Raw genomic sequence first — 144,179 nt, 5'->3', positions numbered from 1 at the left:
AGTAAATTCAAGCAGATGTACATTCCAATTGTGCTGTGTTTGATTACTCCTGAGAAACTGATAGAGTTACTGGCGAAACATATTCCTGGGAAAGCAGCAAATAGGCTACTTTTGGAAAGATAGGCCTACATCTTACACAGGTTAGTCTATATCATGACTAAAAGTTACTGACGTACATGTTAAAGCGTTTTAGACCATTCCCTTAAACACATTTATAGCATTCTACAATGCTGGAAGATATTTGAAAAAATTATGTCGTTTCCTTTTGCCCTGTAAATTGCTAAATGAAACATTGTAGGGAAGATTTTAAAGTGAGAATATGTGTAAACTACAGTGAGACTAATGGACTGACAATCTAATAAAACAAGAACTCTATTCCGCATGGAGGTGTGGGGCACAGGCTCTATGGGCTTCCGTCTCCAAGAATATCGTTGTGAAAACAATATCTCTGGACCTTGGCAGTGTACTCTGAGATACCAAGTTTTTATGTCGTATCTGTCCATATAATGTGTATAAATAAATATTGTGTAAGTGAATCCTTAACATTGACAGTTATTACACATCATGAACATCGTGCTCGTTACCCAAATCCTACATTGGTCACCCTGAGTTTGTTGACAACCGTGCCGCGACATTTCCGTGTGACACATTCCTCCACCTCCACCCGAGTGGGAATCCGATATCTTGCCTGCGTGGATCCTACACACACCAACGGTCAGCCAGCTACAGTCAATGATATGAAGTGTTGCGAGTGTTCATCTAACGACTTTTCACCGCTACAACACAGAAATTGCAATACGCCTGCGTTTAATACCTGCACGACAATGCAACCATTTTCACATCAGTGCACACATAAGGACTACGATATTGAACTTCCATTGACCACAGTGCCTTTGACAAACACTGTAAATAATGCTTTCAGTGCTTATGTAGACACTAACTAACCTCTACAGACTACATAACGAAGGGACAACGACGATCGACGGTAATGAACAATGGCGCTACCCAGCTGCCCCCACCATTCTTGAGTGCAATATTCCAACTGATCTACATGCAGCTACTACGAATGCTACTCAAAAGTTTCCCTGTCAACCAACTGACTCTACCATTATTGAGATCTCAGGCACTGACAGGCTAATTACGGACACCAATCGCAGTGATGTAACAAACGCCGAACAATCAGTGACAACAAACAAACGTGCAGGTCAATGAATTTGGTGGTCTCAGGGACATACTGCCGGTTAACAGTGATTTTGAACAGAATGTCATGTTTCCTCAAACCACTTTCGCTCTCATACTTCACATGGGTGACGTCAAGGCAGCCACATCGCGTACCAGAGTACACCTCTGGTGTGATGTCACGGCCCCGCCAGCTGCACCACTCCCCACACACCAGCTCGCACCGGAATATGCTAATCTCCACCGTTTGCTGGTACAGATGCACGACACAACCAATTTACCATGACCACACATCAACAGCCATCAGGATGCCACTACAGATACATCAACAGCACTACGACCACAAGATGGATATGAATACTGCTACAACACCTGCACTGACAACGAAGGGCGTCAAGTTCGGACCCCATAGCAAGTGGGCTGACGATCTACCACGAATTCATCAAGCCGATGATGATTACACGACATGCTGCTGATCCTATGGACACACTGCACAGACCTTACACACCACGATGGCCTCTGACCAACCGTGACTTCACCCTACCTACTACAATGCATGTTGCGACTGAGGGGTGTGACACCGTTAACACAGACTTACTTGCTACACCACATGTGCCACGTGCTGCATTTTGTTACACTGACGCCACCACATCAACCATGACGACCATGTAGTGGCACCACCATTTAAGATGGGAAAAGGTTAGCTTCTGTGCAACATTTCCGAGTGCACAAGTTACAGCCAGGCATCGGCCTGTTGACAATAAGTTATTCTACCAGAGGTTTCGAAGTAGAATTGAGGCCACAGGGCTTTAGACCCACTGAAACGTGTAAATGCATCCTTTTGCATGGCGCAAGTCACAGGCAGAAGGGGCCCACTGCCCCAGTCCAGGTGTTATGAGTACATGACTTGAAACGGCGCATTATCAAAACAGAGATGCACAGCCGTGTATAAATAGGCGCCGATTCACTAACAAGGCATTAAAGTGTGACAGCTCTCTTGGATGGCGGGGCGTGTCACACCACCGGCTACACGCAGCAGCAGATGGGGAGCCAGCATTCCAAACCACAGTGGATCACCGGTTCGGCCCTCTGAGACCAGTGCAGGGTCTGCAGCTAGCCAGTGTTGGGCCGTGCCATGGCTCACTACTGCGGGCAGTCTTGTTGGCTCCCAACACACACCAGAGGCATCCCAAGGCGAGGGCTGCAGATTCGGATGCTGGATCGTGGCCATTTCACAGACAGTGAAGTGGTGTCCTCAGCATTGCAGGACCCAGTGATGCAGACCGAGAGGAACGGGGCAACTGTAACTGGAAACAATAAATCATTTGGGAAACTTGGATGAGTTTTAATACAGTGCATCCTGACAGTGATATCATCATCCAACATACCCTCTACACTTGGCATCAGAATAGCGGGCATCATCTGTACAGTATGTCGTTCAAGTCCGCCACCTGCATTACAGTAACAAAATGTGGTGAGTGTTGACCAATTTTCTTTTTGAGTGTTTGTTTGTGTTCTGAGTATGGCTCCTGGCAGGCCATTTTAGGTGTTTTATGTAGGCATATTTTTTGTCAGAATAAGTGTTAGTGTGTTTGGGGCAGTAAGATGTTGTTTCTCGTGTCATACGATTACTTTTGTATTGGTGTATGATGATACTGAGTACGATGATACAGAGCTGTAGGAAGTCAGGCTACTTTTGTACTTAAATGTTTAGTTTCAGGACTAACTGGGAATGAAAGCAATACGATGGTAGAGTGAGGGATGCAAGGTGTGTCGGAACCAGAAGTGGTACGGATTTTGTTGGAAAAGATAGCACAATTGACAGCGGACAATATGCAGTTGAGAAGTGGATTAACATATAGGAGTGAGTAGGAAACTGCATCTGATCAGTCATTCTTGCCTAGGGTGCCACAGCAGAAGACTGATCCAGCCACTGCGAGTTTGATTCTTCGTTTTTGTGGCAAGGCATCTGAGGATGTGCGTTCGTTTGTGGAGGACTGCTGTGATGAATGGTTGGTCTGATGAACAGTTGTTACATTGAGCCAAGATTAGATTAGTGGGTGAAGCGAAAACGTATGTAAGGTGTTCTGAGGCCTTAAGGAAGGCGGGACAGTCTAAGCAGTTGAAGGAGGGGCTTTTACAGAGGTACAAGAAAGAGAACAGCTCTCGCTATTTCAGGGAGAGGTTGAGTACAGAGACGAAGTGGCAGGGGCAGACGTTTGACTCGTATACAATTGCGGGTTCTATATGTGACTTCCGGAGTGAGATTTATTTGCAATTGTTAACAGCAAACCTCTCCGTACGGCAGTCAGCAGACTACTTCCAACGCATGTGTGATGAATCGTGTCCACCATACTGATGGAAAACCTGTTTCGGCACGCTCTCCTAGACGAATGAAGAGGTATGCGATGTACTCCATTTCCCTGCCACATCTAGGATATAAATCGAGTTTTCAGTTTTGTAACTGCAGTGATTCTAAGTTAATGAGTGACAGGGGTTTGTGAGATACCGCAATCCCTGTAGTTAGGAAAAACGACCCAACGTGGCTTTGGGATACCATGTGCCCCCCCACCCCCACCCCACCCCTTGTTTCTCATTATTTAGGTCCGTACAGAGTAATCACGCATGGGTTCCAGTGCACTTTCAAGACTGAAAAAGATGGGAAACGTGAGGTAGTGCCAATGGAGCGATAGACGAGGGTACTTCCCCTTCACATACCACAACATCGGAATCCAACGAAGAGGCAGAGCCTTTAGCACGGGAAAAAGACACTGAAGTGTCTACGTCGGAGCAGACACAATCTTCGCCTGCACCAGCCGTTTTTCTGGGGACCATCAGGTAAATTATGGGCAAGTGCCCTCAGATGATTTCAAAGAAAAGATGGGGGGAAGGGGGGCTGATGTGGCGACACCATATTACACTTCGTTAAGTGAACGAAGTTGTCGTGGACGATAACAGCATCTTATCCGCAGTCGACATAACTGGTGTTGTTATTTACAGTTGTAGTTTTAGTTTCTGTGATTTGCCTCTTCAAGTTTGTACAGTAAAATTCATTGTCGAATACTGAACGATATTCATGTGAATGCGAGAGTAAGATAACGTTCGCCCGTCCGGTTAGCCGTGTGGTCTAACGCACTGCTTTCCGGGCGGGATGTTGTGCCGGTCCCCAGCGGATTAGTGCCGGCCAATCTGTGGGTGGTTTTTTAAGGCGGTTTTCCATCTGCCTCGGCGAATGCGGGCTGGTCCCCTCATTCCGCCTCAGATACACTATGTCGGAGATTGCTGCGCAAACACCTTCTCCACATAGGCGTACACCATAATTACTCTACCACGCAAACATTGGGTTACACTCGTCTGGTATGAGACGTTCCCGCATGGAGGGGGAGGGGGAGGGGGAGAGGGGAGTTCACTGGGGACCGAACCGCACAATAAACCTGGGTTTGGTGGAGTGAGTGCACTTCTGTAGCCTGTTGTGGGGCTGTGAACCAGTGAGGGCTACAGCGGGGACGAAGCCTCTCCGTCGTTTGTGGATCCCCGGTTCAATCCAATACAATACAAGATAACGTTCCCATTATTTAATTTTGATAGAAACACAACAAGAGACATTAATTTTGCGTTGGAAAAGTCACTCGAAGCGAGATTCTTTGCCGCAGGTTATCATTGCTGTAAACAAAATCGGTATGTAGCTCTGTGACAGATGCACCTTGGATCACTTGCAAGCGTTCTTGGATATTACCAGAAAGTCATATATTGTAATTTGCACACATGCTCAATATGGTAGCACAAAAATCAATTGAAAAGACTGACAAACTGCCTGAGTGTATTACTGTTGTGAAAAGGATTGTAATGTGGTTTAAAGGATGTGTAGTGACGAATGATTAGCTAAGAAATGAATCAAGACATCAACTAATTCAAGAAGCATCGACGAGATGTACACGATTGTTGCAGCTGCATTCAGTGATAAGTAACATCTGTCAGTGAGGATGCGTAACACATTGAATCCCCCAGAAAAACAGAGAGACCGAATTTGATTCATGCAGCGAACATGATAAAACAGCCAAGAAAATAATAATTTACAAACTAGAACAAAAGCAGACCTACCACACTGTTCAGCCATTGACTGAAATATTGCCTTCTACATATTGAAAAATATTCATATGATTCTGTAGCTCACATCGCTCTTAAAAACGATGGCTGTCCCTCGTTTTTTTAAAGCTACCCCGGTGTCCTTGGCTGTAAAGAGGCTTCCCAACGTCTTTTCTTATTTTTTTTATTTGATAGTGAAAGGATGTCTGTGCACTCTAGGCCAGTGTCCTGTTATGGGTCTTTTCTGGACACATTTAGCGTTTCAACTCTAAGCGAATGACTGGAAGCAAATATAGACTATGTTGCGTCCAGTGGCGGCTATTCCTCGAGAACTCCAGGGTGGTTCCCTCTCAATAACATCTATCTCTTAAAATATTGCGGTATGTACGAGACGTGAATCAAAAATCGACTCATTTAATTTTCGTATACCACCAGCCCGTGTATGCGAATGATTAGTTTTTAGAATGGGTGGATTACCAGCCCCAGTAAGTGAATGATAAATGTTTTTGGATTGAGCTGGCTTTCGAACTCTCGGCGAACTTTTTTAAGGCAGGCAATGGCCGCGCGTGGAAGAGTGGGGTTATTGGGAGTTGGATGGTGGTAGTGCGTATTGTAGGCCTGCCTGGGACGGCGTCCGCGTGAAGTGAGCGAAGTAACAAGTAGTTCCGCGTCTGTGATAGTAGTTTTGTTGTTTCAATGTGAATCAGATTGTTTGAAAGTGAGGCCTAGTGACTAACCTATGCGCTAGTTTCTTGTTTAAACTGAGTGGTCTAAATTGCGTAAACAGTATTTTAACTATTGGTTGCCAAAATTTTACATTTGAGAGAAAGTTGGAACTGAAAAGATTAGGACCGCCAAGACCTGGTTTAAACATTGAACAGAGTCAAAATGTGTGCAAAATCAAACGTAGTTTTACCAGAACTTTTACTCCTTCTTTATACAAACATGCAGACTGGGTGTGTGAATGTGAAATAAAAAAATGTCTACACGTGTCTGGTAATGAATGCTGAAGAATGTGCTTGGATCACAGATGAGGCAACGGACCTTTAAACTGTTAGTTGACAAATTTTTAAATAAATTTAAACTGAGTGAACTACACGTAAACCGTAGCATCGAGTTTGCTATACTTGGCAAAGTCGATATAAGTGTCAGCTGGGTACAGGTTACAGAATGAGGATTATGAAGGTTAATGGAGGTGTTTCTGAGAATCGTTACACCCTTAGCAAGTTGATCGACTGTATCAAGTTCTGTGGGAAGTTCGAACTTGCACTAAAGGGACATGACAAAACGGATACTTCAGAGAATACTGGTATTTTTTCGGGCTTTGGTCAATCTGAAGCCAGAACTGGATTCCACGTCGAAGGTACATACTGAAACAAATCAATAGTCGTGTATTTCGAAAACAATTCAGAACGAGATGCTGGACTCCATTTATGCTGTTTGCCATGAGTTTATTTGTAAATAAATGTCACAAACGGATTACGTCACTACTGAAACTGATGAACCGATAGACTGTGCAATATTGTCTCAGTTCATTTTTATTGTTCGATACAAATTAAAAGGAGAAGTGCATGAAAAATTCATAAATTTCATAACAGCCAAAAATTGTACAGCTGCGGGAATAACTAAATAAGTGCTCAACGAACTTAACAGATTAAAGATTGCCGACTCTTCAGAAAAACTAATAGCTCACAGTTATAATGGAACTTCAGTTATAAAGTAGAAGGCACAATGGGGTGCAGGCATGAGTAAAAGCAATGCTGAAAGAGCAAATTTTGTGCTCCGTTATACCCACCAACTTAACCTCATTGTAGAGCGCTATGCAACACAACACAAAGAACTTCGAATATTTTTTAGCAATTTACAGGGATTCTCTACTCCTTCTCAAACTCAGCGAAGAGAACTGCCATACTGGATAATGTTGTGAAGAAACGTGTTCCTAGAAATGTTAACACAGGATGGAATTTTAAAACGCAATGTGTGAACACCGTATTTAATTATAAGAAAGAAATAGTTGAATGCCTTGGGATCATTGAAGACGATGATAGCAACGGTTACTCAACAACCAGGAAAGCAGTTGGACTTCAGAAACTTCTCAACAGCCACCAAGAGTTTCTCTTTTGGCTAGAGTTATCAGTACGGTCCTGCCTCACTCCGACAGAAAGATAGATCCCCTATCATTTAGCTACAATATAGCAGGTCAGCAACTGGAAGCAGTTAATTCCATAAATTATCTGGGAGTACGCGTTAGGAGTGATTTAAAGTGGAATGATCATATAAAGTTGATCGTTAGTAAAGCAGATGCCAGACTGAGATTCATTGGAAGAATCCTAAGGAAATGCAATCCGAAAACAAAGGAAGTAGGTTACAGTACGATTGTTCGCCCACTGCTTGAATACTGCTCAGCAGTATAGAATCCGTACCAGATAGGGTTGATAGAAGAGATAGAGAAGATCCAACGGAGAGCAGCGCGCTTCGTTACAGGATCATTTAGTAATCGCGAAAGCGTTACGGAGATGATAGATAAACTCCAGTGGAAGACTCTGCAGGAGAGACGCTCAGTAGCTCGGTATGGGCTTTTGTTGAAGTTTCGAGAACATGCCTTCACCGAGGAGTCAAGCAATATATTGCTTCCTCCTACGGCTATCTCGTGAAGACCATGGGGACAAAATCAGAGAGATTAGAGCCCACACAGAGGCATACCGACAATCCTTCTTTCCACGAACAATACGAGACTGGAATAGAAGAGAGAATCGATAGAGGTACTCAAGGTACCCTCCGCCACACACCGTCAGGTGGCTTGCGGAGTATGGATGTAGCTGTAGATGTAGATGTAGACATTTTATTTGATCAGCTGCAACGTAAAGATGTTGATAGTGAGAAACATGGAGGTAAAACAGAAGAGTGATCGCACTATAGACTTATGGTCTTAAGCTATACGTTGTTTTGAAGCCAGAGGGGGCGGGGCCTGCTGCCATTTTAAATAGCCCACAACGTCAGCAGACTACTGTTTACGATTGCTTCTTTTTCGTTATTTCTACCATGCATACGCAACATCTGCTGTAATTACTGAAAATTACAGTGTCAGGAAGGTAATTTCGATGCTATCGTTGTACCTCTGCGAGGAATTTTTTGAAAAGTTATGACTGTGAGGTAACCTAATTGAAACAGAACAATCTAACTGGTATTTGATTCCGCAACACTCCAGCAGAGTATAACCAACAGTAAACAAGTGGGTCAGGAACAGACGTTCTCCCGGCACAAAAGCAAGTTGTACTATTAATATCGGTCGCCAGGCTGATTACGAATTCTTCTGTCAAGCAATATAATAAAACAGAAGGCAGTACTAAAGCTAACCTAACCTTCCTAGGCACACATACTAAGCTCTTTCTTTATGTCTGGTCTAACTGGTATTTGATTCCGCAACACTCCAGCAGAGTATAACCAACAGTAAACAAGTGGGTCAGGAACAGACGTTCTCCCGGCACAAAAGCAAGTTGTACTATTAATATCGGTCGCCAGGCTGATTACGAATTCTTCTGTCAAGCAATATAATAAAACAGAAGGCAGTACTAAAGCTAACCTAACCTTCCTAGGCACACATACTAAGCTCTTTCTTTATGTCTGTTACACTACAACACAGTAACCTAACCTTGCAGATAAAGGTACTACTAACTTGAAAATCAGACCAAAAATGGCCAATGAGACAGCAAACAGTAACATATGCCTCTCAATAATACATACCTTAAACGAACTAGATGCAGTAGTTCATAGAACCAATCACCAACACACATGAAACTAGTCGCATTACTAAACAGGGAAGAGCATGATATGATTCTGAAATAGATGAGGGGCTCTGTTAATGACCATACTCTACAACATCCCTGCTTAGTACAGAGCATTAACCATCTTGCATTAGAGTAGCTAACTCAGTAAATATTTCTTTCTTAAAGTCGGTTTGAAGCAATTAAACAGAACGCAAATCTGACTAAACTGTCACTGAAGGAGCCTTTGCTTTGCATCATTAACTAACTAGCCTAGTACATGAGGACTCTTAAACTTTCATGGTTTGAAGAACAATGCTCATTAACAAAACTACACAGCTATGTATCACATATGGTAAGTACACTCCTGGAAATTGAAATAAGAACACCGTGAATTCATTGTCCCAGGAAGGGGAAACTTTATTGACACATTCCTGGGGTCAGATACATCACATGATCACACTGACAGAACCACAGGCACATAGACACAGGCAACAGAGCATGCACAATGTCGGCACTAGTACAGTGTATATCCACCTTTCGCAGCAATGCAGGCTGCTATTCGCCCATGGAGACGATCGTAGAGATGCTGGATGTAGTCCTGTGGAACGGCTTGCCATGCCATTTCCACCTGGCGCCTCAGTTGGACCAGCGTTCGTGCTGGACGTGCAGACCGCGTGAGACGACGCTTCATCCAGTCCCAAACATGCTCAATGGGGGACAGATCCGGAGATCTTGCTGGCCAGGGTAGTTGACTTACACCTTCTAGAGCACGTTGGGTGGCACGGGATACATTCGGACGTGCATTGTCCTGTTGGAACAGCAAGTTCCCTTGCCGGTCTAGGAATGGTAGAACGATGGGTTCGATGACGGTTTGGATGTAGCGTGCACTATTCAGTGTCCCCTCGACGATCACCAGTGGTGTATGGCCAGTGTAGGAGATCGCTCCCCACACCATGATGCCGGGTGTTGGCCCTGTGTGCCTCGGTCGTATGCAGTCCTGATTGTGGCGCTCACCTGCACGGCGCCAAACACGCATACGACCATCATTGGCACCAAGGCAGAAGCGACTCTCATCGCTGATGACGACACGTCTCCATTCGTCCCTCCATTCACGCCTGTCGCGACACCACTGGAGGCGGGCTGCACGATGTTGGGGCGTGAGCGGAAGACGGCCTAACGGTGTGCGGGACCGTAGCCCAGCTTCATGGAGACGGTTGCGAATGGTCCTCGCCGATACCCCAGGAGCAACAGTGTCCCTAATTTGCTGGGAAGTGACGGTGCGGTCCCCTACGGCACTGCGTAGGATCCTACGGTCTTGGCGTGCATCCGTGCGTCGCTGCGGTCCGGTCCCAGGTCGACGGGCACGTGCATCTTCCGCCGACCACTGGCGACAACATCGATGTGCTGTGGAGACCTCACGCCCCACGTGTTGAGCAATTCGGCGGTACGTCCACCCGGCCTCCCGCATGCCCACTATACGCCCTCGCTCAAAGTCCGTCAACTGCACATACGGTTCACGTCCACGCTGTCGCGGCATGCTACCAGTGTTAAAGACTGCGATGGAGCTCCGTATGCCACGGCAAACTGGCTGACACTGACGGCGGCGGTGCACAAATGCTGCGCAGCTAGCGCCATTCGACGGCCAACACCGCGGTTCCTGGTGTGTCCGCTGTGCCGTGCGTGTGATCATTGCTTGTACAGCCCTCTCGCAGTGTCCGGAGCAAGTATGGTGGGTCTGACACACCGGTGTCAATGTGTTCTTTTTTCCATTTCCAGGAGTGTATTCTCATTAATAATTATTAATTAAGTAAATCACAACAAACTATTACTCTTTAAATAACAAATGTGCTTTGATAAGCAGGCTTTTAACCTACTCAAAATACAGTTTGCTTTCAAATGCCAACACAAAATTAAATTAAAGTTAAAACACTTTCTCATGAAATGAACACTGACAAAATTTACTATTCTGATCAATGTGCATAAACGCAATAATTAATAATCTTTTTCACGCCAGATCAGCTTTACTATTCTCAGGCATCTTTTCAAGTAAGGCAAATTATTTAAGAAAATGACTGCAGATAGATTTAAAAATGTTCTGGAAGTGGAGTATTTCTCAAACTATCAGACTGAAATTTAAACACTATAACTCCTCTCATTAGAAAGCAATAACAACTATTTTTACAGCTGCTGAATAAGTCCTTCCATAATGAATTAGGACACTCAGAATTAAATTCACTAGAATTCCAGGTTTGTGATTTGGTATAATCACAGGTGTAAGACAGAGTTTTAGCAACATCACCATTATTATTAAAATCAACCAAATTTCACAGATACCTGGATCATTCACAGAGTGCCAAATATAAACACTTTAGTGGAAGGCTTGTGGTACTGGTGGCGTAATTTGCAAGGGCTGTTAACATGGCAGTGATGCAGTCATGGCGTACTGTTGGCTTCACGCCTTACAGATCTTCTTGGCGCCAGAACTATATCTTTATAGGGCCAAAAACCATGCTATGATAACAGAATCACCAAATGCAGCATCCCGGGCCCATTTAAGCTCATCTGGTCTCAAAACTCCAAGAATATGAGCCACCATGATCCGCTACTGCTAGTGAGATGTTAACCATAGCACTGCTCAGCCCAGACTCCTTATCCGTCACAAAGGACGAGTTGCCACTTGTGAGCCAACCACACCTTTTCCACTCCTACAGGCTATTTCTGCATCTATGGGACTTCCTCAACTTTATTACATTCAATCCTGTGTTCCCTAACTACGGACCAAGTCATTTACAGTACATTATATAAGAATCATTTCAGTGGTTATTTAAATCCACAAGCACATTTTAAATAACATCGTTCAAAAAATACACATAACTGAGACCGGTATACATAGTCAAAAAAAATGCCATGACAGATACAACATTCTATGTAAGCAACACTACAAACTGACATAGAAATTTCAGTACAGATACATAATGTCTAAAATAGGTCTTACAAGTAGATACCTTAATGGTCGAAACTTTGCACGGGCATGTCAGAGTGACAGCACTGTGGTATCACCACAGTGAACCATGGAAGTATAAATGAGGTAAATCGCTACTTAAGATGGCGGACGGCGGCTTCAAGTTTGTAACATAGCGACAACTCCCTTCTTTTTTACCTTCATGGTGTGATAGCCATGGAGGTACAAAACGAAGAGAGGTGTCATTACATCACAAAGTTGAAGCCGATGTCCGCCATCTTAATAAGCCCAAAACATTAGGTTCACCGCATTCATACCTCCCTAATACATCATGGTGATACTTCCTATGACGTCACTCTGACGTGCCCGTGCCCAGCTTCGACCGTGTTGGATGCTTCGATTGTGTGGAGACGTAGTTATTTCATCAAAAAGAAAAGCTTGCGGTGTTTATGGCTGTACCAATCGATCCGATCATAATCTAAAGTTTAAAGGAATCACGTTTCATTCGTAAGTGAAGGAATTCAAGCAATAATTTCTTTTCTATACATGAATTATCGCTGCACTGTTTACTTTTATTGTAATGGTGTTATTTCTGTCATTTGACTTTAGATTTGCCTCGCTTTACTCAGTGTCCATTCTTTCTCTACTTTCCTACGTTTTTCATTGCCTTCCAAATCGCAAACGCTACAACATCCGGATTCGTCCCCACACAATAAACGGCTACGTAATCGCGCTGATTGTTGTGGCATCATCTCATGCACTAAAATCTTCCTGCCGATAACTATCCATTGTTCACATTTCCCCTCTCTTTAAAAAAATATTCTGCCTAGAACAGCCGGAGACAGCAGTCATGTGTGAGTTTTTTGAAGAAGGCTTTGATTGAAAACTTACGTGAATACTGTTTTGTCGTGCCTGCCTGCTCATCGGCACAGAAGTAGTGATGTATATTTTTCACATTATAGTTATTCCCTCACGAAATTTGTTGTAAATAATCCACTGCACTTCAACAAGAACAATAATGTACATCATTACAATACCAAAAGAAAAAAAATGACATTCATTACACCACAATAAGGTTGTCTGTAGCACAAGCATGCGTTCACAATGCTACAATCAAAACTTTTCATCACTTACACATTGATACAAAATGCTTGACAGATAGCAGATTAAAATTTGAATCTAAACTGAAAACTTTTCTCTTTGATAACTGCCATTCCTCAGAAGATTATCTATTACTTTAATCTGTAAATGGTGATGGGTAGGAATTACTGACACACATCGGTCTGTCTTAATTAAAAAACATAAAAACTATTAAATGTTCAGCGTAGAGGCATATTTAGAAAAAAATTGATGTCTACATTTCGTTCCATATCACTACGATTTATCTGTGAACGATACATGGAAAACGAAGGTAACAAATTTACTATAGGTATATCGCAAAGCATGGTGTAGACTTACATACTTTGAAAACCACAAAATGAAGTTCAAAAGTAAATTCAAGCAGATGTACATTCCAATTGTGCTGTGTTTGATTACTCCTGAGAAACTGATGGAGTTACTGGCGAAACATATTCCTGGGAAAGCAGCAAATAGGCTACTTTTGGAAAGACAGGCCTGCGTCTTACACAGGTTAGTCTATATCATGACTAAAAGTTACTGACGTACATGTTAAAGCGTTTTAGACCATTCCCTTAAACACATTTATAGCATTCTACAATGCTGGAAGATTGAAAAAATTATGTCGTTTCCTTTTGCCCTGTAAATTGCTAAATGAAACATTGTAGGTAAGATTTTAAAGTGAGAATACGTGTAAACTGCAGTGAGACTAATGGACTGACAATCTAATAAAACAAGAACTCTATTCCGCATGGAGGTGTGGGGCACAGGCCCTATGGACTTCCGTCTCCAAGAATATTGTTGTGAAAACAATATCTCTGGACCTTGGCAGTGTACTCTGAGATACCAAGTGTTTATGTCGTATCTGTCCATATAATGTGTATAAATAAATATTGTGTAAGTGAATCCTTAACATTGACAGTTATTACACATCATGAACATCGTGCTCGTTACCCAAATCCTACATTGGTCACCCTGAGTTTGTTGACAACCGTGCCGCGACATTTCCGTGTGACACATTCCTCCACCTCCACCCGAGTGAGAATCCGACATCTTGCCTGCGTGGATCCTACACACACCAACGGTCAGCCAGCTACAGTCAATGATATGAAGTGTTGCGAGTGTTCATCTAACGACTTTTCACCGCTACAGCACAGAAATTGCAATACGCCTGCGTTTAATACCTGCACAACAATGCAACCATTTTCACATCAGTGCACACATAAGGACTACGATATTGAACTTCCATTGACCACAGTGCCTTTAACAAACACTGAAAATAATGCTTTGAGTGCTTATGTAGACACTAACTAACCTCTACAGACTACATAACGAAGGGACAACGACGATCGATGGTAATGAACAATGGCGCTACCCAGCTGCCCCCACCATTCTTGAGTGCAATATTCCAACTGATCTACATGCAGCTACTACGAATGCTACTCAAAAGTTTCCCTGTCAACCAATTGACTCTACCATTATTGAGATCTCAGGCACTGACAGGCTAATTACGGACACCAACCGCAGTGATGTAACAAACGCCGAACAATCAGTGACAACAAACAAACGTGCAGGTCAATGAATTTGGTGGTCTCAGGGACATACTGCCGGTTAACAGTGATTTTGAACAGAATGTCATGTTTCCTCAAACCACTTTCGCTCTCACACTTCACATGGGTGACGTCAAGGCAGCCACATCGCGTACCAGAGTGCACCTCTGGTGTGATGTCACTGCCCCGCCAGCTGCACCACTCCCCACACACCAGCTCGCACCGGAATATGCTAATCTCCACCGTTTTCTGGTACAGATGCACGACACAACCAATTTACCATGACCACACATCAACAGCCATCAGGATGCCACTACAGATACATCAACAGCACTACGACCACAAGATGGATATGAATACTGCTACAACACCTACACTGACAACGAAGGGCGTCAAGTTCGGACCCCCTAGCAAGTGGGCTGACGATCTACCACGAATTCATCAAGCCGATGATGATTACACGACATGCTGCTGATCCTATGGACACACTGCACAGACCTTACACACCACGATGGCCTCTGACCAACCATGACTTCACCCTACCTACTACAATGCATGGTGCGACTGAGGGGTGTGACACCGTTAACACCGACTTGCTTGCTACACCACATGTGCCACGTGCTGCATTTTGTTACACTGACACCACCACAGCAACCATGACGACCATGTAGTGGCACCACCATTCAAGATGGGAAAAGGTTAGCTTCTGTGCAATATTTCCGAGTGCACAAGTTACAGCCAGGCATCGGCCTGTTGACAGTAAGTTATTCTACCAGAGGTTGCAAAGTAGAATTGAGGCCACAGGGCTTTAGACCCACTGAAACGTGTAAATGCATCCTTTTGCATGGCGCAAGTCACAGGCGGAAGGGGCCCACTGCCCCAGTCCAGATGTTATGAGTACATGACTCGAAACGGCGCATTATCAAAACAGAGATGCACAGCCGTGTATAAATAGGCGCCGATTCACTAACAAGGCATTAAAGTGTGACAGCTCTCTTGGATGGCGGGGCGTGTCACACCACCGGCTACAAGCAGCAGCAGATGGGGAGCCAGCATTCCAAACCACAGTGGGTCACTGGTTCGGCCCTCTGAGACCAATGCAGGGTCTGCAGTGTTGGGCCGTGCCATGGCTCGCTACTGTGGGCAGTCTTGTTGGCTCCCAACACACACCAGAGGCATCCCAAGGTGAGGGCTGCAGATTCGGATGCTGGATCATGGCCATTTTGCAGACAGTGAAGTGGTGTCCTCAGCACTGCAGGACCCAGTGATGCAGACCGAGAGGAACGGGGCAACTGTAACTGGAAACAATAAACCATTTGGGAAACTTGGATGAGTTTTAATACAGTGCATCCTGACAGTGCCATCCTCATCCAACATACCCTCTACACTTGGCATCAGAATAGCGGGCATCATCTGTACAATACGTCGTTCAAGTCCGCCACCTGCATTACAGTAACAAAATGTGGTGAGTGTTGACTAATTTTCTTTTTGAGTGTTTGTTTGTGTTCTGAGTATGGCTCCTGGCAGGCCATTTTAGGTGTTTTATGTAGGCATATTTTTTGTCAGAATAAGTGTTAGTGTGTTTGGGGCAGTAAGATGTTGTTTCTCGTGTCATACGATTACTTTTGTATTGGTGTATGATGATACTGAGTACGATGATACAGAGCTGTAGGAAGTCAGGCTACTTTTGTACTCAAATGTTTAGTTTCAGGACTAACTGGGAATGAAAGCAATACGATGGTAGAGTCAGGGATGCAAGGTGTGTCAGAATCAGAAGTGGTACGGATTTTGTTGGAAAAGATAGCACAACTGACAGCGGACAATATGCAGTTGAGAAGTGAATTAACATATAGGAGTGAGTAGGAAACTGCATCTGATCAGTCGTTCTTGCCTAGGGTGCCACAGCAGAAGACTGATCCAGCCACTGCGAGTTTGATTCTTCGTTTTTGTGGCAAGGCATCTGAGGATGTGCGTTCGTTTGTGGAGGACTGCTGTGATGAATGGTTGGTCTGATGAACAGTTGTTACATGTAGCCAAGATTAGATTAGCGGGTGAAGCGAAAACATATGTAAGGTGTTCTGAGGCCTTAAGGAAGGCGGGACAGTCTAAGCAGTTGAAGGAGGGGCTTTTACAGAGGTACAAGAAAGAGAACAGCTCTCGCTATTTCAGGGAGAGGTTGAGTACAGAGACGAAGTGGCAGGGGCAGACGGTAGAAAAAATTGCGGACAGGATAAGAGAAATTAACGAGTATACTTACGAGTTGGGTCAGAGTGATGAGGCGAATGGTGTTCTGTTGCAGGAGGCAAAGGGCACTTGATGTATTTTTGTGGGGGTTACCGACGCATATGTCGCGGAAAGTGCGTGAAGTGCCATTCAGCTGGCAATCCAATGTGAGGAAACAGACGCGGCAGTGGGGGTACATGATAGACAAGCAGTGTTTGCAGTTGGTATAAAATGTTATAAGTGTGATCGTATGGGACACGTGCAGAGGCAATGTACCCAGTCAACGAGGAACAGAGGAAGGGGTGGAAATCAGCAGTGTGGAGGATTTCATTGTTCAGCTAACGGGCGGTATTACAGAGTATAGTAGTAGCTGCTGGGGAGTGGGTATTGTCGTTGTGCCCAAAAAATCCAAGGATCGAACTAAGAAATACAGGTTCTGTTGTGACTACCGATACCTCAATAACAAGACAGTAATGGACGCGTACCCCATCCCAAACATATCAGAGATTTTGGATCACTTAGGACAGTGCCAGCACTTTTCTACAATGTATTTGACAAGTGGTTATCATCAGTTAGAGGTGGCTCTAGAGGATCGTCCAAAACCTGCTTTCTCTACTCCTGGAACTATTACCAGTGCATCAGAATGCCATTCGGTTTGAAAACCGCTCCAGCAACGTTTCAGAGGTTGCTAGACAGTATGTTGAGGGGTTTGAAACGACGGCAGTGTCTTGTGTATTTGGATGACATTATAGTGTTTTAAAAAGTGTCGTTTTGCCTTGGAAGAAGTGAAATATTTAGGTCATATCATCAGTAAGGACGGAGTGCGAACAGATCCAAGGTTGGTACAGGCTGTAAGGGATTTTCGGGAGCCGGAAACAGTTAAGGAAGTGCAATCATTCGTCGGAATTTTCAATTTCTATCGAAAGTTTGTGAAGGGTTTTGCAAATTTAGCACAGCCATTGACACGATTGTTACGGAAAGGTGTGAAATTTGAGTGGACAGAAGATTGTCAGAAAGCGTTTGACAAACTGAAAGAAATGTAACATCAAGTCCAGTTCTTGTGTTTCCAGATTTTGAAAAGGAATTTATTCCATCATGTGATGCGTCGAATCAAGCATTAGAGTGTGTTCTTAGTCAGGAAATTGATTGGAAAGGACATCCTGCTGCCTTTGCGTCTAGGCAGTTGAAGCCAGCAGAGAGGAATTATTCAACAACAGAGAGGGAGATATTTAGCATAAACTATTGAATCACATATTTTAAATGTTATTTATATGAGAGAAGATTTCAGGTAGTGACAGATCATGTTGTGTTGAAGTGGTTGTTCGGCTTAAGAACACTAGAAGCCACTAGACTCGCTAGGTGGGCTGTGAGGCTTCTCTAGATTGTCGCACAGATGACAAAATGGTAGATATCGAAATAGATGACAGATACAGACAGGATAGAAAAACAATTAAAATCGCTCGAAAGAGGAAAGGCCGCTGGACCTGATGGGATACCAGTTCGATTTTACACAGAGTATGCGAAGGAACTTGCCCCCCCTTCTCGCACCGGTGTACCGTAGGTTTCTAGAAAAGCGTAGCGTTCCAGAAGATTGGAAAAGGCACAGGTCATCCCAGTTTTCAAGAAGGGACGTAGAACAGATGTGCAGAACTATAGACCTATATCTCTAACGTCGATCAGTTGTAGAATTTTGGAACACGTATAATGTTCGAGTATAATGACTTTTCTGGAGACTACTCTGTAGGAATCAGCATGGGTTTCGAAAAAGACGATCGTGTGAAACCCAGCTCACACTATTCGTCCACGAGACTGAGAGAGCCATAGACACGGGTTCCCAGGTAGACACCGTGTTTCTTGACTTCCGCAAGGCGTTTGATACAGATCCCCACAGTCGTTTAATGAACAAAGTAAGAGCATCTGGACTATCAGACCAATTGTGTGATTGGATTGAAGCGTTCCTAGATAACAAAACGCAGAATGTCATTCTCAATGGAGAGAAGTCTTCCGAAGTAAGAGCGATTCCAGGTGTGCTGCAGGGGAGTGTCGTAGGACTGTTGCTATTCACAATGTACATAAATGACCTTGTGGATAACATCGGAAGTTCACTTAGGCTTTTTGCGGATGATGCTGTAGTATATCGAGAGGTTGTAACAACGGAAAATTGAACTGAAATGCAGGAGGATCTGCAGCGAATTGACGCATGGTGCAGGGAATGGCAATTGAATCTCAATGTAGACAAGTGTAAGAAAGATCCTTTATCATTTAGCAACAATGTAGCAGGTCAGCAACTGGAAGCAGTTAATTCCATAAATTATCTGGGAGTAGGCATTAAGAATGATTTAAAATGGAATGACCATATAAAATTAATCGTCGGTGAAGCAGATGCCAAAGTGAGATTCATTGGAAGACTCCCAAGGAAATGCAGTCCAAAAACAAAGGAAGTAGGTTACAGTACACTTGTTCGCCCACTGCTTGAATACTGCTCACCGGTGTGGTATCCTTACCAGATAGGGTTGATAGAAGAGATAGAGAAGATCCAACAGAGAGCAGTGCGCTTCGTTACAGGATCATTAAGTAATTGCGAAAGCGTTACGGAGATAATAAACTCCAGTGGAAGACTCTACATGAGAGACACTCAGTAGCTCGGTATGGGCTTTTGTTGAAGTTTCGAGAACATACCTTCACCGAGGAGTCAAGCAGTATATTGCTCCCTCCTATGTATATCTCGCGAAGAGACCATGAGGATAAAATCAGAGAGATTAGAGCCCACACAGAGGCATACCGACAATCTCTCTTTCCACGAACAATACGAGCCTGGAATTGAAGGGGGAATCGATAGAGGTGCTCAAGGTACCCTCCCCCATACACTTGGTGGCTTGCGGAGTATAGATGTAGATGTAGATGTAGATCACGTGTTACCTAGTCATGGTGGGTGTAGAGCGACGAATAGGAGACTACCGGAGAGGTATTGGTGGAGAGGTAGGAAAGCAGATGTGGATCAGTATGTCAAAAATTGAATACCATGTGCGCAGAGAGCAGAACTGAGTAGGAAACAGATACAGCTACAGCGATTGTCAGAAGCGACATGTCCATTTTCTGTGTTGGGAACTAATGTCCTAGGACCTTTCGGTCAAACACCATCGGGGAACAGATTCGTTCTGACAATAATAGACCATTTTTCGAGGTATGTGGAGATGGTGGCTATGACAAATCAACAGGTAGCAATGGTCGCGCAAGCATTAATAAACAACTGGATTTTGAAGTTTGGTGTAGCGAAGACAATAGTTACTGACCAAGGGACCAACTTCATGTCAGATTTAATGAAGGAACTGCATAAATTGTTGAACGTAAAGAAGTTGAGGACTAGCACATTGCATCCATGGGCGAACGGAAGGACAGGACAGGTGCACAGAACAATCAGGAAGATGCTGAGTTCTTATGTGGATTCTCATCACCATCAGTGGGACGAGTATTTAAAGCATATCGTATGTGCATACAATGCAAAAGTCGATATCAATACCGGTTTGTCTCCATATGAGGAAGTGTATGCACGAAAAGTGTCATCACCATTTGATTTAGTGAAGCTACAGAAAGTAAGGACCGGTGAATCTGTACATCAATTCGCGAGGACAATTCGGGATGTTTGGGTAGGCAGGAAGATGCAGTGAAGTGGAAAGGAAGTTTACCGCGGTATAGAGTAGTGTAATGGGTAATGCTGTCCAGCCCCTATACACCAAAAGGGAAAACGAAGAAGTTCGCCACGAGGTATCAAGGGCATACCAAGTAGTTGAAACCACATCCCCCGTTGATGTTAAGCTTCAGATGCCAACTAGAACAACGATAGTACACATTGGGCAGTTGAGGCCATTTAAGAGTTGTCCAGATGTGATTCCACTCATGTCACAGGAAGGAAAGAGGAAGAAAGAGTGGGTGAAGAAAGGTGTTCAGCACGGAGAAAACCAGGAAAATAGAGTACAGCATGATGTACCGTATGCTTTGAGATCCAGAAAGTAGTGGAGTATTTATAGGTTTTTTGTTTTCTTGTTTTGTATCATTGGGTCTGCGTAGATTAATTAGGCATTGTATTTTCATATGTTGTATGTGTTTTCGAGTATTGTGAGCGTGCTGGAAAGCAATCTTCCTGAAGAGGGAGGTAGGGTGATGGTGGTCCCTTTCCTTTGATAACTGAAAAGGGGAGCATTGAGCAAGTTCGTAGAAGTAAAAAACTGAGAAGGTATTGCTGATCTCGGCGGTTAACAGCCGGTACACCGAGATGACAAGGGAGGAATAACAGAGCTGCCATAGAGGAAAGATAATGGTATGTCCAGCCAGGCTGATAAGCACCAATCCGGACACATGCACTGTGCAGTTATTTTTAGCCAGGAGGGAAGAAATAGAGTGTCAAAGGGACATCATGAAGCCAAAATTGAGCTTGCAATGGGTCGCGATGCATCGGATCTACTCCATCTACGAAAAATTAATAGTAGTAGCAAGTAGTTCTGAGCAGGGAGTATTTGCAGAAGCGAAACATATAGAGCTAGAGGGGAGCGGAATTTTAATCAGTGGAACTGCGTGTAACGTAATAGGACAAACCTTCCATCTGCCAGCATCAATTTCAGGAGTCACTCAATTGAATGTTACACAGCCACAGGCGTTCTGGCCAGAAGCAACTTTAGAGTTTTTGCCAAGGCAGAATTTGTCCTTGTTAAATCAAACTCTGGAGTCAGGTCTGTTGAGATCCGCAAACCAGTTCATTTCAGAGCAAGAGGGGCGAATATCAACCGAACAGCTTGTGCAGCATGTCGCTCAATATAGGGAAATACAACGACAAGTAACGATCATCATGAGCCCCTCTGTGCCAAGTGCCATTGCAACCTTAACTTTGTTGTTTGTTGTTTTCATTCTGATCAGGTGGGGAGTCAATTCCAAGAGGGAACCGGCGGTAGTCCAAATCCCAGTGGACTGGATACCAAGGGCGTAGGACAGGTAGGTAAGAAGTTGATCGAGCATGAAGTGGAGTGGTCTTCCAGTAAGGAATTTTTACATTTTGTCTCATGTCATGTGTTTTAAGAGGACTAGACCACATCTAAGTTATCACACCAACCCAAATAAGTTTAAGAGTAGTTAGAGGTCAACCCGGGGACCGCGTCTTTTCGAAAGGGGGGGGGGGGGGGAATAACGTAGTGGCACCAATGTTTAAGATGGGAAAAGGTTAGCTTCAGTGCAATATTTCCGAGCGCACAAATTACAGCCAGGCGTGCGCCTATTGACAGGAAGTTACGCTAACAGTGGTTGCAAAGTGGAATGGAGGCTACAGGGTCATAGACCCTCTGAAAAGATTAAATGCAGCCTTTTGCATGGTGCAAGTCACAGGCAGAAGGGGTCCACTGGCCCAACCCAGGTGTTATGAGTACATGACTCGGAGCAGCACATTAGCAAAACAGAGGTGCACAGCCGTGTATAAATAAGCACCAATTCATTAACAAGGCATTCAAGTGTGACAGCTCCCCTGGATGGCAGAGCGTGTCCCACCACCGGCTACACGCAGCAGCAGATGGGATGCCAGCATTCCAGTCCATGCCGGGTTGCTGTTTCGACCCTCTGAGGCCAACACGGGGTCTGCAGCCAGCCAGCGGTATGCCACACCACAGCTCGCTAGAGCCGGCATGCTTGTTGGCTCCCAACACATGCTGTAGGCATCCCGAGGCGAGGGGTGCAGATTCGGACGCCAGATCATGGGCGCTTGATATCGCCGCGATCTTAGCCATGCTGGTAAAGAGGCACACAGCAGGCCACCCTGCAAGTGGCGCTGAAGCAAAAGGGGCGAAGACCACTGAGCCGACTGCAGACGTATCCAGATGTCATCACAACTCTGAGGCCGTACAAGGCCAACACACCGCAGGGCTTTGCACGGGTCGCTGAGTCAGCCATTCCATGCCAAGCCATTTTGCAGACAGTGAAGTGGTGTCCTCAGCAATGCAGGACCCGGTGACTCAGACCGAGAGGAACAGGGGAACTGTAGCTGGAAATAACAAATCACTTGGAAAACTCAGATGTGTTTTAATATTGTGCATCCTGGCAGTTCCATCCTCGTCCAACATAACCTCTACAGCCGTGATGCGACTAACAGAACAGTGTGCACAGTGGACACACAGACAAATACCGCCAGATAACTGTGATATCCAACAGAACTACATTTCTCTGCAGTCGACCAATGCCTCTATAAGTCACATGGGTGACAGCATAGAGATAGCAGCTGCACCATGACACTCACCATTTCACAGGCATGACGTCACCGCCTGGCAGGCTGTGCCACACGCCAGACCACAGCTCCAAGTGGAGTATCACACCACATCTTGCCAACAGGTACAACATGCAGTGGCCACACCTCATCAGGCCACCATGGTAGGTCAAAGCAGCTATTGCACGGCAACAACTCAGTGGGACCAACACATAATGACCACTATGGGAACCACCCACTGTCTATCAAACTCCACCTGCCGCAAATTCACACAGACTCACCAGAAGTGTGTTATGCTTTATGTGAATGTATGACAAGGAGAGCAGGGACAAATGATGACCAGACAAAACTGTTAACACTTCTCAACCATCTTCGTGAACAAGCAGATCTTGTCAGTGATCTACTGTCAAATACTCCGATTGCTCAAAAGTACAAGATGGTGAGGTCACTAATATTGCAACGATTATGATGCATGCCAGAGCAATAACTGTACCTCGCCATAAACCAGACAGTGGTGGGCGAAGACACACTATCGTTGTTATGGCGCAAACTGCGCCTGAAAATTGATAACAACCTACTACTAGACAGAGCCCAATGGTCATTGTGGATACTCAAGCTCCCAGAACAAATACAGACAGCACTTCTATTACATGCAGACACACCATTGGAAATGCACCTACAACTGGCCGAAAGGATGCTGGTGCTCTCACGCCAATCAGTACCAGGACACCTACATCTGACCGCCATGCCAGCAATGGATATGGTGCATGGCAGACAAGGATGGCAGCAACAGCAGACATAGAGCAAAACACTGTGCACAGACCCCAGGCAACCTCCCCCATTAACGGGACCCCAGAAGCGTTGCAGGCCTCGACCACTGCAATGCCATAACAATCACAGCTCATGGTCCCAGTTGCTGCAGGAAATAAACAAACAAGTGAGATGGTCGACGCCTGGGCCGCCACAACACAGCCCAGCCTAAACAAAATGACAAGCAGCTACTGCTGGTTTCACGAGCGATCCAGCGCCAGTGCACGCTACTGCCACCACCGTGTGGCTACCCAAACTACACTGGTGGACTGACCTATGTGCACCAGCCCGCCTCCCTACAACAAGCCACCTTTCTGCTGGAGATACCAAAGCATATAACACACCACACACATGGGCAGATGATGCTATAATTTGTTTACGACCACTGGCTACACCAGTACCTGCTGGTTGATAGAGGTGTGGGCATCAGCACACTATCCCCACATCTCACCACACGAGATTACAAGCCCTCAACCATACAACTCCAAGAGGCAAATGATTCAATAATAAGAGCAAGGGGGACGACCTCCACAATGCTATGGCTAGACGACCACACACCACTGCCATGGACTTCCTTTGTGGCCGAAATGGTGGAACTGGTGCTCGGAGTGGACTTCCTCTGTCATTACTGCCTCATCTCAGATCTCATCAGGGCTCTGTTATTGGAAGGAGACGGGCTAAACCCTACAGGGGGCGTCTGGAGTGAGTCTCCTGTCCACCACAGACCTTCCCCTCTACTGCTAGACGTGGAGACTGCAGTGGATTTTGCATTAAAACATGCAACTATGTGCAATGAACTCCACGAAGAGATCATGGCCTATGAGAACATCGGCAAAGAGAACAACAAAACTTGTACAGAGAATACGCAGCTATGAAGCCACCATCATGAACTGGACAGCCAACTGAAACAAATCTGGCAGCAACTACAGATGGCTCAGTGCACCCGAGAAGCACAGGAGAATGGTACAACCACCAGCATAGATACACAATTTAGTACAGTGCCTGTTACACTTGGTGACGCAGCTCTCGCGAGTGGGTTGAACAGTGACACTCTCGCTAGCACATCAAATAGTGAAAGCATTTCTGCTCTTGTGAGCAGACTACCCACCGACAAGGTTACCCCCCTGCAGACAGATCAGACAACAAGATTCCACCCCAGGACCACCCCTACCAAACAAAACAGTTAGCGCAGTTATGGATGGCACCACCCACAGAATTAATATGACCCTGGTACCGCCCATACACAACCACCCCCACTGCCTAGCCACTGCCTGCCCACAAAAGAAAGGTGGCCAAGGAAACCAATGAAGAATTCCTCCAGGACTGTATAATCAGACCTTCAGACAGTGCATAGGCATGACCTATCACCATGCAGCCAAAGAAAGACGGTACATGGAGCCTCTGCAGCGTCTACTGGTACCTCAACACCAGAACGATTATAAGTAGCTACCCGGTCCCAAATATCCAAGATTTTGCATATGAGTTGGCAGGGGCAACCATCCTTAGCTTACTCCTAAATGCCTATGGCCCCGGAGGACGTTCACAAAATGGCCATTATCACTCCATTCGGTTTATATGAATTCTTATTTATGCCGTTTGAGTTGAAAAACGCTGCACAGATGTGGCAAAGATTCATTAATGGGTTGGTTCTCAACGTACCATATCATTGCTGCTATTTAGACGATTTAATTATATACTCAAAATCCACAGAGGAACGCAAATGATACCTGCATGGGATATACTACAAGCTGTCACAATACGGGGTGGAAATTAATACAGACAAATGATAACTGCGGCGGCCTTGCATCATATTTGTCACCTAGTCAACGCAACAGGTACTCGGCCAACACAGGACAAAATTGAGCAGATTACTAACTGGTCCCCTCCCACTAATTACCAACAGCTATGTAAATTTCTCAGCATTCTCAATTTCTACCAATGACACCTACCCCATGCGGCTGAACCCTACTTCCCATCATAGAAGCTCTATGGGGGAAAAATACATTGGGGAAAAGGAAGCTGACATGGACAGCCGAGATGCAGACTGCATTTGACAACATTAAAGCTCAACTAGCCCACACCATCACACTAACACTACCTTTACCGGATACTCATCTTATCATTACGTCAGACGTGAGCAACATAGCGATAGGTGCTGTATTACAGCAGGAAGTGCCAGGGATGACACAACCTCTGCGTTTTTTCTGAAGGAAACTGACAGACTCTCAAAGGAAGAGGTCGACTTTTGACCACGAACTACTAGCCATGTATGAAGCAGTGCACCACTTCCACGATGATATTGAAGGGAGACCACTTACTATCTATACAGACCACTGAACATTAGCTGATGCAGTAAATAACCTGTCTGCCAACGCCACACCATGCAGGTTTAGGCACTTCAACCACATCCCACAGTTCACAACACACATTCACCACATGCGCAGAACAGACAATATTGTTGCGGACTACCTGTCCCGCCTGGCAGCCATGACCACTGAACTGTAATTCGATAACCTCATGGACGCACAGGCAACAGATATGGACCTGGAACGATTATTGTCAGACGGTGACATGGAATTGCAACTACAACAATAGCCAGTGCCTGGAACCAACAAACTAGTTTGGTGCAATGCATCATCAGGAGACAACGACCTTTCATCCCAGCCAACTATCACCAAACAATATTCGACTTGTTCCATAACTTAAGTCACCCAGGAGTACACCACATGATGAAACTAGTTTCGGAGTATTATGTGTTGCCCAGTATGAAGAGGGATTGTGCCACTTGGACACGAGGGTTCATTCCTTGCCAGAGGGTGAATATAGGACGACACAACCAGTCACCATTAGGTAGCTTCCCTGTCCCAAAGCGCTGTTTTTGCCATGCACATAAAGATTTAGTGGGACCACTATCTGAATCTAACGGATTTCGTTATGTCCTATCAGTCATCGACCGAACGACTAGATGGGTGGAGGCCACTCTGCTCAGGAACATATCAGCAGAGACAGTGACGAGATCGTTCATCGACTTATAGAGAGCGAGATTTGGCTCCCCTGAGTCGCTAACAACCGATCAGGACAGACAATTCGAATCGACCCTGTTTACGGAACTGTGCCACCTCTGTGGCTGCCTCTGATTTCGTACCACAGCCTATCATCCACAGTCAAACAGCCTAGTGGAACGGTGGCACCGCAAGCTGAAGACAGCACTGGTGTGCCACAATAACAAAAGGTCAGAGGTCCTACCCTGAGTGCTGCTGGGTATCAGATCAGCCCACAAAGAGGGACCTTCAAACCTTGCTAGTGAAGATCCTCTACGGCGAAGCGATTAGCCCCCTAGTGGAATAAGTCACACAGACAACAGAATATCGCTGCAAAAACAGTATCTCTGGACCCCTGGGGAGTGTGCTCTGAGACGCCTAATGTTTAAGTTGTATCTGTCCGTATAATGTATATAAATAAAATATAGTGTGTATGAATCGGTGACGTTGAGAGTCGTTACACATCATGAACATAGTGTTCGTTACCCAAATTCTACAGAGGTATAGTTCTATGCTGTTCTGTTTCTATGACATTTCAGTAATCGATGCACGTTTACTGGATACCAAAGAAGATGTAGGTAAGTATTTTACAAACATGAATATTTAAAATGTTGTGCATACAAGTCGAAAGCTGAAACTGTGAGTAACAAGAAGCATTGCCAGTAAGCAACAAGCATCAGTTTCGGAGTTTCAGCTTCATTTGCTATTGATACAAATGTAGTAAAAGTGGAATAAAATGTGTTACGAAAGTACCCTTGTCACAACAAATTCTTCACTTCTTGGTTATTCGAAATATATCAACAAAAACAAGCTACAATAACGAGACCAAATCTGTTGTATTACTAGGGCAAACACCCATTTAACAACAGAAAAACGTTTGAAATTGCCCTCCTGACACTATATTATTCATGTAATCACTGTAATTTTTAGTATTTACGACAGTTGTACGTGCACACGATTGAAGTAATGAAGAAGAAGCAACTGCAAACAGTAGTCTGCTAATGTTTTAGTACTTCAAATGGCGTCAGGCCCCGCCCACTCTGGCTTCAATACAACATACAGTCTACAGTGCGATCTCCCGTCTTATTTTACCACCGTGGTGATAGCTCTTAAGAATATCACTGATTTGAAGTCAGCGATCCAGCTGACGAGAAATTTTCTTGATCTCGATCATTACTGGGGTAACGGGAATGGACTAAGTGATCGCTGGCCCAAAAGTTTCCGTACTGTATACTCACGAATAACTGTTGTAAAGGATATCTGTGACCTTATTACGGACAACACTGACGCGCGTTTCGCATTTAGCAATCACTTGTCAGCAGCTAAATTATCCCCGCCCAGTTTGTTTACAAAACACAAGCTGTTATTCCCCTACAAAGAATTTCAGACAAAATTTAATTTATTTGGCCTGAACGAAAACGGACTACGACAGGAATTGACAGTCATATACAGTAGCAATGATTTCCAAACTGCAAATGGAGCTTTAGCACTTCTGAGTTGTATCTACGAGAATAATTTAGAGACTGTTTTAATGGAATCAGTGAAAGTATTACGAATTGTTTGTACAATATCAATGACAACGCCGGAACGCGAGAGTTTTTTCCACACTGACAAGAAACAATGAAAGAAGAGAGACTGAGTGTAGGCCTATTTGCTATGTGCTCTGTAGAAAAATCACGTTTGAATGTGCTTAATTTTAATGAACTCGTAATTGACCACTTCACTGAAGGGCAGGAGAGGAGAATGGACTTCGTCTACAAACAATTAAGGTTGTAGTGACCTATTTCTGACAATCGATCCCTAAAAGTGTACAGTGCTTCATTAACATTCCGTGAAGTGTTAATTTATTGGCAGTGATATAGTTATTCTTTAACTTAGCTTTTGTTAGTTATTCCGTGCTGTTCATATCTACACAATTCATTCATGTGTGTAGTGTTAAGTTATTGCTAAATATATGTGGGAATAAAGGAATTGTTTTCTCCAACACCCACATTTGGCGACACCCGACGAACTACGATAACATCCGCGTCGGCTTCAGCATTTAACGAAGTTCCGCAACGTTCACGTTTGTAACTTCCGCGCCTGCCGCGTCGCGCTTGTTTCAGCACGATAATGACCGATTCGCCAGTCTCAATTCAACCTGAAGCCAGCAGTGCAATTAACAGGGTGACGATAAAACCTCCACCATTCTGGTTACATAATCCTCTGTTGTGGTTTGCCCAGTTAGAAAGCCAGTTCGTCCTCGCACAAATATCGGCGGACGAAACTAAGTACAGCTATGTGGTTGCAGCACTTACAGGAGATCTAGCAGGAGAAGTACAAGATATCCTAGCCGCACCACCGGATACCTATCGTTATGCATCCTTTAAAAACGCATTAATAACGCGTTTGTCACAATCAGAGGCAAAACGACTAGAGAAGCTACTGCGCACTGAAGAACTCGGAGATCGCACTCCATCACAACTCTTACGACGTTTGCGCACACTGGCAAGTAACACTGTAACTGATGGTGTGCTACGAAATATATGGTTGTCTCGGTTGCCGTCAGATACTCAAAAAATTCTCACGGTATGTGCAGGCGATTTAAACGCACTGGCGCAAACGGCAGACAGGTTAATTGAAATGTATCCCACATCAAGTGTCTCAACATTAACGCCACAACAAGTAAATTCGCCCACAGTGACGATAGTCTCCCTACAATCACAACTGGCAAAGTTGACCGCACAGGTAGCTGCATTACAAACAACGCACAACCGCCAACGGCCACGCCGCCGACGGTCACGAAGTCGCAATCGATCACCATCACTACAGAACTTATGCTGGTACCACAAGACATTTGGTAATGATGCACGAAAGTGTACGCCACCTTGCAAGTGAAAACATGAAGCAGACACCGTAGCAGCGATAACTTCCAGTGCAAACACTCGCCGACTTTTTGTGACAGACCGCGAAACAAAACTACAGTTTTTCGTCGATACAGGCGCAGAAGTGTCCGTATATCCAGCAAACCGCCTATCACGCCGGAGCTGCGACGACTGTTATCTATACGCCGCCAATGGCTCCAAAATTATAACATACGGTCGAGTAGCATTATTCCTTAACTTGGGGCTACGCCGTGTGTTCGAATGGCAATTTACAGTGTCAGATACATCACAGCCTCTTATCAGAGCAGATTTTTTGTCCTTCTACGACTTACTGCCAGATCTGCGACGTCAGCGACTAATAGATTTGACTACTAGTCTGCATACAACAGGAAAAGTCCGTTGTATCACACCACTAGAGGTACGCACAGTCACAGGCGACACACCATATATACGATTACTGAAAGGATACCCCGAGATCACACAGCAATCGCCTACTCTCCCACCAGTCAAGCATACAACCGTCCACCACATTTTGACCACGCCAGGGCCGCCAACTCACGCTCGGCCTAGACGTTTAACGGCCGAAAAGTTAAAAGTGGTAAAGCACGCATTTCGCAGCATGCTGTCACAAGGTATCTGCAGAGTTTCTAGTAGCAGTTGGTCTTCCCCAATTCACATCGTGCCTAAAAAGAAGAATGGGTGGCGCCCCTGCGGTGACTAACGCCAACTCAATGCAAGGACCATTCCAGACCGGTACCCAGTTCCACATATAGAAGACTTTTCTGCAAGTGTTCACGTAAGACTATATTTTCTACCACTGATCTAGTTCGAGCTTACTATCAGATCCCTATAGCTGCAGAAGAAATTCCTAAAACAGCGGTGACAATACCATTCGGTCTATTTGAACTCACCCGAATGCCATTCGGACTATGTAATGCCGCCCAGACCTTCCAACTTTTTGTGGATGAGGTTACAAGAGATTTAGATTTTTGCTATGTGTACATAGATGATTTATTGGTGATGTCTGCATCGGAAGAGGAGAACTTACAGCATTTGGCACAAGTGTTTGACCGCCTACGCACACATGGGCTAGTAGTTAATCCTTCCAAGTGTATTTTTGGTGAGAAAGAGGTCCACTTTCTAGGATATTTGGTGAAGGCACAGGGTATTCGACAGCCACACAGTAAAGTAGAGGCCATAAACAAATACCCCCGCCCTGTCACAGTCAGAGAATTACGACGATTCATTGGAGTAATGAATTTCTACCAACGCTTCATTCACAATCATGCACTGATAACTGCACCATTGAATGAACTACTTAAAGGCGCACCTAAACCTAACCACTGTGTGCATTGGACTATCGAGGCGGACACCGCGTTTCACGCTATAAAAAAAGCTATAGCAGAGGCCGCACAATTAGCACACCCGGTCGCGCATGCTCCACTCGCTCTCATGGTTGATGCTTCGTCCACTCCCATTGGTGACGTACTTCAGCAACAAATTGATCAGTTATGGCAGCCCGTTGCATTTTATAGTCACAAGTTGTCACCATCTCAGCAACGTTGGGCAACATATGACCGTGAGCTGTACGTCGCGTATGCGGCAGTAAAAAAATTCAGACACGCATTAGAAGGGCGACAGTTCACGATTTACACAGATCATAAACCGCTTACCTATGCCTTTAAGGTAAAGCCAGAGAAAGCATCGCCCAGGCAGCTGCGACACTTAGATTATATCAGCCAGTTCACGACCAGCATTGTGTATGTGGAAGGGAAGCTAAATGTTCCAGCTGATGCACTTTCTCGCATAGAAGCAGTGTCTACAGTAGAAGATGACATCGCACAGGTGGAAGCAGTGACAAAGGCCATTGATTACGACGCCCTCGCGCATGCGCAACTATGTGATAGTGAGTTGCGTGATCTATTGCAAGAAGAGAAAGGATTGAAGCTACAGCTGGTGGCATTTCCTGAAGCAAGCATTGAGTTGTACTGTGACGTAGCAAGAGGAAAGATACGTCCATTTGTGCCACAACAATTCAGAACACAGGCAATTGCATCTGTGCACAATCTGCCACACCCAGGAGTAAGAGCCACACTCAGATTGGTCAAACAAAAATTTGTATGGCCATGTATGCACACAGGCTGTAAAAAATTTGTGAAGCAATGCTTGGCGCGCCAGAGGAATAAAATCACACAGCACGTCAGGGCACCATTAGGTACATTTCTTCCACCAAATCAGCGATTTGACCATATGCATGTTGACATCATCGACCCACTCACGACATCGGAAGGCTACAGTTATTGCCTCACGGTGATTGACAGATTTACTAGGTGGCCTGAGGCATTTCCAATGAAGGACATCGCTGCAGAAACTATAGCTCAAACATTTTTTCGTGGTTGGATTGCCCGGTTTGGAGTTCCACTGAGAATTACATTTGAAGCCTACGTTTTCAAAGCATTGGCTACGTTATTAGGTATGAAACGCATACGCACCACGGCATACCACCACGCATCAAATGGCATGGTTGAGCGTCTTCTTCGACAGTTAAAGGCAGCACTGAGATGTCACGCAACACCGAATTGGACGGAGACACTATCTATCGTACTTTTGGGTCTACGAACGTCATTCAAAAGTGATGTGAAAGCAACAATAGCAGAACTGGTGTATGGACAAACGTTACGCCTACCTGGAGAATTTCTGCACAGCATGGCAGATGATACAATCACAGCCTCAGAATTCGCCACAAGATTAAGAAAGCATATACGCCAATTGAGACCAACAATGCCTAAAAACCAGCTTGGAAGACACTCGTTCGTTTTTGCGAAGCTAGACAAGTGCACACACGTATTCTAACGCAATGATACTGTGCGTAAACCACTGCAGCCACCATATGACGGACCATATCTGGTAGTCAGTAGGGATATCAATACTTTCCGCATAATGATTAACGGTACACCCACCACAGTTGCAGTGGACCGTATCAAGCCTGCATTTCTGGACGCAACAGACACCACAGCTACCACTGAACACAAACCAGAGAAGACAGAAGAAGCTGCAAGATGCGTTCCTGTACCCCATGAACACCACAACGCTCAGCGAACACCAGTCACTGCAACACCAAGACCGACGTTGAGGACTACTACACCACTCCCTGACACAACCACTGACACACGTGACGCACCGCCCGGTTTCAAAAAAGAAGTAGTTACAAGAGCTGGACGGCGTGTGAAATTTAATCTGCGGTATCGTTAGCATTAAAGGGGGGAAGTCATGTAGTTACCTATTTCTGACAAACGATTCCTACAAGTGTACAGTGCTTCATAAACATTCCGTGAAGTGTTACTTTACGTGCAGTGATATAGTTATCCTTTGACTTAGCTTTTGTTAGTTATTCCGTGCTGTTCATGTCTACACAATTCATTCATGTGTGTAGTGTTAAGTTATTGATAAATATATGTGTGAATAAAGGAATTGTTTTCTCGAACACCCACAACTTCTTGGTTATTCGAAATATATCAACAAAAACATGCTACAATAACGAGACCAAATCTGTTGTATTACTAGGGCAAACACCCATTTAACAACAGAAAAACGTTTGAAATTGCCCTCCTGACACTATATTATTCATGTAATCACTGTAATTTTTAGTATTTACGACAGTTGTACGTGCACACGATTGAAGTAATGAAGAAGAAGCAATTGTAAACAGTAGTCGGCTAATGTTTTAGTACTTAAAATGGCGTCAGGCCCCGCCCACTCTGGCTTCAAAACAACACACAGTCTATAGTGCTATCTCCCGTCTTATTTTACCACCGTAGAGATAGCTCTTACGAATATCACTGATTTCAAGTCAGCGATCCAGTGGACGAGAAATATTCTTGATCTCGATCATTACTACGGACTGCGACAGGAATTAACAGTCATATACAGTAGCAATGATTTCCAAACTGCGAATGGAGCTTTAGCACTTCTGAGTTGTATCTACGAGAATAATTTAGAGACTGTTTTAATGGAATCAGTGAAAGTATTACGAATTGTTTGTACAATACCAATGACAACGCCGGAAAGCGAGAGGTTTATCCACACTGACAAGAAACAATGAAAGAAGAGAGACTGAGTGTAGACCTATTTGCTGTGTGCTCTGTAGAAAAATCACGTTTGAATGTGCTTATTTTCAATGAACTCGTAATTGACCACTTCACTGAAGGGCAGGAGAGGAGAATGGACTTCGTCTACAAACAATTAAGGTAATAACATCGTTTTAATTTTATTCCGTGAATTATTGTCTTGGCCGCAGAAATTACTAAAAAGAATATATTTGTGGGTAAATTTTTATATTTTGGTATCAGTAACAAACTGTGTTAGATGGAGGTTTCATCACGTGTCTTAATTATTAAATGCTTTATTTTCCCCGTTCAAGAGACGTTCTGAAGGGAGAAACGTTGCGTGCTATTGTTTGGTCAGACGTGTTGCCGCCGTTATCTAGAGCCCGCCGGCCGCCGCTGGTTGCAGATATTGTTAAAATGCAGCCGCATTAATATGAAATACTTAGACTACAAGTGTTTCTGGATTGCTCAACTATCATGGCGAATTAATTGCAGACCTATTGCTTAGCGGAACTCTCTTACCCAATGAACAACTAATATGCCAAGGGATACATTTTGAATATCCATCTTGCTGTCAACAAGCTTTCCAGACTTTAAAAGATTACCTTAAGCAGGCACCGCATTTGACAACAAATGCCTCTCCTCTGTTCTGCCACTGGTGGCAGTAACTGTAATGTCCCCCCTCCCTACATCAGCATAGTCCGGTCCCATAAATACCCTGCCGGTGCACTCTATTGCACATGCTTCTAAGACATTACTTCTTTCTCAGAAATGGAAAATTATGGTAAGGTTTTCTGGGATCAAACTGCTGAGGTCATCGATCCCTAAGCCTACACACTACTTAATCTAACTTAAACTAACTCACGCTAAGGACAACACACGCACCCATGCCCGAGGGAGGACTCGAACCTCAGACAGGGGCAGTCGCGCAGACCGTGAAAGGCGCCTCAGACCGCTCGGCTACCAGGCGTGGCTCACAGCAATGATATTCTCACAGAGAGGAAGAGACTCTCGCTATCATTTATGCTGTTCAGAAATTTAAATTATTCCATTATGTACAAATGTGTCATTATGTCGCAGATCATCATTTGGTGCTGACAGTCTTTGGGCCTAAGCATCATGTACTAGATTGGACCACTAACTGCCTCCGGAACTGCATGCTGTATTTGTCTAATTTTCTTTGTTCTACCATTATCAAGCAGCGACGTCTTAGGCAAACATGGATGATGTGTCTCGATCCACATGGAATCTGATCAAGCCTTTGACCAATATGAATTGGTGTCTCCTAGCTTGATTCAGATACAGATTCATCTGTTTCAGCCTTTCCCTTTGAATGTGCGACATCTTGTGTGCCTTCCATAAGAACCCGATATTATGCCACCTCATTCACTAATGCAACAAGGGTGGCCGAAAGTGCCTCCAGTGCTCAAATTTCGCCCCTACTGGCCATGGCAGCTTCAAACACACCTAAACCAAGGGGTTCTGTATCAAGTCTCAAACGAGGACCACCTTATTCTTCCCTGTGTGCAGACACAAGCTGTAAGAACATAAACTCCTGCACACTGCACCTTGGGGCATGTCCTAGACAAAAAGTTTGGCATGATAACGTGTATTCTGGCCAAATATTGACTCTGACATGATAGATCTGGTTCACCAATGTTTTGCCTGTCGGGCTCATCAAGCTGCACCTCCCCAGTGGTTCTCTGATACTGCAGAGCCATGTAAGCACATCCACTTCAGTTTTGCTGGCCCAATTTTGGGCTCTATGTGTGTGGCTTTGACTGATTCCTTTCTTATTTACCTTTTATGTTCTGCATGTCTCAGATCAAAAAGTACCATTTCTATTGTGTCCATTGAAAAACATTTTGCTCTTAAAGGCACCCCACTCACCAATGTTTCTGAAAATGGAATGGTGTTTTCCTGGTATGTATTCCAACTGTTTTGCACCAGTAATGAGATTAAACATCTCTGTGCCACATCTTTACATGCAGCCTCCAACAGTCCTGTGGGATAGGTTATCTTTCCTTCAAAATCCAGCTCCACAGGGAAATGATGAATAATACCACAGCTTATAGACTCTTCAGTTTTCTAGCAATTCATGACTGTCCTCACAAACCCACTTGAATATTCTGTCCTACCACCAGCTTGTGTAATTAATAAGGCCTCTCTTTCCAGGTAGACACCATGCAACCTGGATCTCCAGGATGAAGTCCATCCACCACTGGTCTGTTGTGTATACTGTGGCCTCCACCTACAGACATCCATAGCATCATCAAAATCACTTTTCCTCCACCGTCCTAGTCAGCAGCCACATGCTTCTCCAAACCTGGTGAACCCTCTGTTCCTGTGGTGACTTCCATTATCCTGTCTTGGCCATCTGCAGTGATGCCATTGATCAGCCACTTTTTCCAGTAGAGTTCCTCCTCCAGACCATGCACAACCTGCATCCTTCCCCTCCAGTATTCGGTGCTTGGTGGGGAGGATATATATTGGCACCACCCAATGTCACTATGGAAACTGAACAGCTGGCGCAATGTTACTGTCAGTCACTGTGGCGCCACTACTGAAAAGATGCATGTCCTCAGGAGAACCCTCTGATAATATCACGCCACAATTCGGTATGTAAGATGACCCAGCTCTGGTCTGAGTGTCTGTGGAGGGCACAGTGAGTGTGCAATTGGTTTGGCTAAAATGTTTATACTGTAGACTATTTGTCCCAGGTGGATCTTTGATAGCTTTGTAATACTGACTCAAGGTAGTTTGCACTGTTTCTAAGGAGCACCCAGTATACATCTCTTGTTGTGAGTAAACTGTGGTGAACCACTATTGTGTGTCCATAGATCGACTTTTATGAACGGGTTCAATAGATTTCACAATTGTGGAGAGTTTATTGAGCAGTAGAAGACCCATGTGGAATGCCCCTTTCTGATAAATTTGTGAACTTGCATTAACACATGTGGGTTTGAATTTATTATAATGTAATGTTCATGAATTTCATTGTTTTTCTTTAGTCTGCATTTGGTAGGCTCATTGTGGTTTTTAGAACTTAACACTCTTGAGAATAAACTGAGTGATCAAAATAAAACTGGTCCAGGAAATGTTTCAAGCACCTTAAGGTAAGTGAACTAACTTGCATTACACACATCTGTAGCAGATGATGTAAGCTGGCTTGTGTATCTTAAGGTGCATGAAATAATTTCCCGGCCACTTTCATTTCACCCATCCTTTATAAGCAAGGCAGAGTTAGGATCACCAGCTTCCTGAAAACAGGTTTACAAGAATCTTTATTTTTGCTTCCATTAATGGATTGTAGAATTGCAAGGAGCAGCTTGAGAACACCCCAACAATACCAGGCATATCTCAGGTGAGTCTGTTTGTAAGCAAGTATGCATTTTCTACTTTTTCTTGCGTTAGTAGATGCTTACAGTTCACTCAAGATATAGCAGTCGGTACTTTGATCGCTTTTTTTAGAGTTTACCTTGTTAATATGTTTATTCCATTCCAAGTTATATTGTAACCACAGATATTCAGAAATTTGAAATCATTGTTCATTTCTGTTGGCTGCTTATTTACTATTATAATTAGTTGAGAGTGATTTGTGTGGTGAGGAAGTGCATGGAAACAATCTTTGTAGTATTGAGTGTCAGTCTATACTTATTGGAGGCAAAAACAGACAAACAATCTGTATAAAGCTGCAATACAATTTTATTTAACATATAAAAATCATACAAAAATACAATAGAATATTAAGCAACAGTCTTACTTTTTAATAAGGAAGAAAATAATCAGCTTTAATACTTATATTCTGGGTCATTGCTTCATAAATGAAATAGGCCTAACTTCACTCATTTCCTTATCTACCATCTAACTAAAGGACTTGTACTGTAAGTTTCAAAACTAGTACACTCTGTACCAAATAAATAAAAATAAAAATATGGAAAGTAGAAATCAGGTGCCAATCTCAGAGGCCACCATTATAGTGACCCCTCAGGAACGAATAAAACTTATAGTTTTAGGCACGCAAAGGATTTTTGTCCTCTTCTGGCAATCTTGTCACAATATCATGAATGGCATTTGCAGTATAATCAAGATTCTTTGTGTTCAGACCACACATGTTGGCACGTCCATTGCTCAGCATGTAGACATGGTACTTCTCTCTTAGAAGTTGTACTTGACGTTCTGTAATTTAAAAGTACCATATAAATGCCAGATTTGAAATGTATTTCAAAAATTCTTAATTTTGTATGACCAACTGCTTTATGGAAAATAAATTGTAAAGCAAACAAATACATAGAGACTTCTCTGTTCTGTCACTTGTACTAGTTATATAATGGCATTAAAGCTTAAAGAGTGCCTTATACTCCTGTGCACACTGTAAAAATGGTAAACATGTATGCTATAAAAGGTATTGGGTGGGCACTTAGTGCTGAAAGTTCTTCAAGCAATAAAATCATGAAATCTACACTCAAGTGCCAAAGAAACTGGTACACCTGCCTAATATCATGTAGGGCCCCACAAGAACACAGAGGTGCTGCAACATGAAGTGGAATGGACTCGACTAATGTCTGAAGTAGTGTTGGAGGGAACTGACACCATGAATCCTGCAGGGCTGTCCATAAATCTGTAAGGATACAAGGAGGGGGGAGGGCGGCAAAGATCTCTTCTGAACAGCATGTTGCAAGACATTCCAGATATGCTCAATAATGTTCATGTCTCGGGAGTTTAGTGGCCAACAGAAGTGTTTAAACTCAGCAGAGTGTTCCTGGAGCCATTCTGTTGCAATTCTTGATGTAGAGGGTGTTGCATTGTCTTGCTGGAATTTCCCAAGTTTGTCAGAAAGCACAATTGATGTGAATAGATGCAGGTGATCAGACAGGATGCTTGCATATGTGTCGCCTGTCAGAGTCATACTTAGACATATCAGGGGTCCCATATCACTCAAACTGCACAAGGCCCACACAATTACAGAGCCTCCACCAGCTTGAACAGCCTCCTGCTGACATGCAGGACCCATGGATTCATGAGGGTGTTTCCATACCCATACACATCCATCCACTGAACACAATTTGAAATGAGTCTCGTCTGACCAGGCAACATGTTTCCAGTCATCAACAGTTCAATGTCGTTGTTGACAGGCCCAGGCGAGGCATAAATCTTTGTGTCATACAGTCTTCAAGGGTACACAAGTGGGCCTTTGGCTCCAAAAGTCCATATTGATGATGTTTCATTGAATGGTTCACTTGGTGACACTTGTTGATGGCCGAGCAATGAAATCTGCATTAATTCATGGAATGGTTGCACTTCTGCCATGTTAACAGTTCTCTTCGGTCATCGTTGGTCCCTTTCTTGAGGTTCTTTTTCCTGCTGTAGCAATGTTGGAGATTTGATGTTTTACTGGATTCCTGATATTCATAGTACACTCATGGAATGGTCATATGGGAAAATCCCCATTTCATTGCTACCTCAGAGCTGCTGTGTCACATCACTCATGCACTGACTATAACACCACATTCAGATTCACTCAAATCTTGGAAACCTGCCTTTGTAGCAGCTGTAACTGATCTAACAACTGCACCAGATACTAGTTGTGTTATATAGGGGTTGCCGACCACAGCACAGTATTCTGTCTGTTTACATATCTCTGTATTTGAATACATTTGCATATACCAGTTTCTTTGGCACTTCGTGTAACTCTGTCGATAAAATAATGTGGATCTAAAGACTGTTTGTTAAATAGCTTTTCACAAAATTTGAAAGGTAATAGTAATAATAATAATAACAACAATAACAATAATAATAGAAAAGCTTGTAATATGGTAGAACATCTATGAGACATATTTCACAATACACATGTTATAAATGACATCAAATTCTCTTTGCCTACAAAAATCATTTATTTACACTATTATAGTTGTAGCCATACGGCCATTATCAAGTTATATAACTGTGCTTGAGCACATGACAACATCTAAAACTCTTCTTGGCATGTGTAGATGTGATTGTACACTTATAGTGATTTGCTGTGATTCATGTTAAAGGTGTTAACAATATCAAAAGGTGTAGCATACAGATACAATGGTGATGTATACTTGTATACATGCCAGAAGATTGGTAGATTTTAGACATGTGCTAAAGCACAATTATACCACTTAATGATGGTCAAATGTACAGCAGTGCAAGTAGACAATGTTTACAGTCAAATATGAATAAGATGTCATTTACAAAGTTTTACATGACTGGGAACCCCAACTGTGAGAAGTTAAACAGTATGTATAATTCTGAATGTGCATAATTTTATTTTTTCATACTCTAAAAATGCGAACAGTTCAAATATCTTTATCAGCATAATTTAAAATCAATGAAGAGGACTTCAGTCACTAAAAAAAACAATAATTTTCAGTATCAGTCCATCAGTTGGATGGTTACATAAACTATTGTTCATCATGGAGAACTTAAGCAGGAAGTTTTTGTTTTGTAGTGAAGAAAGAGCACGTGTCACATGTTTCTACAAGAGTGGGATAACTACCTCATAAGACTTGTCTGATAAATACCTTGCAGAGAAGCTTCAACACATTGAAAGTTTTTTGTGTTTAAGGAACAATCTGGAGTAACCCATTATTTTACCATGTTTTTCCAACATTAGTTTTTTAAAATCCCACTCCCTTTGTTTTATTCATCATAGGTTAAGGCACTGATGATCCTGTGCCCTCTACTCCAGGGAAACATTGTTTCATTGCCACTGCGTCATCCACCATAAGGCAAAAAAGCTAATGCGTATAGCACTGTGTCCCAAAATGTGATACCATATTATAAATTCTCTGAAACCTGGGTGTTCCTGTGAGAAGTGCCCATTTACACGATTGGTACATGTGTAGTAGGACATACTACAACCAAAATATGCAAAGTAGACTTGTCTTCACATTTCACTGTCAGTGACATTATCTTGAGTACTAAACATGTAGAATGTTTGATTTCAGTGATTATGTGATGATCTTGTGAAGGAAACTGTTACTTTTATAAGGAATCTTAGTCAGAAATAGTAATCGCAGTATTTTATTTCATGCACCCAATCCCCATCTCCACACAAACACACACTTACTTGTTGCTGCTTTCTGAATCCAAACTGCTAATCTGAGAACAAATTATGTGTACAGAGGCATGTTACTAATTTTTGAGTCATCAGTCTCCTATTTGGTCCAAACCAGCCTGCCATGAAATCCTCTCTTGTGGGGTAGCACTTGCACTCTATGTCCATATTTATTTAGTTAGAAGCATTCCAGTCTCTGTCTTCCTCTACAGTTTTTAACCTCCCTCTCTAGTACAATGGAAGTTATTCCCCAATGTCTTAACACAGGTTCTCTAATTCTGTTTCTTCTCCTTGGCAGTGTTTCCAATGTCTTTTTGTCTTCACAGGTCCTCTGGAAAACCACATCATTTCTTGTCTTATCATCACTTAATTTTCAACATTTCTCTATAGCATCTCATCTCAAAGGCTTTGTCTTTCTTTTCTGATTTTATCACACTCCACAATTCATCACCCTGCAATGCTGTACTCCAAAAATATGTTCCCAAAAATATCTTTCTCAGGTTAAGGCCAACATTTCTCTTGAAGATAAATGCCCTCTTTACCAATTTTGATTTCCTATTTAGTCCTCCTTGCTCCATCCATTGGCAGCTGTTTTGCTTCCAAGGTAGCTGAATTCCTTAACTTCATCTTCTTTGCATTTCCCAATTTTGATGTTAACTTTACTGATAATCACATTTCTGCTACTCCTCATTACTTCTGTCTTTCTTCAGTTTACTCTCAGTCCAGATTCTGTGCTCATTAGGCTGTTTGTTCCACTCAACAAGTCTTTAATTCTTCTTCACTTTCACTGAAGGTAGCAGTGTCATCAACAAATCTTATCACTGATATTCTTCCATACTGAATTTTATACCACTTTCCTTCCTTGATTTGTAGATTACACAGCCTTTTTTTTATCCATTTTTTTTCTCTGTCTTCCATTGTTATTTTTTCCTCCAGTGCCTTGTACATATTTTACATTACACAACTTTCCCTGTAGCTTGCTCCTAATTTGTTCATAATTTCAAACATATTGCACCATTATACGTCAGGCCAACAAATCCTACAAATTAGTTTTTATTTTTCTTAAGTCTTGCTTCCATTACCAATCACAGTGTCAGGCCTGTCTGGTGCCTTTTCCCTTTGAAAGTCCAACCGACAATTATCTAACAGATAATCAATTTTCTTTCCAAATTTGCTGTATATTATTCTTATCAGCAATTTGGATGCATGAGCCATTAACCTGATTGTGTGATAGTCATCACACTTATCTGTTGTTGCTACTTCAAGATTGTGTGGATGATATTTTCCTGAAAGTCTGATGGCCTGTCTCAAGTTTTATATCTACACACCAACTTTAATAACTTCCTAAGTGACAGTCGCCCCATTGGTTTCTGCCTCATTTGATTGCAGCACTTCCAAATCTCTAGTAAACTCTGGCTCTAATACTGCATCCCCCGTGTCTTCCATATGGACTCTCATTTTTTACTGAGTCACATTATCAGGTATGTTCTCCCGCTCAGTTCCTCATAATAATTTCAGTTTATAGGGCACCTGTGGGGAATATTAAAAAATTCTTCTCTCAACTAGAATTAGTTCTCACACAACTTTATAGAATAACTGTCAGATCACAATATGTGGCAATTTTTACATTAATTTTCTTTCGAACAGTAATAGTCACAAGCAATTGGAATCATCGTTGTCAACTTTCAACCTACTTCTGATGCTTTCACTCCCAACAAGAGTACATGGGTACAGCAAGGCCTTGATTGATAATCAGTTCCTGGACCCAACAAATTACAATGACATAAAAACGCAAGCCACAATAAGTGGTCTGTATGGTCATGATGGTCAGTTGATAGCCTTAAAACTCATCAGTAGAAGAATGGTAAATGGTAATACTCATGTTACACATGTTAGAACAATAAATATGGGACCTATTAGCTTGTTTAGAATCAGTTTACACCATGAACAATGGGAGGAAGTGTACCCAGCAGATACAATGAATGAGGAATTAAGTTTATTTCTGGACTTATTTCTCAAACATTTTGAAGCCTACTTTCCACAAAGACAGGTTAAAATGAAATGAACCTGTTGTGAAAGGGAAGAGAGAAAAACAGCTTGCATCAAAATATCAAATGCTAAAAAGAGAGACTTGTATATAGAACAAAGGGCTAGAACAAAATTAGCAGTGAAACTACGTGACAAAAAAGAACTGTAAAATTCAAATATATGTCATCAGAAAGGCCACAGAAATGCATTATGCTGAAAAAATTAGCAAGTCAAAAAATAAAGTAAAAACTATATTGAACATCACAAAAAGTGAGGCAAATAGGAACCTAAAATCTGGACAAGCAGGGACTCCACTGTCCTTGGTCAGGACATAAATAATCAAAGCATTGCAGCCCCAAATTTCAATAACTTTTTTCTCGTTGTAAATAAGAGAACAAGGAACCATAATAAACATTCTCCCACAGAAGCTATAGAGCTATTTAATCACATGCAAATCACACCAAATATAACACTTCATTTCAAAAGCCCAACTCCTAAAGAAATTGGACAAAACTGTAAAATTATTTAAAAGTTCTGGATCTTCTGGATGTGATGGAAATCAAGTAGGATTTTAAAATCATGGGCAGACTTAATCAGTCACATATTATGCTATTTATGTAATCAGTCAGTGAGAACTGGGACATTTCAGGATAGACTGAAACATGCAATAGTGATGCCTAACCACAAAAGTGGGGCAATTATCAGCCCATCCCTTTGCTGGCAGTGTCCTCAAAGGTGTTTGAGAGAGTGGTGTATAGTATGACTTATGGCTATATGTCACAAAATGGCTTACTGATACCTACTGAAGGACATAACATGAACTATCATGTTGCCAAGTCCTTAAAACAGGCCAAAACATTCTGGAATTTTGTTTTAAAATAGTCTCATAGGGTCCAACTGCACGATGAACTGAAAAATGCATAAAGTGATTTCCAACTAAATAAGACTTGGGCCTTAGCATTGAGTGTGCTCAAGATACATTCATGACATGCCAACTGAAGAACTGAGACCACATCACATAGACCCATCTCCTACACATCAGGAACTGTAGGTCGCAGCCGACACCCCGGCACACACTTCTCCTTACATCACATCAGTACAGGAGTACCTGGGTACCACAGACCCATGATCAACTGCAGCAGGGAGGAAATATATCAAACATCACTATATATATATCAAACATCACTATATCAAACATCACTAGACAGTTATTATGACTGCCTGGAGATGACAACAAGTCAGCTTGCCTAAATATTGCATCATTTTGATGATGCCATATTCCTGAATACCCAAGAACATTTCAAAATGATGCCAGGAAAGCTTAGAAATCACATTCTGAAAAGCCTTCAGAAAAACACTGCTAAAAAGGAAATTCGGCTCTATTAGTCCATATTATCTCTCTACCCATTTTATGAAACAATTTTACTAACCAAGTATTTTAGTCCATTTGCAAATTGACTGCACATAAAAAACATTGTATAAGGTTGACAGGGCAACACTAATATGTACTGCACTGATTTTCATAATCTTGCCTGATATTTCACTGAACCAGGTACTTTATAGTGTTTGTTTCTTTTAGATTTAGCTTTGTATAACTGATAAGTTTCCTAATGCCTTAATGGAGGAAAGGTTAGAAATCTTCTATATTTCCTAGCTTTGTCATATGCCCTGTCATAGTTTTACTGGTTATTAGTCTTAAGTATTGTTTATAAGTGTTTTGACAATCACTGGCTGATTTATGTATCAATAATTCCTTTACCAGTATTTAAAAAATTAGAAGCTGATCTCAGCTCTCCTGTGTGAAAGGCTGCAGAGAATTCTGCAATCTAAGTTCGTTGGAAAACTATTGGAGATGTGGTTAACATATGTGAAACTTACCAGAGAGTCCTGTAAATGAAAAGAAGCCCACTTGCTGAGTGATGTGGTCCCATGAGCCAGGTGTTCCCAATGCATCCAAGCGCTCTTTCAGGCCTTTCCTCATATCTTTGATGCGGTTTGTCATCTCTCGCAAGCATGTTTTCCTGAAATAAGAATTGTATAAATGGTCAATAAGTGTTGAGTCGTTAATGCACTGAATGCAAATTTTGGGGAACGCTTAGACTAAATAAAGCACTTTCTTTACATGAAGTGAACCACACATTCAAGATGTGTTTGCATAAAATCCATTATTGTAAGTTTAATTTTTAATATAAATGTAAGGACTGATTGCATATCAGTAGTCTAATAAGCAATATAAGAATGAGAATTTTCTGCTTTTAGTTCAGAAACAGTATACAAATAGTGTTTATTTTTGTTGACTGGTTTGTTAACTTAAAAGTAAAGACACAAATTATCACACAGAAGTCACAGTGAAAAAGACACTACTGTAAGTTGTTGAACAATCAAGTATTTTTAAAGAAAATCTGAACTGCTGTATTTTAGTATAAAGATGTTTAAATGAACATCTTTTACGATTTTCAGAGAAGATGCATCATCCAAAGAAAATGTATAAACCAGTTAAAAAATGAAAATTAAAAAGTTGTCGTTGCTTTCTCATTTATGTTACTCAATAGCTGTTTATCTACTAGTTAACACTTCACATTTAGGTAAGTTCCAGTATGTGAATACTTGTAGATAACAATATTTATATGCAGAAAAGACCTTTCTTCTGGGACTATTAAAACGTACAGTATAAAAAAGTGTTCATAATCACAGGTTTGAATGTTTTAGGATTAGTTAGAGAGTGTGAAAAGCAGTAATATGCTTTATCTATTCATTTATTTTGTATGTTATTTTTATTCAGTTGTTCATCAGCAATAATGACTCACTGTCAAAGAATCAGTTATAACATAACAAAACTTAAAGAAGAAAATGAAACAGAGTAATAAAACATAGCTTGAGGGTAAAATGTAGATGAACATTAGTAACAATATCAAGATTCTTTTATTGTTTTCTGTTTGATGTTTAATCATTTATTTTATACAACATTAACAATTTTCATTCTTGCAGAATTATAATAGGTTTTTGCTGCTCTGCCCCTGAAATTCACCCCTAAGTATGACAGTAAAGTATGTAATACAAACAAGAATTTTAATTTGCAAATAGATATGATGAGAACAATTATAGGTATGAATATTACTTATCTTCCTGTTGACAAATGAGTTTCAATTGTTTCTCTGAGTAAACTGTGTTAAATCTGCCTAATTTAAGTATTTTCAGCACATGAGGCAGGGATCACAATTATCTCAGCTTAATGGATATTTGACATTAAAAAATGTTTGTTTCATGTTCTTGGCATCACTGCCTATACTGCAGGATGCATTTTTTCTCTGTTGCTCTGTGTAAAAGTAGTTGTGACACATTCATGAATTTGTTTCACTATTTCAATTACATACAGAAAGAACTTAATTCCTAACAAAATTTGCTTTTCACCTATATTTAACTAATTGAGTTGTTATGATATAATCAAAGTCACCAACAATTAAAATGAGCAATTTTTAATGAACGGCATCGTTTATCAGTGTTATGCTTACTTGATTTTCAGAGAAGGATATACTAACGTAATGTCAGACATTTTTTTTTCAGGCGTTGGATATTAGTAGAACCCAGAAAGAGCACTTAGGAGCTAATGCCCTATATCATCATGCATGTTACAACCTACTGAAAAAAATTATAAAATTATTCCTTCAGGCAAATGAAACCTTGAATTATCAGAGCTCTCTAAGTAAACCTTGTACTCAATGATAGTTCTGTGCAGCATGTCCATAGACCAAAAGGCTCATGAACAATTACAAATCCCATGAAGTGGCATTCCCATTGCCCATATTTAAAACTGTTAAATAACTGTTCTATGAACAATGCTAACACACCATAAGAACTTATAGAACCATAAGTAATGCAATAATAGAACATGTGTCCTATTTCCAATATCTAGGACATAACTTTTGAAGAACACGGAGATGCAAGTAAGAAAAGCAACACCTATCAACATATATAAGAATAACATTAAGAAGTAAAACTAAAAGACAAACCCAAATGAAGTTTCATAGAGTTATGGTACTAACCACAGTAGTAAATGGAGCAGAAAGTTGGACATTAAGATCAAGAGAGGTAAGACATCCTGAAACATTAGAAATGAAATTCCTTAGATCTGTGAAAGCTGCACAAAAGATGTTCTAAATAAGAAATGAAGAATTAGTGGGGAGTACAGCCATTAACAGAAAAAGTAATCCAATAGAAGCATGTTTAGAAAGAGCAGGTCACTTCACAGAATCACTTAACAAGTGATGAAATACAGTAACATTGGAAAGAGGAGTGTGGGAAGGCCAAGGTAATGATGGTGAGGCCAGAACAGGCCATAAGGCCTAAACCCTCAATTTGCAAGAGAAGAAGGTTAATGTCATCATGTGTTTTTTTATTATAATATTTTTGACTAATACTCTCACAGAAGTTAGAACTTCTATATCCTCCATGGGATTATCTATTTCTGTTCCCCAGTTAATTTAATTAATTCACTTTCCTTTGTTGCTGTCCACATAATTTGTCAAAAGAATGCATCCTAATTATTTAATGATATCCATAATATTTCTGTCTACTTAGAAAAACCATACCAAAATGGACGCTTGATATTGCATTTTGTTATTAATTCAAATAAATTTATATTTCAAAAATGGAAAATCAAACTAAAATTAAAAAATCATGTTTACATGTATTAATTATAGCATTTATCAGTGCCAAAAGCTTTTTATGCACTTTAATTAATAGTTCACTTACCACTCTTCCTTCAGTTTAGGATCTTCTAGCATAGCAGTTACTATACGAGCACCTTGACTAGGCGGACTGCAGTATATTGATCGTGCGATAACAATAAACTGAGATTTCACTTTCTCAATCTTGTCTGGATTGTTTAGCATCACAGCCAGGTTCCCTGTGCGTTCACCTATGGAGAAGAAAATGTATTCATGTCTTCTAAAAATGTCAAAAACTTTGAATTTACAATGTACATCTAAAAAGTTTGGTGAGTTGACTGATATCTAAACAGTGCATTGTATTTAAAAAATGTGTGCATGTTCATTCAATCATTCATTCATTGTGCTCTGTACATCTATTCAAGGAGAGGTGTTGTCAGAGATATGAGAAAATCAACAAATACATTAACAAAAGAAAAGAAGATCCTAGAAACTTAATTTGTATTCTATGTTAACAATAAAATGTCGCTAAACTGCTTAGTGCTATTCACACTTACACCTCTAAATTTGGTTTCAAATCCAAGGTTTGATTCTGGGAGTGGTCATAGTTCATAAACTGAGTGCAATACTGTAATTTTGTAGGCTTCCACAGCATGTGTCATTGTGGATAAAATAATTTTGTGTGTTGGACCAAGTCATTGTATATTACTAAAACAACTAAACTGCTGATGTTTTGACTGATTCCCTGTGGTCCTCTTCAGAGCAGTTCACTGCTGTATACTGGTGAATGTCTTCCTTTACAATGTCTTCCTTTTACAGTGATGTGTCCCAATACCCAAAATTATTTTATCCTAAATGAGAGCAGGGCTGTTTATTTCAGTGTTCTTCCAACTATTTTTGTGTAGTCATTCTTTTTTTTTTTTTTCTTAGTGGAGGGTCTTCAGTTTCCATCCTGTAGTTTTCTGGTAGTACCTCTGAACTCTTGAACTGTGTCTGATATGTTGCTGACAGCAGGTACTGTCAGGCCTGAGAATTGGTGCCTTTACCTAGCAGGAATGCTCCACACAGGCCTTCAAGCCACAACCTCAACCACATGTGCAAGTCTGCATGGAAGCAACTAGAAAGTATCCTGTGTTAAACATAGCTTGTAATTTTGCCAATTTGGAGATTCTCAGTTTTCATGTCACGCTGTACATGAAGCTCCCCAGCCCCTACCCTCACTACCCTTTAATCTCAGCCCATCGTATTTTAACTGAATAACTTAGAAGGAAAGCTGCTGCCTTTTTAGTTATACTATAGAGCTACTGTTTATCTGCTGTTAGTGGCTTAAGATTCACTTGATTACAGTGGTATTTTTCAAAGAAAATATTTTCCTGCATCTACAAACACTGAGTCCTATTTGCAGTACATGCGGCTTTACTGACACTTGCCATGTACTAACAGAACATTTCAGTACCTAAATCTAGATATGAAGATAATGTGCAGAAAGAGTGCTTAATGAGGAATGTGCTTAATTTTCTTTTGAATTGGTACATATTTCCAATTTCTTACTTTATGTTGGGTGGGAGTGTGTTGCATATCGTCCCATAAGAGTGCATAACTTCATTTTGAACTCTGTAGAAGGAGGTTGTGTTGTGATTGTGTATATCATAGTTCAGCCGGAACTGATTTCTATTGTCAGCACCATAAACCACAAAGGAGTAAGCATATTGGGAAGTGACAACAACAATTCCAAGATACTTAAAAAAGATTATGCAATATGTATGGTAATCTGCTTTACACAGTATTGCCACATCATAAATCCGATAGCAAGGTATTCATTGAAGTACAACACATTGCACCAAAATCATGTTTATTACATATATCATTGTGCAGACAGAACAGAACTGAACCCCTGAATGGAGAGTGCTGCTCTTCATATGAATGTCAAATATTCCAGAAGATGCAAACATCACAAACATAAGAACTTTTGAGAAGATTTCAGAAACAATAAATATCAATTGCTGCTAGTAGGATTTGAAATGGTGACCTGTAGCTCACCAGCCTGTAACACTAACCACCATTCCATAAAGCATGCAACATTGTTTGTGGGACTGCTCACTCGTGGAGAAACAGTGACCCACTGTTTCAGAATTTCTCAAAGGTGCTGCCAACATCATTCTGGATCTAGATGTTGTCAATGGTCCTCTATATGCCAGCACTGGTAGATCCTTGCATTCTGCTGTGAGCATTGAAGGTCCTCCACCAAAGCTTTGTAACTGTCAAGTGGGTCTTCAGTTTCCTTGAATAACAAACCATCCATCACTGATCTGCATCTAAGGATTTTAGTAGATCTTCATAAGAAAGACATGGACAACATCTCTGCACTTTTACCTTCTTGATGAATGGTCATAATCTTCAACTTCATATGTATTGTCCAACAAGCACAATATAATATGTGGCGAAGTACCAATTCAGTAACATTTCTAATAATCCCACTTTCTTCATAGGTGTAGAAATCCATAACATGTCTCCTGGGCTGTGTCTTACTGCCCAGTACTTAGATTATAGCATCCTCAGTCTTTTTCCTAGGTGTCAAGGGTCCATCCATATATGAGCCATCTGTACTTTCTTGTCACTATAATGAGGAGTTCCAGGTACTGATCCTGAGTATCATGTGGTTCAAATAGGAACAATGTATCAACTTTAATAGCAGCCTCATGACTGTGGAGCAGAGAGAACAGTGTGAAGCTTGTAGAATCATGCTTCATGGTATTATATGTAAATGTTACCCCAATCTCCTTGTTTGACTCAGCATATGTTGAGAGATATCTATCAATATCTTATTAAAACATTTTGTGAGTTCCTGTATCTGGGTGTGGCAGATAGCTGTAATCATGTACATGATGTCAAAATGGGAAATTATCTCTGGTACTAACCTCTGTAAAACTTTTCTACGGTCCGAGATCAACACACAGTGTTCTACATGTTTAAATCTTTTTTTTTTAATTTTTTCAGATAACTTTGCTATTTCCAGAACTACAGCAGTCAGTGCAGCTAGTGATGTAGTAGTAAAGTGTAGACTACTATCCATCACTTTCTATTTTGTCACTATCAGGAACATGCACAAGAGGTAAATTCCAGTTCAGTGGAATGGTACAGCAACAGGTGGAAATGGTACCAGATGCCCTAGAGGTAACTGAAAAAATGTTTCCACCACTGCCATTCACTACAGTGGCTCACATATTGTCTTAATGGACCAGTAGTGAAGTGGCCATTGTTCCCTGTGTCTGATTCTATTTAAAATCTTGTAAATCCCAGGTGATCAGATGTTGGAACATCATGGAAAACCTTCGGGAAAACTGGCCATAAATGAGCTTGAATGACTAGTGACCATTGCAGACCCATCAGGTCATAGATCCTCTTGTTCAGTGTTCCATTTATTAATTGGAATTCTCCTTCATTTTGTTCCTCTTTCTTCAAGACATCCGAACTGTAATGGTTTGCTGGCTAAACACAGACAGAAACAGAAACTGCAAGACAAGTTTCTCTGTGGTGCAGTAATTCATCAGTACCTTTTTGAATTTGCACTAGGACTGACCTACCCTGTAACCACCAGCACCAGTGGAGAGCCATACCGTATTCACTACAGTAAATTGAAGTGCCTTTGTCTGTTACAGCTTGAAAAATGTATTTGTGAACTCTGCTTTCATTTGCATAAATCTGAAATTCTAATAAAAAGTTATTAAAGTAGCATTAGAATCAATGCAATAATGGTGCAAGGATACACCAGTTTCAGCAAGCAGAAAAGGTGTCTGTGGTTTTTTCAAATGCTTTGAGAGCAAAAGAGGAAACTGTTGTTTATGAGTAATATTGAAGTCAAATGTTGACAAACTCTAACATACAATATCAAGCATATATGACAAAGGCTAGTATAAAGATGATGACTGTCTCTGGGATTCTGGGATTAATATCAGAGGATTTGAATATTAACAAGGCCATTGTTTACACCATGATTGCAAAAGCAATGTGCAATAAGGAAAAATGTTTCCAATTTATGCCACAGGAGCTAAATGACTAGCAGAAAACTGCACAAATGGTTCTTACTGGAGATTTCACTGGTAATAGTGACAAAGATCTTTACTGCAATCCATTTTCACAAAGTATTGAGTCTGAAGCTACCAGTTATGCTTGGAGTAAGATAGGCAACTATCATAGTTGTATCAGAAACAGGGAAACAGAAAGAAAGGGAGGGAGGCACGTGAAGAGAGTATTTTTATCAATCAAAAAAGGAGCCTTTGACATTTCCAGCAACACCAAAAACATATCAAGGAGCATGCATCTACATCATTTGCTGACGTACAGAGATTTCTTTTAACTTATTCAGTTTATTTTGTTTTTATCTTATGTTCTGTTACATCATGCACTAGATTTTGTATCATTAGCCACCATAAGTAGGAGATATGATCGGTTGGTGTTCCATGATTTCCACTGCTTTTATGTGGATAAACTGCTGCTACAGTATTAATCTTTAGGATATTTGTGTCAAAGTTATCACAAAACCAGCAAGTGTTAAAACCCATTTAGTTCACATATTTGTTTACATACCAAGTTTTCTCTTGATTTGAGAGAGATCATGCTTGTTGGATAAATTTGCTTCAAAAATTTAGGTTTGATATTTTATTTTAAATCTAAACAGGTTGCTTGTGTCATTTATGTGTTATCTTTCACTGATCATCTCACAATGTGTGCATATGACATGAAATACTGTGTATTTTTGAACACCAAGTGCCCCAAGAAACATAACTGTTCTGTAATCAGTTGTAAAATCCACACAGGAAGCTCCCAGTCACCCATGTCAGTGTGGAACTGAGACTGCAGGGATAATCCATAATTAGCCTGCACTTCAGTCTGAGAGGCTAAATTTTTTGTTGGCTTGCTTTTCCAAAACAGTCCAGTTTCCTCAGTGTTGTCAATCTGTTCGAAGAGAAAGTTCTTCTGTTCCATATTATTGAAGAATTCATTGCAAATGGTATCAGGTGCATTTTTGTTAGCATGTTGTTTTCCTCCCCAAAGAACAATTTCTCAAACCTCATAGTGATATTTTAAGTCATGTCTGCCATTCTTAAGAAGCACTGAACTTTTCTTGAACTTCCATGTTTCATATAATTCTCCTGCTTAGTCTATTAACATTGAGCCCAATATGGAAACTTTTTGTACTCTCTTCAACTGTAACCACAAGTGCAGTGTTTCACCAGGTTTCATACAAACTGAAGTAACACTGTGACAATCTGGCCTGGCTATCAGCTTTGGTTGCAATACTTAAGAGCTTTTTGTTTATTTTTCCTTAACTCTTTCAGTGTTCATATTTGCTCCCATAACCTCAAGAAAGTTTTACAGCACATTCACCCTCTCCTAAGTTTCCTATAACTTCTGATTTCTTTTTTTTATATAAATAAAATAGAATTTAACATGTCTGCTTGTGTCTGTATATGTGTGGGTGGATACGTGTGTGTGTGCGAGTGTATACCAGTCCTTTTTTCCCCCTAAGGTAAGTCTTTCTGCTCCCGGGATTGGAATGACTCCTTACCCTCTCCCTTAAAACCCACTTCCTTTCGTGTTTCCCTCTCCTTCCCTCTTTCCTGATGAAGCAACTGTTGGTTGCGAAAGCTTGAAATTCTGTGTGTGTGTTTGTGTGTTTTTTATTGTGTCTATCTACCAGCGCTTTCCCGTTTGGTAAGTCATGATTTCTTTTTTTTTTTTTTTTTTTTTTGTTAGAATTACATATCATGTTTAGTTGTCTTCTTCCTTGCACATGTAAACTGTCCATAATTTCAGAAGCAACAAAAAATGTGATGGACATTAACACTCATTGTCTATCATTTGTTGCAAAAGCTTCAGTATTATTGAGATCTGTCATTGGCTAGAAGAGTATGATTAACAGTGTATTCATCCTGTTGATGTTTAACAGTATGCTTTCATTTTAGATCAACACAGAGCACGATTTCTGAAGAGAGCTGTCCTAGATGACAATCTAAAACAGTTTTAAGTTGGAAACCATTAATTTTTAGTTCCTAGGGAAAAGAGTAGGCAAACATATATACAGAAAAATGGCACAGGAATGTTATGAAGGTAGAGTCCCAGCATCTACCTGAAACTGAACTGAAAAATAATGTAAAAATATTTCAGGGGTATCTGTGGTGGTATTGTAGCCCACATAATCTTCTAGTGGTAAAGCATGAGTCAAATGCATAATAGTAATTGAGCTAAAAATCTGCTGCAGTCATAAATAATGTTGATCTTATGTCATGACTTAAAACTTAGATGCTTGTTAAATCATGGGTGTATGGTGGGTGGGCTAGTCAAAAACACAGGATCAAACTCCTGCCTGAATGTCACTTGAGTCTGTCAGTACAATGAACAAGGTACCTGTCTCATCAACAGATAAGGACCATTTCTTAAATGACATCGTATTCGTCATTGACTGTAGAAATTATTTATTTCACTATTGCTCTTTCAGCCTTTGGGCCATTTTCAAATGGTACTTTGCTTTAGCACATGTCAGTCACCAGCCACAACATGCGAAGACTTTCTCTCCTGTGCTGATCTCTTCACAACAAAGTTGCACTTACACACTATGTCCATGATTATTTGTCATTGCATGCCACACATTTCTTTTGTTGGTAATGCTGCTGATTACCTCCTCATTTCTTCTTTTATAAGTCCAATTAATTTTAAGCACCACTGCTAAAATGCTTCTTTGCCAGTTTTGCCAGATTCACTTCCATACAATGCTGTAAATTCTCAAAAATTTCTTAGTGTATTTGATACTAGCTTTTTTTCTTTTTTTCTGAGGAATGCTTTATGCTAGTCTGTGTAATGTGTTTTACAGTAAATCAAATGTTGTAAGCTAAAGTTGTCCATTGTAAACATTTTGGAGGCAATATCTTATTCACTGCAGTGGAATTAACTTCGTCATAGGTGCAAGTGTTCCACCTCTTTTCACTCAGTTGCTTTTAAATTATTGTTTGAAAGTTAATGCACAAAACAGACTGCTTTGGCTTACTATTGCATTTTACATTTATTATTATTGTCATATCATATTCATTTCAAGTTCCCCCTTCAACAGTAGTGTACACTTACATAAATTATCACTGTTTTTGGGCTTGTTACATGAGTCTGTTAGTGAGCATAACCTTGAAACAAAACAGTAGTTTAAGATATAAAGTTAGCTTTGAAGAATCAGTAAATTTTGTCCAACATTTTTCTGTCGTTCTAACATATACTACTTTCTAGGGCTTTGTAGCTTCATTTCCAAAAGGAAGGTTAATTTGTAGTTACTTGTTTACTAGTCCAAAACTGATGAGCCAGTCACAATGCAGCCACACTGTAAATGCCATTATCAGACACAAGAGTGAGTGAGTTGCTGTTTTAAAGAAGCTGGAAATTTCCCTGATTGTTGTCAAACAATTGGTAGCTGCAACAAATGGCAGTATTCAGTGGGCTACTGAGAGACATGTAGCTGAGATACTAAAGGTACATCAAGTAGTATCCACTCCCTCTACTGGTATTACAGGGTCTATCACTTCTCATTGATCATACTGTGAGCAGCATATTGGGAGTAGGTTTAGAAGCCCTGCACAGTGTAGGTAGAGACTAGCAACAATTCCACGTACTACACCCATCCCCTTACCAATATGTTTGAGGTGCCTTCTCCAATGCAACCAAAACTTGGACAGTGTGACACATATGTCATCTGTCAGGTAAAATGCTGTGTCAGGAGGAAGAAAGTTGAAAGGAGTAGGGATCAAATGTGCTGAATGCTGTGTCAGGAGGAAGCAAGTAAAACATGGGGCAAGTAATGGGTCCTCCAGGGAAATGAAAGCAAGAGAAACTCTTGTGCACTCAGAGTGTATCCTTGGGCATCTTATCCAGCATATTGAAGAGGCTGTTCTAGCAGCCATTGAGGGAACAGAAAGCAGTTGCAGATTCCATGTACAATGTAACAAATGATGCCTGTCGTCGGGATTCCAAGGACAGGATTTCAAAAAAGCTCATAAACTACAGCACAGTACTGTACCAATGATTGTAGGATTTGTTTGGTTCAGTATTACACGAACACTTATAATGAAAGTGCTACCATATGGGTTATCAAACAAAATTCTTCAGTCTTTCCTTGTCATCCCGTCTGGTAAGTCTCCCTGACCCAGGATTCTGGGTGAGTTTCCTGAACTTTACCCCTTTCTCCAAACTGATCCAGTTCTTTTCCTTCAACCCTCTTCCTTCCCCTTCAATTATTCTACCTGAATAAGGAGCCAATTGTAAAAGTTAAATCCTTATTGTGTGTGTTCCCCTGCCATTGCTTGGCTTCTAAATTTTTTATCTTTCCATTTACATTATATTATCAATAATTGATTATTTTCATTGCTATAAAATTTTTCATGGGATTGAGGATGTCTTGGTAGGAAGGCTGCAGCATGTTTATCGACAGGAAAGTGTGTTGTGACATTAACATTTAAAAGTGGAGTAAAACTTGTAATGTATGTTCAGAAATGTAACACTATGCATTTCACAAAATGCAGAAAAGTAGTGGCCTACAACTATATTATCAGTGAGACATACCTGGAATCAGTGAACTCATGTGAATACTTGGGTGAAACAATTTGTGGGAAAGTGAGCAAGAACGATAACTTAGGCTCAATTGTAGGTAAAGCTAGTAGCAAAATTCATATCACTGGCAGGATACTGGAAAAACACCGTGTCTGGAACCCTTACCAAATATGACTAAAGGGTGGTATTGAATGTATAAAAAGAAGTGCAGCACAAATAGTCACAGGTTTGTTGGAAATCTTGGAAGTGCTGAGAAACTTGAAATGGTAGACACTGAGATAAACACCACTCATTCTATGAAAACTTACTTACTTATGAACATAAATGATTTACCTTGTAACATAGACAGTGAATTGATACTCTTCGCAGATGACACAACAAGCATAACTGTGAGACAGAGCTTACAGGAGGCCATAAATAAAAGTAATCAAACAGTTGAAATGATCACCCACTGGCTTGAAGTGAATAGGTTAATTCTCAATTATGAGAAAATTAATGCAATCCTATTTACAAACAACAAAAGAAAAACAAGTGACCTGACAAATTTGCAAGAGCTAGATGTAAGAGTAGTTGAAAGTGCTAAATTTTTAGGGATCACTGTGGACAGTTGTTTAGGATGGAAAGATCATTTTTCCAATGTAAGCAATAAACTTAGCAGTGCTGTTTTTGCTCTGAGACAAATTAAGCCACTAATAACTGAAGATGATGTGTGCATGGTGTATTTTTCATACTTCAATGCTGTAATGAGCTACGATATAGAAATCTGGGGCCACTCGACTGAGGCAATTAAAACATTCAAATTGCAAAAGAGAGCAATTAGAATAATAGGAAACAAAAGAATAAGGGATAGTTGCAAGCCTCCTTTCAAAAAAATATAAGATTCTAACCGTCTACAGCTTCTACATATCTAAAATTATGCTCCTTGCTTGGGATCATAAAGACAAATTCAACAAAAATGAAGATGTACGCTACCACCACACGAGAAACACCAAGAAATTAAGAATTCCACAGCATAACACAACTCAATATGAGAGAAGCAGTGGTTACATAGCAGTAATGTTGTACAACTCTACCACCACACATCACTAATGCCAAATTGAAGGATAAGTTCAATCAAAAAACTGCTATTAGACACCCCTTTATATTCAATCAGATAATTTCTTTCAAACAAAAATAACTGAATCAATCAGGCATACTACACTAAAAAAAATGTACACAGGTACAGAGAAAAAGAAAAAGTAAAATGTGTTAACTTCTTAACAGCATTGTTTTATCTAAATATTTTGTTTTCTACAGTATTATTGCTGTTAAATTCTTTATAAATTTAAACAAAATGGGATCTAGAATATGTATGTTCTATATGACTGTATTATACTGTATATATAAAATGATGGACCCAAAGTATAGAATTATTGCAATTAGATGTTCTGTAATTTAGGTACATAGATTATGTATGCCTCATAAAATCCATTCAGTTTACAGTATCTAAAATTTTGTAACTATGATTTTAATTTCCAGAAATGTTGTGGCTAAAATTTATTAGTTATCTTAGTTAGAATCAGTAAAAGTAATGTATTTTATTGGAAAACTGACAAAACAAATATGTACTTGGACTTACTCCATAGATGTACATCATAAGCTGCTGAATAAATAAATAAATAAATCAACAGAATGCAAACTAGCTCTGATATGTGACACTAGGGGAAGTACCCTCTGCCCTGCAATTTACAGTGCTTTGCAAAGTCTGGAAGTTGATTCGGGTGCAAATGCAGATTTATTTCAGCACAGCTTTACCTAAATTAGTAAGTGAGAGCAGTTATTAGATTTGTTAGCTGACAGATGCTGCTGCTATGGAGGGAGAGTGTTGGATGTATTGTGTGTGGGCTGTTACACTTTATTGTGTTTATGTTTCATTTTTATGGCACAGGTAAAGTTTGGCCTAACAGTACTCAATTTAATTATGATTGGTATGATGGTTCCCTCATCATGTCAGTTACTTTAGATTCTATGTAAAGTGAAAACATTAACAAGGTACAAGAGTGCAAATCACGTGTGAAATAACAACTTTTCACTTTTTTCGGCAGATCTGAAGAAGCTTATGCAATTAAACCTGAAGTATACATTGCACCTTCACTTAAAAAATGCAGAACTATCTATTCATGGATGGGAATTTCAGAGTTGGATATAATAAGCAAGTTAGTAGGTCCCTAAGACAGGAACAAAGAAATAAAAAGGGGGAATACGGGGAGAACACAAAAGATTATCAGTAGAAGTAAGTGATACAAAAAGTTTGCAAAGGGCGGGCTAAGGATGACTACCGTAGGAAAGTAGTGGGGGAGTGAGCAGCTTTATAGTTAGCAGGCTTTGCTGGAGGTGTGGTAGAGGGGGAAGGTGGTAAATAAAGGACAGGGGCTAGTGGAGTCTACGGACATGCAATTTGTGGGAACAATAAATATTTTGCAGTTTGAGTTCCGTTAGAATCTAATGGTTTGAGCAGCTACTCAAATCAATCAAATTAAGTTGTGCAGCATTCTTTACAGCTTAGTCTTCTAGTTGCCTTTTGGACATATTTGTGGCCACAGCTGTTTATCTGGATGGCTAGTTTGTTCGTGGTCATGTTTGTGTAGAATACTGCATAGTAGTTGTTGCCAACTTGGTGTACAGTCTAGCTGCATTCAAAATTTGCCTTTAGTAAGGTAGAAAATGCCCCTGATAAGACTGGAATAGAAAGCATTTTCCAAATGTGTGGGACAGGTCTTGTGTCTCTATCTTCCACGTGAATATGACCAGTCAGTCAGAGGTGGGAGCCAGTGTGACTTAAAAATGTGTAAGTACATTATGTTGGCTGAGAGGATGCTAAAATACCACTTTGGGAGGGATGTGAAGGGCTGTGCTGGGGAAATTTCTCATTTAACAATATGGCAACTGGTAGTCAAAGTGTTGGTGGAGAATACGATTAAATCAGTCCAGTCAAGAGTGGTAGTGCAAGACAGAGGGGCAAATTCTTCAGGGCATGAGGTATGTGTTTTAGCACTGTGATGGCCCCCAGGATGGGATCAGGATGACAGGTAACACATCCTGGAGTGAAAAAAATGTTACATTATGCTTTCAAACTTTATATTTTCAAAAATTGATTATTTACGTCCTGATATGAGACAGCATCTCTTTATTGGATGAATAACTGCAATACAAGACAATGTCCACAAAAGAGGCAGCTGTAGAACCAGGTCATGCACACACTCAGGCCCAACAATCAACTGTGCAAGAACACAGTTGGTATTCACTGAGGACAAAATTAGGTAGGCAGTTTTCCTCTTTGAAAGCTTCCTCAAAACCTTCAGCTTATTGGTTCAAGGACTGCTTGTCTTTAGCCATGTCTCCTTGTGAAATATTTTATGGGTCTCCCTAAATGGGATAATTTAAACAATACTGCACAGTCATCAAGTGAGAGAAGCTCAGAGATTGATTTCAGGCAGGACATAGTAAGAGAATGACAATCAACAGACATAAAACAAATGAAATATGTGTCAAAAATATAGGTATCATTGTTTTGTATGGCAGAATCATGCAGTGATAAACATATGGTGCTCGAAAAGGAAATAATAATTTTGGGAATTTGTATTTTCAGTATTTGTGTACATCTTGAAGATGAGGTCAGACTGGAGCTACTAGTGTCATATTGATGTACCAGGTACCTAAAGTATAATGTACCAGTCACAAATTTGAAGTTCAGTTCAATTGAAACACTAATTTCTTGTGACCTTTCTATTGTTATTGGGTTTCTTAATTTCATTAGTCAAGTTTTTTATTTTTTATTTTCTAAGCATTCATTTATGCATATAAGCAAACACTGTAAAAACTGTTATGAGTGTGTTCACCTGCCATTCATTCATTCATCTGATTGCACTGACTGCTTCAGATAAATGAGGAAATATAGTGTGTGCATTTTGCTCAGTATATCTGTATCTAAGAAATATTTCAAACTGATGTGTCAACAGGAGTGTTAGAAACTGGTATAACTTACCATATAACCCACAATTCTTAGAAAATGACTGTGCACAGAAAAATTCAATGCCTCTTTCAGCAAAGCGTCTGACAGCCCAGGCATCTTCATCAATATCTCCAGAAGCCAGTCCCTGATAGGCAATGTCAAAAAATGGGAACAGCCTTCGTTCCTGGAGAAGAAATTTCAGTGGCTAAATAATTTCATGGCCTTTACAGTTACTGCAGCAAAAAAATGTGCAGAAGTAATAAAAACACTTAAATGTGCTATCTAGATCATGAAAGCTATAGATTGCAACAGACACCAACAGAAGAGAAGGTTCTAAGCTATACACACCACATTACATTTGTGATTTTTTGTATAATGCAAATTAAATATTATCTTTTCTTAATATTTGTGCTTTACCTCATTACCAATTGGTTTTTTATTGTTTCTTATTAATTTGTCAATTACTCTATCATTGCTGTCACTCATTGTTAGTGCTGTTAATAGTACACTCTGTTTTTATTCTGATTGTTTTGCTTTTAATACTATTACATGCAGATTTTTCTAGGCCTTTTCACCAAGGGTTCCATTTCCTATCATCACTCTGTTATTCCTTGACTGATGCAAACACTGCTGACCCTGGCCACAAAACCTTCCTTCTTCCTGAAACTATCTGAATCTCTTTTGTTTCCTGGAATTCTCCCATATCAACACATTCCTTATGCTTCATACTATTTTTAGCACTGACTGAGTCAGAAGTATCCACTAGCAGTGTCCTTCCATGTGCTGCATCTAAATGCACCAAGCTTCATGTTGCAAATGCAAATGTCCAATATCTGCCAGCTCATCTCTATGAGCACCATCATATATTTCAAGAAAGCCATCCATATAATACTTCATTGGAAACCTGGCTCAAAGCAAGACTTTCCACCAGTTCTAAGGCATGTCAGATGTAACAAATGAGGGGCTGAAGTAGGTGCACACCTACACTCTGATTTATCGCCTACCATGCTACACACATCCAAAGGTAATGAAGGTTTATAGTGAACAAATCCATCACAGAAAGTGCCAAATATGTGTCCTGTACAACCATCTAAAGTAGGCAGGTTTGCCTCATTGAAAACTTCCTTGTCAAGTCTCAAATACACATTTAAGCGTATAATTACAGCTGGTGGCACCAACATAAATTTTCTAAACAACAGTCCCAGTGTGAAATTTAACTGTTTGCTTTTTTTCTTCAAACATTTTATTCAGCACTATTTGAATTTGTGGAATTACAATTAAATCCCAGAACAGAGTAATTTGTACCTCATCAATACCTGCACCTGGCATGACTTCAGTTTCATCGTGTATTCACTAGAATGTCCCAGGAAGAAGCCATAAATGACTACACACAGAGGCTTCAAACACATTAATTTATTATTATTATATATATTTAATAACCAACAAGTATTTAAGAAGAAATTAAAAGAATTTCTGAATGACAACTCCTTCTACTCCATAGAGGAATTTTTAGATACAAATTAAGAAAAAAAACAAACAAACAAAATTATTTTAAAAATTTAAAAAATAATAAAAAATTTGTTATATTAACTTAATTATGTTGTTAAATTAACTTAATTATGTCATGTATTGGAAAATTTGACTCGTTCCACATCATTACGAAATATCGTATTCATGATCCATGGAACTAGTATTAATCTAATCTAATGTAATCTAATCTATCTGAATTTGCAATTGAGGTGCAAGAAATTATCCAACAATAGACAGAGACCAGCTGCATGATGGAAAAACCTGCATGATCTTGGTATAGGTAGAGTCAAAGCTGCAGCTGCTACCATTGTCCCAGCTGAAGAACTGAATCTGTACTTCACACTACCTACCATTTCAATTGAACCACAAAGGAAACAAAGACTTATTGATTATGTCATGGGCATTAACAATGGTTATCACAAAAATTCTGTCTAAAGCATGTTTCATGCAAAACCATTAAAAAATCCATCAGGCATATTAGATCAGCATCTGTTGGACGCAGCGCCATCATAGTCCAGATGTTGAAGCTTACTATTGCCCCACTATTGCCCACTACAACAGTTATCATCAACCACTCCTTAACCACAGATGTTTTCCCTCAAGCATGCCTAGAAATGATATTGCCACAGCACCCTTTGACTGCCAATCTATTTGCATTCTTCTGGCACTGTCCAGTACCTTAGTCCATGACCAGCTAAAACACTACCTAACTGCAAAACGATCTAGTAGAAGAACACCAATCAGATTTGTGTAAACATCTCAGCACAACATCTGCCTTAATAAAGGTAACAGGTGACATGAAGCTTGCCATGGATACACATGAGGTAACTGTCATGTGCTTCTTAGACTTCAGCAAACCCTATGACACTGCCATGTTCAGCATTTTGTTTGCCAAACTTAGCAGCCTAAATTTGTCACTAAGTCAAGTGCAATGATTCCACTCATACCTGACATTTAGCCAGCATTGCATCTTGTTCAGAACTACAAAGTCATATTGGGGACAGGTAGCATCAGACATCCCTCAGTTTTAAGTACTAGGTCCTGTACTCTTTTCATTTATGTCAATGATGTGTCATTTGTTTTGTCCTCCTGTGAATATCATATGTATCCTGATAACCTCCAGTTGTATCTTAAGTGCAAAATGAAGAAACTTGAAAAAGGTATCAAGAATTTCAGTACTGACCTATGTGTGCTATGCATGTGGACGTGGAATATAGGGTTAAAATTGAACCCATCTAAAATCTGAGTAGTCCTATTTGGTCATTCGATGCTCATGAGCCTAAAATCTCAGGAATCTATACCACATTTAATCCTAAATGGAACAAATATCACCAGACAGTGTGGCCTAGTGGTTCTAGGTGCTTCAGTCTGGAACTGCGCAACTGCTACGGTCACAGGTTTGAATCCTGCCTCGTGCATGGCTGTGTGTGATATCCTTAGGTTAGTTAGGTTTAAGTAGTTCTAAATTCTAGGGGACTGATGACCTCAGATGTTACGTCCCATAGTGCTCAGAGCCATTTGAACCATATGAACAAAGATCAACTTCACTCCCTCAGCAAAAGTCTGTGATCAATAATAGATGAAAATCTAAATTGGACTTAGCACATACCGGCAATAGATAATCATCTCTCCTTAGCCCCAAAAACATATATATAACACTCTTCACTTTTGAACTGGAAAGGAAGCTTTTACAGGCCTTATACTTTCAACTATAGCAATTTTATCCTGCAAGGTCTTTTCCAGGAATGCTCATGGTGCCTGGAACATCTGTGCTTGATATTTCTGTCACATTTGACCCTTTGATCATATTTCACCATCATAAGCACACCTATCCTGGTTACATGCAGTCTGACTCTTCTACTGCCTTAACAGTGTACACTGTACCTCATGACTCCCCTCGTCATTAATGCCCTAGTCTGAACAACATGCAGAGGTGCCCATTGCCTTCAGACAAAAATCCTTTCTCTCCCATTCCATCACTCGGCCACTCTCTCTGAGTCATTTCCGGTAATAGAAACCTCACTTTGGAATAACCTCCCTTATTATGTGAGAGAGCTGAAAACCATCCTCAGTTTCAGAACATAGTTAATGAAATATTTACTGAAGCAGCAATAATGTCTACCTTTGTTCTGTACACATTTATTACCTAATTACTTCCTGCTTTCAAACTAGATTTTTTTCTCATTTGACAGTGCTACTATCTGTCACTATCATCATTATTACTATTACTATTAGAGACAGCAGTAGCAGGAGAAATACTGACATTAACATCATTAGTTCTTAGTCAGTACTATTTATTTACATTGTCTCTACAAATAATCAAAACATTTTTAACTGTTAATGCTATTTTATTACTATTTGGCATATTAAAATAGGTGTTATTTTGTAGACAACTGTGATGTAAAAAAATACTGTGTGTGTGAAACCCTGGTCTAGTGGAAGAGAGGACTTGAAGACCCTAAAGTGATTAGGTTAAATAAATAAATAAAAGTAGATCATTCACATCCCTGACAACGATAAAAATATCAATAAAAGTTGACCATGTGAGATTCAGCTGCCTGCTGGCCACATCTTCACTGCACCATTTCAGTATCAGCAGCTGATTAAATGTTGCAGCAGAACTTAAGTCATCACATCTGTGTCAACTGAACATTCTAAATAATATGATTACTAGCCCATAATGCTTTGGAGAACTTCAGTCAGTTCCAAGTTTCATTTTCTCTTCTAGTTGTTGGGATATAATCTTTTTAGAATTTATTTAGTGCTGACAGAAGCTCAATCTGTCTGAAGAAGATATGGACTGAAAACCAACAAAAAGCTGTAATCAAAAATTTCTATACATACATACATTAATCCTTGTTCCATAGATCATGAATAAGACATTTCATAATGATGTGGAACGTGTCACTTTAACATAAGTTTTCTATACACAAAATAATTAATTAATTAATCTTTTTACAGTTACTACTTCATACCTAAAAATTCATGTATTGATTAAAAGGAGTTGTCGTTCAGAAATTCTTTTAATTTGCTTTTAAATGTTGGTTGGCTATCTGACATACTTTTAATACTATTTGGCAAATGACCAAAGCACAATTCACTCATTTCTGTGCCAAAGAGAGATTTAATCCAGAACAGTGCATATCATCCTTTCTTCTAGTGCTGTAGCTATGCACTTCGCTGTTATTTTTGAATTGGGATGGGTTATTAGTGACAAATTTCATAAGTGAATGTATGTATTGCAAAGGTACTGTGAATATCCTCAGTTCCTTCAATAAATGTCTGCAAGGTGATCTTGAGTGGGCTCCAGCTATTATTCTGATTACACGCTTTGTGCAATGAATACTTTCTCTCTTAATGACGAATTGCCCCAAACTATGATGCCATATGAAAGCAGTGAATGAAAATAGGCATAGTAGGCTAATTTACTGATATGTTTATCGCCAAAATTTGCAATAAACCTAATAGCATAAGTAGCTGAACCTAACTGTTTCAGCAGATCGTCGATGTGTTTCTTCCAACTCAATTTCTCAGCAATGCACACAGCCAGAAATTTTGAGTATTCAACCTTAGCAACAGACTTCCATTCATAGTCTATATTTATCAATGGCGTTATGCCATTTACTGTTCAGAATTGTATAAACTGTGCTTTCTCAAAATTTAGTGAGAGTCCATATGCAGAGAAACACTTAATAATTTTCTGAAAGACATTATTTGCAATTTTCTCAGCTGATTCTTGCTTCTTTGGTGTGATTAATATACTTGTATCATCAGCAAAAAAACACCATTCTTGATACCTACCTCCCCAGTTAGAGGACTCTGCTGGTTTTTGTAGACTATCTGCACTGTCAATTTCAACCTTCTGCATTCTTCCAGTTAAGTATGAATTAAACCATTTGTGCACTGTCCCACTCATATCATAATACTTAAGCTTATCTAGAAGAATTTCATGATTCACAATATCAAAAGCGTTTGAGAGATCACAAAATATCCCAATGGGTGTTGTTCAGTTATTCATTGCATTTAATATTTGATCAGTGAAAGCATATATAGCGTATTTTGTTAAAAAGCCTTTCTGAAAACCAAATTGACATTTTCTTAGTACTTCATTTTTGCAAATATGTGATGCTACTCTTGAATACATTACTTTTTCAAGAAGTTTGGATAAAGCTGTCAGGAGTGAGATTGGGCAGTAGTTGTTAGCATCAGATCTATCCCCTTTTTTTATGCAATGGTTTAACAATAGCATATTTCAGTCTACCTGGAAAAATTCCCTGTTTCAGTGAGCTACTACATATGTGGCTGAGAATCCTACTTATTTGTTGGGAACAAGCTTTCAGTACTCTGTTGGAAATGCTATCAATTCCACATGAGCTTTTACTTCTGAGTGAATTTATTATTTTTCCTAATTTCAGTAGGAGGGGTGGGTTGAATTTCAGTTTTATCAAATTGCATATGTACTGCCTCTTCAATATACTGCCTTGCTTTTTCTAATGAATAGCTGGAACCTATTTTCTCTACAACACTTAAAAAATGATTATTAAATATGTTTTCTACTTCTGACTTCTTGCTAACAAACTTTTCATTGTGTTTGACAGAAATACAATCTTCCTGTGCTCTGGGTTGCTCTGTTTCCCTTTTCACAATATTCCAAATTGTTTTAATTTTATTATCAGATGTGCTAATCTCAGACATGATGCACATACTTCTGGACTTTTTAATTACTTTTCTTAATACAGTGCAGTAGTTTTTATAATGTTTCATTGTTTTGGGATCATTACTTCTCCTAGCTATAAGATACATTTCCCTTTTTTGTTTACAAGATATTTTATCCCTTTAGTATGCCATGGCCTTTTACATGGTTTCTTACAATTATATTTCACTGTTTTCTTAGGGAAACTGATTTCAAATATACTCACAAATCTATCATGAAATAGATTAAATTTTAAATTAGCATCATGTTCCCTGTACACCTCATCCCAGTCTAACTGTTGCAAGCTTTCCCTAAAATTTTGAAGTGTTAAATCGTTAATGGAATGTACTATTTTGGACTGTTTTGGATTACTGTATGGAGCTACATCATATACTGTTACTAGATGTGCATCATGATCAGACAGACCATTCTTAACAGGAAAAGTTTTTATTTGATTAAACTTATCTTGGTCTATGAGAACATTATCAATCATTGTGCTGCTTTCCTGTACCACCCGAGTATGAAAATCAATAACTGATGTCAAATTGAAAGAACCAAGTAATACTTCAAGGTCAAGCTTTCTATCTGACTCTTTCAGAAAATCTACATTGAAATACCTACAAACAATAATTTGCTTTCCTTTGTCTGACAGGTAGCACAACAAAGAATCGATGTTCTTCAAAAATAGTTGAAAATTTACCAATGAGGACCTGTACACGGCTACAATTATAAAAGTGAATTTATTTAGTTTAAGCTCACATGCACATGCTTCTATGTGTTGCTCTACGCAAAACTTTTTAGTTTCCAAATTTTTCACGCTATGACTAATTTTAACATATATGGCAACTACTCCTCTCTCCATAGTGTCTCTACTTACATGTGCTGAAAGCTTATATCCACCTACATGTACCATTTCCATACCTATTTCTATATGATGTTCAGTCAGGCATAGTACATCGATTGCACCCTCAGTTTCTAAATCTTCTATCCACACAAGAAGCTCATCTACTTTGTTTTTTAATACCCTGATATTCTGATGCAATATATTAAGATTATTTTTTACTGTGCTTTTATGTGAATATTGTGACATACTAACATTATTTTTCACTGTACTGTTATGATAATCTTGTGATATTTTCACATCTCTAGTAGCTGCCTGTCTGAACTTTTCATTAAGCTTAATTTCAATCAATGTAGGATCAATGTAGGATGATTGAATACTGTTCTTAGCCGAAACAAGTACTCCCATGAGTTTCAGTGCCCCCCCCCCCCCCCTCTAAAGATTTTGCTATCATCCCAGCCAGTTTACCCTTCCCTTTCCTATTGAGATGCAGGCCATGTCTTGTGAAGTCCCACCTTCCAATACCATCAACAGGAACCAAAACTATGCTTGACAAAGTAGCCACCCCATGCAGCTGATCTAGCTCCATATTGACCCTCCTGACAGAGCTGTTCAATTGGGGCCGGTCAATTGGTTGAAAGCAGGAACCAAGCCAACTATGGTTAGTTTCAGATGCTATTTTTACCAGGTCACACTCAATATTGTAGCCCTGATCCCTGTCAATACTGTTTCCTGCTCCACCCACTACCACAACAAGATCCTCCATTATAAAACCTTTGCACAATGATCCTACATCCTCTATCACTTGGCTAAGACATGAACTGGGCTTGAAAATACTTGTGACCTGGTACCTGTCACCTAATTTTTCCTGCAAAATCTGGCCCACACCTCTTCCATGGCTACTACCTAACAACAGAACTTTCCTCCTACTTTCTACTTTTTTTGCAACAGTTGGTTTCCTACTGAAAGTCTGTTGAGTGCTGACTACACTTATATCTACTTGAGCCTCTTCCTTAGCTGACTGAGGTAGCAAGGCAAATCTATTGCTCGTGTCAATGATGAAACTGTCTGAAACTGTCTGAAACTGTTGTCTTTCTGTGGCCCCTGTTCCTTGCTACCACTTCCCACCTGTCTTCACCCTCCTGCCCCCTTAACCTCATCAGTTCCTCCCTAGCACTATCCAGTTGAGCCTGAAGGGCTGCAGTCTTCCCTTCCTGTTCCACTATTTTCCTATCCCTTGAACATAATCTGCAATACCATGGAAGAGACCCATTTGCTTCCCCGATTCCCATGCCACTACATTCACCCCATCCTTTTACATTCTGTTAGTCATCTAAGTTCCACATAATCCACATTTCAGCATGGATGTCAATGAGATACTGCCAAGATATTTAAAATATATAAATTATTGAACTACACCTCTGAAAACAATTAGCTGTGAGCTACAGTCATGTACAGCGTTCTTGAAACTTGAACTTAGAAAAGAAACAAAAAATCCTTTTGGAGTTACAAGCCAGCATACCTTGATGCTGTCCTTTTTTTATAGTTTTTCCTTCAGGTCTGTTTATGTATTTCAAAGAAAAAAATAATTTTACATCTAGTCCCTGGTTTCATTGGGCTACATGTACTACAAATGTTTTGTGATTTACATACCTCAATAATGTCGGCAATCCTGTCCCACTGCTCATGTGATGGGTCACAGCCAGTTGGATTGTGTGCACAGGGATGCAACACAACTATAGAGTCTGCAGGTGCAGCTGAAAGATCTTCGATCAGACCTTCAAAGTCAAGTGTTCTGGTCTGTGTGTTCCAATACCTATATTCTCTAACATCAGAAAATCCACCATGTGTAACAAGCCGGTAGTGGTTCTCTGAAAAATGAAAACAGTAATTCTGTATTATTACTTTGAGATGTCAAATTAATATAGTGGGAAATTCTAGTATAATAATGTAAATAACTTAGAAATAGACATCACTAAGCAAATAGCAGAAGTTTTGAGTCATCAACAGGCACGTACAAAAGAGAATGAAAACATGCTTAGACACACAATGAAGGGGCACATGCTTTGTGTGTGTGTGTGTGTGTGTGTGTGTGTGTGTGTGTGTGTGTGTGTGTAGCTCATCAAAGGGTCTCTTCTGAAAGCTAAAAGTTTTTGGTCTCTTTTGTGTATGTCTGTCCTGTCAACAAATCAACACTTCTCCTGTTTGGTGAGAGATTTTAAAGTAAGCTAGAACAATACTGCCTCATTAAATAAGCATTAATTTCCATTTTTCACTAAGTTAAATAATACAAGCAATCTACCACAAGACGAATTGCAAATTTTAGGAAATATTTTAAAGAAATTTGACAACTTTGTCCTTTTTTATGCACATATTCTGCAAAGGATGTTTGAAAATAGATGTAAAGACAGTTTTAATATTAATAAATAAAGGTACCCTTATAAGTAACACCTACCCCATGTCTCAACTGGTATGAACACAGTCTTGTACTTCATTACTTTGCAGAGAAATTCAGATGCTATTCGAACACTGCCTGCTCCACTCAGACTCTGAATGCCAAAAACCTGTAAATATTCATGCAATTAAAGTTACTCATGTAATATCTAAACCACTGACAGATAAATAACTCTTATCAAGCATTTCACTAACAAGTCCAAATTGCACAGTCCATGTACATGAATGAGATAGTTTTTATGTGCACATGGTGCTACAATTAGCCATCTTGTTCTTAAGAGACGTCAATTGTCAGTCCAGTCAAATAAAGTAATAAACTGAGGGTTATTTATTTTCTTTTATAGAGAGGGAGACACATCACTATGACCTACTAAAGATAGTTGTGGTGGTGGACAAGGGCACCCATTTTCAGGTGCAAAGGGGGGGTGGGGATGGGGGGGCAGGGGAGTCCACCCCCCTCCCACCCCCACCCCAATTGCTTCCAGGGAAAGGAAAAAAATGGCGTAGACAGATGTCTTTCTTTCAGGAAAATTATTTAAAAGTCAGCATTGTGCAGATTTTTAACAGGGTTGATACTGAATCTTTTTTATGGCTACTTATTTGTCTTACAAAATATTAAAAATAGTCCATACCAAGAGGCCTTGCCACTCTCCTACAAACTCTCTATTGTATGGACACCATTGGTGTAGGATAGATGGGGAGAGAGAAAGAATTCAGTTCATTATTTGTGTGGGACACTCATCACTATGCATGGCAGTAACTTTTGGAGTGTCTCAAGGTACTGTGAGGGAATCATTGTTTGAACTGTCACATATGGAGCAGTATCCATGTGTTAAAGTGGCTCATTATACTAGGAACATTCTAGCATATTTATGTTTAAAAGATAATCTCACTAAGAGCAAAGATATTTCTTGCTGCACTTATGTGTTTGCTTCTTTCACATACAAGGGTACAACAAACAGAAACACTCCCTTTACTGCTATTTATAGCCTACCGAAAAGATTGAGTGCATTTTTTACACAAACACAACACCATTCAAGTGGTTATCATTGCACATTGGCACCTAAAGTCATTACTCTATAATTTGAGTGTGATTTACATAGTCTATTGCTCTTAGCTATAATCAGAGTGGCGGGAATGGTAGGTGTCATCACATTGAGTTATGTCAGAAGAGCAAGTTGGCAAACTCAAGTTTGTCCCAAAGAACCTCTAGAAGGTCATTTAAAATAGGATGTTATGTTTTTATTTATTTATTTATTTTTGATTGTGAATCTTACAAGTCCATGATGAATTCAAACGTGGTCTAGGGCTGTCACATCTTGTGCAATGTCTTTATTCTCTGGTAAAATATAGCGGAGTCCACTTTTTTGATTTGTTTGATACTTACGTATTCCATTCTCTGGTTTATGTGTGGAGGGTCAGGCATGTTACTGTACGTGGCAAACTGTACAAAAGCACAACCTCTGCCATTTGTGGCATCACACCCCAAAATACACACTGAAGGATCGCCCTTTGCTTTTTGTCCTACTTTTTCAGTTAAATCTTCCATTATCATCTTGTAGTGTGTTTTGATGTTACATTTATCAGTTTCTATATCTCTGTTAATTTTTTTTGCATTTTAAAAGAGGTCTCACTATTTTCTCTGAGATTCATCCAGTATCTTCTATAACAATTTGAAGTTTTTTTGTTTAAAATAAAGCCTCTAATTTATTTTGCTGTCTGCATTGTACCCGGGCAGTAAAACATATGTACTGGTTTCATTTTATATAACTCTGCAGCCGGCCGGTATGGCCGAGCGGTTCTAGGCGCTTCAGTCTGGAACCGCGCGTACGCTACAGTCACAGGTTCGAATCCCGCCTCGGGTATGGATGTGTGTGATGTCCTTAGGCTAGTTAGGTTTAATTACTTCTAAGTTCTAGTGGACTGATGACCTTAGACGTTAAGTCCCATAGTGCTCAGAGCCATTTGAACCAATCATAAGTCTGCAGGCTTTTGTGGCCTTTGTCATTGAAGATAAAATCTTCTAGGCTGTTAGGCCAAGTCATATTTCTTCTACACAATTGATGTTTTGACTCCTGATGGGATCTTCTTCTTGATCTTGGGAAGTACAGTTTTAGCTGAACGCCATCAAAGATCAGCGTTACATTCTTTCATAAAAGCCATGAAGACCTACAAAGTGAAGAGACAAGCACTTATTCATGGAAGAATCTAATGTACATGGACATAAAATATATTAGCTCTATGTTAACTGCTCTGCATTTTTCATTGTACAGACACTCTTACCTCAATCCTGGAATAAAATGGCAAGATTGTGTTCAATCATTCATTAAGGTTATCAGATTTCAGTGCAATGATATGTAAATAAATGCTTGAGAAACTGACTTCCTGTGGAAAATGAGACTGTCTAATAGTAACTCATTGGCATAGGATAAGGAAAGCGATTAATGGCCTCAATAGAAATGAAGGCATCATAGTGACCAAAGCAGATAAGGTGATGATGTTTGGTTTGTGGGGCACTCAGCTGTGCGGTTGTCAGTGCCTGTACAAATTCCCAATCCTTACACAGTCTAATCTCAGCACTTCCACTAATCATGATGAAATGATGAGGACAACACAAACACCCAGTCCCTGGGCAGAGAAATTCCCCAACCCAAAGCATGTAAGGGAAATGCTACATGTGTTATGAACACTGTAGATTATCACAAGAACATGGAACAACTATTGGTTGATCCTCTGTGTTATAAGTTAGAAAACAAGCCTGCGTGCAGAATCTTTCATAAAGTGAAAAATTTGTTATCAAACTCCAGAACAGATACCCTCATTACCAAGAATCTAATGACCCAAATAGCTGCCTCACCCACAATAAATGGGCTACTGACGATATGCTTAGAAGGGTACTGTCTGAGATCTATAGTGAATGGAATTAAGTCTCAACTTACTTTCTAGTATTCCATTTGTCTGAAAAACAGAGACATGTAATTGGAAAAAGAAATACTTATGTGAAATATTCGAAACATTTTTTTAGATATTTTACACATGATGAAGTTATCCACAAGTGACATTCTTTTAAACTTTGTCATGACATCTTTATGTACTAATTTCCTCGTACCAGGTACTGTGGAGATTGTGGGGGACAGAGTTGCTTCAAATGTATTTAACCTGATAAAATTATGTCTATTATCGAAATATTTTACTCGTAAATACGAGCGGAAAAATGCTCTTGTCAGAGGACGAAAGTGGCAATTATTTTCCCCTATAAAGACTCTGACAGAAACTTGGGGAACCAGTTGCCTTAATACTCGCTCTGCCTTTCACACCAAAAATTTTGGCAAGGAAACATATTTGCAGTCTTTGAACACAAAACATTCTAAATCCATTTACTCAGTCTCTCTTGGTAGTTAAGCCTTCATGCTCAGCATCTCTCTCTCACTGCCATGGTCTACATATCTCCCTCTTCTACCATTTCCTTTTCTCCCATTGGTTTACAGTATATTGCACTGTTCCTGTCTCCTCTCTCACTTACACTGTCTTCTTTTGTCTTTGCTACCATTTGCTACGGTTCCTGCTACAAAATTCTGGGGTGTCCAAACTATTTTTTCCCTTTCAACACGGAACGTCTATCGGGGCCAGAGATGCTGGTATTGTTTCAGATGTCAAGACTGGCACGCTTTTTTGTTTTGTTTGTGTGGATATTAAGTTCAAATGTTCAAATGTGTGTGAAATCTTATGGGACTTACTGCTAAGGTCATCAGTCCCTAAGCTTACACACCACTTAACCTAAATTATCCTAAGGACAAACACACACACCCATGCTCGTGGGAGGACTCGGACCTCTGCCGGGACCACTGGGCTAATCCCTCGCGGCTGTGGATATTAAGTATTGTTGACAATTTATTGTATGTGGTTGTTGTGATGTGCATATCGTTTTCATGCTGTGTTCTTGAAGGTATTTTAATTATGGATAATGAAGTTATAGCAGGAAAGAAACGTCAATGCAAAGACGAAAATTACGCCAGGAAGAAAGTAAAGCAATCAAGGGTTAAGGGTACTGCATATACAAGCTATGCAAGAAATGCAGTTCCTCAGAAAAGTATCGGACCTCCATGCAGATCTGACAGAAATTATCAAAATGGTTCAAATGGTTCTGAGCACTATGGGACTTAACTTCTGAGGTCATCAGTCCACTAGAACTTAGAACTACTTAAACCTAACTAACCTAAGGACATCACACACATCCATGCCCGAGGCAGGATTCGAACCTGCAACCGTAGCGGTCGCGCGGTTCCCGACTGTATCACCTAGAACCACTCGGCAACCCCGGCCGGCTCAGAAATTATCGTTTTTACCTAAATATTATCTGTCCAACCATATCACTTCCATAAAAGGGATTCGAATGATTACTGACACTGAAGTTATGATTACTTAATTGCTGTCTGAAACGATTTTAGCTAGGTAACTTGTGTGTTTGTGTTAGGTGCAAACGTCAATGCTTCAGTAAATTGCAAAAAGAAGAGAAGCTGGAGATATTTAGTACATTTTACGATTATGAAATCTAAAATGAACAAGATATCCACCTACCGAGATTTAATGAATGGCATCCCATTAAACAGCGAAGACCTAGGGCCGTTAATCCAAACGGAGAACAGTAGAAAGTGGTACGTGACTTTGCATATACATAATACGTAAAGTGAATTTTATCCACAGTGGATGCAGTAGAACTCCGTGACTGCTCCTTTATAGAGTGTAGAAAAATTTCCGTTACCAGTCACAATAAAAGATCATTTATTCGTCCCACGATCGGTTTCTGGCTTGTGCTCATCTTCAGGTGTTTATACATTCATGCACATGTTTATATTTCTGAAGATCACTGTGTAAATACAAATTAATTATTTGCTGGTGACTAAATAGATAAAAGTGGAACAATTGTAAGTGGCAAGCAGCATTTGTCGAAAATATATCTGTACTTACATAAAGATGACGCATCATTATTATAAGTACGCTGTAGTGACAGTCTTTCAACTTAGTTGCACGTTTGTTATCATTTTCACGTCCATATTTCATTTGTATAAAGTTTAGCTGCGTATTTCACTATTACAATTGATGCTTCATCTTTATGTAAGTACAGATATATTTTTGACAAATGCTGCCTTGCCATTTACAATTGTTCCACTTATATCTATTTAGTCACCAGCAAATATATATATATTTTTTTGTATTTATACAGTGATCTCCAGCAATATAAACATGTAAATGAATACATAAACACCTGAGGATGGGCACAAGCCCGAAATCGCTCATGTGACGAATAAATAATCTTTTATTGTGACTGGTAGCGGAAATTTTTCTGCAACATATTACGTAATTAGACATCAGGAGCGTCTGCAGGTATGTAGGAATGCATTCATTAGCTTACATGGTATAACGCAAAAGCGTGTAGTCAGGATTGCTAAGCTGCTGGCGAAAGGTGAAATCCCAGTAGACAAGAGAGGATTTAATAAGAAGGCGAATGTTATATCACATGAAATCTGCACTGAAATTCGGGACCATATTTTCAGGTTTCCTGTCAAAACATCTCATTATTGGGGAAAAGAAGTAAAGTACATGGATGCAAGGCTGAACCTTAAAAAATGCATGAATTATTTTGTGAAGAACATCCTAATCTTAAATTAAAATATGCATTTTACGTTAATTATTTCAACAAGAACTTTGACTACATATTCGGTAGACCCCAAATACAGTAGATATGTGCAGCACCTGTGAAAAACTTCAAGTCAAAGAGAAGTCTCCGCACTTACCGCAAAATATTAAATTAGCGGCAGGAAGTGAACTACGCATTCACATGCGCAAAAGTCGCAAATTTTATTCCTGTATGAAAGCATGCTCAGAATCCTGTCAGCCCAATGATACAGTCTGTGTTGCCTTGGAGGTTCACTCTTGTTGCCAATAACAGGTGACATTTTTGTGGAACATTTTGAACAACAAGCGCTAAGTGATGCGCCACTAAAGTCATCTTGGCTTCGCTTTGTGGATGACACGTTTATTAAAAAGCCGCGCAGAAAAGAAGAGCTTCATGGATTCCTCAATTTCTTAACTGAGATGTAATCCAATGTTAACTTCGCCTTGGAGGTAGAGAGTGAGAGCAGTCTCCTTGCCTAGACATGTTGATATATAGATGATCTGACAACACCCCAGGACACAGCATGGCTATTAACACAATTAAGTATTTAGATACGAATTCACACCCCCACCCAGTACAGAAGCAAATAGCGGTCAATACACACAGTCTTCACGTGCCTTCCGTATCAGTCACAATAACATTCTGAAATCGGAGTTGGTTATCTTAAAGAAGACATGAAGGCCAACGGCTATGATGGTTCGTCCATAGACAGGGCTTTCGAACGAAATATTAACTAAGGTAATAGGAAGGACGAGGGCTCGTCTTTTCGTTCTGTTTCCTATAGTTACTGAGCGCATCCGCAGAATTCTGCGAAATAAGATACACAAAACATTTTTGCCAGTCGGAATAAAATACGAGACCTTTGTCGTCGCAAAATGCGCAAAATGGACGCCCCTGATTATCTCCACTCTGCTTGAATCTATGAAATGACGTGCAGCTGTGCCAGCGTGTACATAGGGGAAACGGATGGGACTATAAAAGAATGCGTTGAAGGACAAAAATGCCACAAACGATTAAAGAAAATTGTGAAATATGCAGTAGCGGAACACCACAACTGCGACCGTGACATTGATTTCAACAACATACGTGTACTGGTAAAGCAAACTAACATTTTTGGAAGAAAAGTCCGAGAAGTGATTGTGATTTCATAGAGCGAATGTAACTTCGATATAGAAGACGGTTACGGGCTTCCGGCATCGTAGCTTCCCGCCATTAGGGAAGTGAACACACAGCCGCTGTGCGAGAGCAGTACAGACAACGTCCAGCTCTGCCCATTTCGCTTCTACTCAATGACGATAGCCCACCATTAGCCGTCGGAGGAACTTTATACAGTAACTCTTCTTCAGCATAGCGCGGGAAAACTCCTTTCCTATCCAGTGACGATGGCTCAATTGTAGCCGCTCGAATTGTATCCAGTAACCCCACTTCTTCAGCATAAGCACTGGTAAACATCTTTTAAAAGAGAAAGAAACACTATGACAGTGTTCAGCTGACCGTATACACCGCAATATCCTCAAGTGGACCCCGCAGATGGGTCGAAAGGTCGATCAGGTAGAAGAAAGATGATATAGCTTGGCAACCTAAAAGATTTTACCTTCAATGATTTCACTTTGTTGACACATTTCAGATAAACATAGTATATCCTGTTTAAGGTGATATAACTCCTCTCCCAAATCCACTAATCTGTTTGCACATCCAAATTTATGTTGTTTGTAATCCCTAGATATGAAGTACCGTAAGAAATTGGGTTTCAGAGGTTCATATTAAAATCCTTTCAGGCAAACTTTGTGGAGCAGCAAAAGCAGCTGGTTATATTCAATCATCTGAAGTCATTGCCAGAGTTCAGTTTGGGACCAATAGAAGTTTAAATTGCTACATGCTCATGGCGTTAAATTTGTCAATGCCGCAGATGAACAATGGCAGTAGGTAGCATCGTCTTCCATTATCAGACTGACACAGTCACCTTGGCCAGTTCACAGTCGTTTTAGTGACAGGAGGCTCGGCCATACCTGTTTTTTGCTTGAGCACACTGTTGTACATTATGAGAAAAGGCAGTAAAGAGGAACTGTATGGAGAATATGGTAGGGACTTTGAGAAGTTTGTCTAAGTAGTGGCTATTGGTGTTTATGAATGGAAGTTGAAGCAGAGTAGTCTCAGGGCAATTTGCATGACGTCCCAGGACTTTGAAGATGTCACATTTACCCACTTTCATCATGAGGCACTGTCTACAAGTTAATTTATCTATTGGACAGCATCCATCCTTTATCATCCAACGACTTGTAATAATAAAAGTGATCATCAAAATATGTTTTTATAGATAGAACTTTCTACCAAATGCTCTCTTCCCTTACGCGACTAATAAGCACTGATGTCTTCAGAAGAAGTACACCGTGCAGTTGATATATAGAACTAGGGAATTGTTTTGTTTGTTCGGTTTCGACACTGTACTTGTTTTACAAGAACATTTTTATTTATGTCAGTGGGCTTTGGTTGAAGTGTTATTAACAATGAACAAGAAAAAAAAGCTGTATGGTTATAAAAGCAGTAGTGTGGCAATCACTAGTAGATCCTGAAAGTCTCCTCGGGTTTTCTTCCGGATCCTAAAATCTACATGATTCACTGCTTCGGCGATTCATCTGTCTACCATCTTCAGGAGCACGGTGTTGCTGCTGTCTCCAGCGGAAAACTCCTACCAAGGTTGCAAATCCTCGCCCTGTATGGGCCACCCATCACAGTTGCTGCATGTGTGAATTCCTAAGGGACCAAACTGCTGAGGTCATCGGTCTTTGCTACCCTCAAAGACTGGAACTGCAGTGCCTCCCTTAGCCGAACACCGACGGGAACGATATATTGCACTGAGAGACTATTTTCAAACACCCTAGCTCGCCGCACCGAATAACGTTCTGTTTTGGTGCGGGATAGTAAAATATCCCAGGTCCTGCTAAGAGGAAAATCTCGCCAGAAATCATTTATCACAGACCCCTAATGTTGGAAGGTAGACGGAACACACACTTGGTGTTAAAACTTTTTTAAATTCTTCCAGTTTTAAACGATATACCCCCAGCGTGAGGGATAAAGGCCACAGATCCATGCTCCTCTTCGTACACTTCTCTAGGTGGTCCAAGCTCCATACGCTGACGTATCTGCTTATCAGAGTATCCACTTTCCTTAAAAACAGCCATCAAATGTACAAGTTCTTGGATAAAATGGTCCGCTTTGGAAATGGCATAATGCTCTGCATACGAGAGTCCTAAGGACACCATTGCGTTGGTATGGTGGAGGGCAACATTAGCATGCACATACCGATTGGTGTGTGTCGGCTTTCTTTAGACACTGTGTCCCAGAGTATCATATTGTTTTTTATAAACCAAAACATCCAAAAATAGAAGCTTCCCATCATTTTCAGTCTCCACGGTTAATTTAATAGTAGGACGAAGACAGCTGAAGTGGTCCAAAACCTGTTGAGAGCGTCACGTCCATGAGGCCAGACGGAAATGTATTATGTACATATCTCCTAAAGCACCTTAATTGGAAAGCTGAAGTCCTGTTACAGTGTTCTACTAAGGTCGGCGCCAGCTGCCCAGTCTTTGAGTGTGGCAACTGTGATGGGCGGCGCATGCAACACGTACAGTGCGGACGACTATACAGGACAACGATTTTTAACCTTGGCATAAGCTTTCAGCGGGAGTCAACAGCAGCGTCGACGGATTGTCGAAATACTGAATCATGTTAATTTTAGGATCCGGCAGCGAACCCGAGGAGACTTTCAAGACTTACTACCCCAAGAAAACCTACACTGTCACACTAGTAGAGCCTGCATGCATACGCACCTTGCCCTGGTGTATGGCTGGGCTGTTGTCACCCAGTAGCAGCTCATTGGCACACCTGGTGAAGCGCTCGCAGCCCAAGAAGGGGAGGTACTCGTGGTTGAGAGTCGGGTCGTGAGCCAGCTGCTGCCTCACTGTGTGCACCCATGGCATCACCCACGGCCGGCCCTCCTCTGTCCGGTACGCTGCAAATATGAGAGAACACAGCTTAACTAATGCTAACAGTGCCAGTGCCTTGCTCTGCCACAGTAAAGTAGAAATATCACAAGTTAGCGTTACCGCCTCAGCAGAGTGTTGTATGATTACACACTTTTAAAGGCTGTGAGGGTAATTTGTACAATAAGTTCCAGAAATGTTGTTTCCCTGTTTCAAGTGAAACAAAGTTGTCTAAGCAAATCTGTGCATCAGATAGATTCATTCATGGACATGTTGAAGTTGTTCTTCGCACATCCGTCTACAGATAGGATGGGGTACACCAGCTGCCACTATTGTTTTAGTATGAATGAATCCTCCACTAACTCAGTATTTATTCAGTATGTAACCATGTTTACAGAACGGGAATGTAAAATGACTCGATCCATAACATTACGACTTATCGTGCAAAGTGATCCGTTGAACATGAATTTACCCTGTATTTAAAGATCTTGCTTTTTTGCTAACTATTTTCGCCCTGAAATGCACCATATTTAGGCCCCTCCATGATGAATTGGACACTTAATTAGATAACTGCCATCATAAACATAATGCTTGTTGATATAATTGGGCTTTCAGTTCCATAAGCAAGAAAGGAGGAATTCATAATTGCAGGCATCGAATTGATTATGGCTTCTATTGAAGTATTCGTATATTATGGTGACTAAACAGTTATAGAGTGGCCTGAAGATGGTGGATTGTAGCACTGAAATCGACAGCAGATAAAGTGAGAACTTTAAATACAGCTGTAGGTTTCAGATCCTCAGGTGTACTGGGACAGCATAGTTATTAGCACACTGCCTGCAAAAGGCAAGGATCTAGAATAGAATCCTAGTCTAGTACACAAACTGAACTTGTCACATAATCATTATAACAGATTCTCTGTTTAGAGTAAAATCATTAATTTTTAAAAACTTTTGATGTGATATTGATGTCTGTTTCGTAGTTTCCTGTATTTAAGATGAAGTAAAGCCTTGTGTCACACATTCCGATGGATTTCAGCAGATCTTCATCGGTTTTATCTGCTGCCATCCCGCACACTAATGGGGAACTGAAGTGACAAAAACCAAACGAACATAGTCGGTGTCAGCATCAAGCGACTCACATGAAGATGACTTGCACACGCTCGGATGAAATATCGCTTGTGATTGTGGACGACGACCAGCTGCAGTTCCTGAACATCACGGAATGTTTACATAATTATTAACCGACTAGAATATTCGTATGATTAGTTTTGTACCCCGTCTTTATTTATCCACAGAAGTACAAAACACTTAATCTTGCAAGTCTTAAAAATATCACACTTGTTACTATCGGAAACGACCAACCGTACAGGTAGCGACAATGAACGCCGTAACAGGTATGTTCACTAGAACACCTAACAACAGGGCGACAACTGCACGACAACCTATTGCGTACGGGTTGCACAACAAGAGGTGAACCAGTTGTGTCGGAACGAGTCAAACGCGCGCGCAGGTCTTGCATAAGCAAAGGACGCGACCTCATCTCCACTACGGCTCCCCCTGGGGCGAATGTTATGCTTTTTAAATTCTGCTCGCTTGTCAAATAAATTAACGCCTTATCAGATGAACTCCACATTTCATAATTTTTTGTGACCCTTAACATTCTATCACTCATATAGAAAGGAGTGTTGCAAGCCAGATTTCAAATCCTAAACATTGCCTTTTTTCAGAACGAGAAAATTTAAGATTTTATCATCATATTTATATTTAAAACTCTATTTTTAAATAAAGAGATCAATTAGCGGCCAACCCAAATCTCAACTCAAAACCCATAGTATCCTCCCTCTAGGCGATCTTATAAAAACCTGATATCACCTAACTTACTACTGAGGAAACTACAAAAAACTTGGCTTTCAAGACACAAGTGCATTCCTTTCCGTACCCCAAGCCCGCATCACCCGAAACTCAGGAGGAAATGACATATGACCCGGATTTAAGCACGGAACAATAAATTGCTGTCATTCCGTTTAACCAAACGGAGGCGAAGCTTTCATTCGTAGACGGTTGCTCTTTGTGTTATATGTTAATTATCTGGCAGACAGTATCGACAGTAACCTGAGACTTTTTGCAAATTATGTAGTTGTCTATAATGAAGCACTATCTGAAAAAATTAAAGAAATAATTTGTAAGATTTGATTTCGAAGCGGTGCACATACTGGCAACTTGTGTTAAATTTTCAGAAATGTAAAATTGCGTAGAAGAGGCGAAAACGTACAGTAACACCTTATGACTACAATATGAAGGAGTCAAAATTGGAACCATAGGAGTCAAGTAGGGAAATAAAATGGAATGACCACAGAGGCTTAGTCGCAGACAAAGCAGGTGGTTGACTTTGGTTCAGTAGTAGAATACCGAGAAAGTACCGAGGAGATTGCTAACGAAACACTCATCGATCCATACTATAATACTGCTTAAGAGTGTGCGATCCACATCAAGTAGTACTAACAGTGGATTTTGACCTTATACAGTGAACGGCAGGACGTATCGTTGTAGGATCGCCTGACCACCGGTAGAGCGTCGCGAAGATGCTGAAAGATCCGAACTGGCAGACGAGCGAAGAAAGGCGCCAACTAACCCGTGAAGGCCTACCTGCAAAGTTTTGAAAACCATTATTAAGTGAGGGACCCATGGATATACTACAACCCGCTACGAATCGCTCCCGTAGATTCAGTGAAGCCGATATTAATTCCAACACGCAAAGCTGTTTAAGCAATAAAAACTTCCGAGCTCCATTCTCAAATGGTGTGGAAGTATTCTCCGCCATATAATTCACAGCGGCTTGCAGAGTATAGATGTAAATGGATCAGAATGCTTTTCATCTCATTGTCTAACGGAATGTAGAGAGAATTTCCAAATCAATCGCTTTATTCTGACAATATTATTTCATTTCCGTGCGCAATAACGTTATTTAAGTAGTATCTAAAAAAGAAAAGAAGACACGCTACGAAAGAATTAAGCGAATGACACGGAAATCAGTAGAGGTGATGAACATGTAGAGACTGACACATTAGTCCATTTACGGAAAAATTGGATGATTTATTCAAGAGAAAAGACTTTACAAATCGAGGAAATCAGTAACACGTTGGTCCACCTCTGGACATTATACAAGGAGTTCTTCGGCTTGGCACTGACTGATAAAGTTGTTGGATGTCCTGCTGAGGTACATCGTGGTAAATTCTGTCCAATTGGCACTTGAGATCGTCAAAATCCGGAACTGGTTAGAAGGCCCTCTCCACAGTGCTCCAGCCAACAAAGCTCCAAACGTTCTCAACTGGGCAGAGATCCGGCGAACTTGTTGGTCATTCTAGAGCTTGGCAGGCATGAGGACAAACAGTAGATACTCTCGCCGTGTGCGAGCGGGTATTGTCTTGTTGAAAGGTAAGTCCAGGATGGCTTGCAATGAAGTGCAAGAAAATGGGGTGTAGAATGTCGTCGACGTACCGCTGTGCTGTAAGGTGCCGTGGATGAAAACCAAAGCGGTCCTGATACGAAATGAAATGGCACCCGAGACCATCACTTCTGACTGTCTGACAATATGGCGGGCGACATTGAGGTTGGTATCCCTCCGCTCTCTGGGTCATCCCTTGTCATTGGGGCTTAGTCCAAAGCGGAACTCATCATTGAACACAGTTCTACTTCGGTCAGTGAGATCCCAGGCCGAATTTGTCCGGCACCATTGCAGACGAACTATTTAGTGTACAGAGGTCATTGGTAGTCGGCCCAAGGAGCGCCGTGATCTCAGCCCCCTTTCTGTGAGCTTCGTTGTAATGGCCCTTGTAGTAACTGACGGACCAGTTGCACGTCGGATCGATGACAATGATGACTTCGGGTCTCTGAGTATCTTTCTGACGATTGCTCCGTCCCACACGTTCCGTCGTCTCCCTAAGTCGACCGCTTCCTTCTTGACACCGCGTTCGGCCCTCGGCGTTGTGTTCGGCCGTGGTTCATCCAGTCTTGCCAACTAATAGTGGCATCTCTCCTATTAAAATGTAGAGCGGTCCACCGATTACTCAGACCGGCTTCTGTGAGCCCAACTACGCGTCCCGTCTCAAATACTGGCATCTGAGTATATTTTTCAAGCGCCTATGTGCGAGGCATAGTTATTGTCCTACTGAGAACACGGAATGAAATTGTCAAAGATTTTATGCCCTCGTGTCGATATCTCCCCTGTTTACTACTCTTGCCAGCTGCGCATCAAACATTCATCCATAGGCAGCCAAAGTTTACAGTTTTGCATTTTCCGTCGATCTTCTAATGGCTATCAATTTGTGACAAATTTGCACAACTCCTTCGTGGTGTGTCCTTTTTTGTCTTAGAGCGTATTATGTTACTTTATCTACCTCGTTCTTAAGTTTTACAGACTACTTGCTGTTGCTGCTAGACAGCTAGAGGGTGTCTTCTCCCTGGTACACTTGCTATACTATCAGCACCAAAGCGTTGCTGGCTGCGTACATGTACAGGCGTATAAATACTGACGCAAACGATTCGTTAAGGAGCGAGATCTGTGCGAGCGAAACAAGCGTCACATAGAGTGCGAGGGCGCATGTTTTTGACGAAGCAAACAGGCCCACAAGCTAGCGGTGACCTCACGTCATTGAGAGACACTTGTTGACCTGCGCTCATTCCGGCTCGTCTACATCAGGCGCCTAGGCACAGATCTTACTGCGCAGTCCACCACTCAACAAAACAGCTTCAATTGGGGCTCGCCGTAAGCAATAGCCAATTACAGGTCTGCGCAGTCCACCACTCAACAAAACAGCTTCAATTGGGGCTCGCCGTAAGCAATAGCCAATTACAGGTCTGCGCAGTCACAAATACCGCGTGCGTCAAGCTGACGGAATGGACTGCAGGCACACCAATAAAGATATCTTTCTGAAATCACTCTTCGGGCATTTCCGCATGGAGTAGTACGCTATTTTTTAAATTTATTAATTATTTATTGCAAAAACCGAGACCATAAAATAAAGGACAAAGCTACATCTTTGTTCCAGACAATGCCATTTCATTATTTTGTATTTTTTAAGTTATATCGTTTCCGAAGGATCGTTGAAAACGGTCACATTCATTAAATATCTGAGAGCAAGCGTGTGAAGCGACTGAAAGTGCAACGATCATATAAAAGTAATCATAGGGAAGGCAGATGGCAGGCATTCCTTGGGAGAAACCTTAGGGAGTGTATATCACGCATGGAGGAGGGACTTGCAAAATCCTCGTTAGACCGATCCTTGAGTATTGTTTCTCAGTCTGGGACCCCAACCAAGCAAGACTGATACAGGAAATAAAGAAGATCCAAAGAGGAGCAGCGCGTTTTTTGAAGCATTCATTTAGTAAACACAAAAGCATGACAGAAATGCTTTTTCAGCTACCGTTATGTACAGTAAAAGAGAGGCATTGTACATTACGATGAGATTTCCTATCAAAATTTCGGGAGCGTACATTCCTTGAAGAGTCAGCCAGTATACTGCCTCCTCCCGCATACAGCTCCCGAGAAGACCGTGAAGATAAAATCACAGACATTCGTTCTCACACGAAGGCTCACCAGCAATCATTCTTCCCGGGTACCATTCGTGATCTAAGGTGTACGGGTGGGAGTATCAGTGTGGTTTTGCTGCTGTGTTATATTTTGATGATAGTATTACAGTACTTTTAGCGTAGTTGATTTAATAGTCGATCTTTACCTAGTTAACACAGAAATTTCGTGTCCAACATAACCACCCAAGGATTAGAATTCAGTGTTCCCAGGTCTGCTCAACTGAACCCAGTGTCTTCGCCTGATATTATTAACAGCTGAGCTGTTTAGCGTAATAGTTATTAGCTGAAGCAAGTAACTTTATTATCGACTGTTGTTTTATGTCCGTTTAGCCGGAAGGGTGCACTTCCGTCTTGTGGTTACTGGAAAAAGATTGCTCGAGTCGACTCTCCTAATCTACTCTGTGGCCTCTTATCGGGTCCTTTTTCTCCACCCTGTAGATAAGTTTTCATATTTCTACGTGGAACTTGTCACGATTTGACGTATCTTAAAATTTGCATGTGCTTGTAACACTTCTGAATGTAATATTATTAATTAGTGCTCAGGGTGACACCTGATGTAATATGACTCTATGAAAATCGCGCCCAGTGAGATTCGCGCCCAACCAGAAATATGTGAGACTCGCGCCGAATACCTGCTACCCTTTGTGTCGGGCTTACCCGCGCCCGGGCCGTCCTAATCACCCTAAACTACCTGCTCCTCGGACACAGGGACCTGCCCCCCTGCCCCCCCCCCCCCCCCCCCCCGCCACGGTACTAGGCACAGCCACCGACTGTCTGATACACAAACACAGCCTTTGTGCCCCTCTGGCTTAAACAGAGGGAATCTAAAGAAGGTGGTGTTACATGGATGTGCTTACGCCGAAAAGCGGATCATTGCAAGGGAAAGCTGCTTTCGAGAAACGGAGAATACATTTATTTCAATTGTGGGAAAAACTTGACGAATGGCCGATATCGCAGTTGCCTCAAAGTCGACCTTTACTTGTTTAGGACACCACTCAGGGACTGCCTGTTTTATCAGACGAAACAGACGAACATGTGTATCTTTCTTCTTATTAGGGAGCTCTGCAAATACAATAGGAAGAATGTTTGTTTCTTTAATCGGGCCTCCTAATTCTACGTGTATGGTGTTGATTTGTGTAAACTGCTTGCATCAGCTCTTAAATGTTCCATCCATTAAAAAATGGGAACATGTTTTTAAACTTTCTTTTCCTTTGCTTCCACTGAAAATCATTATTCACTCCTCTTATCTATCGTTTTCCAGAAGAAAGCTACTGCCATCTCCCATTTTTAATAGCTCTTCATGAAGATCAATTTCATAAGAGTTATTAGCCTCTTGTTGGTTCCCCCGCGCTTGACTCCATCGACGACGCACGGTTCTCTTCATAGATTCTGAATTAGGCATCACTGTAATAAAGTCATAAACTTTATTATGTAGACTTGGCGTTTCGTCCGCGTATATCACCGATAACTGTGTAGTTTCTTCTCGAGACTTTCTCTTCGCCCTTTCCACTTGCTTTCTCACTTTCAGAGCCGCATCGTCAGGTGGTCCACAGAGATGTTCTAAAACGTTCAATACTTCTCCGTTCCTCGAAAGCAGCTTTCCCTTGCAATGATCCGCTTTTCGGCGTTTGCACATCCATGTGACAACACCTTCTTTAGATTCCCTCTGTTTCAGATACGCGTAACGTTTGTAATGAGCAGGAGGCCTGCCCTTGTTCGTTCTAATAACTTCCATAATGGTTGTCACGTTAGGAACTTCGAAAGCAAACTGGGCGGGCGGATGAGGAGGAGGAGGAGGAGGAGGAGGAGGGGAGACAAGGGACCCAACCCCTCGGAGCAGGTAAATTCGTGGCAAATGTCCAGCGTGGCAAATGTCCGGCGTGGCAACTATCCGGACACCGTCGGAAGAGTTCACAACGCGCGATTCGTGTATTCTTGACACAGTAGTTCAGATATGGAATTTTCAACCACTAATCACGGTAAGCCATGTTGCCACTACGAAGGTTATTCTTACATAGTGAAGAGAACTAAAGAAGATGGAACAGTAACGTGGCGCTGTTCGAGACAGAGAGCAAACCACTGCCGAGGAATGCTGAAAACGAAGGATTCGACGGTGCTTTTTTCATTCGAGCATCAATGTGGACCTCCGGATGTTGCTCGGTTGGAAGTAAGGAAGACTTTGAACCACGCAAAGAAAAGGACAAGAGACGTCTATTTCAAAAATATATTCAGAGGAGCTGGGTTGCCTGCATAATCTAGGCTATGATTTTGTCACTTAAATGCCAGAGCAGCAAACAACGAAGAGAGCTTTGTACTACCAGCGGGCAAAATCACAGGGAGATGAGAGAGAGATCCACCGACAAGAGAAGAAATTGACCTAAAGGCAGATTTACTAGCTATGAACGATGGCAGCAATTTTCTGTTAAGCGACGACAAACTAGGAGAGAGGATAATAGTTTTTAGCGGAAGGGCAGGAAGAGAGGCTCTAAGGAGTAAACAAGACTTTTTTATGGATGGTACTTTCAAGTGCTACAGCAGACAGTTTTCGCAAATATACATCATTCACGCCGACTTTGGGAGTACAAATAATGAGACAAACATCTATCCAGTTACCTTTGCACTACTGCCAAAGAAAAGAGACGTACGTCCGTCTTTTCCGAAATTTGATGCAAAAATTCCAGAATGGAGACCTGCAAACGTGGCCATAGACTTCGAATCAGCTGCGATTTCAGCAATTAAAGTTGTATTTCCGACAGCTGAAGTGCAATGATGTTATTTCCATATGAAAAAATGTCTCTGGAGAAAAATTCAAGAGCTAGGACTTATTCGTGATTACAAAGAAAACGAAGAAGTGAGACAACATGTTCGCATGTGTGCTGCGATGGCGTTTCTACGGCCTGAAGTTGTATGTTATGGTTGGCTGGAGATACATTCACATGCATCGGATATCCCCAAACTTTCTGAATTTTTTGACTACTTCGTAGATAGATGGCTGGAAAATGAAGAAAGCCCTATCAACCTTTGGAGTTGCCACAAACGGCACCACCGAACAACCAACGCTGTAGAAGGTTGGCACCACAAAATTAATAACATGCTTGCTACACCAAATCCGAAAATTAATAACGTTATTAGGTGTTTGAAAAGAGAAGCAGAAAATTCAGCGTGCGCCTTAATGAGGGCAGAACTGAGTATGGAAGGTAAATGGAGAAAAACAGTCTACATGAAACGTGATGAAAGGTTGGGAAAAATAGTAAAAAATACAAAGAGGATGGTGAGATCAAGGTTTGCTTGAAAGCCATATCCTACCTACAGAAACTTGACTGAATTTATCAGAAGATGTGTATAGATACAATAATGTTCAAATGTAAATAGCAATTTATATAAAAAAATTTTTAAAAATCTTGACGATGCTTATAAGCTGATTTTAAACACGCCTAAATGACTTTTTCTCTTTAGTCAGTCCAAAGCCTGGATAAAGTGTGATGGAAATCAGATTATTTTTAAAATACAGTATATGTGTTTTACAATACACCAAAACAAAAGCGAACCCTTTTCAGAGTCAACCCTTTACAATTATACTTCGCATTCAAGAGTCACCACCCCAATTCCTCGCTAGTTTTTATAAGTTAAGAGTTAAAATTAAGTGACATTACTAATCGCCAAATATAGAGTCACTTGATATTTCTGAGTATTCAAGAAGTGTAGTTGTTATAATGAAAATGATAGTGATAATGATGAATGGTACTGCAAGTGAAGCAAAAGAATGTAATCTCTTGTATTTACTGCAGTTTAAAGTGGTGTGTGGTAGAAACTTAACTCTCTCTCTCTCTCTCTCTCTCTCTCTCTCTGACGGCTGAAAACTCCAGCTCGGAAACCTCCAGGTAGCGTCCCTCAACTCTTTTGTCTGCTGGGCAAGGGGATTGGCGGACCCGATCTCGACCCTTTCTCGGCGCGAATCTCACTGGGTGCGTTTTTCACTGGGCGCGTTTTTCAGTACACCATGTAATATATGTTTCACTCTAATCGTTACAAACTATTTTTAGAATGCTTGTTCTTAGGACAGTTTATTAATTAATTGTCGTGGGATTTCTAATGCGTTCAGCTGTAAATGTTGCCTACTTTGACGTGCTGTTTCGATGTTCACTTAACGAAGTCACCATTCGTATAGTGTTCACCCAGTGACGCTAATGAATGCGCAGTTGAGCGCCGTAAGCCCGTTTTACACAAGCGACTTTTTGGACGAAATCGACGACTCGTTACGGATACACGTCGGGTGCCAGCATGTAAATAAGCCGCCAAATACGTCGCGTGGTGGAGACTAACGTCATTGATCAATTGCCTGTGCTGTGCGTGGAGCTCTTGAGAATGCTGCAGGCTGCGCATGCGCAGAAACAGCGGACTCCTAACATCGAGGTTCACCTACTTTCACCGATTTCGCTCTTATTACAGTAACTGATTCTATGTATAGGTACGTTCTTAACCTTCTTTTTGTTGTTTACTTTGCTTCCGTGTCGCATTACAGAGGTTGCAAAAGGGCCTGGTGTTCTTCCTACTCTCGTCCACAAAACAGACGAAATACCGGAAAACAGAAAGATATTTATGTTTTGAAATGCCCTGACAAAAAAGCCTGCACGGTGAATGAATAAGAACATAGATGAACGTCATTTTAATCAAAATTGTTTCAACAGCGAAAAAGTCAAATCTAACGAGAAAAATAATTTTCGTTGTTTTTGGCACTTAGAAAGAAATCCAGATACAAAAGATAAAGGCCGGCCGTTGGGGCCGAGCGGATCTAGGTGCTTCAGTCTTCTGGAACCGCGCGACCGCTACGGTCGCAAGTTCGAATCCTGCCTCGGGCATGGATGTGTGTGATGTCCTTAGGTTAGTTAGGTTTAAGTAGTTCTAAGTTCTAGGGGACCGATGACCTCAGATGTTAAGTCCCATACTGCTCAGAGCCATTTGAACCATTTTTGAACAAAAGATAAAGTGAAAAGCCACTGTTTACAGCCATCTAAATATCGTTTGATATGTTTGTAAGAATACATTCTTCTTGGTCAGATAAATATAGATGTTTTGTTTGGCCGATACATGTGTAGAGAATTTACCATACGACCTTTGTCAAGAACATCCACTACGAATTTTGCTTTGGTCATTAATACACTCTGTTGTCGTTGCTTGTTCTATTATCATTCTTTTACTATATTGAGATTTTCTCGTAAAAAGGATGGTCCCTCATAAATTAATTTTCGCCGTTCAAGTGCCAAATTGCACAGAGCCTGCTCTCACGACACATGCAATGTTGACGCAGACATGTAACGAAAAGAACCACTCGTTGCAGACGAGATTCAGTCCAAGAATAAAACGCCAGGGGCGCTGCGATAGGCCCTCTTACTTCAAGAAGTCGACTGAGACAAGAACACGCGACCATAGATATGCCCGATTCTCTCACGGAAACATGCGCAATATTTCCGCTCCTGGACAATTGTTATCACAGCGAACAAGAACTGCGTAACTTCACGCGCTTTTCTAAGTGGCTGAGCCTCGTCGCTGTCGGTAAACGACAAAACAAGTTGCGCAACGCTGGGAGCCGGTGAGCGGCAGCAGCAGACCGCGACCATTGAGTGGCTGAACCACGCCACATGACGTCACGGCAGGGCAGCAACGCCATTGGCCGGCGGCCACGGCACAGGGGCCGCGCCCTCCTGTTTACTCACACCACGCACGACATCGTTACGCAACGCCGCTCATGGAGAAACGCAACGTCAGGGACACCGAACCCCGCGCCGCTCCAAAACGTCGCGGAAGCCAGTTTAGACCCGATGGCCGAAATGAAGAACGACAGGCTGTTACCTCTTGCAGCAATACTAACATCGGACGCGACAACTCTTTTCTGTCTCTTACTGTACACGGTAGAGAGTTTCTTAGATACATTCTTGTTGCACGTTTCTCTGCTTGCTCCTACATCTCTGGAAGTTGAACATTTTTTCATTCGACTCAAATTATGCAGTTAGTCCACTGTGTTCGTCTGTCGTTAAAGACATGGTGGAAACATTGAGCACGTTCCGTTAGGAAATGAAGGAAACTAAATTACTCTCTGATCGAACATGATTCGTCTCGTTTAGTGTCAGCAAACTGCTTTCGACATCGCGATGATGTTGCAAGTGTTCGTTAACACTGATGGAAATTTTAGGCAGACTTCGCGATATTCCTCTACAAGCTTCTGTCGCAACTAATTCGTTTAACCGCGCCACCGAAACGAACGCTACAGTGGCAAATTCTCAGCGACTTTGTATTATATCCATTTATTCGCCAATCTTCATAAATTGCACATAGCGATAGCTGTGTGCGGAAAACGGCTTGCTAATTCAGCTGGAGAACTTGACCACCAGCCCTGTTTAGAAGCCTACGCACAGTTGCCTTGAAATTGCCTGGTCCTCTAAAATCATGTACATTGCAGAGAAAACTACGCAATGTACTTGTGTCATATCGTAGGCTCCAGTGGCTTTTTTAACAAATAGAAATCTAAAATACGAAAACTCCGAGCGGAAAAAAATACCGGATGGTCAGAAACAGTCACAAAAGCTGGTAATAGTCTTGCTGGGTTGGTTGTGCTCAGAAATAATAATGTTAAGAAAAAAAATCAGTACCTTGAGCCGTTTATGAGTTAATTAGTTTTCAAGTTATACAGTCAGACATTTATGCGTGCAAAATCAAGAGGCCCGCCACATACTGCACAATTAATGCCAGTTGTTCTCACAGAGTAGATGATGATGATGGCGTGTGACGAGGGCCTCCCGTCGCGTAGACCGCTCGCCTGGTGCAAGTCTTTCGATTTGACGCCACTTCGGCGACTTGCGCGTCGATGGCGATGAAATGATGATGATTAGGACAACACAACACCCAGTCCCCGAGCGGAGAAAATCTCCGACCCAGCCGGGAATCGAACCCGGGCCCTTGGGATTGACAGTCTGTCACGCTGACCACTCAGCTACCGGAGGCGGACACAGAATAGATGATAGCTCACGAGACTGCTCAGCATTTAGCTTGGGTATCGTCCTATATCCAATTATTGTATCGCTCTGTTGTTCGGTTTTAGGAAACTGAACGAAGAATACAATTAGCGACACCGTCTCTGGCAGGCCGCCTGAATTTGCACGCAACAGCCTTATGGCTAACTTCAATGCTAATTAACACGGAAAGGGCGCAATGTATCGGATTTTCTTTCTTGACAATTATTTCTCAGCACAACCTACCATCCAACTCCCTTATAAGCTTTTCAGACTATTTCTGACCACCCTGTATATAGCAGGTAGAGTAGAAAAATGTAGTTGCGACAGCTCAGGCAAAATACGTAACTGGTAGATTACTTAACATCTCAGATTTGTAGGATATCGTTTCCTTCTTCATCATGGGCTGAAAAAATCTATAATGTTTCTTAGTGCACGATCAATGACTTTTGCGCGTCATCTGATAAAACAGGACCGCAATATAGTTTACATCCGTTACGGAAATTCAAGATATTCTTCGACTAAAAAACCAGAGAAAATGGACCTAAAATGGACCGTCAAGCAGCGTTCCGTCGTTGAATCTTTAGACGCGGTGACTCACTTCTGCTGCCGTTGGATCTCGATAATGCGCCTCAAGGAAACCGTACAAGGACGGCAAGGTTCTCTGTTTACAGCGGAGCTGCCTCGAAGAACGGATTGCCACTCACATTACGCAGGGACCTAGAAAACTCAAGTAAAAAAATCTGAATTTAGCTGGTGGTATGTAAAACAGAAGACGGGTCAGAAAACAGTGGTGCAGAGTGACCTGTCTCCAAGCGTTCAGCTTTCCTTCACGCAACAAGATAGCGATGCCACACACAGGCGAATACGAACGAAATGTGAGTAGTCTGATATGCTCCAGACCTGCATTTAGCACTTGCCTAAGTACATGTACTGAATCCGACATTGGCTTATCCACGTTTTCGATTTGTAACTCCACACAAATCCTCCTCATTCTACTGGATAGGATACTCAGGAAAACGGACAGTGCGTGACATTTTGGATGTCGTGACCTACGTGTACAAGGTGCTTAAAATATGGTGTCTAAATAGACTCGTCACTACGGTGTCTTACTAGGTGTGGTCCTGTCGACATAGTATGCCATTTCTACCCTCCGATTGAGATTAGGCTGGCAGATGTGGGCACCTACCGTTTGATGTCTAACTCAAATGACTGTGCGAGTTCGAATTTGTCATATGCATAAAGCATTACAATGGATGAAAGTGACTTAAGTGCCATGAAAAATCGATAAGAACTGAACATCTGCTCTGAGATTTAAGCGAACTTGTTACCAGATTTCTTAAACTAAGAGCTGGAATTTCTTGGTACTTCTCATGGAATTCTCCTCTGAAACATGCGGCTCGAATCTTGGTGGGTAAAATGTTATCACATAGGCATTTCATTAAAGGTAATGTAAAAATAATTCCAAAATCGCCGTTATAATCTCGATACTTTGATAACAAGCAGTAGGGACAGTGCAGAAAGATTCGTGTTCTCTAGGGACAAATGTTTACTCTACTGGAAGCACAGAAGAACAGTTTCATTAGTAACTACCGAGCGAGGTGGCGCAGTGGTTAGACACTGGACTCGCATTCGGAAGGACGACGGTTCAATCCCGCGTCCGGCCATCCTGATTTAGGTTTTCCGTGATTTCCCTAAATCACTCCAGGTAAATGCCGGGATGGTTCCTCTGAAAGGGCACGGCCGCCTTCCTTCCCCATCCTTCCCTAATCCGATGAGACCGATGACCACGCTGTCTGGTCTCCTTCCCCAAACCAACCACCCCAGTAGTAACACTCTCTCTCTCTCTCTCTCTCTCTCTCTCTCTCCCTCTCCCTCTCCCTCTCTCTCTCTCTCTCTCTGTCTCTTTCCGTCCCTCTCCCTCCCCGTCCGAGCATGCCTAGGAAGACCCAGCTGTACCGACCGGCCACCGTGTCATCCTCAGCCGATAGGCGTTACTGGACCCGGATGTGGAGAGACATGTGGAAAGCACACCGCTCTCCCAGACGTTGTCAGTTTTCGTTACCGGAGCGTCTACTTTTCTATCAAGTAGCTCCTCAACTGGCCTCACAAGGGCTGAGTGCACCCCGCTTGCCAACAGCGCTCGGCAGACCGAATGGTCGTCCATTCAAGTGTTACCCAAGCCCGACAGTGCTTAACTTACGGAACCAGTGTAACCACAGCAGCAAGGCCGTGTTCTTTCGCTAGTAAAGTACGAATGCAATGCAAGATCGGCGTACACGGCAGTCAGCCAATAACTATATTTTTTAGTAAACTGTGGGTAAACACTCATGAAAAAAGTTGCACAGTTGAAGGCCACATGACACAAAAATCATTTACACGCTCACCTCTTCCTAATATAAAAGAAAGGTAAAATCTGTCGCCTCTCAAAATAATATTACCTTATTAAAACATAAAGTGCACTGAGTTGAAACATGGCACATAGTAACTGGCAGTCCACAAGCACAGCACATTATACGTCCTCCTGCTGGAAGAAGCTGTCTTACGTCAGAAAATAACATTCTATCTATAATCGTGGTAAATCGATTTTTTCGTCGTATACAGGCCGGTCACAAAGAGTCTAAAATGCTTGTAAGGCCATTAGGAGGTAGGTTGTACTAAAAAATAATTGTTAAGGAAAACACTTCGATACACTGCGCCATTTCCGAGTTGCTTAGCATTGAAGTTAGCCAATCAGACCGTTGCACGCGCAGATTCTAGCGGCCTGCCAGTTACAAGTAGAGTCACTTGTTCTCATAGCGTAGGTGATAACGCATGAAATTCCTCAACCGTCCCATGTCCAGTTTTTGTATCGTTCGCTTGTTCTTTGTTAGGAAATCAAACGAAAAACATGTTTGCGACGCCGTCTTCTGGCGTACCGCTTTAATTTGGGCGCGCTACGGCTTGATTGGTTAACTTCAATGCTAAATACCTCGTAAAGGCCGCAATGTGTAGAATATTTTTCTGAACAATTATTTCTCAGCAAAACGTACACTACAACACATGTATAGGCTTTTCAGACTGTTTCTGACCACCCTGTATAAGTGAAACGCAAGACGTCTGCCATGATAAAAATGTCTACGTAAACTGCCGTAGTCTTTCATTTTTCACGACCTGCTACTCACAAGGGAACCTCCCCATCGCACCCCCCTCAGATTTAGTTATAAGTTGGCACAGTGGATAGGCCTTGAAAAACTGAACACAGATCAATCGAGAAAACAGGAAGAAGTTATGTGGAACTTTGAAAAAAAAGCAAAATATCAAGGATAATGTGAGCTCACGAGCGCCGTGGTCCCGTGGTTAGCGTCAGCACCTGCCGAACGAGAGGTCCTTGGTTCAAGTCTCCCCTCGACTGAAAATTTTAATTTCTTTATTTTCGCAAATTTATCTGTCCGTTCGTTCATTGACGTCTCTGTTCACTGTAATAAGTTTAGTGTCTGTGTTTTGCGACCGCACCGCAAAATCGTGCGATTAGTAGACGAAACGACATGCCTCTCCAATGGGAACCGAAAACATTTGATCGCAAGGTCATAGGTCAACCGATTCCTCCACAGGAAAACACGTCTGATATATTCTATACGACACTGGTGACGGCATGTGCTTCACATGACAGGAATATGTTGTCGACCCACCTAACTTGTACACTTGGCGAATGGGTAAAAAGATTCTTCTACCTTGCCCGATTTAGGTTTTCTTGTGGATGTGATAATCACTCCCAAAAAAAGTGATGAAAACATAAGAGTTTGTCACATAAACTGCAACAAATGAATGCAACAGTTTCACAGTCGCACAGTTTTCCCTGTGCTCTGTCAAAACATATGTTTTTAACGTTTTCAAATTTTTCGATGTGTAGACCGTCAAATCCTGCATATGTCCAAGCAAATCTGAACATGTCCTGGAATTTTGGAGAGCGAAGTTGATTATGTGTGAGTGCCTGAACATTGATAATTGTCTGAAAACAAAAAATTAAACTTTTCACTCGAGGGTAGACTTGAACCTAGGACCTCTCACTCCGCAGGTGCTCACGCTAACCATGGGACCACGGCGCTCCTGAGCTCACATTATCCTTGATGTTGCCTATCGTGTGCATGGACTACTCAGTTTGTATATTTTGCTTATTTTTTTCATAGTTCCACACAACTTCTTCCTGTCTTCTCGATTGATCTGTGTTCAGTTTTTCAAGGCCTATCCACTGTGCCAACTTATAACTAAATCTGAGGGGGGTGCGATGGGGAGGTTCCCTTGTCAGTCCTTTTGACAAATTACTTCCATTTCAACGGCTAGGTAATAGGAGGCAGTTTGTGTTGATAGAATTAGTGACCTACTGCTTCCGACGATCGAACTCTGCCCCGATGTATTGGGTCAAGTCTCAAACCCTCTCTGGTTTATTATGAAGTGAAGTCAAATAACATTTTTATAGCCTCTTCGGTTCCTGTTTCTGTAATATAGTTTTAAAATCCTGTGACTGTCGACAGTTACTTATTATTTTCGTAACAAACACGTTACCAGTTTTCTGATTGTTTCGACACTCATTTCGTAGATCTATATCTCTACCACCATCTTCAGTGGAAATTGTCTAGTATTTTCCTTCAGTATCGACCTATTTGCTGTGTAACAAATATGGTGAACTGAAACATAAGTACTCAAAAAAATGACGAGGGTTTATTATCATACGGCAACATCAGACTTTCTCCGTAGAAAATTATAAGCGAGCAGTGGGCCACATAAAACAGAACTTATGATATTTCAGCGGAGCGTGCGCTGACAGGAAACTTCCTGGCAGATTAAAACTGTGTGCCGTACCGAGGCTCGAACTCGGGACCTTCGCTTTTCGCAGGCAAATGCTAGTCCGGGAGTGCTAGTTCCGCAAGTTTCGCAGCAGAATTTATGTGAAGTCTGGAAAGTAGAAGATGAGATACTGGCGGAAGTAAAGCTGTCAGGAGGGCTGGTGAGTCGTGCTTGGGTAGCTCAGCTGGCAGAACACTTACCCGCGAAAGGGAAAGATTCCGAGTTCGAGTCTCGATCCCTCACACAGTTTTAATCTGCTAGGAAGCTTCGTATCGGGGCCCACTCCACTGCAGAGTGAAAATTCATTCTGGATGTATTTCTATTGAGCATTTATATGAAATTTGCAGTTGCAGATGCACGATCATTTGTTGTAACACGCTCGCTTTTGATTTCGTCTTCTTTCATTAACTGCAATCTCCTAAATAAAGGACTTCACACTTAGCAATATCGTGTCCCAAGAAATGTAAAGCATCAGACAATCGTTGTTGAAGATGGAGAGATCATTATAAATGCGCCTGGAAACAATTATAAAAGTGGATGGTAGATGTTTGTTCTGGAAACATTATACAAATTTTATTGATTTCACTGTGGACTGTTGCTGAGATATTATCATTTGAAAAAAAAAAGAAAAGAAACACTTATTTTGCACATGTTTAATTTTTTTATGACCTGTGTTCCCGGTTATCAGCCCAAAGCTAGTAGGGCTAGACAGTGGGGCTACCAAACCTAGGTTGCAAAAATAAATAACTAGTGAACTAAGTGTTTTTCCATAATACGTAAAAGTTTACAGTAATCTGTCAATTGTGTAATGATTTTGGAAATTTGTGGTAATTTCCTATGGGACCAAACTGCTGAGGTCTTCGGCCCCTAGGCTTACACACTACTTAATCTAACTTAAACTAACTTATGCTAAGGATAACACACACACACACCCATGCCCGAGGGAGGACTCGAATCTCCGACGGGTAGAGTCATGCGAACCATGGCAAGGCGCCCCAAACCACGCGGCTACTCCGCGCGGCTGTATAATGATATTAAGTCACTTTGCCCTAGGTTGACTCCAGCAGTCCTGCGCAATAATACAAGCACCAGTTACAGTTATCCACTAGACACAAGTACTAAAGTACCTCATGCTAAGCTAATGTGTATGTCCGAGAAAGCGCCTTGAAAACCGCTCTCGGAGTTAGGGCTCCAGTTAACGCGTAGGCAGAGGCTTCAGCAGGCAAGTGTTTACCGCGACCGCCCCTACTGGCAAAGTGTCTGGCTGGCGGCGAATGCGGAGTTCAACGCACTAGCAGCCGGCTCCAAGGCCGCCAGCATGCACGCTCCACGCCTTCCAGAACCTTCCGTCTGCCTCACAGCTCAGAGACACTCTTTCGATTGCGAAATGCAAAGTTTTGTATTCGATTTACGGTCCAGCGCACGGTTTTAATCTGGCAAGAACTTTGACAACAATCAACATACCGCAGCAAAGTGAAACATCCCTCTGCGATCTTAAAGCGGCCTATAGGCTGTCAATAATATTGTGTAATGTTTTGTGTTGTGCAATACTATTGACCATCTGTGGATAAGGTTCAACGTTGTGCAACACACTGTACAATACACTAATGGACCTACTGAAATTAGACTGCTGTTACGCAAGCTGGTTAGACTTATATATCTTTGCAGACTTCTTACTATGCGCGATTTGTTTTCTTGCGTAAACTGAATTGTGAAAATGGCTTCGAAATCAACGAAACGCACGTTCAAAACGCTGTGTAAAATCAAACGAGTATAGTAAACACTAGAAGAAAACCCAGCAATGCGATCAGCTGTTGTCCAAATACAGAGAAATGTATTCGTAAGAAGATGAACTTCAATCAATAAAGAAGTCAAATTTGTCGCGAACAAATTACAAGAAGGTACTAATTTGCAGGGATAGTGCCTCGCAAATAAGTCTTCCTTTTTCCTTAAGCATAGGGGCAACCATCCGCTAAAATACATTACATGAGCGACAGTCCATCCTCAGTAAATTCACACAATCATTTGTCTCCTCTTTCCTCTAGCCAGCCTGAAGAACAAATTGTAGCTAGCGTCCACATCCGCCATGTTTTCCCCTCCGAGGTTTGACATGAAGGTTGCGCTTTATAACTTCACCTTCTGCAGTTCATCGTCAATATATTGTGCAATGTTATTTCCCAATATAACTGATGGTTTAGAAATCGCTTAAGATTAGTTTTTTTGTTGTGACACAAGAAGCATTCGATCCATGTAACCGTACAAGAAACTTTTGACGGATGGGACGTCAATCACGCGTATAAGGTTAAAGCCATGGTTCCATCGAGGCTGTAAACATTTTGTCTGTTTCTCATCGGCTGTGGAGCCCAGCTTAAAGACAATGATATCTCAAATAATATTCCAGAATGTATCGTTCACTCTGGAGCATATTGTATGCTGTTTAGGAAAGATGTGTCGGTAAGTAAAGTGAGAGCGGGTCGTGATTAGTGACTGCAGTTCAGTCGATAAGAACATCGTCCGTTTAAAGCAATGTTCTGGGTTCGAATCCTTATGCGTCACATAGATTTGATCTTCCTGGAAGTATCAAATAATATTTTTAATCAAGTTTTAATCCTATACAGTACTCAACGAACCCAAACTGTTTGGTCACGAATTGTTTGCGTAACAAATTTAAGGGCAGAGAGAGGAAACATAAATCTTAAATGAACTGCGCGACAGGCTATGTGCAGCTATTAACTTAAACACGACACTGCCCGTATATGTAATTGCAGGCTTTTCCGGTGTATTGAAATGATAAAATCTTCGGGCAAGTGGCTTGACTTCGACTGAAGATGATGGATACGAAACGTTGCGACAAGACGTCGCCACCACTCGGCTGGTGACTGGAGAAGATTTTATCACTCACTCCTCAGTTTCACTCCAGATTAGCGCAGATTGGGGCACGCTTCCTGGGAATTATGGTTTCCCGTTCAGTAGCGACCTTCGATAGCTCCATCACATTTGTCTTGCAGCTAAATTTTCTCCCGCAGTCCTAACAATGAATTTTTACTGTACAGGAAAACCCACGCGTAACAGCGAAATCCACGTGTATTGCAGAACTTCGTCTTATTACCATCACTTGCGAGTGTTACAAAGTATGAGATGTGCTGGGTTTAACTATGCGATTTCTGTAGACTTGGAGGAGCGTAGTTAGTCGACAAACAGTATTCCCGCAGTGTCGGAAGGTCCCTGATTCGAGATGAAATTTTACACACACGTCCCTCGGCCACTCGTGACCTGCGCCTCGTATAGGAAAAACGCTGACAAACCCTCGAGCCCGTTTAAGGTATTAATATGTACCGACTACTAAAGCTTGTCTTGGATAATTTTAATCAGTTTCTACTATCTGCTGAGGTAGCAATATGTGGTGTCACCGCCAGACACCACACTTGCTAGGTGGTAGCTTTTAAATCGGCCGCGGTCCGCCAGTATACGACGGACCCGCGTGTCGCCACTGTCAGTAATTGCAGACCGAGCGCCACCACACGGCAGTTCTAAAGAGACATACTAGCACTCGCCCCAGTTGTACAGCCGACGTTGCTAGCCATGGTTCACTGAGAATTACGCTCTCATTTGCCGAGACGATAGTTAGCATAGCCTTCAGCTACTTTTGCTACGACCTAGCAAGGCGCCATTGCCAATTGATATTGTGATTATAAAGCCTGTACAGTAACGAGAGATGTTCTACAAATGTGGATTAAAGTTAAGTATTCCAGAAGCTACGTACTTTTCTTTATAGCATTCATTACGTATCCTGATTCAGACCTCACGCCAGCCTGCGTGAGCTTATAGCGTGCATTTCGGTCTCCTCCAACAAAACAGTGTAAAACTGTCGGTTAAAATAGGAAAATAACGCACAAGATAACTTATACGTAGCATTTTCTTCAAAGAAGAAAACCAGAGAAACTTAACACATACACATCTCCCTAGAGCGCAGGTACTCAGTACGTTCAAGAACGTCAAGCCCATATAAAGAAGCTTCCTCCGCAACGCAGTCATCCTACGCGAGAGCTTATCAGATGTTACACCCGTGTCCCAGAACGAACGGTCAGTATTCTGCATTATGACAGGTACGATCATTTGAAATACAAAAGTCTAGTAAACATGGGCTCTAAAGTGGAACTCATTCGAACAAAATAAACAAATGCTGCAAACATGGGTTCTAAAATGAATACTTTAAAAGCTATGAGCACTTTTTCATCTTCGCTACTGTGAAACACATGTCCTCTACTGAACAAGTGCTCATAGCTGTTGAGGTATGCATTTCAGAGCCCACGTTTGCTGAATTTATTTATTTATTTATTTTGTTCGAATGGGTTAGAATGATCGTTCCTCTCGAGTCCCTGTATACTTTCGCCACTCGACGGTTAACGGAAGCTGGGCAGCTGATTCTGAAGAAGCGGCAAGAACTTTTCTTAGACCCCGAAATGGTCCATAGATACTTTTCTTTCTTTTCGCCTCCGACGGGGTTTTCACTTCTGGAACACCTTCGTTAGCGCGTGTGATTAGCATCAAATATGATACTGAATCGAAATCCACGTTAAGGTGTAAGTTTTCTGACGACCGACTAAATGAGCTACCGCTTAGGTCAAAGGATGAAACAGCTCTACCGTCTTCCACAAGAACACAGTCTGTATAACAAAGTTGTTCTCACGCAACTGCTCAAGTTACTGAGAACTTTTCTTTAGGGGACTGCACTGTAATAAGTATCCCGCAATTAGCTCCAAGGGTGTATCTATATGTTCCCTGTGTGAGGGGCTGATGAGTTATGAAACCTGTATATACGCACTTTTGCTGCTCACGCACAGGCACACTCATTATTCACAAATTAAGGCAGCGTATACTCCACTAAAATTAAAAGAAGTTATACTGTTCCTCAATCTTTTGCCAAGGATGGAAACTGACATGGTAACACAATGGGTTTAAAAAAAAGTCAAAATGATAGAAGTCAAAATCTTCCCTAAACCAATTCGTGACTTCGTGTGACGAATGACAGTATGATTCCCTTGCCAGGATCAACACGATTTCGACGCCCATGATTTTCCATCTGAGCGAGTGTTCTTCCTGTAATGACCATGAAATCGACTGAATGTTAAACAAACTTCTCTGTGCAATTTGTTAATAGTTATTCGGTTATTAAAATATGTATAATTGTGTGTCACAAAATCCTTACATCATTCAGTACGTATTTCGACGGTTGCACCGTTATCTTTAGGAGGAATACTTCTTTCAGATGGCTGTTCTCAGTGGCAAGCATCGACCGTTTCTTATATATGAGGTGACCAAGAGCTGAGCTTAGCTTAGATTTGAAAAAGGGGCAACAACAGTATGAGAGCTGCCTCCTGAAGCAGGAGATTGCATATACTTTCCACTGAAACCAAATGACATATTGTACTGGGACAAGAAATAGCCGACCTTGTCACTAAAAACAGCTGTATGAATTATACTTTGTACTTGGTGATTAAGTAACCGCCGAAATGCGTAATGAATGAAGTATATACACATATAGGTTTCATGCAACCCGTAATGCCGTAACGTCTTCAAATATGACGCGCGAACGCTGACTGTTATTCCTACGGCAAAAACGAACAGGATCTTTTTGTAGGAAATTTAATGCAGTTAAATTTTGACTGAGATATATTTTCGCTAGAGGCCATAGTTCCCGAATTATTCTAGAAGAACGTTCAAAGGTGATCTTCAAACGCGCTTTACTTGAATAATTCTAAAACCATGGCCTCCAGTTAGTTTGCTTAGTATTCGCATTTCTCGCAACACACTTCGTAAGAGCTGAAGTGACTGTACATCTACACTAACAAGAATATCAGCATTAAACTGTTCTTAAGTTCTCTGAACGAAGGGCAATGCAACCGAAGGGCAATGCAACCGAAGGGCATATAAGAGTTACAGTTGCCGTTACATCCCTCACGGCTGTTGGTTTACCTAAATCGCTTAAGGCGTAATATGCTGGTACCGTTTATTTAAAGGACGGCACGTACGATTCCTTATTCTTCCCCGATCCGAGCTTGGACTTCGTTCCTTATGACCTCGTCGTCGATCATCCACCCTTTCTCCTGGTTGCCATTTTTGCTTTTGCAGCCCCTCATCCGAATAGTAAAAATGTTCAGTTATTTATCCGTTTTTCCTGACTGGGAAGAGCGACTGTTGGTATAGGTATATATTCCTACTGTGATTCAACAGAAGTACCTGGCATACACCTCTACGATTTATGTTGTCATTGTGTCATCCACTTCGCCCTATGAAAGCGTTTTGTTAGACGTATGAGCGCACAGTCTGGAACCGCGCGACTGCTACGGTCGCAGGTTCGAATCCTGCCTCGGGCATGAATGTGTGTGATGTCTTTAGGTTAGTTAGGTTTAAGTAGTTCTAAGTTCTAGGGGACTTATGACCACAGCAGTTGAGTCCCATAGTGCTCAGAGCCATTTGAACGTATGAGCGCGAACATCAAATTCCGTAAAATCTGCGGAATTTTTGTTATGGAGTTAAACCGAGCAGACATGCAAATGTTCGCTTCTGTGCAATAAAATCACAATGTTTTTAATACAAGTGTTTTCTATTTTCTGTTAGCATTCCTGACAAGACAAAACATCTCACTCAATTTAAAGACGGATAACTGCACCAGTCACTTATGAAATATTGTTTTTTTTCCCGTTAACTCGTTTTTGAGCCTTTCGTGCTCACCTTCAGATGAGACCTGCAGAAAATACATAAATATGTTTGTAGCTTGATGCTGGGTGCTGGATATTGCTTCTTATGGCGTTATGGAAGGTCTTGATGTTAATATCCACATGATAGCTTCCAGTTCATCGCCTATCGGCAACAGAATTAAACACTTCCGCTATAAATTTCAAGTGCCACTCAATGTTCATACGAGTAATGCGTTAATCTGTTGCAGATAGACAATGATAATGGAAGCTGTCAGGTGCATACCGACTATACTACCGCAAGAAGCAATCTCCAGTTGCCAACATCACGCTACAAACATATTTATGATACTTCTGCAGGCCTGTTATGAAAATGAACATGAAAGGGCTCGAAAACCAGTAAACGACCAAATGTATAAGTAACTGCGAGCACTTATTTAATATAGAGTCACAAGGCTCTACTCTATCCATAATGGATAAGCTTAATACGTTATTTGACAGTTGGAAAAGTGTATCATATTCGCCTGCTGACGCTGAAACTTTCTGCTACTACCGGCTCGCTATTCGACCGGTACCGTTGCAAAAACACTGCCAAGGTAACCAAGATGGCGAAAAATGTGATTCTAATTTTAGAAGCAAGGCGGCGGCTTTTGGATCAGCAACGCTGAAACTGGTTCTGGCTGAAAATTCAGACAGCTAACGGTAGTATTTCCCGCCCCCCTCTCCCTCCCTCTCTCTCTCTCTCTCTCTCTCACACACACACACACACACACACACACATACTAACCTCCAACTCCGAGATCGACCTTCTTCTCGAAAGGGTCGGCGTTGTAGCTGGCTCGCACGATGTGTACTTCGATTGGCGTGCCGAACTCTACATCTTCAAACCTGGATACAGCACTCGCAGACGACGGATAGAGTTCCGGCTGGAGAGCGAAGTTGTGCGCCAGCTGCTTCCTAGGGCCCCCAGAGGGAACCACGGAGGAATGTTGGCGCCACTGCGCCTGCCCAGCGCTCCTCACTGGTGAGCCATCTGCCTTCTTTCTCGCTGATCTCGGATCGGCAAGAGCGTGCCTGGCGCCACTATCGACAGTCAACGCCCGCGGCAGCGGTTTCTGCAGTGACAACAAAACCTCGTGGTTCAGTTGGCGCAACGTGTTGCCCAGCATCGCGCTGTCTTGGCGTAGCAGGTAAAGCGTCAGATATGAAAGTCCCTTGCGAAGTGAATGTATTGTCTTCTTCGTCGTACAGTGTTGCAGTCGCAGGTGGGACAAATATCTTCACTGGGCCCTTGTAATAAGGAACTGGAACAATGCGTGGCCGACGTCACTCCAAACGCTCCCTCGCTGCGAAACGACGCTCGCGGCCAAAGCCGGGTGCTTTATACGCGCGCTGCATGCAACGTTCGGTGCTGCTCGGGGGTTTCCGGCACACTTCGTCACGGTACAGCCGCGGGCGCACAGGGAGAGAACGCGCGAGTCGATGACGAAGTTGTGATCTGCAGCTGTCTTCAGCGGCGCGAGTCTTCCTGGAAGACAATTGCCAGTGACTGAAAGGAAACACTGAGCCTTCCGGTGAGGCAATACTGCCAGCATGTGATCTGCATCTATTATGCAACTCACACTTTAAGTACTTGGCATCTCACCACTTTCAGCCTATTTATCTACCGCACCACTCTCGGATAGCATGTGGGAAAAAAAATAACATTTTAGTCTTTCCGTGCGATCTCTGGTTTCTCTTATTTTATTATGATAGCCATTCCTCCGTAAGTAAGTGGGAGTCAATAAAATATTTTCGAATTAAGAGCAAGAAGGTGGTGATTGAAACATCGAGAAAAGATCTCGCCGCAACGAAAAGCACCTTTGTTTTACTGAATGCCGAAAAGAGCTGATCTTCTCCCCGGTTAAGGATCCCATACGGCGGTAGTACTCCAGAAGAGCAAGGACAAGCATAATATAGGCAATTTCTTCGCAGATTTGTTGCGTCTAACAAAACGCAGCTACGGTTCGCCTTCCTCAGAACATTTTCCATGTCGTTCCAGTTTAAGCGATCGCCACCACTCTCCTAAACTATAGAGGAGATCGTACACAGGGTAACTCAAGATTGTAGTACAGCCATGATTGACTCAGAGTATAGAAGTATAGGTACTACAAACCTCTGGGATCAAAAATATGCAGACAGAAGACTATTCCAAACTGAGTAGCTTCAGATAGTAAACGAGTAGTCGAGCATGAATATTGCAATATTCGTTTAAGAAATTCAAACATTTTATTGTGGCTGAAATAAAATATTAACTTTCCAGATGCGTTTTGCCTTTTATATGGAAAGTATCTTCAGTGAATTTTTCAGTCAATTTTCTTTCCTGCCAAAATTTGCGTTTCGTCTCATCTGTCATAGATTAGGCCGGTATTGCACTGTCATCTTTGTCAAAGCTGATAACTCAAATATTTATGTTAAAGAAATTTGATAGTGCAACAGGGCACTTTGTCAAATCTCGCCTTTCGTCAAAGAAATCTAGGACCCTACTGTAGATTTGATTATGAAAGTGATTCGTCTTCTGTTCCTTGCAATGTGAAATGTAACCGCTTGGAGCACTGGCGTCGCTACAGCTATTTGACATTGTATTGTGTAAACATGGCTTTAAAAGTTTAGTTGCTACATTCCTTTTACTCTTTTTAACACTCTTGCTACGACTTTGGGGGGGGGGGGGTGGTAGCAACGGGCACTGATACGTAGGTGGGATATGTTGCAAGCAACTTCAGATAAACAATCACAGCTACAGCCGTCCACCTCTACATCCAGAAATATTCAGGCAGCTTTTCAGCAAGCCAGAATAGAGGAGATGGGCACATTCTAAAATAAGAAACTAATCTCTAATTTTGATTTCTGTATGTCCCAAGTTAATAAGTGCCTCGTCTGTTTCGTACTTTTTATTAATTTTATGGTTGTTGAATTCTATTAAGTAAATTATTCAAATATAAAAATATCATGGCAGTGTAATACGCCTTTTCCGCGCCACGTCAAAGATCTTTCTCAAAGAAATTTGCTGAATATTTGATCATATTTCTTTGTCAAAGAAATATGATAGTGGAATATCGGCCTTAGGTGATGCGCTTCGAATCCACTTATGGAAGTTCGACACATATCAGCGTCGAGAAATTGTGATAATTTTGTTTTCGTATTTTGTTTTTCTTTAACTAAATGGTTTGAAACACTTCATAGTTGATAGATAGTAACATAACATATATAGTACGACAACCAGGAGGAATTTTGTTGAAACTGTTGCCGGATTAGCATTGAAGTGTTTCACATAATGTAGCAAACGAAAAACAAAGTGTGGAAATAAGAAAAACAAAAGATCCACAGATCGGCTCTTCAAGATAATACATGTGCTTCAACTGCAAAGATAATACACTGACGGAAAAAAATTGCAATACCAAGAAGGAGTTGTGCGACGTACACGAAAGTTGGTAGGAATGTTTCTACGTTTGAAACATGACGTCTGCTTAAATTTCGCATCAATCTCATAAGAGTGGCGCTACGGTTTTAAATACTAGTTTTAACGGTCCTGACCATTAGTTACCTTTGAGATTGGCCGTGGTGAGGATGTTAGTCAAGAACGTCTTCAAGGCGACAAGGACGCCATTATCATCACCTCACTGACTTTGAACGGGATCGTGTAACAGAGCTCATGAGTGCTGGCAGCGGTGCTCACGAGAATTATCTCGTGATGACAGAGCTCCGAATGGCCTCGTCAAAGATCTTCGTCAAAGAAATTTTCTGAATATTTGATCATAGACCATAGTGTTCGACATGTGACTCTGGAGCATCTGCAAGAGCAATTTGAGCATCAGTTGGCACTACAGTGACATAACGAGCTGTCACAAACCAGTTACCTCAAGGACAGCTCCTAGCCACAAGCTCTGTAGTGTACATTCCGCTGATCCCAAACCGACATTTGCGACTTTAGTGGTGTCAGCTGAGAGCTCATTTGAGGGCAGGGTGGAGGTCTATTGTTTTCTGATGAAAGTTTGTTCTACCTCTATGCCAGTGATGGCCGAGTGTTGGTTAGCAGCTAAGCAGCTAGCAACCGGCTTGTCTCCGTGCTAGACATACTGAACCTACACCTGGAGCTACGGTCTGAGTCCAATTCCGTATGACAATTGGAGCATACTCGTGGTTATCCCACGCACCCCGACTGCAAATTTGTACGTCAGTCTGGTGATTGAATTTGTTGTGCTGCCATTCGTGAACAGATTTCCACGGAGTATTTTCCAAGGAGTATTTTCCAACAGGACAACGCTCGCCCACATGAGGATACTGTAATCGAACATCCTCTACAGAATGTTGACATATTGCCTTGGCCTGCTCTATCACCAGATCTGTTTCCAATCGGGCACATATAAGACATTATCGGATGACAACTGCAGCCTCATCCACAACCAGCATTAACTGTCTCTGTACTGACTAAGTGAACATGCCTGGAACTCCATCCCACGAACTGACATGCGGCACCTGTGCAATACAATGCATGCACGTCGCTATGCGTGCATTCAACATTCTGTCGGTTACAACGGTTATGAAGGTACCATTTGCAATGGGTTATCTCGCGCTTACATTAACCTGTGATCTAGCAGAGTTGTTGTGGTCTTCAGTCCAAAGACTGTTCTGATGCAGCTCTCCATGCTATTCTACCCTGTGCAAGCCTCTTCATCTCTGAGTATATACTGCAACCCACATTCTTTTGAATATGCTTACTGTATTCATCTCTAGGTCTCCTTCTACGATTTTTTACTTCCCTTCAGTACTAAATTAGTGATCTCTTGATGTCTCAGAATGTGTTCTACCAATCGATCCCTTTTTCTAGTCCGGTTGCACCACTAAGTTCTCTTTTCCCCCAATACTGTTCAGCACCTCCTCATTAGTTATGGGATTTACCCATCTGATCTTCAGCACTCTTCTGTAGCACCACATTTCAAGAGCTTCTGTTCTTTCTTGTCTAAACTGTTTGTCGCCCATGTTTCACTTCCATACATGGCCACACTCTATACAAATACTTTCAGAAACGACTTCCTGAGTCTTAAATCTATACTGGATGCTAACAAATTTCTCTTCTTCAGAAACGCTTTCCTCGCCATTGCCAGTCTACATTTTATAACCTACCTACTTCGACCATCATCAGTTACTTTACTTCTCACATAGCAAAACTCTTCTACTACTTTAAATGTGTCACTTCCTAATCTACCTCCCTCAGCATCACCTGATTTAATTCGACATCTTGCAATGTTAATCACGTATGTTACCTAGACAAATGTATTCTCAAAATTTCATTACTCTACATTGAAAACTTTTGTGGTTGCGATTTTTTTGCCTCGGTTTACATACCTAATAACATAGAAGTATTTTGTGAACATATATTTACACCATGCGCGATTGTAAACACTGTGGTTATTCAGTACGTATTTATTTATTCAGCATTATTCAAATTTTTTGAAAATGGGACAAGAGGTTATTAATGTTAATACTTAAAATAGACTCGCCAAGACTCTTCACTATTAATGGAACAAGTATTCAGCATTGAAGAAATTTGTAATTAAATTTACATAATTACCTTCAAATCTGCCATTAAGAAAATTGTTATCACATATAGTGTCACTGAAGAACATTTTAAGTTCTTGATTTAAGTCCATTTAATGTCCTTTGTCCAGGACAAAAGTACATCTTATTGGGCAGAGGCAACAACAGTCGGAACATGATCTCACTGGCACATACTATACCGAAATGCATCGCGGTAATAAACGTGGGAAACAATCAAGTGACTGAAGCCGAGAAACTATTTTACACGTTGCCAAGTACCCAGTTCAGCATCCGCTGTTGTGGTATTCAGTCTGGAGACTGGGTGTATACAGCTCTCCACGCTTGTCTAGTCTGTGCCAGCCTCTTCATCTCATAATAACTGTGCCGGCACGCCAGGTGGGAACGTTAGAGCAGAGAGGGCTGTGAGACGACGTCAGCCAATTGCACGCTGACCGAGCCCTCTCCAGGACGAAAACGCGACAGAAACGGCCTCTTCACGGAGAGGACATAAGCGCTGCGACGCCTGCACGCGGCCCACTTCTACGAGTTCCACAGAAGCGTCAAGATCAGCGACCTACATAGAAGCATCCACTGTATTACTTTACTTGTATTGCAATTGTTATACTGAAGGACCTTGTTTATTTTTCATGTCACCCTTTGCTTGCGACACATTTGTATTCCTCAAAGTTAAGTGTTATAATCTATTTAAAATTCATTAGTACGATTTGCTTGAATTGTTGTCTAGCGATCCGAGAAGCAAGTTTCCTAGACACCCCATCTTTGACAACTAGGCAGAATACAACAAAAACTACTGCAACCTACATCCATTTGAACCTACTTACTGTATTCAAGCCTTGGTCTTCCTCTACAATTTTACCTCCCCCCCCCCCCCCCAATATTTCCCTCCTTTACCAATTTGGCTATTCCTTTGTTTGCTCGAGATGTGTACTATCAACAGACGCCTTTTTTTTAGACAAGTTGTGCTATAAATTATTCTTTTCCCTAATCCGATTCAGCAGCCGGCCACAGTGACCGAGCGGTTCTAGGCTCTTCAGTCCGGAACCGCGCGACTACTACGGTCGCAGGTTCGAATCCTGCCTCGGGCATGGATGTGTGTGATGTCCTTAGATTAGTTAGGTTTAAGTAGTTCTAAGTTCTAGGGGACTGATGACCTCAGATGTTAAGTCCCATAGTGCTCAGAGCCATTTGAACCGATTCAGCATCTCCTCATTTGTTAATCGATCAGCCCTACTGATCTTGAGCATTCTACTATAGCAGAACATTTCAAAAACTGCTAGTCTTTTCTTGTCTGAGCCACTTACCATCCACATTTCACTTTCGAACAATGCTACGCTTTAGACAAATGCCTTCAGAAAAAGGATTACTTTCACTTAAATTTATATTAGATGATAACAAATTACCTTATTTTCAGAAATATAGCTCTCCAGTTTATATCCTATCATCAACAGTTGCTTTTCCGCCCAAATGGCAGAAGTCATCATCTGCTTATGGTGTCTCATTTCGCAAACTAACTCCCAGCACCCCTGAATTTAATTAAACCACACTGCATTACCCTAGTTTTTGAGGATACAATCCCTGAACTTCAGTTTATTTTGCAAACTTCTCCTGCGTTCCTTTACTGCTTGCTCAACGTACAGATTAAATAACATTAAGGAAAGACTACAATCCTGTCTCACTTCCTTTATCAAATACGCTTTGCGTTTAATATCCTTCCACTCTTATAACTGCAGCCTCGTTCGAGAACGAGCTGTCTATCAGCGTTCATTTACTGTATTTCATCCCTGCTACCTTCAGCATTTCAAAGAATTATGCACTACAATTTGAATAACTTTGAACTTAAGAGTTCATGACACTATGTCGATGTGCAACGGAAAGATTACTTTTAGAAATCCCGTATCTGTCTCTCATTGCGACGCATAAGTTTGAAATTTGGCTCAAACGTGCGTACAATCTTCTTCTGTAATGGTGCAAAAGTGTGGAGACCTGCAAGGTCACTCTTGGTTTCTACGTGGATTCAAACAGCAAGGTGTCGACACAGGCCAATAAAAGCCACAGCTCAGAAGTTCACGTGACGTGTAAGGTGGGTTAATGATGTCACGTTTGCACCAAACTTCACGCCATCGTGTACGTGTCACATGATGGGAAGGTCGTCACAGCCCCTGTTACCCGCATTTCACAACTTCTTTTAAACCCTCTGCGATGAAGATCAGAATAGCGACATCCAGCGTCGAATACAAACCATTTTCTCGTTTGTTGTCGAGGAAAACATTTCAGACACATTGTCGCTCATAAACGGCATGAAAAGGCCTCAGTGGGTGACTTATAGAGGGCAATGAAACCACCCCTTTCCCTGGGTCTTTGATTCGCACACATTTCGCGATCGAAAACGACAGTTCACTGTGGGGCGAGCAACAGGAACATTTTCTTAGCAACCTTTGACACCGCTTGTAACCCGCATGGGGGTGCAAATGGTGGGGAGGGGGGGGGGGCTCTCTAACTGGTTCTCGCTTCTCGTTTCGTGACCGTGCGTCATGTCCACACCACATACCTGATAATCCTGCGGCGGTGGTATTGTTCTGCTCCTCACTGCTGCTGGGTTGCCTGAAATAATGTACACTCCTGGAAATAGAAATAAGAACGCCGTGAATTCATTGTCCCAGGAAGGGGAAACTTTATTGACACATTCCTGGGGTCAGATACATCACATGATCACACTGACAGAACCACAGGCACATAGACACAGACAACAGAGCATGCACAATGTCGACACTAGTACAGTGTATATCCACCTTCCGCAGCAATGCAGGCTGCTATTCTCCCATGGAGACGATCGTAGAGATGCTGGATGTAGTCCTGTGGAACGGCTTGCCATGCCATTTCCACCTGGCGCCTCAGCTGGACCAGCGTTCGTGCTGGACGTGCAGACCGCGTGAGACGACGCTTCATCCAGTCCCAAACATGCTCAATGGGGGACAGATTCGGAGATCTTGCTGGCCAGGGTAGTTGACTTACACCTTCTAGAGCACGTTGGGTGGCACGGGATACATGCGGACGTGCATTGTCCTGTTGGAACAGAAAGTTCCCTTGCCGGTCTAGGAATGGTAGAACGATGGGTTCGATGACGGTTTGGATGTACCGTGCACTATTCAGTGTCCCCTCGACGATCACCAGTGGTGTACGGCCAGTGTAGGAGATCGCTCCCCACACCATGATGCCGGGTGTTGGCCCTGTGTGCCTCGGTCGTATGCAGTCCTGATTGTGGCGCTCACCTGCACGGCGCCAAACACGCATACGACCATCATTGGCACCAAGGCAGAAGCGACTCTCATCGCTGAAGACGACACGTCTCCATTCGTCCCTCCATTCACGCCTGTCGCGACACCACTGGAGGCGGGCTGCACGATGTTGGGGCGTGAGCGGGAGACGGCCTAACGGTGTGCGGGAGCGTAGCCCAGCTTCATGGAGACGGTTGCGAATGGTCCTCGCCGATACCCCAGGAGCAACAGTGTCCCTAATTTGCTGGGAAGTGGCGGTGCGGTCCCCTACGGCACTGCGTAGGATCCTAAGGTCTTGGCGTGCATCCGTGCGTCGCTGCGGTCCGGTCCCAGGTCGACGGGCACGTGCACCTTCCGCCGACCACTGGCGACAACATCGATGTACTGTGGAGACCTCACGCCCTACGTGTTGAGCAATTCGGCGGTACGTCCACCCGGCCTCCCGCATGCCCACTATACGCCCTCGCTCAAAGTCCGTCGACTGCACATACGGTTCACGTCCACGCTGTCGCGGCATGCTACCAGTGTTAAAGACTGCGATGGAGCTCCGTATGCCACGGCAAACTGGCTGACACTGACGGCGGCGGTGCACAAATGCTGCGCAGCTAGCGCCATTCGACGGCCAACACCGCGGTTCCTGGTGTGTCCGCTGTGCCGTGCGTGTGATCATTGCTTGTACAGCCCTCTCGCAGTGTCCGGAGCAAGTATGGTGGGTCTGACACACCGGTGTCAATGTGTTCCTTTTTCCATTTCCAGGAGTGTATTTAAATATGCAAGGGGGTTTAGGGGATCCGCTCAACGTTAAGCATAACACTGTCCTACGTCTGGCATGAACATCTTTATTCTGAGACGATATGAAAATTACAGGTTGCACTGTTTACACTCTATAAGTCATAAGTGACCATGCCAATTAACTTATTTATGATTATCTGTCCACAGTATCACTTGGAAGAGTGTACGCTTAACCGACACGAAGCAGGTGATTGTTGATGATGCGGAAGCCGAATGATCGAACGCAAGTTCTTACGCTCGTCATGCATAGACCGATATCTGGCACCAGTCCTCCTTGACACTAGTAATAATATAACACTGTTCATAAAGTTAGTTTTTCAGTTCTCAGTTCTCACTTGTACGAGTGTGCGCGTAACCCTCGCGGTGTGGCTGATTGTTGATGATGAGGAAACGCGATGACCGAACGCATGTTCTCGCTACAAGTCACTGGTACTTGATTGCACTTTTTTATGGTAACTAATTTTTACTGATTCACATTAGTTCATTCTGAGAGACCAAACACGGCGCGGATGATTGATGCTGTGCGACACGCAACGAGAAGATACACAAATACGTTATCAGCGGCTCTCCTCAGTTTTAATTACATCATTACCTACTTTCCTCTGAATCACTACTATATTTCATCACCTTACTGTAATATCACTTGTAGTAACACTTGAACTTCCATAATAACAATGCCTCTCACATGCAGAGCTATCCACAACACAACATAACTGTTGCGTGTCCCGTGCTCGATTCTGCAAACGTGCTGCCCGCAGAGATACTCCCCAACTAAGCCAGCGATATGACAATACGCTTACACGCTGACACTCTCGGAAGTTTCAACATCCTCTAAGAGCATTGTGTGGCTGCCTACTCATTAAACGCTATCGCACCCGTTTGGAGTGTAGCGCGACCTCGGTTTTTGCTCTCAGTGTACATGTTGGAACCACTAGGGACTATTAAAACCATTCGACGAAATTTGAACGTGATACAATGCAGCAAAGGATGGTTATGCTTTCCCAGCACTCCTGTTCAGCGTCCTGTTGTGGCGTGATCACGGAGGGATACTGCATAGACACATGCATGAATAAAATGGCAAAGAATCCCTCTAAAACCCTTCAGTCTGCAAAATTCTCGTTTACACTCGCAGGCCTTTACCGAGAATTTTAAAAATGAACATGTACCAAAACAGACTGTAAAGTTGAGAGATGGCATGCTTTTCCGATACCACTCCTCTCATGTTTACAGCAATCATCTTACTCTTAGTAATTCGATTTGGGGAGGTATAGCCGAGAATGGTCATTACAATGCTAGTATTGAGAACTCGGAAGATATGAATGTTTTCCTCTCTAATTGCATGTGGCGACGAGTTGCTGTTCCTTCCCTCGCGGCGTCTGTCGTCGCCAGGGTGGTCCGGAAAGACAGGAGGGTTCTGCTGGTGAAGAAAGGATTATGCCGGCTGGTGTGAGGGACTGGCTGAATGGGGTGGATGCTGCCCCGACGCCGACATTGTCAATAGCGGGACGACACGCCCACGGTGGGTTGTGAGGGAGCGCCTGGGGTGGGATATTCCGTTTCTTCGCGGAAATTCGGTAAACACACCTTCTGGCGAGCTACGAGCGAGGTGTGGCAACGGCATGAGTTCCCAGGCAGTTTTCACGAGCAAATTCTCGCGTTTTCTGTAAAAGATTACCTATGATTGACATAGTCAGGGAAAAGCTCCGTGACGTAGCAAAATCGGCGCAGAAATTGGCACAAGTATCTTCATTGGTGTAGTAGAAGTGCTTCGCCAATAGAGTGAAATTTTCCACTTGTTATCAAGTTGCTGATTGGCACGTTTAACCACGGCCACTGTGGTGTGGGTACTAATGTGCTGGGTTCGGCCTGTACGGGTGCTCTGTGCGGCAGTCTAGTCTCGCCTTTCAGTCCGAGTAGGTTACAAGACTGACCACTCGCTGCTCTTGACAGTCTGGCTTCCGTTGGCTGTCTAATATACTTTTGTTTAATAGTACCTGTTTGACGAAGTTGCTGAAGTTTCGGCTTCAACGTAACTTTCCGAGTACAGTTGGGAATTGAGCGTTCTACGTACAAACGGCCTATGTTGCCCGTTTTGAGCAGTTTTGTCTAAAGTTGCTTGTATCGGAGGTACTATGTGACTGCGCTCGTTAAAATCAATCACTGTACCGTCAGTGACTGTGTGGCGAGCTTTCTTCGTCTCCCTCAGAGGCGCATTTGAACTGCTAGGGAGTCTTTAGTCTGGAACAACCAGGCCAGACTAATTAGTACCGGGCTATACTCGGGACATTATCATCACCACGACGGGACGTAGAAGCAACCAGCCATCACCTCCAGTACGCCAGATCGTGTTCTTGCAGCGAAGAAGAAATTCTGGTCATTTATGTCCGCAGCACCAGCAGATTAGTGAATTTTCCTGCGTGATAATCAGAGCTCAGCAGAGCGCGCCTGTTTCCGTTCTTTCTGCCTTGGGTTTTCATTGTCTGAGCTCTCACTACTGTTGCAGCGCAACTAATGTCGGATTTGCTGGGTGTTTTTCTTAAAATTTGAGTTGCAAGTAATTGGCTCCCCATACCACTTGGTCATAAATGTCACGAGCTAGTTTATGGACAACTTCACCTTCACAGCAATTATCTATGCATCAAACTGACGTTTTGTAAATGTTTCACGTGTTTTTCATTTTGAATTTAGTCAGAATAAATCCAATTGTTATCTTGAACAGAACTTTCATTCTGTAGTTAGGTAGAGCAACCCTTTCAACTGTCACGACATTAAATTAAACTTCCCAGTGTCAAATTAATTTTTATCAAATTAAATTATTGCAGGTGCCAAACTCTTCTCTACTTCACTTGCAGGGTCGATTGCAATGTTTGAGTTTCTTTTTAATCCATGTACAACAGCAAAGTTCGGAGTTAGGAAGGGGGGGGGGGGTCTTAGAGCACCATTTCCATATGCAAATTCTAGCTGAATTTAGTGCTGAAAACACTGCTAGCCCTGGCACCTCGCAAAGTAGTCCGAGGTGCTCGCCAATACGTATACTCTTGACACTCCTGCCGTTCCTATTGCCTGCCTGTAAACACAACTTTACAGGCTGTCGCTGTACAAATTAATTTTTAAAATTCTCAATGACGATGAGCGGGTGCCACCGAGGCTTCTGCTGAACTGGGGGCTCTTTGAAGGACCCTTTGCCCTTTTATTCACGCATGTATCAATGCTGCACCCCGCCGTGATCACACCACAGGAGTAGGCAAAACAGGAGAGCTGGAAAAGCAAAGCGCCCTTTGCTATGCCGGATCATGTTCAAATTACGTTGAATGTTTCTAACGGTCACGAGAGCAAACTGTGGTCGCACTACACTCCAAACGGATGCGATCACGTTTAATGGGAATGCTTCTCCACCATGTCTCTAGAGGGGAGTTGAAACGCCCGAAGGTGGCGGCAGTATCAGCGGCAATGATTGTCAAGAACGTCTTCCTGTTGCTCAGAGCCATTTGAACCATTTTTTCGAACTGCGAACTGTCGTTTTCGTTCGCGAAATGTGTGAGAATCAATGCCCCAAGAAAAGGATGACTTCATTGGTTCCCTATAAGTCACCCCCTGAGGCCTTTTCGTGATGTTTTTGAACGGCGGTATGTCTGGAATGTTTTCCTCGGCAGCTCATAAGAAAACTGCGTGATTTCAATAATGGGTGGCGCAGTTCCGAGTTCCATCGCTGATTCGTCAGAAGGAGGAGTGAAATGTAGGTAAGAGGGGCTGTGACGACCTTCCCAGCGTGTGACACGTCCACGGTGGGGTTGGGCATAACTGTGGTGAAATTTGGTGTGAACGTGACATCAGTAACCCACTTGAACTTCTGAGCTGTGACCTTTCTTTCTTACGCGTTGACACCTTGCTGTCTGAAGTGTCATCGACCACTAATGTGACGTCAGTGCGCCACGCTTTTGCATCATTGAAGAGGAAGATTGTTCACACTTTTTAGCCAAATTTGAAACTTATGCGTCGTAATGGAAGGCAGTTAGAAAATTTCGAAAAAGTGATCCCGTAATTTTATTACGCATTGTATATTCCACTGTATGAGTCGCTATTTCATTTTATATTTGCTGTTTTTATCGGCATTTCGCGTTTTCATAGTACGTCCTCATCTTAACATACGTAGTTCAGGTAAGTAAAAAATACAAAAGACCTACTTTGCAGTCCAGTCTTCCAGCCTCTTTACTGTAAATTGCAGCTGACGTGTTGCTGTTGCAGTACTGGAAGAGGAGCAGAAAATTGCAAAATCGTCCAAGAATAAGGAGACTTGTACAGGAATTTTGACTTAATATTTGTGACCGAGGGCTTATGTGTACTAATATAATTCTGACACGGTCACTGAACCTTAGCAGCTATGTTCCAAGTTTTACTTGTACAGGACTCCATGCCGTAGCCGTTTGTGACTGGTAACAGTAAACTTGTTGTTTGGCTCGATATCAGTAACAGTCACGGTTAAGCCTAACCTAAAATGTTCGCATTTAAATAATTATCGCCAACTCATTGAATCGTAGGTTATATCTATTATTTGCTTCAGAGCGTACACGTATTTGTCTTGGAAGTAAAAAAAGGAGAGAGGTGACACTATAGACTTACGCTGCCCGTCGTTTTGAAGCCAGCGTGGGCGGAGCCTGCCGCCGTCTTAAATAGTCCAAAACATTACCAGACTACTATTTACGATTGCTTCTTGTTCATTACTTCTGTTGTGTGCACGCAACAACTCTTTTAAACGCCCAAAATTATAGTGCTTACATGGATAACATATTGTAAGGAAGGGAATCTCAAACGTTTTTCTGTTCTTAAATGCATCTCCGCTGTAGTAATACGACACATTTGGCCAAGTTAATGTAGTCCGTTTTTCATTGATATATTTTGAATTACCAAGAAGAGAAGGAAGTAATGTCAAAAATCATGCTTTCGTAATCCATTTAATTCCAATTTTACTGTATTTGTATCGATAGAAAAGGAAACAAAAACTCCAAAAACAGTGCTTGTCTGGTTACAGGTACTCCTTGTTGTTGGTTACATTTTCAGCTTTCAACTTCTATGCACAACATTTTTAAGGTTCCCGTTTGCAAAAGAATTACCTACTCGTTTTTCGCTAGCCCATAAACGTGCGCAACGAGGGAAGACGTAAGGTATGCATCATATCTTGTGCGTGTTAACGAAGTGAATGATTATTAAAATGTCAAAGAAACAGAACTGTATAGAGGTGTAAACCCATCCAGAATAGAGTTCTTGCTTTATTAGGTTGTCACTGCATTAGTTTCACTGTAGCTTACACATCTCTTCACTTTGAAATCTTATCTATGATGCGTCATTCAGTGTGTGACCAATAATAGCAAATTACAGGGCAAAAAAAAAAAAAGATAATAGGCTAACCTGTGTAACACATAGGCCTACCTTTACAACAGCAGGCTGTTTTCTTTTGTTCCCGGAACGTTTCTCGAAAGTAACTTCTACAATTTTTAGGAACAACCAAGCATATCACACAGCTGTAATGTACGTACATCTACTTTGATCATCTGCTTCGCTTTACTTTTGAATTTCATTTTGAGATTGTCAAAGTATAGAAGTCTCTAGCAATAGTTAGTTTCATGTTCCACGATTCATTTTATATTAACATCAATTTTTTTTTGTCGCTATGCCTCCATGCTGATCATTTGTTAGTTTTTATGTTTTTTAATCAAAGACAGACAGATGTTAGTCGGTAGTTACTAATCATCACCAATTACACATTCCAATAATAGGTAGTCTTCTGTGGAATAGGTGAAGTTGCCAAAGAGAAACTTTTTCAGTTTAATTTCAAATTTTACTTTTCTGTCTGTCGGGCATTTTATGTTACTGGGTATGTGATCAATATTTTTGGTTGCAGCATTCTGAACACCTGTTTGTGCTACAGACAGCCTTAATGTGGCGTAATGATTGTCATTTTTACGTATTGTAATTATGCACATCACTATTCGTGCTGAAGTGCATTGGATTGTTTACAGTAAACTTCACGAGGGAATGACTTCAACGCGGAGCGATTGATTGCTACTCATATACCGAGCAGCAGGCAGGCACGAGGAAAAGAGTGGTCAAGTAACTTTTTCCTAAAGCCTTCTTCAGAATGGAAGCAAAGCACACACACACACACACACACACACGCGCGCGCGCGCGCGCGCACGCACGCACGCACGCACAAACACACACACACACATTCATACAATCATACAAACAAAACTCATACACACATGGCAATAGTCTCCGGCTGCTCAGACACACATGGTAACTATCTTATGTTGTTCTAGCCAGAATCTTTTTTAACGCGTGACTAAACGTGAACGGTTTATAATTATCAGCGGGAGGACTGCAGGGCATGAGAAGCTGCATCAACAGCCATAGAGATCACGTAGTCGTGTGTTGTGCGAGGATGAAGCCGCTGATACAGTGGCTCGAATGTCGGAGTGTTTGCAGTGTGGAAGGCAACGAAAAACACAGGATAGAATAAAAGTAAATAGCGCAACCATATTTCATACATACAAAACTATTTTCGCCATGGGAACCGCTGAGGTGTGAGACGACGGCATAGAGTGAGCAACCGTGGCATCCAGCGAGCGATGAGCTGCCTCGTTCCTAGTTCTCAATAAATATGTGACAAACACCTTCTTTAGATATGATCAGAGCCCCGGCTACCTCTCTCACATTTGGTGGACTTGAGCAATGTTATCGCCAGTGGTTGCCGTTTCTGGCCGTCCCATACGTACCTGTACATTGTCACCCAAGCATTTACAGCCACGTTTAAACTCAGCTGTCAAAAGTTTCACGGTGTGAGTGATGGTGCAGAGTCCCCGTAAACAGCGTCCGTGTTTAATTTGCATACGCGTATTGCCTTTCAAAAACAAAAATCTAATGATAGCTCAATATTCAATTTTGTCCATTTTCACAAGAACGTTCGCATCGACTCACTAGACTGACTGTCAAACAACAACTGCGCATCTAAAATAGCTGAAATTTTAATCCGTGTCTTACTAGTCATTTGAAAACAAATTCACCAACTTTCGTTGACAAGTGTTCCTATCTTCACGTTGAGGTCGGAAACTTCAGACTAACCTCGTATTGTCACTGTTTCGTAAGATTGTAATGCTGATTACGTAACTTACTAATAATTACATTTTCTTTAAGATACCAGCATTAATGCGTAACACAGTGCGCATGAGGTTACCGTTTGTGAAACAACTGTATGATCGTCTTCTTCACACAGTCCGCCCATTGCACACATACTTTGTGGTTTTTTACCACGCATCAGCGATATTAAAACTGAGGCATATACATCACATATGCTTAACTATCTCACGAAAATGCTATCTTCGAGTTTCAAGTAGTTTTCACAACAGACTAAAAAATAATGAAGCATTTTCGCAACTGTAAACGAACTAATTGACAGCACAACACGACAGTAACTATGTAATGGCTACTATTGTCTTGTAGGGCATATACCGTATTATTATTATTATTATTATTACTATTAGTGACAGCGGTCAAACACAAAGTACGGGCAACCAGAAGCCTTCCAATTTCTGCCAGTTCAGAAGCGAAGTGTCCAGTAATCTAGGGATTTGCAAATAATTAGCAGAAGTATAGTGCAAACATTTAAAATATGCTTGGATCTTAAATTGCGGTGTAGGGCGTGAGCGAAGCGATTATCGTTAGCGCAGCGGTTCCCAAACTTTTGCTCCGACGGAAGGCTTTGAGAATCCTGATATTTTGATGAAACACCTTGTTTCTTTTGAATATTAATAAAGGTTATTTAAAAATTTGTTTCAATCAGTGATCACTTAAATTTTAAGTCATAACTAAAAACACACAATTCATAATAAATTTTTTTTAAAATTGGTATCGTCAAAATGCCGAGAAAACCGGCATATTATTAATAGTTTTTGCGGAGCACTTGTTCATTTCCCGTTGAATAGTATTTTGGAAGTCCTGCGCTAGGGACACGAGTGTTGCAGAGGAAGCATGTTTTGTAACAAGTGTCCACGTTCAATGTGAATAGTTAGCTTCCTTTTCTGAGAAGGAGTTGTAAATAGCACTCGCAATGCAAAGTTATCTTCTGATACTTTAAAAAAGAAAATCTTCAGAGAAAATTCTTTTTCATAGCAAACTTTTGTTAGATGTTAATGGTAGTGGTTGGGGTTGGGTATTAGGTAATCCCTTATTACACTCATGGAGAATCACTGCCCTAATATGTGGTATACTGAGAAGTACTCTCTGCCATTCACTTCACAATGTTTTGCAGAGTATATATGTACGTGTGGACTTATTCAAATAGTTCTCGGCCTGAGACAATGTAGACTTCCACATTAATACGTCTGGAGTGAGAAGTCACGCTTGATGTATAAAGAGGCGACAGAGATTCACGAACACCATAATAATTTAATTGAAAAGAGGTGGGAGTTAATATAAATAAAATATGTACGTTAGTTTTGTGCCAACAGAATGATGATCGGTTACTTTTATTGGAGAATGATGATGCCAGCCATAGATAATCAAGCGTTTAGCATCACGAACAAATCGTGGTGTCCTCTATACGGCTTTGTAAATTCAGGGGCACTTTGAACCCTTGAATGCAGTTGCCGTGTTACCTCCGAAGATGTCTCCCACAACTGGAGATGAAACGTCAGGGAACAGTTTAACACAGGTCCGTACAAGCTTTGCGCTCCCGGAGCGCGGTCGACTCTACTTTTTTTTTCTTTTTTGATCGTTGTGTTTGGTCGTTGCGAACGTCACATGATATCCGTTCAAGTTCGTTTGTTGATCCTGCGACTCAGTTTTTTGTTACAGAGGCCAACCAGCTCTCTGACCGAACACGCTGAGCTACCGTGCCGGTATACTCAGCACTCCGCCTTCCCCCACAAATTTGCTATCCCGAAGAGGTGTGTGAGTGGGACGGCTGCATGCCAACGGTACACGCGTGATAAAGGAAGGCGTGTTTGCAACACAGTGCAACGTCTTCAGAGAAATAATAACTGCAGCATACTTTTATAAACAGAATTTCATCAACGGTGCTTATTTTTAATTTTTCCTTTTTTTTGCCAAAGCAATAACTTTTATTACTTCAGTAAAGAAATACCTTATGTATTGCTAATACAGTGACCAGAACTACAAAAAGTTTTACATACAGACATTCAACATTAAGCTGTCGTGTTTATACATTTTACGCATTCGATTTTAGAATATGCAATATGCTCGGTCCTGTCGTTTGTGATACTGTCAAACAGCTATGCGGATTAAAATCTATTAAACTCCAACATCGCTGGAAGTTTGTGAATTTCATGGCAGAAGAAAATAAACATTCACACAGGTATTGACACACATACTGAAATTAGCGGCTTCTCTGTGCAGTCAAGCATATTGCTCCTGGGGTAACACTTTATAAAAGTGTTGTGAGTCCCTGGATTGGACAAACAGGTCGTTGAGCTAGGTATGTCTGTCACCTCAGGTTGGAAGTAATGAGCTATATTAGCAGCCAAAAATGACAACGGTCAGACAGATAAATCGAAATGCGTCTTCATTTGTGCGATGTCGTGAAATCTCTTTGAGAACTCACGAAGCAATGTTTCAATAACTAAAATGTAGTCAGTCATGTGTGCCTTGACTGCCTTCAGTTACAGGAAATGTTCCACACTTGAATCTGATTGTTCCAGAGCATTACTGTTTGTTTGACAGCATTAGTATTGTTCGCCATATCTGTTAGTAAACCATTCTTTCCTTGCATTTAGTCTCTTAATGAATTCAAATAATTGGCGATGTCGGCCATAAAAGATTTTGTCATCGCTCAGCTTTTTCCCTAACGACCGCCTTCAGTTCAGTTCAGCTAACATTAACTGTTGTTCGTCAGAAGACAAGTGCGTCGTACCACCTTCCTGGTTACTATTGTAATGACGTTCCAATGAGTATTTTTCCAGTTCATAACAGTGCGATGGTTTATTAAGCACTTTTAAATGGTCTTTAGACAAGAAAAACGAGGTAATTCCGATTCAGCGTTGAACGGTTTGTCTTTTCTTGACAAGGGCATAGATGCCATTGTATTCCAATTGTAGAACGAAAATCTAATTCAACGCGAGTAGTATCGTCAGCGAACTGCTTGACTTCTGACGAGGCGAATACTTCAGTATAGCGGCGTCTGGCGGCAGCCTTGATTTTCCTCTTCCCCTCATCCCTCAACCTCACTGTGCGCTGTTCTCGGGGCGCTGGGCAGGAGCGCGGCCAGAGCACTCGTGCTCACAGAGAGCTGTTGGGGCAGGACTGGTTTAACGTGTCGCCCACGGCCTCTCAGACCAGAAGTTTTAAGTTCCTTGTCTGCCTGCTCAGGGCACCAAACTGCGAGGCTCTGTGCGTAAGCTGTACATATCTCTGGGATCGTCGTCCTTTGCAGGTGGAGAAGGATCCCTTTGTTGAGAAGGTAAGCTGTTTGGGAGCCGTGGCTAGAGCACTAGAGCATCGCACGCTCAGGTGTAGACCCCCAGTCACGTGGCAGCTCCTGAGGCATCCACTGGGTGTTCCGCAATTCCTGTCCCACACTTGTAGAGATTGCAGAGAACACTCAAGTGGCCCTCACATGTCCAGTAATACTGTCAAACATCAGTATATTGACCGTCTGGGGACACATATTGCTATATTATCAGTACAAGAAGTATTGAGGAGCAGTGTCGATGGCCCTCAGAATTATTCTCAGCATTGTCAGCACATACTGAACGGGTGAGATTGACAGTTTGACAATATTCTCCACGCAGACGTTAACAGAGCTTCATGAACTAGCCACACAGCGTAGTGTCTACGTTGATGTTTTCCTTTCTTCCTTCTGCATATCATACATCAGATTCAATTTTTCACATAATTTTTTACGCAAAACAATTTTACTAGGTCTGTGCAAGGGTAAACATTATACACTGAAGAAGAAAAGAAACTGGTACACCTGCCTAATATCGTGTAAGGCCTCCGCGAGCATTCAGAAGTGATGCAACACGACGTAGCATGTACTCAACTAATGTATGAAGTAGTGCTGGAGGCAACTGACACCATGAATCCTGAAGGGCTGTCCATAAATCTGTAAGAGCACGAGCGGGTAGAGATCTCTTCTGAACAGCACGTTGCAACGAATCCCAGATATGCTCAATAATGTTCATGTCTAGGGAGTTTGGTGGCCAGTAGAAGTTTTTAAACTCAGAGGAGTGTTCCTGGAGCCACTCTGTAGCAATTCTGAACGTGAAGGGTGTCGCATTGTCCTGCTGGAATTGCCCAAGTCCGTTGGAATGCATGATGGACAAGAATAGATGGTGTCGTGTATTCTCCGCCCTGTGAATTTTCCGCCCTGTGAAATTTTCGCCCAGAAAAGGTCGAGGAAGGGCCCCCGGGGACGCGAGCTAGCATGCTCAGCCGTACGGTACTAGCCATACTATATGTTGCATGTAACAATTTCACTGTTATTCGTTCTGATACTTATATGATTTTAGGTAGAGAGTTCTTACTGATTAAAAGTAAAAAAATGATTCTATTAATTTATGCAGAAATTTGCTTTAGAACACATACACAGCGACGTTGCCAAAGTGGAGCACAAAATAAATTGCGGTCAGGTTTTTGAAGGGTCATTTGTTGGCTGGTTCAGTGCTGAAATTTGTTAAACTTACGTCAGAGAAGCATTTGACCCAAATAACATGAAAGAAGGAGCAAAAATATTATAGTTCAAGAGTGCATTTGTAGATGATCAAAAAATTGATGAGACTAACAAAAATTAAGACCCTATTAAGGAGGTGGTTCTTGATAAAACTGAAGGACTTTAAGAAAACGTAGGAAATCTTGCACATAACTGCCATGCAAAAGAAGACAGTATATTAGTTGAAGAAAGAGTAAATGAAGAAGAATCCGTTGAAAGTAGTAGTAATATGTTCTATTCTGACTTCTGTCAGGACCTTTGACTATCTTGGAAATCTAACAGTTGAATCATCAAAATAGTAAGTGACAAAAATTTAAAAACAAATATTACGCATTCGTTTTTGTTTAACAGAAAATGAGTTTAAAAAAAAAAGCATTAACTAACAGTTAACGTCTGACTCCTTCTGTATCAGCCGCAGCGTGAGAATATTTTTAGAACTTGGATGGCCCATTCAACCAAAAACCACAGTTTGCATTATTCTTGTTGTAGTCTCTTTACCACAGGCACAAGTTTGAACAACGCATTTAAATTTGGTAAGAGTTTTCAAACGTGGTTGAATTTTTAAACCTTAAAACCTTAGGAACAAGTCTAACTGTAAACAGAAATGCCTTACCTAGACAGCACCTCAAACGGAAGCGTGGTCCTATCGGAAATAGTAAATAAATAAATGATTTTGTGAAGGGTGACAGAAGTCCGCGTTGGGTTCTAAAATACATAGCTAAACCACTGCGTAAACGTCAGTCTGAAGCAGAACAAAATATTCGACATGTAGATAACAAAATAGGAAATTAATACAGTTGTGTGTGAGATCTAAATTGATCACGGCAAATATCGCCAAGTCATTCAATAACTTCATATTTAAATAGCTCGGGAGTCTCATCTTTGCATCATTAGTGCCCTTCTTTCTAAAGTGAATGGGAACTCACAAAAAGCAAGTTTATATTCCAAAGATATCCTTAATTTTAGCTCAGTAAATGATCATTCATCATTACAACCTAGAGAAAACCAATTTTGCGTTTGGTGTTTCATGTCACGTCCACAGTTGTGGTCATTAGAGATTTAGATTTCGCTCGGATTGTAGGTACGGGAGAGGTGGGCGTGGGCGTGTGTGTGTGTGGGGGGGGGGGGGGGGGGGGGAAGCTACCATGACCTCTTTAAGGAACCTGCACAGCATTTGTTTAAACAAGGAAAACCAAATACAGTAGACTATGGACGGCCAAATGATTGAACCCTGGTTAGCCACTGCGCTAACCTCGCTTGATACGATAAACAACAAATAACCAGTAGCTAGAACAAAATAAGACTTCACAGAGACTTTAGAATATTTCGGTACATAAAGAAGATTCGGTTCTTTTACAGCACCAGACAGCAGTCATTGTCAATAGATATAGTTTCATAAATGTGCAGTTATTAAATACACGGAAATATTAAGTGCCAGTGTGTTCACACATGTGTAGTGTAGCTTAACTTTAACAGTTAATTTGTAAATACTACTGAGGCATGGGACTTAATCTGATTCTCATCGCACTTTATCCAGGCTTTGGGCTGCCTAAATGGCAAAAGTAATTTTATTGTCATTTAGGCGTGTTTAAAATCATTATTTACATTTCATATATTTTTTAATTTAATTTTATCCATATTTTGAGGCTTGGAACGTGACCATATTCAAAACATTGAAGGTATGAATTAAAAAATGCCTTCAGTCACAACTTTTTCGTGTTTTATTAACTACACGATGCATTTCGGACCCTGTGGGTCCATCGACAGGTGTAATTTGTCTTAATACATGTTTTATTTCTTCTCCTGAATGAGGTGAAATGCATATTCCTGTCACGAAAATGTTTAATGTTAGGTTATGAATTTCCTAAGTAGAACGCCGAAAATATGTGCAAAATAGTGGAAAATGAACAGTGTAAACTTACCACATCATCCAAGGAAAGAGTTTTTAACGTTTTAGTACGGGCAAACATTATTTTCTCTGTCGTTTTTGTACATGTCACTTCATTCAAGATGTACATTTCCGCACACATGTTTATAAACACTTCACAGATTTTTTTGTACATGGTGTTGTCAATGATGAATTTATACGTAGTGCTAAAGATGTAACTAGTAAACAATTCACAAATTCAAGAGATAACTTTAGAATAGGTCTTTAAAATTACTGAAGTAACTATGGCTTTCGAAATCTGTTTGTTCATTTAACATAGATTCTGGTTTTTTGATTTTCTAACAGAAACCATTGGCTTCGTTATGTAGTATTACCAAATTGTTTTCTAGACTGTTGATGACATGTTTCGTTTCCAAAACATTTTGTGCAATGACTGATTTTTCGAAATTCTTGAGCCTGAAAGCATTTACATGTTCTTGAAAACGGGTCTTGAAGTTTCTGTTTCTGCCTGTTTTCCCTACATAGTAGGCAGGACAACTGGGTCATGATACTTTGTAGACTCCGCTGTTGTTGTATGTTTGTGTATTTTATTTGACGTTATAGATGACTAGGTTTCCTAACTTATTATTGGTTGAGAATGCAACTGTTACATTTGTTTTTCTGAAAAGGTTGGCAATTTTTTGTAATATGCATTCCACCTCATTCAGGAGAAGAAATAAAACGTGTATCAAGACAAATTACACCTGAAGATGGACCCACAGGGTTAGAAATGCATCGTGTAGTTAATAAAACACGAAAAAGTTGTGACTGAAGGCGTTGTTTAATTCATACCTCCAATATATTTTTTACTTATATACGTATACATTATTTAGTCTAGTTTTTGAAGGTAGGAGATAACCTTCAAGCAAGCCCTTATCTAACCATCCTCCTCGTACTTTTTCAATGTTTTCTTCAGCCTTTCATCCCGTTTCATGTACACTGTTTTCTTTCTTTTGCCTTCCACACTCAGCTCTGTTCTCATTAACGCGCACGCAGAATTTTCTGCTTCTGTTTTCATGCAAGTAATTATATCATTAATTTTAGGATTTGGTTTGGAAATCATATTATTAATTTTGTTATGCCAGCCCTCTATGGAGTTAGTTGTTCGATGGAGGCGTTTATAGCAGCTCCAAAGGCTGATAGGGTTTTCTTGATTTTCCAATCATCTCTCTACAAAGTAGTCGAAAAAGTCAGAAAGCCTAGGAACATCCGGTGCCTGTGAATGTCTCTCCAGTAAGCCATCACATACATCTTCAGGCCGTAGAAACGCCATCGCAGCACACATACGAATTTGTTGTCACACTTCTTCATTTTCTTTATATTCGCGAGTGAGTCCAAGATCCTGTACTTTCCTCCAGAAAGACTTTCTCGTATGGAAATAGCATTCATGCACTGAGAAAGTTGGTAACATATGTATAATTGCAGAAATCGCTGCTGACTCAAAATCTATAGTCACACTTGCAAGGTTCCATTCTGGAATATTTTCCAGCACATTTCTGAAAAGTCTGATGTATGTCTCGTTTCTTTTATTTGGTAATAACGCAAATGGAAGTGGGTGGATATTAGTCTCATTTTTATTACTTTCAAAATTTGCATGAATTATATGTATCTGTGAAAACTGTTTGCTGCAGCATTTGAACGTACCATACATACAAAAGTCTAGTTTACTTCTTAGTGCCCCTCTCCCTGCTCTTCCACAAAAAACTATTATCCTGTCTCCTGATCTATCGTCACTTAACAGGAAACTGCTGCCATCATTCATAGTTAATAGCTCTGCTTTAAGTTCAGTCTCTTCTCTTGTCTCTGAATCCCTCTCACTTCCCTGCGACTTTGCCCTTTTCTTGTATAACGGCCTCTTCGTTGTTCGCTACTCTGGCATTTCTGTCACAAAGTCGTACCCTCGATTATGCAAGCTACCTAGCCCCTCTGAATAGATTTTGGAAATAGACGTATTTTCCTCTCGTGCCCTCTTCTTTGCCTGGTTCAGAGTCCTCTGTACTTCCAACCTTGCGTCATCCGGAGCTCCACATTGATGCTCGTGCGAAAACAGCACTGTAGAATCCTTGGTTTTAAGCTTTCCTCGGCAATGCTTTACTTTCTGTTTTGAACAGCGCCAAATCACGGTCCCATCTTCCTTCGTTTTCTTCACTGTGTAAGAATAACCTTCATAGTGGCAACTAGGCTTACCACGAATTGTCGTTGAAACCTCCATATCAGAACTACTAAGATGGTAATATCCAAGTGGCAGGATGTGAAGTCCACGAAAAGTAGAGCGATGTTACCAGGCAGAGGGGACTGTGTGGACGGTGTTCGGCCGAGTCCAGGTAGCAGGTAGCTCAAGGTGATTAGGACGGTCCGGCTGCAGGTAGGACGGGACACAATGGCCGCAGGTACGAGGAGGAGAGTTCGCAGAGTTCAGGGCGGAGAATTCATACATTCGAATGGATGCAGGTGATAAACAGGACGCTTATGTACGTGCACCTGTCAGAGTCGTATCTAGACGTATCAGGGGTTCCATATCACTCCTATTGTACGTGCCCCACGCCAATACAGAACCTCCACAAGCTTGAACAGTCCCTTGCTGACATGCAGGGTCCATTGATTTATGAGGTTGTATCCATACAGCCGGCCGGGGTGGCCGAGCTGTTCTAGGTGCTACAGTCTGGAACCACGCGACCGCTACGGTCGCAGGTTCGAATCCTGCCTCGGGCATGGATGTGTGTGATGTCCTTAGGTTGGTTAGGTTTAAGTAGTTCTAAGTTCTAGGGGACTGATGACGTCCGTAGTTAAGTCCCATAGTGCTCAGAGCCATTTGAACCATTTTGTATCCATACACGTCCACGTTCATCCGCTCGATACAATTTGAAACGAGACTCGTCCGACCAAACAACATGTTTCCAGTCATCAACAGTAAGCTTTGTTTCGTGCAGTCATCGAGGGTACACGAAATGGCATCGGCTCCTAAAGCCCATGTCGGTGATGTTTCGTTGAAAGGCTCATACGCTGACACTTGTTGATGGCCCAGCATTGAAATCTGCAGCAATCTGCGGCAGAGTTGCACTTCCGTCACGATGAACGACTCTCTTGTCGTCGTTGGTCCCGTTCTTGAACGATCTTTTTCCAGCCGCAGTGATGTCGGAGATTCGATGTTTTACCGGATTCCTGATGTTCACGGCACACTCGTGAAATGGTCGTACGGGAAAGTCCCCACTTCATCGCTACCTCGGAGATGCTGCGTCCGATCGCTCGTGCACCGTCTATAACACCACGTTCAAACTCACTTAAATCTTGATAAACTGCCATTGTAGCAGCAGTAACCGACACAACAACTGCACCAGACACTTGTTGTCCAATATAGGCGTTGCCGACCGCAGCGCCGTATTCTGCTTGTTTACATACCTTTGATTTTAATACGCATGCCTAGATCACTTTCTTTGGCGCTTCAGTGTAGATACCACTTTTGGGATGGGCAACGGAGAATTTTCTATGACACTGCTTACTGTATTAATCTGAAAATATAACATAGGCTAGCGAATTTCATAGCAGTTTGAAAAAAAAACACTTTCGCTACGAAAAATACTCATATATGTGAAATGTTCAGTAAGAGGTCTGGAAAATACATGTCAGTTTCACCAAGTATCGCAAAACGTAAAAAAAATATGTTACATTAATTGCCTGAACATATTCTTGGCAGGCAGATATAATTGCTTCAGAAGTTACCATAGAATTTTATTAATTGTGTATATAATGATATTACAAATTAAACTTCAAGCATTCGGATGACCTGCCTATCGCCAAAAATCTCAGAGGTCGTATTATACAGGACTCAATGGGAAATAGTTTATGAAATCTTTCAGGTCCGTGGTTCTTATTTCAGTCAGTAAATTAACATGTGATCAGTCGCTACTTTTTAAAAACACTCTCGAACCAATATCCTGTTTTTTGTTGTTTCTTTGTTGCTTGAAAGCTATAGCTAATACAAGTGTGGTACGCACTTTCTTTTCAATGTTTGACATCCTAACCCTGTAAAATCGCTTTATCAGCCAAGTTTTTGGCAACGTTATTGACGATGTGATGTCGCTTCATGGTACTGAAGGTTTGACAAAAAGTGTTGTGGATTGGCAAGAGAGCCAACCCGGTATGAGAGGAAGCCGAAAGGCACGCGTTTTAGCTCACGCAGGCTGGCGTGAGGTCTGGAACAGGTCAAGGAAATTAGACTAGCAAAAAAGGACGTAGCTGTGGAATACTTAACTTTAATCCATAAATGGTGAACATCGCTCTTGACGGTACATGTTTTACAGCATCAATAGTAACTGGTAATGGCGCCTTGCTAGGTCGTAGCAAATGACGTAGCTGAAGGCTATGCTAACTATCGTCTCGGCAAATGAGAGCGTAATTTGTCAGTGAACCATCGCTAGCAAAGTCGGCTGTACAACTGGGCGAGTGCTAGGAAGTCTCTCTAGACTTGCCGTGTGGCGGCGCTCGGTCTGCAATCACTGATAGTGGCGACACGCGGGTCCGACGTATACTAACGGACCGCGGCCGATTTAAAGGCTACCACCTAGCAAGTGTGGTGTCTGGCGGTGACGCCACAAAAAGCACTGTCAATAATTATTGAATGCGTGCAGGCTCCTTTAGTGGATAACATTATACATAGGAGCAAGTGCCTGGAAGCAGACGATTCCGTATTTCAGTGGGAAAAAAATCACTCTTTTACTCTTCGCGAAAAGTAGTTCAGCGATATTTTATGAGCATCTTGATAGGGACTTACGGTCTCTGGTGGCTCATTACAAAGTGATTTCATTTTCTCAGGAGAAAAAAAGCTTCTTAGCTAAGATCGCAATGAAACACTGTATCGATGACCGGTTTCGGTAAAACTATGTTACATCATCATATGTTCGTACAGGTTATTATAAACATCTTATGCCAGATGCACACAAAATCTTTCCATTAAATCTCCAGATGCACAACACGTGACATGAATGATGTGTTGGCACGTCGAAAGTGAAAGTTAAAATTCCTATGTACACAAATTGCGATCTTGACTAGGAAGCTTTTCTTCTTCTGAGAAAGTAAATATTGATCGCCCTTTGATACTCAGTATGAGTAAAAAGAATACATTGCGGCAGCATCATGCCCTTGACAGATAGGCGTAACGACTCATTCGATCGGCTTGAAATGGCGGTCTCCAGAAGTATCGTTCCGTCCAAGTAAAACCAGTGAAAAAATGCTACTATCGCAGTACAGAGAAGGCGAATATGCTCCTCTTTATTAAAAGACTCTGCCTGAAAAGTGGTGCACTAGCTGACTCATTCTACGTTCCTCAGCACCTTTAAAAATTGTCTCAAAAATATTGGCATACGAACATATTAGCCCTCTTTTTTAACATTCAACTAACTTCCCACAAGCTGTAACTCGCTCGCACCCATTGGTCCATAACCGTTAAGTCTCTCATGCTCATCCACTCCCATTCGGCCCAACTCATTGTCATTATCTCTTAGTGACTCTCCGACTGTCTCACAGCTTCGTTCTATCCTACTACTATTGTCTCCTCTCACTGTGACTCACTTGCTCCCTCTTACTGCTATTCTCTTATTCATTCCTTCCCACTGCTGCTGTTTCTTCTCACTGTCACTACCTCTCAATTCATAGTTATTATTGACATAGACTCTGGCTCTCATCCACTTCCACTTACACCTCCTCTTTATTCCTCTACCATTGGTACTGTCTCCTTCACTCTTTTCCTAGTACTGTTATCTCACTGTCTACTAAGTTACACTGTAATTGTGTCCCTCTCTTTCTCTCACACTGCCATTGTCTCCTTTGCTCTTTCTGTACCACAATAGCTGCCTGCTATCTTCCAGTATTTATTACTTCTCCGTATTTTCCCGCTGCCACTCTCTCCTCTTTTATCATCAAATATCGCGGATATCTTCAAAAAAATGGTTCAAATGGCTCTGAGCACTATGGGACTTAACTGCTGAGGTCATCAGTCCCCTAGAACTTAGAACTACTTAAACCTAACTAACCTAAGGACATCACATACATCCATGCCCGATGCAGGATTCGAACCCGAAACCGTAGCGGTCGCGCGGTTCCAGACTGTAGGGCCTAGAACTGCTCGGCCACTCCGGTCGGCAGGATATGTTCGCATTCCAATATTTCTGAAAAATTTTTAAAGGCGCCGAGGAAGGTAGAATGAGGCAACTGGTACCTCACTTTCCAATCAGTATCATTTAAAGAAGGAGGAACATATTCGCCTTTTTTGTGCTCCAAAAAGGGCATTTCTTCGCTGGTTCCCTTCTTTTTCCTCCCACAGCAGGGCGTGTCACTCATGTGAAAAGAACTACGAGGGTAATCGCAAAAGTAAAGTGTCCTATTTTTTTTATAAGTATATAGACCTGTTATTTCTCCAATGGTTTACACCAGTTTACAGCTTGAACATTTAGCTATTTTTCGACATAATCACCATTTCTGTCGGAGCATTATTGTAGACGCTGCGGCAGTTTTTGTATGCCCATGTCATACCAGCTCACCGCCATGCTGTTCAGAAAGTTATGGACTTCTTCTTTCACCTCGTCGTCGGAGCTGATTCGCTTTCCGGCCAAATGTTCTTTTAACCTAGGGAAGAGGTGATAGTCACTGGGCGCCAAGTTAGGACTATTGGGTGGGTGGGTGATTATGTTCCACTGAAACTCTTGCAGGAGAGCGATGTGTGAGCGAGCGTTGTGATGTGTACGCCCTTGCTCAACATTCCTCTTCTCCGGTTCTGAATTGCCAGTTTGAGTTTTTTTCAGAGTCTCACAGTACCTGTCAGCGTTAATTGTGGTCCCAGCGAGTCAGCTCCGACGACGAGGTGAAAGAAGAGGTTCATAACTTCCTAAACAGCATGGCGGCGAGCTGATGTGACATAAACATACAAAAACTGCCACAGCGTCTACAAAAATGCATCGACAGAAATGGTGATTATGTCGAAAAATAGCAAAATGTTCAAGTTGTAAACTGACGTAAACCATTGTAGAAATAAACAGGTCTATGTACTTATAAAAAATAGATGACCTTACTTTTGGGATTACCCTTGTACATAGAGCAGTAAAATTTTGATAGGTTACCTATGTGGAATTGAAATATCGCAAAACTAATTTTACACCTCATTCGCGGATTTTATGTGCAAAACAATTTTGAATGTGTATAAACTGCTTTTCCTCCTCGCACTGAAATTTACATGCGCATTTTACGTGAGAAAGTACGGTAACTTCGAACCTCTGTACCTCGGAAATGGATAATGATATCTAGAAAATTTTCAAGGTTGTTCGGGATCTTGAGAATATGAGGTGTGGTCACAAATTAACGGGAACACGTGTTTTTCTTAAAGAATCTTTATTCATTCATCAACATCAACTTCGTCTTCTTCAAACTAATCCCCCTCAGATATAATACATATGTGCCAGCGCTTCTTTATTTATTCATCAACATCAACTTCGTCTTCTTCAAACTAATCCCCCTCAGATATAATACATATGTGCCAGCGCTTCTTTATTTATTCATCAACATCAACTTCGTCTTCTTCAAACTAATCCTCCTCAGATATAATACATACATGGCAACGCTTTTTACGATCTTGGAATCACTTCTGTTTCTCCCTTTTCATTATAGTGTTCAGCTCCTTGAACAGTTCTGTTTTTATCTCATCGGTGGTGGCAAAACGATGTCCTTTCGTGGTTCTCTTCAGTCTCGGGAATAGAAAGAAGTCGCAGGAGGCCATGCCAGGTGAATACTGTGGCTGAGGCAACATAACGGTTTTGTTTTTTGCCAAAAATTCACGAACAGGCATTGAGCTGTGAACGGGAGCATTCTCGCGATTCAGTTTCCACGTGTGGCTTTGCCATAGTTCTGGTCGCTTTCTTCGTATTCCTTCACGCAAGCGGCGCGTAACTTCCACGTAGTAATCCTTTTTGAGCGCACGACCGTAAGGCAGGAAATCGTGATACACTAATCCATTGTAATTGAAGAAAACAGTGAACAGAATCTTCAAATGTGATCGAACTTGTTGCATTTCTCTCGGGCTTGGCTCTTCAGTTTCACCTGAGACGATTGGTCCTCGGTTTTGACGTCACACCCTTTTGCACATGTTTCGCAACCTGTTATAACCTTCTTCAGGAAGTTCTGGATCGTTGTCGATTTCATCAGCAATTCCTGAGCGATGTCTACGCGACGTCATTTTTAGCTAAAATTCAACAATTTCGGAACGAACATTTCTGCTACAGTACATGTTTATACTTAAAGCATCCGAAAAAAATTGCTTGGCGTGAGCAAGGGATATTCCAACATTGTCAGCAATCTCTTAATGTTGATTACACGATATTCCAGAACCATTTACTTTTTCCACATTTTGGTCAGTAACTGATTTTATTGCGCGTCCAGCGCGCTCATCGTCTTCAATGTCTTCTCGACACTCTTTGAAACGTTTATACCACTCGTAAACTGTTGTATTACCCATAGTAGACTCACCAACAGCCACAGTCAACATTTCGAACGTGGTACTGCACTTTTATGCCATTTTTCAAGCAAAATTTAATCCAAACCATTTGACCTTTCCTTTTCGAAAGTAAAAATTCGACGAACACTCGAAAACACGTATAAACGTTTCGACTGCCAACAGTAAACTAAATGTTCATAACAGCTGAAAATGCAGACATACACCAGTAACACGTGTACCAACAAGATACCTTTTTTTCTTTTTTTAATGGATGGATAAAGCCAGCGAAATTCAATTATTCCCGATACCTTTTGATTGTACCTCGTACATCGTAAAAATTATACCCATTTGTTGTGCATAGCCGTCTTTGCTTTCGCGCAACTTAGGTTTGGTCAGTTGCTGACGGCGAAAAAAAATGGTGTAAAACGCTTTTTGGGTGTTTCCTCAGGAACCGACCATTAATTTACAAAAATTCCTCAATCACTCACGTATCATTCAGTCATAGATATACTCGGCAGTTTAATTAAGTCGTAGGTTTATCACAGATATACCCGCCATCAGTCAATTTATTTAATTTTTACGTGCATATTTTAAGTTTTGAACCTCTATATCTGGGAAAGGGATAAGGATATCTAGAAAATTTTCAAGGATGTTCCAGATCAGGGTCTTAGGACTATAGAGCAAAAAGTCCTGCCATTTTCTGAGCATAACCATCTTGGAGTCCGCGCCTCATGTTTGGTACCAAAAAATCATGTTTTCAACCATTTTATAAGCCTAGAGGTAATACAATTTTTCCGCTCTGAACCCGGAAAATTTACGCAAATGCATCTTTCATTCATTCACCACGGGTATGCCCGTCAATTTAAAGAAGGGGATATCACGAATATCGACCATCAATCAGTTTGTTTAATAATTTTATGTGTGTATTTCAGTTATACAAGTAGTGTAACGTTGAACCTCTGCATCTTTGAACCTCTGTATCTTAAAAATAAATAAAGATACAAAGAAATTTTTCAAGGAAGATCGAGATCTGTATGTTAGATATAAATCGCAAAAATTTCAACCATTTGCTGTTCGTAGACGCCTTCGTAGTCTCGGCTGAATTTTGGTCTGCTGCTGCCTGTGAAAACATAGTATAAAAAACTTTTTTTGGGGTTTTCCAAGGAACCGCGCATGAACTAATAGTGCCAGCACAAGTCTCATCAAGTCCGCTAAAGACTACATCAAATGCAAAAGGGACCAATCAATTTGTTCCATTTGCCTTGGCAGGAGGAATGTTAAAATATTCATACTCTGACCCACATGCATCTCGCATATTGGAGGAGAAAATTCGAGAAATTAAAGCCAATACAGAGGCTTACCGACAATCATTCTTCCCACACACTATTCGCGAGCGGAACAGGGTTGGAGGGGTCAGATGGTGGTACCGAAGGTATCCTCCGCCACACACCATTAGGTGGTTTGTGGAGTACGATGTAGATGTAGATGTACTGTAGGACATTGACACTAAGACAATCCGTCTCTTGGGTATACAGATGAGCTCTATGCCAAGGACTATCCAAAACACTTGGCACAGTTTTGGAGCCTGTTGGTAAATCTACTGTCGCATGTATAGAAATTATCTTCGTTCGTTATTAGTTCCTCATCTGTGGAATCACTGCTTACCTGCCATACAACTTAGCGTGTCTCTATATGTGGTAAGATCGCGACATATACTGCTGGAAATCCCTACTGGTCTCCACATCTTGACAACACATGTTGATGGTTGTTAATATGAACCCTCGTACGAGGTTTATTCGGAAAGTAAGGAGCGATTAGTCGCTAAGTGGAAACCATAGTGAAAATCCGACGAAGCTTTGCACGGATGTGTTGGGCAGTGTCTCTAGTGTGCCCGTAGATAGCGTCACGTCGCTCGTCTCAGTTCTGAGCCCCCAGGGAGCGAGTAAAGGTGCTTAGAAATTAGTGTCTCCCCAGGTGTGTGCGCCTGTCGAGTGGTTCCGCTTGATTTCATGCAACCCCACGTAATGTATTCGTCATGCATGTTCTTCTTCATGGCAAATCTCAGCCGCATACTGCAGGGACTTTGAGGACGCTCCTGCAGCGTTTTCGATGGGAAGTGTTTGATCACTCACCATACAGCCCGGTCTTGGCTCTCTTTGCTTTTCATCTCTAGTGATATGAACCATGGCTATGAAGACAACATTTAGGTACAGAGAACGAGCTGCAGTCCGGTGTAGAAAACTGTAGGAAAGCACAAGAGCTGCCTTCTATAACGAGGGTATTGGAAAGTTAGTATGATGATACAACACATGTCTAAGTTAGAGCGACGACTATGCAGAGAAGTAGCTGAAACATGTAGCTAGCTGATGTAAATGAAACGGTTTTAATTTTCGCTGTGGTTTACATTTCGCGACCAATCGTTCCTTTCTTTCCGAATACCCCTCATATGCAAACTGAGCTGAGATGATGAATGATAATTATTAATACCTCTACACTACAATGTCATCTGTGGAATAAATTCTAGATATTGTAGTTGATGACTTTGTTTTCATAGGTATTAAACCTCTAGTAAAGAGAGAAGATACAATGAGACCCCAGTCAAGATATACTGCTTATGGTCCATTACAACAGGTGCTCCCGTTAGCTAAAATCCGTTGCATAACTTCAGTAATCAGCATTGTACCCTGAGTAGAAATCTGCTACTGGAATCAGACCAGTCAGATCCGACTGCAGAAGCACAACTGCAATCGACCTTTACAGGAAACGACGGGGGTCTCGCACGCTGCGTCTTAAAACACAAAACACTTCTTCTACTTTGGTTATGAAAACACTAACCACACCAGCACCAACAATTTGCCCACGTTCGAAGTTACTTAGCTCCGATGTAAAGCGCTCACAACACTGTTCTACAACTGACATTTGCAACGCATTGAGAGCACTGACAGGTGCCGTAAGTGGACAAGAACAATGCACCGTCTGTAGGCTTGACTGGCATCTGCATTTATGTTGAAGCATGCAGTTCTCGCGGTGTTCTACATTCACATCCATACTCCGCGGAGAGTACTTTGAGTACCTCTATCGGTTCTCGCTTCTATTCCAGTCTCGTATTGTTTGTGGAAAGAAAGATTGTCGGTATGCCTCTGTGTAGGCTCTAATCTCTTTGATTTTATCCTCATGGTCTCTTCGCGAGATATACGTAGGAGGGAGCAATATACTGCTTGACTCCTCGGTGAAGGTATGTTCTCGAAACTTCAACAAAAGCCCATACCGAGCTACTGAGTGTCTCTCTTGCAGAGTCTTCCACTGGAGTTTATCTATCATCTCCGTAACGCTTTCGCGATTACTAAATGATCCTGTAACGAAGCGCGCTGCTCTCCGTTGGATCTTCTCTATCTCTCCTATCAACCCTATCTGATGCGGATCCCACATCAGTGAACAGTATTCAAGCAGTGGGCGGACAAGTGTACTATAACCTACTTCCTTTGTCTCCGGACTGCATTTCCTTAGGATTTTTCCAATGAATCTCAGTCTGGCATCTGTTTTACTGACGATTAATTTTATATGGTCATTCCATTTTAAATCACTCCTAATGCCTACTCCCAGATAATTTATGGAATTAACTGCTTCCAGTTGCTGACCTGCTATATTGTAGCTAAATGATAAAGGATCTTTCTTTCTATGTATTCGCAGCACATTACACTTGTCTACATTGAGATTCAATTGCCATTCCCGCACCATGCGTCAATTCGTCGCAGATCCTCCTACATTTCCGTACAATTTTCCATTGTTACAACCTCTCGATATACTACAGCCTCATCGGCAAAAAGCCTCAGTGAACTTCCTACGTTATCCACAAGGTCATTTATGTATATTGTGAATAGCAACGGTCCCACGACACTCCCCTGCGGCACACCTGAAATCACTCTTACTTCGGAAGACTTCTCACTATTGAAAATGACATGCTGCGTTCTGTTATCTAGGAACTCTTCAATCCAATCACACAATTGGTCTGATAGTCCATATGCTCTTACTTTGTTCATTAAGCGACTGTGGGGGAACTGTATCAAACGCCTTGCGGAAGTCAAGAAACACGGCATCTACCTGGGAACCCCTGTCTATGGCCCTCTGAGTCTCGTGGACGAAGAGCGCGAACTGGGTTTCACACGATCGTCTTTTTCGAAACTCATGCTGATTCCTGCAGAGTAGATTTCTAGTCTCCAGAAAAGTCATTGTACTCGAACATAATACGTGTTCCAAAATTCTACAACTGATCGACGTTAGAGACATAGGTCTATAGTTCTGCACATCTGTTCGACGTCCGTTCTTGCAAACGGAGATGACGTGTGCCCTTTTCCAATCTTCCGGAACGCTACGCTCTTTTCGAGACATACGGTACACCGCTGCTAGAAGGGGTACAAGTTCCTTCACGTATTCTGTGTAAAATCGAACGGGTATCCCATCAGGTCCAGCGGCCTTTTCTCTTTTGAGCGATTTTAATTGTTTTTCTATCCCTCTGTCATCTATTTCGATATCTACCATTTTGTCATCTGTGCGACAACGTAAGGAACTGCAGTGCAGTCTTCCTCAGTGAAACAGCTTTGGAAAAAGACATTTAGTATTTCGGCCTTTAGTCTGTCATCCTCTGTTTCAATACCATTTGGGTCACAGAGTGTCTGGACATTTTGTTTTGATCCACCTACCGCTTTGACATAAGACCTTGTTTTTGTCCAATCTCTGTAGCTATGAAAAGAGGGGGGACCCCAGTCAGGACACATCGCTTAAGCTCCTTTACGCCATATAGGTGTAAACAGAATTACTATATCTGAATCGATTCAGGAAATATTTGAGGTGAACGGATTAGCTAAAACACACTGCATATTCCTCCTCACCGAAAATAAAAGAGCATTTTATTGTAGCTTGAGGAACATTTGTCTGACCTATTGGACCATCCTCCAGTCTCTTACTTGAATCCTTCCTTACATCTCTCACTTGACCTAGCACGTCAGTTGCCTACTAGAATAATTCAACCAGTTTATTAACATTTTTTCGCGATGACTACAAATGCTTCCGTCGTAGCATCAGAACAAACTGGAAAGCATTTCTTGAAGATTACAAGCTGAAATAGTAACAATGCATGGTTGAACTGCTGTTACAAAGATGTATTCATAATAAGACTACTGCAGATATATTTTTTCACAAAGAGGAAAACAGAATACTTGGTGGCATCCTCAGTATGTTTTTTGCCCATACCACCCCACAAGCTCCTGGGCGGTGTTGTACACTGATCAGCCAGAATATTATGACCACAGTCCTATTCTCGATATGAACCCATCCAGATGATAGCAGTTTCACCTGGCGAGGAATAACTGTTTGTCAGACACACGCACGGTGCATGTAGTAGCAGTGAGCGTGCAAAAATGATTCAAATGACTCTCAGCACTATGGAACTTATTTTCTGAGGTTCAAAAATGGCTCTGAGCACAATGGGACAACTTCTGAGGTCATCAGTCCCCTAGAACTTAGAACTACTTAAACCTAACTAACCTAAGGACATCACACACATCCATGCCCGAGGCAGGATTCGAACCTGCGACCGTAGTGGTCGCGCGGTTCCAGACTGTAGCGCCTAGAACCGCTCGTCCACCCCGGCCGGCAGTGAGCGTGCAGTCTGTGTGTAGAATAGGGAAGGCGCGCGATCCATCTGAGTTTGACCGAGAGCAGCCAGTGATGGCCCGGAGACATGGCATGTGCATTTCGGTAACTGCTCTACTTGTCGAATGTTCGGGGACTGCTGTGGTTAGTGTCTTCAACACGTAGCTTAACCAAGGTGAAACCACGTCCAGACGTCGTGGGGTTGGGCGGCCACCCGTCATTACAGTTGTCCGATGTCGTAGGGTGGGCAGACTGGTAAAATAGGACAAGCGGCGAAGTGTGGCGGAACTAACATCAGACTTTAATGCTGGGGAGAGTACAAATGTGTCTGAACGCACAGTGCATCTAATACACCTAACGATGGGCCTCCGAAGCTGACGAGTCACGCATTTGTCAATGTTAACACCATATACACCTACATGGATACTCTGCAAATCACATTTAAGTGCCTGGCAGAGGATACATCGAACCACATCAGCACTAAGATTGAAATGTGCACGTGACCATCGAGACTGGACGTTGGCGTAGTGGCAGAGCGTTGAATGGTCTGATAAATCCCAATACCTTCTTCATAAAGCAAACGGGAGGGTGCGAATCCGTCGTCTTCCTGGGGAACAACCTGAAGTGTTGGGACGGAAACAAGCTGGGGGCGGCTCCATTATGCTCTGTGGAACATTCATGTGGGCTTCCATGGATCCAGTGGAGCTCGTGCAAGGCATCATAAGGGCTAAGGTGCATCATTCACTGGTTGCAGACTATGTACACCCCTTCATGGCGATCACGTTTCACGACGGTAGTTGCACTTATCAGCAAAACTCCTTATCACAAGGCCAGCAGTGGGATGGAGCGGTTCGAGGAACACAGTGGCGAGTTCCAGTCGATGTGCTGACTCCCCAACTCTCCAGATCTGAATTGAACGTGGCTTGAGAGCTCATCGCCCCCTGTGCAGAGTTTTACTGAAAATGTAGATAACTTGTGTGGGCAGATGTAGTGCCAACTCCTTGCACCGACCTACCAAGGCCTCATTGCTTCCATTGGACGACGCGTCGCCGCTGTTATTCGTGCCAAAGGAGGACACACCGGCCATTAGGTAGGTGCTCGCAATGTTCTGGCTGATCAGGGTACGATTATACACTGGAACCCATTGTTATCACTTAATTAAGCAATATTTTCAATTATGGAGGTAGCAGGGTTAAATACAAGGATTCGAAAGCTTACAACTTTTGCAGGAACGAGACGACAGTTACAAGAGTCGAAGGAAATGAAAGGGTCATTGTACTTGAGGAAAGAGCGAGACAGACTTGTAGCCTATCCCTGATGCCCCCATGTTATCCAGTCATTAATTGAACAATCAGTAAAGAAAATCAAGGATAAATGTGGAAAGGGAATTAATATTCAGGTAAAGAAATAAAAACAAGGTCTGCTGATAACGTTGTAATTCAGTGTGAGGAGACAAACGACTAGAAGAATAGTTGAATGGGATGTAAAATATCTTGAAAAGAGGTATAAAATACCAACAAAAGTAAAACAAAACTAATGGAATGTAACAGAATTACGTCAGGAGATTCTGGAGGAATCAGATTAGGAAATGAGACACTAAAAGTACTAGAAGAATTTCGCTATTTTGGTAGCAAATAACTGACGACGGCCGAAATTGAGAGCATATCAAATGGAGGCGCTCAATAGCTAGGAAAACCTCTACAGAAAAGAGAAATTTCTTAATGTCGCATATAAATTTTAGTATAAGGAAGTTTCATCTGGGACTATTAGTATGGAGTGTGATATGCGTGAAAGTAAAACTAGGATGATAAACAGATTAAACAAGAAGGCATAGAAGCTTTTGAACATGGTGGTACTACTGGAGAATGCTGAAAATTAGTTGGGTATTCCGGATTACTAATGAAGAAGTACTAATTGAATTGGAGGGAAAAGAAACGTAAGCCACAACTCGACTACCACAGTAGGCAGGTTGATAGGACACATCATGACGCATCAAGCAATCGTTAATTTGGTGATGGAAGTGTGGGGGTAGTAACTGCAGAGCGAGAATAAGGATTGACTACAACACGCAGATTCAAACGCATGTAGGTTGCAATAGTTAAGCAGAAATGAAGACGCTTGCAACGGAATAGACTACCTTGGTGAGCTAGAATCTACCAAGCTTCTTCCCGTAGGCCATAGCAATCACTGTTACATCTGCTTTACGTCAGTTATGATTTATACTATAATGGCGCAGTACCCACCATGGCGCGTTAACTAATACAAAAATTAACAGCAAATGTTTGACAAGCACATGAACTATAATGCTTGAAAGATCCGAGGGAATGAGGCTGTTAGCTGGTACGTCACGTGGTTCACTACCTCTTGTCGCCGAACGTCGTCCCACACCCCGTCTTATTATGCCTGCACAACGTAACGTGGCTAGGATCGTTAGAAGGAACAGCTGAGCCTACCAGGCTGCCAGACGTGCAACAGATGAGATCTCGTCCATTCGAAAGAAGGATAGTGCAGTTATCAGAGTCCAGTAACCTTCGGCTTCATAACTTAGTTCGGCACTGGAAAGTACCGTCCCTACCATGTGTAACTGAACAATCACAAGTGATACAGGCAGATGGTTGGTCGTAAGTTGAATATTACAATGCTGTCTCAGGGGCGAAAAGAAATATGCAGGATGTTTTTTTCTAACTGGAGAAACACTGCAGAAAACGGTCCCCGAAAGGATAAGGAGCAGAAGAAGTTCCTATGGACATATGGCCGGAAATGGGACGCAAGGGAGGTACATCCACTTGAAGGTGGAGGTGAGAGATCTTTGACAGTGACCCCAGCCTCAGCATCAGGCACGTGGACCGTCAACATGGGACAAGTCAGACAACCGGCGTAAAATTCTCCACGACAGCTCCCAGTACCTGGATCACTTACAACGCCTGTAGGTATTATTACCTACAGACTTACTTCCGCAGCGACGGTTTTTTCACTGGTTCGTTGCACAGACCACCACGGTGCTTCGACTTAGGTAATCCAACCTACTCACCGATGAGGCTACTTTTACGAGGGGCAATATGTCAACCTTCACAACATCCATCCGTGGACTACTGCAGGACATAGAAGCGGACCATCAGCAAACGG

At 41.7% G+C, this 144,179-nt stretch overlaps 1 protein-coding gene across 1 annotated transcript; it reads right to left on the bottom strand.

Moving 5' to 3' along the window:
• Window positions 1-37,632: 37,632 nt before the first annotated feature.
• On the bottom strand, window positions 37,633-104,963 carry LOC126175408 (aspartate aminotransferase, cytoplasmic-like). Its single transcript, XM_049922203.1, has 8 exons — window positions 104,396-104,963; window positions 79,333-79,514; window positions 69,827-69,935; window positions 69,025-69,242; window positions 60,341-60,491; window positions 47,813-47,978; window positions 44,939-45,081; window positions 37,633-38,124 (listed from the first exon to the last, which is right to left on the bottom strand). The coding sequence occupies exons 1-8, from the start codon at window positions 104,775-104,777 to the stop codon at window positions 37,958-37,960; spliced, it is 1,518 nt and encodes a 505-aa protein (XP_049778160.1). The 5' UTR covers window positions 104,778-104,963; the 3' UTR covers window positions 37,633-37,957.
• Between the last annotated feature and the right edge of the window lie 39,216 nt (window positions 104,964-144,179).

The sequence above is a fragment of the Schistocerca cancellata genome, chromosome 3 (assembly GCF_023864275.1).
Source record: "Schistocerca cancellata isolate TAMUIC-IGC-003103 chromosome 3, iqSchCanc2.1, whole genome shotgun sequence".
NCBI classification, from domain to species: domain Eukaryota; kingdom Metazoa; phylum Arthropoda; class Insecta; order Orthoptera; family Acrididae; genus Schistocerca; species Schistocerca cancellata.
This window is presented reverse-complemented; position numbering and strand designations above follow the sequence as displayed.

Coding starts and splice junctions, on each gene's coding strand:
- LOC126175408 (XM_049922203.1), bottom strand. CDS start 104,777: ATGCTGGGCAACACGTTGCGCCAACTGAACCACGAGGTTTTGTTGTCA. Junction 69,936..79,332: donor CAGCCATACACCAGGGCAAG/GTGCGTATGCAT, acceptor GAATATTTACAG/GTTTTTGGCATTCAGAGTCT. Junction 69,243..69,826: donor CATACCAGTTGAGACATGGG/GTAGGTGTTACT, acceptor TTCATTTTTCAG/AGAACCACTACCGGCTTGTT.